This window comes from Leucopleurus acutus (assembly GCF_964270905.1).
Source record: "Leucopleurus acutus genome assembly, chromosome: 15".
Taxonomy (NCBI): Eukaryota; Metazoa; Chordata; class Mammalia; order Artiodactyla; family Delphinidae; genus Leucopleurus; species Leucopleurus acutus.
The window spans coordinates 72583001-72727179 of NC_139157.1; the positions used below are offsets into that span (position 1 = coordinate 72583001).

Consider the following 144179-nt stretch of genomic DNA (forward strand, 5'->3'; position numbering starts at 1 on the left):
AAAGGCCATGCCAGAGTTCAGAAAAATGCTTTGGAAGAGCTGTGAGCAAATTCGTCATGGCTGGTGCGTGGAATTGGAGTCGGAGAGGTGGTGACTAATACGACAGGAGCTGTGATTGTAAGGAGGGTGTCACAGGCTAAGCTAAAATATTTAGACTTCATCCTTCATGGAGGTGACATGGTTAGATCTGAGTTTCCGAATAGAGTAGAGAAAATACGACTGAGAACAGGGAAAAGCATTTTTTGAGGATGTTGGAGTAATTCAGAAGAGAACTGAAGGGTACTTAATGGATTGCAGTGACTACATCAATGGATACAGTAAGGGCTGCCAACACCCTCCAGCCAAAGACCACCAGGTACATACCTTTATTTAAACAAGTTGGTTTTATTACTCACTGCAAGAGGAATGAACACTCACCATGAGGAACCAAGGGGTGTTTCTCTAAGGGGGCCTTAGAAAGAATTGATTTGTTGGATTTGAGCTTTACTGGATTAGTTGGGTAACTTGGGAGAGAGTATAAGGAAATAGGGGTTTACTGACTACCAAAAAGTGAGAGCAATTCTGTGATTGGATACCTCAATAAATCTTATCTGCAGGGAGGGCAGGCTAGACGGAAGATTGGTACAGAAGTAGTAATCACTCGTGGTGGCTGGGAAAGTGTGATGATTGATATCTTATGGGTAGCAGGGATCTTGCTTTTGTCTCCCCTTATTATGGTTTCCACTGTGTGAAGACTTCCAGTGCTTGGCTGCAGAGGAGATAAACAAGGTCATAGTTAAGCGGCACTGGTTGCAGTTAAGCTTTGTTTGTTTTTGTGAAGAGAGATACTTGATCACTAAGCCCAGGAAGAGCACTTAGTAGAGAGCCAACTATGAAGGAGGGGGAACGATTCATGTCACGAGAATCCTGCAGCCATTAGAGATCACAAATTTTCATTTGTGAATTACACCGTTGTTGGATTTCTTCTAGTAACACCCATCAGTTAAGATAAAGGAAAGTGGAGAGCGTGTTAGTTATTTCTTTAGTATCTATTTCTCCCTTTCCAGTAGCTACTGATTTCTTTTTGGGATCCGTGGGATTCTAGGGAAATTGATTCCGTTTCTAGCTCCAATATGGAAACACAGAAGAGAGCTTAAAATGATCAGTTTATCTGAATTACCTGCCCAGAGTGACTGGTTCAGTGGTGGGCACTCGACCTAGGACTTTTGCTGTGAATACTGGGACACATATTTGTTTTTCCCTGCTGGATATGAGGAAGAAAGATTATTTCGAAATTTTAGAAGCCTAAGGCTTCCAACGGGGAAAAATAGGTCACATACCAAGGACCAGGAACAAGAATGGCCTCAGAATTCTCAGTAGCACTGCTGTACACTAGAAGGCAATAGAGCAATGCCTGGCCTGAGAATAGAGCCAACCCTGAGGAGAGCAGAGTGAAAAGACAAAGAGAAGCTTGGTGTTGCTCCCATCATTTGAGCTGTAAGATCAAGCCGCATTTGAAGGCAGTTTTACCTTCGAGCTTTTCAGTCCAAATACCTTTCATTCTTTAAGCAAGTGTGTGTTCCTCTTTCTGTTGCTTGTTATCTTGTTTCTAAGCTAGCCAAGGTAAGGGGTGAAGAAGACTGACGGGTACGTGTAGGTTGATCCAGTGTTATGATTGAATTGAGGTGGGCGCGTGCACTAAGAAGGTCAGGGAATTAAGTATCTTAGCAAAAGGATGATTTAAATGGTGGTAATAGACTCCATAGGCACAAAAGTACCTGGTATACCTTTATTAAAATTTTCCTTTTCTCTGTTTTATCTTCTCAGGGCCAAAGTCTGTGTTTTCCATGCTATTATCTAATTTAGTTAAATTCAAATAAAAATTATTTATAAGCATTGCACTGTGCTAAATTTTGTGAGAATACAGAAGTCTAGGTTCCTGTTTCTAATACTTGTACTATATAACCAGGGGGTTAAAGCATACGCGTACACCACTCACCCATTCACTGATTCAACGCGTAAAAGAAAGACAAGGCAAAGTATGAGGAAGAGCTCAGGTGAATTTTACAGATGGTAAATGCAGTGGGATTTGAGAAGAAGTAGAAGGTAATCTGTGCTATTCAGCTAATGTGGGGTGATTAGAGGAAATTCCCCAGGGCTCTTTTCTCTCATTTAATCTGTTAGCATGAGAGAGGGCAGCAGGCTTACTCTGCTTCTGATCTGAGTGATGAGGGATCGTTTTACTAGCTCTGTGACCTTGAAAAATCTACTTAGCCCCTTTGGGCATCACCTTTTTAAAATTTTAAACCTTTTGATTATCATGTAAGCCCCTACTTCTTTCTCAAGATTGTTGCTAAGAAGCAAAATCATAATCGGAAACAAAGGGTGTTAAAGTAACTTCCAAACTGGAAAGCACCGACGAAAAGTAGGCAATGATACTGATAATTAATGGTGGACCTTGGCTGACCCAAAGCTACCCCAACTTCCCTGTTTTTTGTTTTGTTTTGGTTTTGGTTTTTGTCAAAAATCTAAATATCTAATGGTGGAAGTTTTAGAAGACATAGAAGGAACAAAGCTGTGAAGAAGAAACTGCTATACACATCACAACGCGTACCTCTGTTGATCCTCTCTTGTCACCTCCATTTGGGGGCAGGTCTATTGGGCAATTAAGTAAATTTTTAGAAAGTGCTTATTCAGCTACATTTTACCCCCAAACCTAAAACTGGGATCAAGAAACAAATGTATAATAAAAATGGCCTTTTCTGTTTTGGGACCAAAGAAAACTTCCATTCAAATGCAGTTGTCCATTGGTTCTGCTCTTGTAAACTTTGTAAATGAATTTCTTCACATTAAAAGCTGTGCCTGGGCTTCCCTGGTGGCGCAGTGGTTGAGAGTCCGCCTGCCGATGCAGGGGACGTGGGTTCGTGCCCCGGTCCGGGAAGATCCCACATGCCGCGGAGCGGCTGGGCCTGTGAGCCATGGCCGCTGAGCCTGCACGTCCGGAGCCTGTGCTCCGCAACGGGAGAGGCCACAACAGTGAGAGGCCCGCATACAGCAAAAAAAAAAAAAAAAAAAAAAAGCTGTATCTAATTTGTAAATTAGGTGAAATGACCAGCACCAGCAAGGATCCAAAACCACATACACATCGAATGCAAAGCAGTCATAAAGGTAACAGGGGAAATACTGAGGTCCTTAAAGATGCTGGCTCTCTTCTTCCTTCTTTGACGTAGGCCAAGCTAATTTCTCTAAGTCTTATTCCTTTTTTCTGAACTACATGTTTCTGTCTTTTCTCTGCTTCTGTGGGCCTTTGCCCGTCCTCTTTTCCACTCCCGATCTGCTTACTGTATAGGGCAATGGTACAGCTCTGTTCAGCGTCCCCCTTTCAGAGCCCTCACTTAAGCTCTACTTAAAAGCAGGAAGGTTTCCCAGGCATAGTCTTCCTTTCATCTGGAAACCAGGATGAGCCACTGGGGGTTTAGGGAGGGCGGTGCTGCGTATCATGAGTAAGCTACAGAAGAAAAATCTATTTTCTGGACACAGAAGTACAGGCAAGAATTCTGGCTTCTTAGGGATTTCAGAATAACAAAAAACCTCAGAAAGGGAGGGCCACCAATCGTGGCAGGGCAGCCTAAGCTCCAGTTCTCTCTGCTTCTAGAGGTAACCAAGCAGCTCTAATCAGGGTCAAAACAAAGAAATTCTTGAGGAATATTGCATATCCTTATTACTTTCTAGCATGATACCAATTTCTCAGTGGCTTCAGTGTGTAGAGATACACTTTAGCTTTGTTTATCACCCCTTCAAATCCCTCAGAAAATTAAGATATGCAGTTGAAACCATCAGAATAAAAACCAGCCAGCATGCAAAGCTGCAAAAAACAGAGCCTGCATTGTCTAGTTAAGCAGAAAAAGGAATGTATTAAGATGCTGGGCACCTTACAGTTTCTGAGAGGGCCTTATAATCAGGTTTACATGCTATGGGGCCTGTACTAACTAGGCTACTGGGTTTTCCAGTGAAGACTGTATCCCTTCTGCTTCTGGATAGAGGAATGGAAGCTTGTTCTTTTGCACTGTCAACACTGGATATGGAACTTAAGTCCTAGGGCCTTCACCCTAACTACCTTTGAAATCTGGATGCCCTTTTTTTAAAACTTTATTTCCATTTCTTTACTTTTTAGAAAACCTTTTTTATCTTGCAATAATTATAGATTCCCAGGAAGCTGCAAAAGTAGTTAAGAGAGGTCCCTTATACACTTCACCCAGTTTCCCCCAATAGTTACATTTTATATAACTACAACACAAGCAAAACAAGGAGATTGACATTGGTACCATCCACAGACCTTATTCGGATTTTGTCCCTTTTACATGAATTCATTTATGTGTATGTGTGTGAGTGAGTTTGAGTGTACAAATCTATGCAGATATGTAGATTCCCACTACCAAAAACAAGATACAAAACTGGCCCATCACTGTAAAAATCTCGTTTGTGCTACCCTACCTACTGTGTATTGTCCTTAACCCCTGCAACCATTCATCTGTCTCTGTCTCTATGCTTTTATCATTTCAAGAATGTCATGTAAATGCGGTCATAAATGATCTTTTAAGATTGGCTTTTTTTCACTCAGCATATTACCCTTCAGATCCTAACTCTTCAGATCTAACTATTCAGATCTTCAGATGTAACTATTGTGTTAGTTGACAATGAAAAGTTAGTTACTTTTCATTGTCAACTAGTGTTCCAAGGTACAGATATCCCATAGCTTGTTTAAGTGTTCACCCACTGAAAGGCATTCTGGTTGTTTCTAGTTTGGAAGTATTACAAATAAATTTGCTCTGAATATTCATGTGCAGGTTCTCTGATCAACTTTTAAACCAATGTCTTTCTCAGGTGGGTCTGCTTGATAGAGCCCAGGCCAGAGTTTGTGCCCAAGGTTCTTAACAGACCTCCCTTTATCATCATTAGCCCCTACTGGTCATTTAGTACAATTTCTAACATATACAAGGTAGACAGAAATGTATAATGAACACCCATGTCCATCACTGAGCTTCAACCGTATCATGAGTCTGCCATTTCTTTCATCCATAACTCCACCTGCTGTCCCTACAAACACTTGATTTTGAAACAGATCCCCAAAATATAATTTTATCTGTGAATATTTCAATATATATCTCCAAAAATGAAGAATTAAAAAAAATATAACTAAAATGCCATTATCCCAATGTCATACTTTGGGTGCCTCCAGAAACTAATAACAAAACAAAGACTTGAATGCAAATAGTCTATTTGAGAGGGGGACCCAAGAGGGAAGAGGGGGAAGTGAGACAAAGGGAAGGTTGTAAGTTAGACATTGGCAGAAAGCTGCTCTGGCAAGCATTAACTCCTCAGCATTTGCAGACACCCAAGGGCAGGCAAAGGTTCCAGCAGGCAGAGAAAGCCCTCAGCAGAGAGATGCAGATGCTGACAGCTGAATTCTGGGTAGCATGCCCTTAAGTAGTAAGGGTGTGTGACCATGGGACCTGGGAACTGACAGCATCTCCTACACAGGCATAAAAACAATTAACAAGTAACCAGCCAGCATTCACATTTCCCCTAGTGTCTCATCATTCTTTTTAACAGCTTATGTGTCCAAATTATGATCCAAATAAAGTCCATACATTGTAATTGATTTATATAATTTTTAAGTCTGTTTTCCTCCAACTTTTTATTTTGAAAATTTTAAACATACCACAAATTTGGAAGAATTTCATTGTGAACAACTATACATCCACCAAGATTATACAGTAATCATTTTTAATATACTTGTTTTATCACATATCTACCATCTATTCATCTTTTTATACAAATTGTATTTCTTGATGCATTACATAGGAAATTGCAGGTGTCAATTTACACCTAAATGTTTCAGCATAAAAATCATTGCTAAAGTTCACATTGTTTACTGTGTTTTTTTCTTCTGAAGTAAAATTTAAACAATGAAATTCACAAATTTTAAGTGTATATTTGTTGAGTTTTGACAATGCGTCCACCTTTGTAACCCACACCCCTGTCAGGATACAAAGCGTTTCTACCACCTCAGAAAGTTTTCTCATACCCTGTCCCCAACTCCTCAAAGGCAAACCACTCTTCTGATTTTTTAACGTAATGTTGTTTCTGATGTCTCTTATTTTTTCCTTCTAACATCTGTAGGATCTGTAGTGATGACTGCTCTTTCATTCCTGAACTGGTAATTGGGATTCTTATTGAGAGACTATTACCCATGGGTTTCTGTTACCTGAAAACTAGGTTTGCCTCTTGGTGGCTATTGAGTCAAAAGACACAACCAAGCCAGAGAACGGGAGAAAGAAGGATTTATTGCTTGCAGCAAGTAAGGAGAATACCGGGGATCTTTCCCAAAGCACTGTCTCCCTAAACAGCAAAATTGCTAAGGGCACATGCATATTCAATGAAGGGGGTGGGGCAGTGTATTCATATTCATGAAGGGGCTTGAGCAGAGGAGAATTCAACATAGAATTGGGGCAAATATTAACAGAGTCCAAGCTTTAGTTGATTGAAGTCACAAGGATGAGAAAATGTCAACATCAACCTCTTCCTTCCTTTAGTTCCAGTTGACCTGGTGGTTGAGCGTGGGGGTGGGGGGAGTTTGAATTCTGCAAAAGAGCTCAAGAATGTGCCTCAGGCTAACCTTTATCACTGTAACAGAACTGGGAGTCTTTACAGCTGATTTATTATCTTTGTTATTTTCACTTGTCTTGCCTGATAACAGTTGTTTGTTCCTGCATTCTTTTGTTCCCTTAAAATCTCAATTACTGAGATCTGTTAGGGATAAGCATCGTGCAGGCTTAGATCACAAAATGGCTTAGGTCCAGAATGGCTTCTCTGTGTCAAGAAAGCCATGCGCGGTTCTCTTTCTCCAGGGAACCCCCCCACCCCCAACCCTATCTGCTTACATGTCTTCATGTTTCTGCACATCTTGTGAGGAGAGCACTTACCTTCTCAAGGATATTGTTGGTATAGCAAATAGCCTTGGTAAATAGTGATAGTGGCTTCCTCCAGACTAGAGGACACGTTTATTTACTGTCCAGTATAATAAAGGTAATTTCTACTTCAGGGGCAAAAAACAGGCAGGTTTGCTTGCAGTATATTTTAAAATATTAAGTTTCCCTAAGCTTGGAATTCCTTAGCTGGGATGCCAACTCACTACGTTTGCAACGTCTACTTGGGCAACATCTATATTATTCTTGAGGGATTTGGGGGCCTAAAGGAAGTGATGCAAACATAAAGCTCATTCTGCTTGCTGTGCCATGAGCAATAAAGTCCTATCTCTGGCCCAGGAATCTCATTTAGTCCGCCAGCAGCCATGAAACTGTGGCAGGCTAACCTGGTTAGCTTTCCAAGTAGGGTACGATCTCAAACCCTTGAAATTCTTGACAGTTCTCAATTTTTATTTCTTCTTAACAGCTGACAAGGAGCTTATCAATTTTGTTGATCTTTTCAAAGAACAACTTCCAGTTTTGCTAATTTTCTCCTCTTCGATTTAATTGAATTCTGCTCTTATCATTGTTATTTTCTTCCTTCTGCACACTTTGAATTCACTTTTCTTTTTCTAGCTTCTTAATGTAGAACCTTAGGTGACTGATTTTTGATCGCTCTTCTTTACTAACATAATATTGAAAGCTATAAATTTATGTGCACACTACTTTAGCTGCATCATACAAATGTTATGTTGTATTTTTTTTTTATTCAGTATGAAATACTATTCAACTTTCTTTAGATTCCAAGTGTTTTAACTCTATTAAGGCTTATTTTAAGATCTAGTATATGGTCTATTTTGCTGAATGGACCATGTTCACTTGAAAAGAATATGTATTCTGCAGTCATTGAATGTGAGAACTAAACATCAAGGAGGTATTAGTCAGTGTTCTCTAGAGAAACAGGACCAACAGAACAGATTATGTATTTGGAATTGGGTCAAGTGATCATTGAGGCTGACAAGTCACAACATCTGCAACTGGCAGGCAAGCTGGAGACCAAGGAGAGCCAATGGTGTAGTTCCAGTCCCAGTCTGAAGGCCAGAGATACAGGAAGAGCTGATGTTTCAGTTCAAATCCGAAGGAAGGGAAAAACGGATATCCCAGCTCTAAGGCAGCCAGGAAGGAGGAGCTCCATCTTTCTTCACCCTTTTTCTGCTATTCAGGCCTTGAAAGGTTTGGACGAGGCCCACCCACATTAGGGAGGGCAACCGGCTTTACTCAGTTTACCACTTCAAATGTTATTCTCATCCAGAAACACCTTCACAGACACAGCTACAATAATACTTGACCAAATATCTTGGCACCTCATGGCCCAGTCAAGCTGACACATAAAGTTAACCATCGTACAGGTCACAACCATTACAGAGGTTGACAATCTTGTTCAAATTATCTATGGATTTCCTGATTTTTTTGTTCAATTGTTGTCTTTATCGCTGAGATTATAATTATGGAACTATTTCTTCTTTTAGTTCTGTCAATTTTTGCTTCATATATTTTGAAGTTCTGTTATCAGGCACATCCATATTCATGGTTAGGTACACACACATTATTTCTTCCAGAGAAATTGATCCTCTGATCATTATTAAATATCCCTCTTTAGCTCTGGTAATACTTTTTGTCTCAAAGTCTATTTTTCTGCTATTATAATAGCCATCCATAAGATATGCTTATGGTATCTTTTTTTTTTTTAACATCTTTATTGGGGTATAATTGCTTTACAATGGTGTGTTAGTTTCTGCTTTATAACAAAGTGAATCAGTTATACATATACATGTGTTCCCATATCTCTTCCCTCTTGCGTCTCCCTCCCTCCCACCCTCCCTATCCCACCCCTCCAGGCAGTCACAAAGCACCAAGCCGATATCCCTGTGCCATGCGGCTGCTTACCACTACCTATCTACCTTATGTTTGTTAGTGTATATATGTCCATGACTCTCTCTCACCCTGTCACAGCTCACCCTTCCCCCTCCCCATATCCTCAAGTCCGTTCTCCAGTAGGTCTGTGTGTTTATTCCTGTCTTACCCCTAGGTTCTTCATGACATTTTTTTTTCCTTAAATTCCATATATATGTGTTAGCATACGGTATTTGTCTTTTTCTTTCTGACTTACTTCACTCTGTATGACAGACTCTAGGTCTATCCACCTCATTACAAATAGCTCAATTTCGTTTCTTTTTATGGCTGAGTAATATTCCATTGTATATATGTGCCACATCTTCTTTATCCATTCATCCGATGATGGGCACTTAGGTTGTCTCCATCTCCGGGCTATTGTAAATAGAGCTGCAATGAACATTTTGGTACATGACTCTTTTTGAATTTTGGTTTTCTCAGGGTATATGCCCAGTAGTGGGATTGCTGGGTCATATGGTAGTTCTATTTGTAGTTTTTTAAGGAACCTCCATACTGTTCTCCATAGTGGCTGAACCAATTCACATTCCCACCACAGTGCAAGAGTGTTCCCTTTTCTCCACAACCTCTCCAGCATTTATTGCTTCTAGATATTTTGATGACGGCCATTCGGACTGGTGTGAGAGGATATCTCATTGTAGTTTTGATTTGCATTTCTCTAATGATTAATGATGTTGAGCATTCTTTCATGTGTTTGTTGGCAGTCTGTATATCTTCTTTGGAGAAATGTCTAGTTAGGTCTTCTGCCCATTTTTGGATTGGGTTGTTTTTCTGTTATTGAGCTGCATGAGCTGCTTGTAAATTTTGGAGATTAATCCTTTGTCAGTTGCTTCATTTGCAAATATTTTCTCCCATTCTGAGGGTTTTCTTTTGGTCTTGTTTGTGGTTTCCTTTGCTGTGCAAAAGCTTTGAAGTTTCATTAAGTTCCATTTGTGTATTTTTGTTTTTACTTCCATTTCTCTAGGAGGTGGGTCAGAAAGGATCTTGCTGTGATTTATGTCATAGAGTGTTCTGCCTATGTTTTCCTCTAAAAGTTTGATAGTTTCTGTCCTTACACTTAGGTCTTTAACCCATTTTGAGCTTATTTTTGTGTATGGTGTTAGGGAGTGATCTAATCTCATACTTTTACATGTATCTGTCCAGTTTTCCCAGCACCACTTAGTGAAGAGGCTGTGCTTTCTCCACTGTACATTCCTGCCACCTTTATCAAAGATAAGGTGTCCATATGTGTGTGAGTTTATCTCTGGGCTTTCTATCCTGTTCCACTGATCTATCTTTCTGTTTTTGTGCCAGTACCATACTGTCTTGATTACTGTAGCTTTGTAGTATAGTCTGAAGTCAGGGAGCCTGATTCCTCCAGCTCTGTTTTTTTGTTCTCAAGATTGCTTTGGCTATTCGGGGTCTTTTGTGTTTCCATACAGATTGCGAAATTTTTTGTTCTAGTTCTGTGAAAAATGCCAGTGGTAGTTTGATAGGGATTGCATTGAATCTCTAGATTGCTTTGGGTAGTAGAGTCATTTTCACAATGTTGATTCTTCCAATCCAGAAACATGGTATATGTCTCCATCTATTTGTATCATCTTTAATTTCTTTCATCAGTGTCTTATAATTTTCTGCATTCAGGTCTTTTGTCTCCTTAGGTAGGTTTATTCCTAGATATTTTATTCTTTTTGTTGCAATGGTAAATGGGAGTGTTTTCTTCAGATTTTTCATCATTAGTATATAGGAATGCAAGAGATTTCTGTGCTTTAATTTTGTATCCTGCTACTTTACCAAATTCATTGATTAGCTCTAGTAGTTTTCTGGTAGCATCTTTAGGATTCTCTATGTACAGTATCATGTTATCTGCAAACAGTGACAGCTTTACTTCTTCTTTTCCGATTTGGATTCCTCTTATTTCCTTTTCTTCTCTGATTGCTGTGGCTAAAACTTCCAAAACTATGTTGAATAAGAGTGGTGAGAGTGGGCAACCTTTTCTTGTTCCTGATCTTAGTGGAAATGCTTTCAGTTTTTCACCATTGAGGATGATGTTGGCTGTGGGCTTGTCATATATGGCCTTTATTATGTTGAGGAAAGTTCCCTCTATGCCTACTTTCTGCAGGGTTTTTATCATAAATGGGTGTTGAATTTTGTCAAAAGCTTTCTCTGCATCTATTGAGATGATCATATGGTTTATCTCCTTCAATTTGTCAATATGGTTTATCACATTGATAGATTTGCGTATATTGAAGAATCCTTGCATTCCTGGAATAAACCCCACTTGATCATGGTGTATGATCCTTTTAATGTGCTGCTGGATTCTGTTTGCTAGTATTTTGTTGAGGATTTTTGCATCTTGTTCGTCAGTGATATTGGCCTGTAGTTTTCTTTCTTTGTGACATCCTTGTCTGCTTTTGGTATCAAGGTGATGGTGGCCTCGTAGAAGGAATTTGGGAGTGTTCCTCCCTCTGCTATATTTTGGAAGAGTTTGAGAAGGATGGGTGTTAGCTCTTCTCTAAATGTTTGATAGAATTCGCCTGTGAAGCCATCTGGTCCTGGGATTTTGTTTGTTGGAAGATTTTTAATCAGTTTCAATTTCAGTGCTTGTGATTGGTCTGTTCATATTTTCTATCTCTTCCTGATTCAGTCTTGGCAGGTTGTGCGCTTATGGTATCTTATGGGTTACCACTTTCTAGCCTCCTATCCATCTTTCAGGGAAATCTTCCTAAGTTCTGGACCATCAATAGCTAAACTTTTGTTTTCCAGTGCTCTTATTTATGAATTTTAAAATTCAGTTGTAGGGCTTCCCTGGTGGCGCAGTGGTTGAGAGTCCGCCTGCCGATGCAGGGGACGCGGGTTCATGCCCCGGTCCTGGGGGATTCCATGTGCTGCAGAGCGGCTGGGCCCATGAGCCATGGCCGCTGGGCCTGTGCGTCTGGAACCTGTGCTCCGCGACGGGAGAGGCCACAGCAGTGAGATGCCCGCGTAACACACACACACACACACACACACACACACACACAAATTCAGTTGTAAAGATGTCTTTTCCGCCAGGTCTAGGGATTTGTGGTATGTAGTATGTGGCATGTAGTATGTGGTTGTAGTATGTGTCCAGTCTGCCATTTTAAATCAAACTTGCTTTTCTCCTTAAATCTTTAAATCAAACTCCCTCTTCTTCTTCTTAAGGAAGCAGTGGTGACAACGACCTGATTTAATCATGTAGTTAGATAAAGAAGGAACACGATCAATTCTAAGTAAGCTGGGCTGGGAAAAGAGCCCTACGAATTCTCATAGTAAAGGGGAGATAGAGTTTGTTCTGATTATAAAAAGAGTGCTAAGCTTGCCAGATTTATTGGTTTGATTTCTCACAATTTTTGCTTGTCTCATGTAGACTTTGAACTTGTCTTGAATTTCTCCGGTATTTGCCTAGAATTTTTAGATTTATTGGTGGATTCTGCTTTCAAGCTTATATAGTTCTAAAGTTATATTCAAACACTGCCATCTTGTGGGTCATTCCTTGGGTCTCCCAATCCCACCCCTCAAAACTCTCTCATGCAAATATATTCATCCAGAAGAGTTCAGGGATGTAAACTTTTATTAGGTGCTAACAGCTGCACTAAGAGCTCTACATATATCAAATCATTAAACTTCATAAGGCCTTTGTGAAGGAAGTACCGTTAATCCCGTGTTAGAGGTGAGGCCTAGATGGGTTATATAACGTGCCTTAGGTCTCACAGCTAGTAAGAATAGGAGTAAACTTTTATATTCAGGCAGTTTGCCTTCAGAACCTTTGCTTTTACTGCACCCACATGTGAAATGAATAAATCTAAAAACAACACAGTGAGACACAGTAATATGAATAAGCTATAGAACTAGTAGAGAAGACGGGATAACTGTTGGGAAAGGGCATCCGGGAAGGTGTCACAGATTTGTGAGGAGGTGGCCTCCTCTAAGTGAGAATTGGAAGGATAATCATTACATAGGAAGAACGCAGCTGGGACCGTAGGCCCTGGAGCTAATAGCATGGAAACACCCTTTAGCTGTCTACTTTTCGTCTGCTGTGTACCCTGTCTTCTTTTGGGAAACTACTTGTCACTGTGCTTCAACCACAGGACTCTAATGAGGGTTGTCAATCATGATACCCTTGAGTCCTCACCTAATCTGAGCCAATATCAGGGTACATCGGGGCACCTGGGAATTTTGTGCTTGAGGCAGAGGGCTCGGTGCTATCTTCCCTAATGGTCACACTGAGGTGTGTGTCAGAAAGCTGCTTCCAGCCAAGTGTTCTCACGTGGAAGACAGTTTGAAGTAAAAGATAATTAGGCCAAACAATAAGGTTCTAGTCATCTGTAGGCCAGCTGCACTGCTGATCTTCCTGTATTGGTAACCATTCTTGCAGAACCTGAATAGGTCTGGGCTTTGGCCCATTGCAAACATACAAGTTCTGATATTCTTTCTTCTGTCACCGGCTGAAGCAGGCACAGCACTGGCATTCCTTATCTCTAAACAACTTCAGTGGTAGCACAATACATTTTCATTATGAAGGACAGCACGATTAATTTATTTGGGAAAAAATGGCATTTGGGGAGTGTATTGGAAATGGTGTGGCTTAAACACTTCTGCAGTGCTCTATCTTGGCCTCATCTCAAACTCCATTCCTGATGCCTGGCCTATTCCCCTACTTCTTCTCCTCTAAATCACTGCAGTCTTCTAAAACCGTCCTTAGATTTATTTCTTGCTTTAAGCCTACTTTAGAAACTCCAGTCAGTTATTTTTTCTTAACTTTGATTTTTTTAATTAATCAAGTAAGAAAAGTGCAAATAAAAATGACAAATTCAAAATGATAGAAATTAAGAATCACCCGTAACCCACCACACAGAGATAATCATTGTTATTGGTATATTTCTATCTCTTCTTTCTACTATGTGTAAACACAAACAGAATTATTTTTTACATGGCTAATTTTGGGGCTTCCCTGGTGGTGCAGTGGTTGAGAGTCTGCCTGCCGATGCAGGGGGACACGGGTTCGTGCCCCGGTCCGGGAGGATCCCACATGCTGCGGAGCGGCTGGGCCCGTGAGCCATGGCCGCTGATCCTGCGCGTCCTGAGCCTGTGCTCCGCAACGGGAGAGGCTACAACAGTGAGAGGCCCGCATACCACAAAAAAAATAAAATAAAATAAATAAAAAATTTTAAAAAATGGCTAATTTTGATCTCTTCCTTCACCAAACATCTACAGTGCGTCAAATGAAATTGAATTGTACTTCATTTGTACTATTTCCTAATCATTTCAATATTCTGTCCTGCAAATTACCAGTGTATTTGAAGGCACCTAATTTTCCAGGAAAATGGGGAGCAATTCCACATCCCTTGGCTTGCAATGTTCTTTCTTTCCCACTTCATCTGGTTATCTCCTACTCATTCTTCCAGTCTTAGTTCAACTTCTTTGGGAAGTTAGATTAAATTTATCATAGTATTATTTGCAGTTCTTGTAAAAGTTGCAAATTCTTTTCTTTTTTATAGATTTATTTTTATTTATCTTTGGCTGCGTTGGGTCTTCGTTGCTGCATGCAGGCTTTCTCTAGTTGCGGCAAGCAGGGGCTACTCTTCGTTGTGGTGCAGGGGCTTTTCATTGCGGTGGCTTCACTTGTTGCGGAGCACGGGCTCTAGGTGCGTGGGCTTCAGTAGTTGTGGTATGCGGGCTCAGTAGTTATGGCTCGCGGTCTCTAGGCGCGTGGGCTTTAGTAGTTGTGGCGCCTGGACTTAGTTGCTCCGCGGCACGTGGGATCCTCCCAGACTAGGGCTCGAACCCTTGTTCCCTGCATTGGCAGGCGGATTCTTAACCACTGCGCCACCAGGGAAGTCCCGAAAATTATTATGTGGGGGATTATCTGGGTGTATAAGTGTTTTGTTCACTATTGGATCCCTATGGCTTACCACAAGTGCCTGACACTGGCTGTTGTTAAAATGAATGGAATAATTGGAATGGAATTGGAATAATTCTGCTGCTAAGGAAATACTTACTTATAAAAAGTAACATCTACCATTTAGGAAGTGTTACTATGTGCTAGGCACTCTAAGTGCGATATATCGCTATATAATTACATTTTCACAACCATAAAATGCATTATTGCTCCTGTTTTACAAATGAGGAAACTGAGGCTTCAAAAAAGCAAATTAACTTGTCCAGAGACTGATAAAAAGATTTGACCTTAGGTCAATGCATTCATTTACATTATTGACTTTGCCATTGCTAGCTTCTTTGTGCACGAATATAAAAGTCATCGTACACAGCTTATTTTCAAAATCACTCAATTTTAACATTACAAAATAGTTTTTGTTACACGTCAAAGAAGGAAGTAGGGCACTTAGAATAAGGGCCAAAGAGACAGAACACTGTACTGGGAGGGGCAGCAGCAGAGCTATTCTCCTTTCCCCTTCACTAACGAGCTGTGTGGCTTTGGGCTTCCGCAAGGCAGGCTCCAGAAAGAGTGAAGCTGAATGGGCAGTCCTTAAGACATATTATTGCCAACTCCGTCGTTCTATAGGTGGAGACTAAGTGACTTGCATAATTGACCACGTGGCAGAGCTGCACAGACACGTCCTGACTCCTAGTGTTGTTTGTTCTGAGTTACAGTAACCCTCTCTGAACAAACATTTACTGGGAGCCTACTGTTTCAGGCATTACCAGGCAGGATGTTTCCTTTTCGCTATCCTAGTATCGATTTATTGGCTACTTGCTGTCCTCCCTAATTTTTTTCACTCGACCATTTTTAAAACGGTCCTTGGAGGCAGAGTTAAGGGGTAAAAAGCGTAGTACGAGCCTGGCATCAGGCACTGAGTAGCGTGACCTGGTGAGTGGCTTGGCCCGGGTCGGCGGCTGGCCCCGCACAGTGATCTAAGAAGGCAGTGACGCCTTCTGACCCAGGGAATGACCCCGGAAAAACCGGGGGTGGGAGCGGCCGGGGAGAGGCGAGGCTGAGTCTCTTTGAGACGACGCCCTGGGCTTTCCTTTGACCCCACTGGTCGGGCGACGGGAGGAAACTCTCTTAGGTGCAAGATGCCTACGCCTGTGGTTTCTGCTGCGTGGTGACCAAGGCATCCGTCCAGGTCCCCAGAACTCAGTCTCTCCACCCGGGTTTATCCAGGATTCCAAGTCTCTAGTTGCGGGGAGAGGGAGGTTTCTCCTTGGGCGACTGCTGACCCCGTGGTGGAGGGACATTTCCACCACCCCGCGTTGGCCTAGAGTCCTCGGCCGCGGCCTTTCCCTGCCCCCGGCTACTGCTGGCTGCCCCAAGGCCGGAGGAGTCAAGTTCCTTTAGGGTGCCAAGGAAAGACCATAATTTAGGCGCTGCCACGCGAGGCCTTTTGGGCAGACACCAGCCAATCCTCCACAGGCATACACGAGCCGCAGCCAATCAGCGCCCGCCTTATTCCTGGGTCCCGCCTGTGCCGGCCCTTCTTCCCTGCCCCTTCTCTAGACGTCTGCAGACGCGGCGGCTGTTGCTGCAGCCGCTTCCGTAGCTGACCCGGGCCTGGGGACCGGCCTCCACTGGCGCCCTTCGTTTTCTTCTGCTGCCTTCACTGAGGATGAGTCCCTGCGCGACCGTGTGCCCACCCCGCGGAGACCACCGGAGCATTTTCATCTAGCGACTGGTGAGGGAGGGCTCGGCGCGGCCCGACCGTGCGGAACGGGCAGAGGCAACGGCGTCCCTTGAGTCGTGGGGCGACGGGACAGTGTTACCTTACCGGAGGGTGCGGGTGACCGCGGGCCCCGGTGTCCCGGGTGGGCCGCGGGGAGGGGACTCAGCGGCGCCGAGGCTGCCAGGCTCAGCGAGAGGCGGCGCGGGGCCGGCCGCGTGGCCCGGGTTCCGGCGGCCGCCTCCCCGCTGCCGCCCGGAGCTAATGAATGGTCTGTGCGGGCGCCGCGCTACCTTGCGGTCCAGCCTGCCAAGCCCTCCAGCGACGTTGCGCTGCCAGTTTCTGATAGTTGTCTCGTGTCACTTCCCCTGGAGCCTTGAATTTGAAGCCATTCCTCGAGGCGCCCACGCCTCTTACCCCATTCGTGGCGTCACAGAAGTTTTAGTTCAGTCTGGGGAGGCTAACGATGAAGTTCAGTGTGAATCTACCTGTTATGTGAAAAGGGACCCGTTCTTTCTTGGGGGGATGGGGGGACACAGGATAGAGGCCTTTTGTTCTTGTATCATGTTGCCGATTTCTAAAAAGTTTTGGTTCATCAGCGAAACAAGTAACCCAGGGTATCCGTGACTCTGGATTTCCAACGTAGGTGGTAAAACTTAAAGGGTGTTAGCCGGACAGGATATTTTTCAGGAAGCAGAGATTGATGTAGCATCTTTTTTTTTTTTTTTTTTTTTCTCATGCCTGGAAGTAGGGCGTTTGAAAGTCGAGATTTATCAGAAGTACTAAAAGAATGTGACTTTTATGAGTGGTAGTGTTTCTATGCCCATGTTGTGCGAATTCACGTCCTTCCATAGCTCCTTGATCTTTTCACTGCCCTTTTTATTTTAAATTCCTTGAATTTTTTTATAGGTTTTAGAAACTGATATAGGGCAGATAAGGGCAGAAAGAGATGTTTTCTAAAAAGAATTAGAGTATAGATATTTGCTGAAAGTACAGATATTTAGTCAAAGCGGTTTACTTCAAGGAATTTAAAAAATGGTTTTCCATTTAAAAATTTTTAAAAAACTTGTGTCCAGGCAGACGTAGAGAATGGACTTGAGGACACGGGGAGGGGGAAAGGTAAGCTGGGACGAAGTGAGAGAGTGACATGGACATATATACACTACCAAATGTAAAATAGATAGCTAGTGGGAAGCAGTCACATAGCACAGTACTTTGCGACCACCTAGAGGGATGGGATAAGGAGGGTGGGAGGGAGATGCAAGAGGGAGGGCATATGGGGATATACGTATGCACATACGTGTGCATATAGCTGATTCACTTTGTTATACAGCAGAAACTAACACAACATTGTAACGCAATGATAGTCCAATAAAGATGTTAAAAAAACACAACTTTTGTCCAGGGCTTTCAGTATGCTAAATTCTACATTATGCTTCGGAACCATAAAGTTCAGTAGACCATATTGCATAAGGAGCTCAGTGTTACTTGGTTAATTATTATAAATGATGTCAAAGTTAGTTTATTATCTTCTTTCTTTCTTTTTTTTTTATCGTCTTTTGGCCGTGCCATGTGGCATGCGGTATCTTAGTTCCCCTACCAGGGATCGAACCCGCACCCCCTGCCGTGGAAGTGCAGAGTCTTAACCACTGGACTGCCAGGGAAGTCCCTTTATTATCATTAATAGGGCAGTAATTCTTTGCCACCTCCAGAGATGTGCTTGCCCCCTAGAATTTGGGGAATTGTTCAATTGTGAAGCTGGGTTTTGCACTAATAAAATATTGAAGTTTCTATCCTTTGTACCCAGAGAATAATTGAGAAAACAGAATAAAATAAAATACAGTATTGATAAAGCTAAATTATTAATTTCCTAAAGTAGTAAGTCTTGATGTTTTAAAATTATGTGAACTCTTTTCAGGGCTTACAGAAGGAATTAAAAATTTTTTTAATTCATCAATTATGAGTCGCTATAATTTGTAGCTTTGTGACAGTTAATATGGATACAAGTTTTTAAGGAAGGTATTTTGATTTTAGAGAGCTCTTTAAAAATTTAAGCCTACTTGTTGAATACATATTATATTTAGTGACAAATGTGAGTAAGTATGGCATTCTCTTCCCTGCCTTAAGGAGCTTTATGTGTAGTCAAGGTCCACACTTTTACAAGGCATGTTGTCATCACTTTGCAGATGAAGAAATTGAGGATTAGGAAGATTAAGCTACTTGACCAAGGTTTTAGATAATAGGAACCCAATTCCTAGTTAATACATACAGGGCAATACAGGGTGGAAAGAGGATTAAATTAGTTCATTTATGTAAAGCACTACGCTTGTCCATGTGAAAGTTCAAAAGATGGTAGATGTAATGTTTGTAAGCCATGGGTAAGTTGGCAGCCCTGTAAAGGTTTGGGTAAAAACATTCCAAGCAGAAAGGGCTTTGATATAGTTATTCTGTTTTTTTGATCAATATATTATATCACTATGTTCCTTTCCTTCGTAACATTTCTTGGGTGCTTACATGTGCATGAATTGTCTCATTTATTTTTCAGAACAACTCAGAAGATAAATAGTTTTTATTCCCTTTTTACAAGTGAGAGAATTGAAGCTTAGGCAGCTGTTATGTGCCCAGGGTCATTTAGTTAGTGGTTACTAGCTCAGTGTTCTGAATTCACAGTCTGAACTTTGTGTGCTACGTGGTTGCCAAGTCTAACTGGCATCCTCTTCCTGAGATCACAAGGCTATTAACACATGAAATATAGATATTGGTCCATTTTGGTCTTGGATATGTGAGAGAATAGCATGATCAGATTTGTGTTTTCGGAAGATAACTGAACTCTTCACCAAGGTTAAATAGGATTGTGAGCCATTGTTGAGGGCTCAACCTCTACTGGCTGGCACCTTTGTGGTGGACCAGTCTGCAAGGTTAACAGTCACCTGTGTAGCTAGCTACACTCTTCCACCTCAATTTCTCATCAACACTTTGTATTCATCACATATAAAGCAAAAATTTTCTCCTTTAATTTCTATTTGTTCCTTTTGTTTTCAGTTTGTTTTATTTTTCTGATTTACGAAGTATTTACCCTTTACTCTTCTTCTTGGCTGCTCTATCTGTAGTCAAGCCAGAAACCTAGGAGTTGACCACATCTTGTCAACTCAAGGCCCTAAATGTGTTTCTGAATTGCTCACTTTCATTATCCCTGAAGAAAGGCACATAAGGCTGTCTATAATCTAGTTCATCCCTGTGTATATATTAGGCCATATGCATTTCTGTCTTCTGAATTAATTAGAATTTTCAGAATGGACCAAGGTAATTTTAGTGCTTTTATATTTACTGTTACTTCTGCCTCAAATGCCCACTGGCCCTGAATTTATCAGGCAAACACATACTCATCTCATCTCCTTTGAGGAATCTTCCCTTTATCCCTCTTGTTGACTCCCCATTCCTATGAGTCACTTGTTATATCTTTATCATAGGTTTTAATCATGATATATTTTTAGTACTTGCTTAAATAAAAATCATTCTCCTCTACCAAACTGTGCCCCACTGATGGTGGAGACTGCGTAATAGATAATAAATCTCGTTCAGTCAGTACAGTTGTTAAATGAGCTATATTTTCACTTAAATATTGTCCATGAGTCTGTACTAGAATATCTAGAATATTTAAGTCCTACGTATTTTTGTTTTCGCAGTACCTTGTGACCTGCAGATGCACTGAAGAGGCAGCATAGTGTTGTAGAAATAGCTTGGACTTTACTGTGAGATAGATCTGTGTTTGAATTCTAACTCCTCTTTTACTGATAATGTGATTTGGGTGGCTTACTTAACCTCTTTGATGTAAAATATCACATCATGTAAAATATCCCATGCTTAATAAGTATTTGCTTTCTTTGCCTTCAGTAAGCATTTGTTGAAAGCATGAATAAGATTAACGCTAGGCATTGGGCCAGGAATTTAGGAAAGATGTGAGGGCAGGAGACAGATTTGAGGATTATGAGCACAGGTTAAAGTTAACATGAAGAGATTGAAATTACGCAGGGTGCGTATGAATTAGAGAGGAAAAGAAGACTGAAGGTGGAACATTGAGAGAAGCCTAATATTTGAAGGTCAGGGGAAGGGAAAATGCCCTTGGAAGAAGTGGTAGGAGAGAGATCCCATGCATAAATGCTTCAGTGGTTCCCTGTGCTTTCAGTACTCCTTTCTAGATTCCTTACGAGAATGTTGTGGTCATGACTCGAAAGCAGAGAAGTCAAGTAACATTACCAAAAGTATTTGGCAGTTTGGAGGTCATTGGTAACCTTAGTATGTGTGGTTTCATAGGAGAAGAATGCTTGGAAACTAGTAGCAGAGACATTGAAGCCCAAACATGAACTTCGGAATAAAAATTTCTTATCTTTTTGTTACTGAAGAAATGATAGTAATAAAAGCTGCTATTTGTTTTTCGTTTTTTTTTTTTTTTTGCGGTACGCGGGCCTCTCACTGTTGTGGCCTTTCCCGTTGCGGAGCATAGGCTCCGGACACACAGTCTCAGCGGCCGTGGCTCACGGGCCCAGCTGCTCCGCGGCATGTGGGATCTTCCTGGACCGGGGCACGAACCCGTGTCCCCTGCATCAGCAGGCGGATTCTCAACCACTGCGCCACCAGGGAAGCCCCAGAACTGCTATTTGTTGAATGTACATTTGGTAGCAGGTACCATGATAAGCAGCTTTATTTATCATTACGGTAACCCTTTGAGGTTGGTGGCATTGTCTCCATTTTCAGAAGAAGAAATGAAGCCTTGGAGACATTATGTAATTTGTAGAGTTATGTAATTGGTAACAGCTGGCATTGCTATATTTGAATCCAAGTATGTAGGATTCTAAGAAATGTTAGCTCTTAGTCACTTAGTCCCTTCATAATTTATGTTCATAGTACTCTGTGCCTCTCTCATTATATATTATAGTATAGTATCACTTTTGTTTATATTTAATATTCTTTTTTCCCTTTTAAGTGTTTAAATTATGTATAGTAACAAATTGGGGAATTCTTTTCTCTTGTATCTTAATTATATCCTGTAGGGTTTGAGTTATTCACATAAGTAGTTCCTTTCAGGTATTAGGAAGACACTGAAAACACAAAGATGGCAAAAGTTTAGAGCCTCAAAGGGATGAAATTAACTACACGTGACTATTTTGCCATCTGTCATGTTTTCCAGTTTAAACATTTTAAACTACTTGAGGCTTTGGTACTTTTTTCTTCATGTCAACTAACTACCAAACACTTTGCTTATTTATATATAGTCTAGTAGAAACAGAACTGGAGCTAGAAAGGACTAGGAGTTTTTTTTTATGTATGTTTTAAATACTTGTAGTGTTTGAATACATGTAGTCAAGCATACATCTTGGTAAAAGATTACTGCTAATCACAAAGAACAGATATCTCATGTTAATGATTTTAGTGTTTTCCTGTGTATGGGAAGGTGCAAGAATCTGGTCTTCTTACCTACCTAGGAGCCGGTAGATCCAAAGCATAGAATGCTTCATCCTGTTTTTCCCATCCTGAATTTCCCTCAGGATGTACTGTCAGTGGGCGTCTGCAGTGGGTTGCAACTTAGCCTTTTGTGTTACTGGATGATGAGCTACACTCTTCTTTAATGGTTAAAGCAGATGTACAATGTGTGTTTGACAGGCCATAAGACAGGCTGTTTTAGTTAGCATAAAGTTCAAGCCAAATCATGTATAAGCCAGAATGACTTCCCCATATCTCAGTATGTGAAATTTTTTTCTATCGGTGGAAAGTTTGTTTGTTTTTAACATGGTTAGTTAAATTTATTGATATTAGCAACAATAACAGAGCAGATAATGCAAAACTGCGGCCATCTGAAAAACAATATCAAGGTGGCTTTGAAGTGCATTTCTTTTAAAAGTTACCTTTGAAATGGACAGGCGACTACAATTCCAGGGCTTGAAAAGCACTTCAAACACAGGAACAAAGTAATCTCTCCTTTCCTCCCTTCCCCCATCCTCCCTCTCTCTCTCCTGTCAAATGACAAAATTAAAACAATTTAGTAACGACTTGGATGTCCTTTGTTCAAGGGAAAACAACGCCTGGATTGCGGGGGGTGGGGGTGGGTGGGGGGGGAGTCAGTGCTCACTGGCGGTGAAGGGATTTCCAAGGGATTTTGGGCAAGAGAGACTTACAGAATGTTAGAAGAGGCAACTCTGAAGCAGGGTGCGCTTGGCTAGGAGGTTGGGGATTTCCTAATAAGGCGTGCAGGTCCTGTTCTCTAGAGTGAGGTGAACTCGCTAAAGCGGAGTTGGAGGATTAATTGTTGTTAGGTTTCCTTGACAGGTGTGTCCTGTAGGTGCAGACTGACAGGTTTAGATTTGTGCTGTGGGTGAGGCCACTGGGGTGGCCTCCATTTTGGGGGTCCTGATTAAATGCATTAACTTAATCACTCCACGTGAACATGTCTACTCGTAATGTCTGGATTCTGAAATAAAGTGTGAGTGAAGTCAAATAACTTAGACATACCACGGATGTGAGAGTCCTTTGACCCTTCCAGTTACCTGTATGGTAACATTTGTAGAATCCGGGCAGACAGGCCGAGGGTTTCTGCCAAGTGGATCCACTTCCCTTTCTTCCTCAACTTACTCGGGTGGAGGTGGATGGAGCCACCTTTCAGTCAGGCTGTGGCCGAGCAGAACTAACCTCCCTTATCAGAACTGGGAGAGGAGGTCGAGCTTTTGTCAGTGAAGCTCTAACCTTGCCACACATTCCATAGGGAGAAAATATCACAGGAAGGAGGAGTGACTGTCCTATCTGTGAGAAGTTGGTAGGCTCATTTGTTTGCTTGTTTGTTTTTGAAATAGGAATTAGGGGCACTTAAATATGGAGGTAATTGTACTGTAAAATACTTGAGCAAGAGATAGATTGTGTAGTTTTTACTCTGTCTTTCTCCTTCTCTTCTAGGTCCCACTTGCAATCATGGATATTTGAAAGGAGTGGACAGTGTGGAGGGGGAGCTCCCCTCCTCCTCCCCGTGGTGCTTGACTCCAGGAATAATTTATAAACTGTGGAAAGCTTTTTTTTAAATAAAGAACTTGTGTTTGATATAAACTTGATAGGGCTATTTATAATTTTTGGATTTAAGTGCCAAAATACATTGTACAGATCTATATAGTTTTATACTGTTGCCATGAGGATTTAAATTATAATCCTAAACAGGCCATTTATTCTCTATAAATCTTTCTGAATAGCACCTTTGTGTCCTGGCTTTTTCATTTTTTAAAAATCATCTGACTGTTCAGAAGAAGTAAGCTGCATTAAAACAATTAGGATGAATTCTTCCATCCCTGACTGCACATCAAAATGTCGATCCCTGAAGCATGCTTTGGATGTCCTTTCTGTGGTAACAAAGGGGAGTGAAAACCAGATTAAGGCCTTTCTCTCCAGTCATTGTTACAATGCTGCAACTATCAAGGATGCCTTTGGCAGAAATGCCCTCCATCTTGTTTCCTCCTGTGGAAAGAAAGGAGTGTTAGATTGGCTTATTGAGAAAGGAGTGGATCCATTGGTGAAAGACAAGGAGTCAGGATGGACAGCTTTGCATAGAAGCGTTTTTTATGGACATATTGATTGTGTTTGGTCTCTGTTGAAGGTAAGTGTCATTTGTTTATTTAAAACCATTTGGTCTGGCATGTATTTTTCTTAATGTTTTTCATATATTCCACTTACTTTCCAAAAGAGATTTGAGTTCTTATCAGTTGTTTGATATCTTTTACTATTATAACTCATCTTTAGAATTCAAATCTCATATATCCTTTTAATTTAAACCTTTTATGATGTAAAATTTTAAACATATACCAAAGTTTACAATGTATCATGAACTGTTGGCCAATTTTGTGTTATGTATGTCTCCACTGACTTTCTCCACCCCATGTTATTTTGAAGTGAATCCCACTTTGTCATTTACTCAGTACTATATATCTTTTAGTATTTTTAAGAAATACAGTTTCCTTTTGTATAACTATGTTATTATCTACTTTAAAAGGGCACTGGTTATTTAAATCACTTAGGGACTATGTTTTGAGTCGTGTGTTTATTTCTTGTTTGGCTAGGATAAAGTTTTTATAGTTCTTTAAAAAAATAATTAGAATCAGGGCTTCCCTGGTGGCACAGTGGTTAAGAATCTGCCTGCCAATGCAGGGGACACAAGTTCAATCCCTGGTCTGGGAAGATCCCACATGCCGCGGAGCATCTAGGCCCATGCGCCACAACTACTGAAGCCCGCGCGCCTAGAGCCCACATGCCACAACTACTGAAGCCCACACACCTAGAGCCAGCGCACCGCAACGAAGAGTAGCCCCCGCTCGCCGCAACTAGAGAATGCCCGGGTGCAGCAACGAAGACCCAGCGCAGCCAAAAATAAAATAAATAAAATAAATTTATTAAAAAAAAATCTACCTCTAAAAAAAATAATTCGAATCAGTTTATTTTAAATTTCTCATCAAGTAGATTAAGATTAAATCTAGGGGGCTTCCCTGGTGGCGCAGTGGTTGAGAGTCCGCCTGCCAATGCAGGGGACGCGGGTTCGTGCCCCGGTCTGGGAAGATCCCACATGCCGCGGAGCGGCTGGGCCCGTGAGCCATGGCCGCTGAGCCTGCGCGTCCGGAGCCTGTGCTCCGCAACGGGAGAGGCCACAACAGTGAGAGGCCCGCGTACAGAAAAAAAAAAAAAAAAAAAAGATTAAATCTAGGTTTGTTGTACTGTTTAGCCAAATAATATGAAGTGTTTTGGTATATACCCTGATGGATGTCATTTCACTAATGAATGCAAATTAAAAACTGTTAGAAGTCATGAGTTTTAAATTGAACAATTAGCTTGTGTATAGGCATTTAGTCATGTTTGTGGAGGACCAGAGAAGAACAAAGCAGTTCCTGTCCTCAAGGCACTTGTGGTCACATTAGGGCATTAGGGTGCTTATCTTCAGTGTCTTTATCTTTGGTGTCTGTTTTTTGTTTTAAATTTTATTTATTGGTTGATTGATTGATTGATTGGCTGCGTTGGGTGCACGGGCTTTCTCTAGTTGCGGTGAGCAGGGGCTACTCTTCATTGCGGTGCACGGGCTTCTCATTGCGGTGGCTTCTCGTTGTGGATCACAGGCTCTAGGTGTGTGGGCTTCAGTAGTTGTGGCACGTGGGCTCAGTAGTTGTGGCTCACGGGCTCAGTAGTTGTGGCTCACAGGCTCTAGAGTGCAGGCTCAGTAGCTGTGGCGCACGGGCCTAGTTCCTCCGTGGCGTGTGGGATCTTCCCAGACCAGGAGCGCAGGCTCAGTAACTGTGGCGCACGGGCCTAGTTACTCCGTGGCATGTGGGATCTTCCCGGGCCAGGGCTCGAGCCCGTGCCCCGTGCATTGGCAGGCAGATTCTTAACCACTGTGCCACCAGGGAAGTCCTGGTGTCTGTTTTTGACTTCAGAAAAATTGTTTACATAGTGGTCTTTAGGTGGTAACATTTACTGATCAAAATAATTTTCAGTATGTGTTAATAGCAAAATACCCTTTTTGGAGCTAAACTATCTAGGTTTACTACTTACTGAGTCCTCTTGGATGAGTTACTAAATCTTGAACCTCAGTTTCATCTATAAAAAGAGGATAGTAGTGGTACCTTCCTTATTTTTTCCCCCCCCAGGGAGTTTCAGTGAAGAAAATCTTTTCTTAAGTTTATTAATAGTACTGTTAATTCCTCTTATATGTAAAACCTTTGGGTATCAGTTTAATTTGCCTATTGTAATCTCTTTTACAGGAAGAGCTAGGTTAGTAAGAGTTAAAGCATCTATCAGCTCTACTTCTACCCTTTCCCACCAGTTTCTGCTGGAAAATTGGATGACTGCCAATCCTTTCAAGCCTGAGAGTGTCCTTGGATTTTCTGCCATCCTAGGGGTTGCCATTCTGGTGTTAGGATTGGGGGCTTCCGTTTGAAATAGGTTCTGGTCTGAATTTTGGACCTTCCCTCTCTTTGGGTTTCGTTTCCCTTTAGAAATCCTCAATCATCCTCGCCACCTTGGCTAGGAGAAGCCAGGAAATGGTGCCTTGGGCGACCTTGCTCTTGGCTTGACTGTCATCATCATCAGAGTCCTTCTGATCCGTGATAGACACTTAACGGGGATGCTTCCCGCTGAAAAAAATATTCCCACAGAAACCTCTTTCATCCATTTAGTATTCGCATGTTGCTGTGAGCCATCTGCATTTTTTTTAGCACAGACTTCTTTCCCCTTTTAACACTCCTTTAATTGGAAGGGCTGCAATGATGGGGTGTTCATGTCAGTTCCACTTCTGGTGATAGCTCTATAGCATTTAAGGTGTTACAGACTAGCAAGAAGAGACTATACAGAAAAACACATTTTAAATGAATTACATTTGATAAAAACTTTATAGGTATGAAATTTTAAAATTAAGTGCTAAAATTGTACAATAAATAAACACCCATGCTATCAGTTCCTGATTGCCAAAGATGAAAAACCTCAGCAGAAACTTCTTGTCTGCCAAAAGCCAGAGTAGAAACAGCATATCTTATGCAGCTTTTCATTACCTTCTTGATTCCGTGACAGGAGGCATGTTTATGTTTGTAGGGTCCTGCTGTGTCTGTTACCTCTATACCGGTTTTCTTTAATTTTGGTGGTTTATTTATATTACTAACCTGGAAGAACTTGCTTTAATTTTCCCATTTGTAAATGGAAAAACTCACTGAATCATGAGATTGTGTGGATTAAGTGATAATACTGTTTGTAAAGTATTTGGAATACATTTTTTTTTTTTTTAGTGCCTAATGTGTATTAGGCAACGATCTAAGTGCTAGGAATATTGTAATGGGGAAAAAAAAGACAGAATCCTTTGCTTGTTTGTTGGTTTGTTTTTTGGTTATACTTAGGTGCTATTTAATAAGGTAATGAATTTACCTACTATTTTGGGGATATGTAAAGAGTTGATCTTTTAATAAATGGGATAGACTAGACTACACACGGATGCTCCTACCTTTAGAGTTTAAGGTGAGCATATTAGAAAGTGTCAGAGACCACCATATGTAGGGAGCTGTAAAGGCAAAAAAGTGTGGCTAGTCCTTTATGCAGTTGGGGCTGCTTAGGATGATGCAACTGTATGTAGTCTTATTAGGGTCCAATTGGTATATATATAATAAAGTTTAGGACAGATTTATAAAACTGATCAAGTAAACTCTCCAGGGATCCTGTTTGTCAGATTCGTAGCTTGGAACACTCTGCCCTGGAATCTACCCTTCTTACCCTTACGAAGGCCAAGCTCAGGTCTTCCCACATGGATTTATTATATCTAACTTTGAAAGCAGCAGGCAACGTACACTTTTAAATTTGTTAAGATCTTAGATCACTTCTGGATTTTGTTTTATTTGTTAGCTCACTAACGAGTATTTTTGTTCATTGACAACCCTTGTGAAATCAAGTGTTATAACCATCTGGAACCATCTTGATTTTAATTTATTAAAATCCATTGTTACAAGGTAAGAGGAGATGCTCTTTCTTAAGTAACCCAAAAAGAGTATTCCAACATGTTGTGGTTAGAGTTTAAAAACTTCATGGTTCATCTCAACCTGTAACTGCCCAGGTAAACTGTGGGTGTACATGGATAGGCAGTGATCACTCACATGAGTTAAAATTATTGTTGAATGCCATATTAAACTATCAGCAAATATTAAAAGTTATTTATGAAAAGGAGTACATTTTGTGTTTAAAAAACTGTATGTAGTAATAATATGAATTGAACATTGCTCTATTTCTCCCCTCCTCCAGTTATATTTTAAAAACAGTAAATAATGGTGCTAGGGATAGGGTGTGCTAACTGCCTTAAATAGATGGGACAGAAAATGTTCTGTTTCATGTTTGAATTCTGGAGATATAAAACTACAGATTACTTTAAATTCATTCTTAAAACACACACACACGTGCATTCTCAGGGGTTTTTTTCCGAAACAATCTAACTATAAGTGGTAAGAGACAATGCTCTGAAAATTTAAGTAGAAAATTTTAAGTGGAAAAATATAAAAATATATATCACACAAGTAGAAATAAAAGAATATAATTGTCTTCATGTCAATAATAGACGTAAATGGAATTCAAGGCAAAAAGGTGGAGCATAGGTGATCACATTATATACAGTAAATCCTAAAAAACATATATATAAAAAGTAAGAAGTATTCTTTGCCATTGTGTAGAAATCTTTACAGCCCTTAGCTGGATGTGGAGTTTGGCTCTTTAAATATGAAAAAAAAAGCACGTGTGTGTACACATAGACCCAGACCAAAAGTTAGGGCCTTCTCAGTAACTGACCTGACTTACCACGGAAAACTTTCATATCTATTTCATTTTGATTTGTTTTTCATTTTGATTTTAAATGTTATTTTATTTGTTCACATTTTCTGGTTCTTCTTTATTTACCCAAGAATTGGATATTCGATTTCTCTTAGTTTTCTTTTATGTGAGAAATAAATGTGTATGAGCATAGGAGATAATTGTTATTAAATGTTTATTTTTAATGTATTTATGGGTTTGATCATCTGACTTTTTTATAAATAAATTACTGATTATAGGTAAATGATTAAAAATACATACATATATATCTGTATATACACACACATATTTTTTCCTTTTTTTTTTAGCATGGTGTTAGTCTGTATATTCAAGATAAAGAAGGCTTGTCAGCTTTGGATCTTGTAATGAAGGATAGACCAGCTCATGTAGTATTCAGAAATACCGGTAAGAAAATTCCACAAATATATTCCATTAAGGTACAGCTTAGAAAATTTTATTGAAATTTTATTGTTATAGAAATACCTGAGGAAATTTGTGTGGATATCTGCAAAGAACTTTTACTCTGGTATATGTTGGTTGATAACCTTGGTTTTCTTTCAGAGCACTTTGGTTTATTTTACATTTTTCAGATTCAATGTTCATTTCTGTGTATAAGAGTAAAAATACAGCCTAAAAAGGGAAGGCAGCTAGAATTGTAACTACTATAAAGCCGTTGATGTGCATTCAGAAAGTAACAGCATTTGAGCTAGAGGGGGAAAGGAAGTGATTCTTCTACCCACATGTTCCTTCTTCTCATTGCACTTATCTCCAATTTTTTTGCCCTGTGAGCTTTGGTAATGGAAATTGACTGAAAAGGAGGAGAGATTTAAATGGGGGCACTAGTTAATTTGCATTTTAACTAGTGAGCAAGCTAAGTAAGGACATGTTCTTCATTTTTATTTCTATCTTGGACACTATATTGCAAGTTACAGTTATAATTCCATTCAAGAACTTTATAAGCCTTCCAAAATAAAAATGAAGATTTATATCATAATTAGCTGTGATTAGGTTTTATCCCAGTTTAATGGATATTGGCCCAACCTCTAGTGTGATTTTGCATCTATCAAGAGCAAACTATTGGAAGATGATGTTTCTCTAGAAATAGGAGCTAATATCATGTTTGCTTCATTTAGAACCTTTATATATTAAATGTTTTAATAACATTTTACATTTAAATAATTACATGTATTATTTTCATGGAAACTAGGTGGATATGGCGGGTGGTATTTTAATCATTTGGCAGTTAAACTTCTAAAGAAACAAGGGTAAAGTGTTAGATTGCTTACATTGGGACAGACCTGTGCTGAATTGGATTTTCTGATTTCTATTCTTAGAGTTATATAGTAAATTATTAGATTCATAATTTAAAAGAGAGGGTTGGTAGTATCTTTCTAAATATGGTAATTAAATTAGTTTTTGTGAAGAATCATGTTTGAGGTAAACTGATTAGTGGAGTATATCTATAATTAAACTACACTGATACTTGTTTAAAATGTAAAAGAGTATAAAAACTAATTTTCATTTTAGATCCTACAGATGTCTACACTTGGGGAGATAATACAAATTTCACCCTGGGTCATGGAAGCCAGAATAGCAAACATCATCCCGAGTTGGTGGATCTGTTCTCTAGGAGTGGGGTTTATATCAAGCAGGTATGTTGAAATACAATCTGAGCACTTTTAGAGATTAAAAAGAACTTTTGTATTTGATAGCTTATCTTTTCATTTGGATTATGTTAACTTTGGTGAAGGTGCAGTAACATATTTGAATGAAGAAATTGATCAACAGAACTTTACTAATTCTTTTTAGATTTTGTTAGTCTTAATCATATTTAGACTATGTAAAATATCATAAAACTATGAGATGTTTGTGTAAGGCATGTTTAAAGTTAGAAGGCATTATACAGATATTAATTTTTAAAAGGTAGAGCTTGTGTTGATTTTCTAGTTTTTCTTTCTACTTAATTAATTAGAGTTCTTCAGATTGTTTCTCAAGTGAATTTGTTGTTGATACTCAAATGAAGTTTGTTATTAGTTTTAGGTAAGTGAACCTGAGTTCTTAAATATAAGTAATTGTAAAATTTTAATTGATAATTCTAAAGGTTTGGTCTTTGGCCTTATATCATTATTCTGGATGATTCCACTTCAGTAGATTTTGCTACTGTTGGCATACTCATCTTTCTCTGTAACTCTCGTGTGTGTGTGTGTGTGTGTGTGTGTGTGTGTGTGTGTGTATGTGTATGTGTGTAATTTATCTGTAGCCTCAGCTTTTCTTCCTCTTGAGTTTCATTTCAGTTGTACTCCAGACATTCTTTCAAAGTTTTTAAATTTAACTGTCTGAAGTGCTAATTTTGCCATTCCTAAACTTTCTCTACTTAATTTTTAAAGCTATAAATCTCAGTTTCTGAATCCTGAAAATTACACCTCAGAATATGTCTTTTGAGTTCATCTCTGCGTGATTTTTTTTCCTGATGTAATAGTTAATGTCATTCCCCTTTTATTCCCCGAAATATTTGGATTATATATTATATGGCCACCATATTTAGGGTTCTGTAGAACACTGGTTTTCACACCAAAAGTCATTAATTAATGTATCACAATTAGCAGTTTAAAAAAAATGAAATAGAAGAGTTAAACTCAAGAGAATATTAAAATTTGAGAGGCCAAGAACAGGAGCCCACATGGGAATGAAGAGTGACTAGAGAAGTAGAGAGTAGAGTGGTGTCCTGAAAGCTAGGATTCTGACTGGCCATCTACATAGACCTCGAGGGAACTTAGGATATTGAAAGGACTTGGGATGGACCAGAGTCATAAGCCTGGGGTCAGAGTTTCTAGTGAGGGTGAGGAAAGCTGTTAGAGCAGGGCTGGCTGCTCTTCCTCACCTAGTTCAGAGCCTTAGGTAGACGTCGCTAATCAGTCACAGCATACTCTTGTTCTCCCTTCGTCCCTCCCTCCCTCCCTCCGTCTTCTCTCCCCTCTCTGTTTTAAACTGAACTTGAACAGGTCCTCAGAATTCACCCATCAACAGCCACTAATGATTGATCAGAGTTGAGGCACTTAGAAAGATACCTGTTTTCCTTTTCTGACTTAGTACATGATATAGTCAGATTTCATGAGGTGAGATTTTTCAGGAGCAGAGATTTTTACACAAAAGTGAAGGAATAATAAAGATGTTAAAAAAAAAAAGTGAAGGAATAATGGTGACATTAGGAAACGGGCTGATTGTACCTTCTGATCCTAAGATATATGTGCTGTAGAAGAACTGAGCATATTCCACTTGGTAGGGTTAAGGATGAAACAGTATACCCAAAGAGAAAACTACATTTCAGTTAAGGCAAGGATATGAGAGTATTTTGTGAAGAAATTAAGGATGTAAGGGATTTTTTTTTTTTTTTTTAACTACGAAAAGGAGGATTGAAACACAAGCACAGTGGATAGGTTTGAGAGGAAGGAAAGCAGTGTAAATTTCAGTAAGAAAAATGGAAGCAAGTTAATGGGAATATTTACTGAGCACCATTGAGAGCCCTGTTACTCACTGAAAAAGGGCTGATTCTGTAGTATAGTACCAGATGAATTAACTGCCATGGAACAGAGATGATTATTATTAGCATAATATATTCCTCAGAATTAAGATGAAAATGCATGTCAGTTACCTCCTTAAAAAATTCAGAGGTTTTAAAGTTGGAGGTCTTACACTCTGGTATTGGTTGTTTTGTAGAAGTCACAGATTATAGAATGGCATCCTAATATTGAATATAGAATTGAACAAAATGTATTACTTGTGGTTTCATGAAATAATTTTTCCCTTACAGATTGTAACTTTGTATTACACATTTGAATACAATTTTGGGTTTTATTTTTAGACTTTTTAGGCATTTGTGGTACAGCTAATAAATAAGATAGTGATTTTTGCATTATCATAGGCACATGTATTTACAGAACTCGCCAAGTGGTTTAGGGATATGTGTAAACAGAGCTTGCAATTCAGCTTGTAACTTTTTTTTTTGGCTGCTTTGGGTCTTCGTTGCTGCGCACGGGCTTTCTCTAGTTACTGTGAACAGGGGCTACTCTTCACTGCGGTGCTCGGGCTTCTCATTGCGGTGGCTTCTCTTGTTGCGGAGCACAGGCTCTAGGCGTGCGGGCTTCAGTAGTTGTGGTGTGCAGGCTCAGTAGTTGTCGTGCACGGGCTTAGTTGCTCTGTGGCATGTGGGATCTTCCTGGGCCAGAGCTTGAACCCGTGTCCCTTGCATTGGCAGGCAGATTCTTAACCTGCGCCACCAGGGAAGTCCATGATTTTCTTATTTTTCCAAAGGACCCTGACTTTCTGGAAAATAATTCTAGGATTTTTTTATTTCTTAATCCTTTTTTTAATATCCTAAGTTAGAAATATTTATGGGTGGCATAAGAGATGTAAATGCAGATTATTTCTAAAAGTAAAAAAGGATTTTTAGATAGTATTAAGGTAAAATAAGTATACTGATGCATTGAAAAGTGGCAAAGTGTGGCCTGCAGGTTACGTATGTAAGTGCATGCATATTTAAAACTGCTCTTGGTTTCCTATTATTGCCTTCTGCTGATGCAGTTCAACCCTTTTATAGTAACCTTGTTTTCTGGTAAGAATGTATGAAAATGGAACTGTTTGTCAGAGGGCAAGGAGGGTTCTGGGAAGGAAGTGGGGAAAAGAGAAGAGCTTGAAAATTAGTGTAAAATTATTTAAAGCCATGTAATTATATTAAAGGTATATTAGACAAAATCAGAGGTATAAAAAGCATGTACTGTTTACCCCCCCACTCCCTGTTTATAAGGTGATGTTGGAAAAAATACTCTTAAGGCACTTTTATTATTTTCTTTAGTAATAGTCACTATTTGGTAATCTTTATGCTTCATATTTTACTCTGTTCAATTCTTGCTGTTTGAGATTTTATGAAATTGGAAAACAACTGACTACTACTTTTTGTAGTTGAATACTTAAGATTTGCATTTTCCTTTGTTTAGTGTCTTGTGGGTAACACTTGCTTAATTCCTTCTAAATTTTTCTTCCCCCAATGTCAGTGTTTTTAGACGTAGTTTTAAAATAGACCACCATATATTATAAATTTTTATTACAGAAAACTTTAAACATGTACAAAGTAGAGAGAACAGTATAATGAATCCTAATGTACCCATTATCTAGCTTAAACAATTAGTAATATTCTGTTATTTCTTTTTTATAAAATAAAGGATGTTTTATTCACAGAAGTTTAATAATATTCTCTTGTTTTCCTGTAGGTGGTGCTTTGTAAATTTCACTCAGTGTTTCTGTCTCAGAAAGGGCAAGTTTATACCTGTGGTCATGGTCCTGGAGGACGATTAGGCCATGGAGATGAACAGACATGCTTGGTAATTGAAATGTCATTATACAGTTTAGGTAACTTTGGTAAAATTGTATAAACTGGAAACCTCAGTTAACTAAAAAATTTTTTTAACCAACTATAAGGAGAAAATAATATACCGACTGATAATAGAGTTTACAAGATCAGTTACTTTCCTGGTGTATTGTGTTCAAAATAAGGATTTAGATATGATGCAAAATTCTAAAGCATTAAAGAAAAATTATATTGTATAGCAAACATCGAGTCAGGAGAGTACATAAATAAGCTTTAAAATATTTCCATAGTTGAAATTTAAAAAATCAGACTAATTGTAAAACTCTTCCTGTAGTCCAGGATCTAAGTTTTTATTCATTTTTAACTTCTCATTAAGGTATTTGTGGTCTGAAAATTGGGCCAATATTTTCATTGTATAATCACAAAATTGACTCTTATGCTACTGAAACTTAGTGCTAATTGGAAGAAACCTAATAATCATTACATTCAGGAAAGTTATTTCCTCACTAGGTTACTTTTAAGGTAAGTTTTTTTTGAGGGGACTGCTGGCATGTTCATCAGTTAAGAGGTCTTTAAAAATGAGAGAGAGCTATGGTAGTCTCTTCCATTTTTTTCAAGGGTATATTATGTTCTAGGCATTGTTCATGCTTTCCATGCAATATCATTGCCTTGATTTAAGCCTGACAACAGCACTGTGAGGTTATAGGCCTTGTTATCCTCATTTTATACACAATGACAATAATAATAGCACTCATTTATCAATTGTTTACTCTGAGCCAGAGAGTGTTGTGTTTTGTACTTACTAACTCATTTACTCCTTATGCTGATTTTTTTATCATCCAAAATACTATTATTATTTTGTGTTCAGATGAAGAAAATGAGAAAAGATGAGGTTTGTTTGAGATCAAATAGCTGGTAAATGACAGAATTAAGATTTGAACCCAGAACAAATGACTTTAAAGGAATATGGTATCGTATGTTTGGTTATGCATTGAAGGGCTGCATTGATTCCTGTATTCTTATTTATTTCTTCACTACACCAATGAATACTTTGGCTGAAGAGCTCCCTTTATTCAAACCAGACACATTTGCACTTGGTGTATGATAAATGATAAGGGCTCAAAAATCATTTATTGAATCAAATTGTTTTATTGAAATGTCTCACTGGGATTTTGTATTTTACTTATAAAGCAATGTCCATTAAACTTATCTCCCCCTTGCTGAATTGTACAGTTTGCCCATGATAGGTACAGCCGTATAGCAGTCGTATCATTTGGGATGTGGTATCATAAGATTCTATTTGTATTTTGTACTTTATATAAACGGTTAATGTGATATACTGAAGTTAATTTTATTTTGTAGGTCCCTAGGCTTGTGGAAGGACTGAGTGGTCATAATTGTTCTCAAGTGGCAGCTGCTAAGGATCATACTGTTGTATTAACTGAAGATGGATGTGTTTATACGTTTGGTCTAAATATTTTTCATCAATTAGGAATCATTCCTCCACCTTCCAGTTGTAATGTACCTAGACAGGTAAACTTCTCTTTTTTATTTTTATTTTATTTATTTTATTTTTTATTTTTTTGCGGTACGCGGGCCTCTCACTGTTGTGGCCTCTCCCATTGCGGAGCACAGGCTCCGGATGTGCAGGCTCAGCAGCCATGGCTCACGGGCCCAGCCGCTCCGCGGCATGTGGGGTCTTCCTGGACCGGGGCACAAACCCGTGTCCCCTGCATCGGCAGGCGGACTCTCAACCACTGCGCCACCAGGGAAGCCCAAACTTCTCTTTTTTAAATAATAAGGTGACCATTGGTGTAAAACCTATATGGACAAAAAAATGGAAGGCATTGACAGAGCAACTTATTTTACTTGTATTCAACAGTGTGTTTCTTCAGTGGTATATATTTTATTTTTCACAGGAGAAATTAAGCGTAGTAATGTACAGATTAACATTTATTTGGAGTGAGAAAGAGCACTTGGGACATTAGGCAGCAAACTGCCTTAGATTCAACTTGTAAGTGTTCATAAGCATCAGGGAATCCAGATATTTTGGGTTTGAAATTTAAATAATTTTGAGGCCCTTCTTAAGAAAAAAACAGAAATTTTATAAGTAAAAAGTGGGCCATGTAAATGAGGCATCCAGAAACTTAAGCTTATTGGCTTCATGTTAGATCTGTCTCTGCGCAGAAATCATACCTGGCAAGTTTACGTGAGGGAACATAGGTCTAAAAGCAACTGTTTTTGTTCTGTTTTCCCTTTCGCATTTGTACAACCACCACCAGAGGGTGGCCTTTCCTCAACTTCAGGGACCTAGTACGCAGGACAGGACTGGTGCTTTAAATTAATATGTTACTAGAATCATCACATATAGCAAATGTGTTTTCAACTCATAAGATTTTGCATTTTGGGTGTTAGACTTCTCACTGGTTTAATCCTCTGGATTTAAAATGATTATTAGATATACATTTTTAGTAATAAGCTTTAAAATCCAGTGCTTTTCCATCCTGGATGGCTAATGAATCAACAGGAATTACTCCAAAATAATTAGAGGTAGTTTGCAATCTGTGGTACTTCTTAGGCCCATTTTCCCCAACCAACTGTGGAATTTGTAGATATTTAATCATTTTGCAGACTTTAGAAATGGTAGATTTTACTCCCATTTTTATTCTCATTGTGTGGCTACCGTGGAACTCTGGGTTGATATGGACATAGCCAGTATTAAGTGCGGACAGTTTCGTACCCCAGGAGCCATTTGGCAATGTCTAGAAACATTTTTAGTTGTCACAGCTGGGTGTGGGGGTGGGAGTAGTGCTACCGACATCTAGTGGGCAGAGTCCAGGGATGCTGCTAAACCTCCTACGATGCACAACACAATCCCCACAACGAAGAATGATCTGGTTCAAACTGTCAGTAGTGTCACTGTTGAGATACTCTGGATATGTCAAATTTAAAAGTATCATAGTTTTCAGTAAGAATGAGAATGCCTGTTTTGCATATTGCTTGTTAACAAAAGTTTAATGATTTGGTTTTTATACTGTGTCAGTTTTGTTTTTTTTTTACATGTTTAAACTCCTGACTTAAGGTGGCTGCATCAAGATGTCTTGTATTCTGAGAAGAGTTGGGGTGTCAGTATTAGTGCTGAGATCTATTAGTGATGAATGCCATTAGCACTTGAGGGGGGTACTGGCAGCAAATATGCCATATATTTGCTACCCTGGTCTACTGGATCTTGTGCAAAATTCTGTTAGTTCATAGGTACATAATAAACTGAAGTCTTGTTTGTCTTTTGAATAGATGCAAGCAAAATATCTTAAAGGGAGGACAGTCACCGGAGTAGCAGCAGGCAGGTTTCATACAGTGCTATGGACTAGAGAAGCTGTTTACACCATGGGACTAAATGGTGGACAGCTGGGTAAGAAATCCATGATGACAATATCTGAAAAACAAATTGTATTCTTAAAACGGATATTTTGTGATTTGTTTATTTGTGTAATTTTTTAGGTTATTTACTAGATCCCAATGGAGAAAAGTGTGTAACTGCCCCTCGTCAAGTCTCTGCCCTTCACCATAAGGACATCACTGTGTCTTTGGTTGCTGCTAGTGATGGGGCAACTGTCTGTGTTACCACAAAGGGAGATATTTACTTACTTGCAGACTATCAGTGCAAGAAGATGGCTTCTAAGTATGTGTATTTTTGTGAAAGAAACATACTTTAATAATAATTCAGCTCTTCCAGCAAATATCTGAGTATCAGCTTTATGCATTCTCTGAAATGTCAAATGGAGAAAATTGAACGGTGGGAAAGTCAGGAGTTTTTGCCTTTGATAATCTTAGTCTTTTGGCAAACATCCAGTAAATATATATAAAAGTTCTTTGTAGGTTGTAAAATAGTATTTCTGAATTATGATAACATATGGTTAAATATGACCTATAAGTTTCCCTTTTTTTATGCTTCAGGTGCACAGAACTAGATGAATCATAATTCTTGGTTTGTGACACTATCATTGGTTCACGTGTAGCCTTTTATATATTATACACTTATTTATTTAAAAAAAATCATATTCTGTGGACCCTCTACTCAGTCCTTGTATTTATACCTAAGTGGTATATTTTCTTATCTTTGTATCTGTATAGGCAGTTGTTACCTGTTTTAGTAACATGCAGTAAACAAGCAGTTGGCTGTCTAATCAAAAAGTCAGTTTAAGCAGGGAATTATAAAACTTAGATGGGTCTACCAACTGGAGTTCTCTGTCTTTTGTGCATAAACCATACTTATAATACTTATAATGTGTTACCTGTTACTTCATTTTGAATGATTTAAGGAGCAAGTGCTTAAAAACAAGTGTGAAGTAAGTTAAAGGCAAAATCCTATATTTTTTATACATTTTCAGTATTTTATATACTTGGTTAATCCATATCTGATTTGACAGCCGTTATTTTTTGTTGTTTTTTTTTCTTGCGGTACGTGGGCCTCTCACTGTTGTGGCTTCTCCCGTTGCGGAGCACAGACTCCGGACACGCAGGCTCAGCGGCCATGGCTCACGGGCCCAGTCGCTCCACGGCATGTGGGATCTTCCCGGACTGGGGCACGAACCCGTGTCCCCTGCATCGGCAGGCGGACTCTCAACCACTGCGCCACCAGGGAAGCCCGACAGCCGTTTTTTGCTTGTCATATTTATTGTGTCTTTTTAAAGTATTCAGCTTTTATAGAAAGTGTTCTTTTCAGACTAATATTTCATTGGTTTACATGATGTTTCATTATATTATAACTGTAGTAATAAATACAAGTAGAGAAATAGATCTTTGAGCAGGTACAATAGCTCAGTTAGTAGAAGCAGGAGTGTGTAGGAATTCTAGAGAGTAGCTATCCAACTTTTAAAGTAATCAGGGATTTGAATTGAAATTCAACAGAATGTGCTTTTGCTAATGTCAATGAGATGGTAACTTCATGAACAGATACCAACTATGAGGTTAGCTCATGAGCAGATGTCAACCATCAATACATACAACTTATCTTTTGTGTGTAACAACTGGAAGGTTATCAATTGTAGGTCATATTTCAGTTATAAAAACATGAAAATGTGAACATACATGTTTCTTAGAACTGACTGTGTAGGTTTCTTTCTGAGCATGAGATGATTTGTGAAATGTTAGGTTTTGTTTTTACTTTACATTTATAAAATCTGCCCTGATAACATTAAATTACATAAATATAAGTTACATCCAAGTTTTCACTAAGAAAATTCTTCTGTTACAGCTGGTTACAATGTAGTAATTTTGAGAAGAAAAACATTAAACAAACAAAAAAAGAAAAACATTTTAAAACGTGGGTAAAATATCTGAAAGGGAGGATAATCATTGGAGTAATAGCAGGCAGGTTTCACACAATGCTATAGGCACATCACGTGTGTAGATGTAATGAAATGTATAATGCATTGGCTAGTGGATGAGTTATTAAATTAGCAATACTAATGATTTTTTTGGTAGGTATATCTAAAGTTGTCCATATTTGAAATTAAGGATTTTTGTTTTGATTTGAGGTTTAAATTTTTTCTGTTAAAATGCAGATATATTTAGGAGCTTTTAGCCTTATCAGTTATTTAATCTAGAGAGAATGTGTGTACATGAGCAAGTGAGGTTTTAGGTATTTAATGTGTGTATCTGGGTAGGTAGAGACCTTTGGGGAGGGAAGGACTTGCCATAGAAAGAAATGGTCATTGTGTAGGGGAAACTCATAAAAGGAGGAACTAAGGATAACAAAGGTCAAATCATCTTACTCCACCTTTCACAATAATCACCCTAAATTAGTGTTTGAACAGTAATTTCTTTAAAATTGATTGTATGTTTTAGAGAACATGTTAATCTAGAATTTTTTTTTTCACCCAGACAACTAAATGTGAAAAAGGTTCTTGTATCTGGGGGGCATATGGAATACAAAGTTGATCCTGAACATTTGAAAGAAAATGGGGGTGAAAAAATTTGCATTCTTGCAATGGATGGAGCTGGAAGGGTGAGTATATATTTATAAAAAAGCATAGTAATCTTGTTCTTAGTTGATAGCTGTAGGAGACCTGATAATGTAAAATTGTATTGCTATGATAGTGATGATTCCTGTTGACTTTTGTTTCCCTACTTGTTTTTTTTTTTGCGGTACACGGGCCTCTCACCTTTGTGGCCTCTCCCTTTGCAGAGCACAGGCTCCAGACGCACAGGCTTAGCGGCCATGGCTCACGGGCCTAGCCGCTCTGCGGCATGTGGGATCTTCCCAGACCGGGGCACGAACCCGTGTTCCCTGCATCGGCAGGCGGACTCTCAACCACTGCACCACCAGGGAAGCCTTCCCTACTTGTTTTTGATGTCCAGTACTAATTATTGAGAGTTAGGAGCTGGTATTTCAAAGAAAGTATGATGACATTTAACTGATGTTGCATAGTACTGCCTTGTTAAACTGTAGTTTAAATTTTCATTTATTGTGCTTAAAATGGAAGTAAGAGGTTTTGATAGCTTATTTGATATATACACTGAGTACTGAAAAATGGTTTTGAATTGCATAGATATGAGATATGTAACTATTCTTAAAAAATAAAAAGCTAAGCTGGCAATATTAAAAATACATAATTGGAAATTTTCTCTCAAATTTGGTTTTAAACAAATGTACACATAATATATATGCAGAGATCATAACTATCATATAGAAAATGTAATGTATTTCTAGATCACTATATAAAGAATCTCTGGGACTTCCCTGGCGGTCCAGGGGTTAAGACTCCACACTCCCAGTGCAGGGGGCACGGGTTCAATCCCTGGTCAGGAAACTAAGATTCTGCATGCTGCATGGTGCAGCCAAAAAAAAAAAAAAAAGACTCTCTTACCTCTTTTCCTTTAAGTAAATAGAGTTCTAATTTTTATTCCTCTGATAAAATTGTCAATTAAAAATATGTATTATACATTAGAAACACTGAAAAAATTTTACACTGTGACTGGAAAAACACAGATTGCTTTCTGCTTTTTGTTTATAAAATAATAACATGCAAGTGTTTTCTGAGGTTTTATAAAGTGCTATACAAATTGGCATTTTAGAAATTGAAGAATTAATCATAAAGCTCCACCTGCTGGTACATTACAGGCATAAATCTACTGTGGTTGATGATTTTATTTGAGGGAACTATATTTAGGAATTAGAGATCTAATTTGTACTCAAAGCAGGAAGCAGAGGCATGGAATTGCATTTAAAAGGTTGAATATGTAAACACTTGACTTTGGGGGCTTCCCTGGTGGCGCAGTGGTTGAGAGTCCGCCTGCCAATGCAGGGGACACAGGTTCGTGCCCCGGTCCGGGAAGATCCCACATGCCGCGGAGCGGCTGGGCCCCTGAGCCATGGCCGCTGAGCCTGCGCGTCGGAGCCTGTGCTCCGCAACGGGAGGGGCCACAACAGTGAGAGGCCCGTGTACTGCAAAAACAAACAAACAAACAAAATTTGACTTTGGGATTTATTTCATTTACATTAATAAGGATCTAGCTTGTTTATACACGTGGATATTTACTTCCTGTAAAATTAATTACTTTGCTGTAAAAATGACAACCAAGCTCTGACGGAATCAGTTAATCAATACAGTCTACTTTTTGTGTACGTAACTTTTGAGTGACCTTGGCAGATACCATTCTGTGCTTCAGGTTTCTTAATTATGAGGGGATTGAGCTTTTAAAGATCAGCAGTATTAATTGCTCAAATGAAATCATACTTGGAATTCCAATCTGTGAAGCAGATAAAAGGGTTGCTGCTCTGGATAGAGCTGGATTGGGAAGCCCTCATCGCTCTCCATCCCTGAGCTATTTCTCAGGAACACTAAGGTTTGCAGAACCACGTGGAAGCCATTGAATTCTATGATTTATTTTGTCTCTAAGACTTTGTTTTACCTGAGTTATGCAGACATCTCTTTTTCCTCCCCCTTGAGAGTAAAGTTTGGATTTTCATAGGGTGGTTTGCATTCTTGTAAATACTACACCAAGTCTAATATTCCGAGTTTTAGCATTAAGATTTTCGTTTTTCTTTCCATTGTATCTGTTTGCCCCAAACAAGTAACAGTGAAAATTACTTCATAAGAGGAGTGTCTTTAAAGCATTTTTAATGCTTCATGTTAGCTTGATGTATTTTCTGAAAGACACACCATCTTGACTTTTGTAGTGTTTATCTTTTACTTTGAAAGAATGAACATTGAAAATACTCATCAGAGCTTTTATTTTTAGATATAATATCTCTTGATTTCATTTTTTGGTTGTTCAGATGCTATATTGCTTTCTATTCCACTGAAATTTGGTTTTATCTTAGGTATTTTGCTGGAGATCAGTCAACAGTTCTCTGAAGCAGTGTCGATGGGCCTACCCACGCCAAGTCTTCATTTCTGATATTGCTTTAAGTAGAAATGAAATTCTTTTTGTCACAAGAGATGGAGAGGGATTTAGAGGGAAATGGTTTGAAGAAAAAAGAAAGAGTTCTGAAAAGAAAGGTTTGTTCATATATGTGAATGGCATACCTTTAGCTAACGTTTAATTTTATAAGTATTTATCATTAGGTTTAACTGACAAGTGTTATTAGGTTTTATCCCTATATCGCTTCTTTTGATTTTGGTTGTGTGTTTGCAGGTAAACAAAGGGAATTCAATTAACTTAAATCCAGAGTTTTCAACCTTTTAGTATGCCCTGAGGTCATGGTACATTCCCATCAGTAACAGGGGCACATTAGTCTCTAGCCTTGGCTCTCGGGGCGGGGATATATAAAGTTTAAAAAAAAAAAAACTTCCCAGATGGATTTGAACCATCTTCCAAGCTCCTTTTTTTTTCTCTCCCCAAACTGAGAATTGAGTGGCTTATGCTATGGGTTTTTTTGTTTTTGTTTTTTTACATGTTTGAATATATAAAATTAAACTTTTATAAAGTATCTTAGGACTTAGAGGAAAATTACAGGAAGAATAAGGTTTTTATGTTCATTGAGAATTTTAAAAAGTACAGGTGGTTTTATTAAACAGTTGCTGAATAATTGGAGATAAGTTTCATTCATTCCTTGATGAATATAAAGGAGAGCTTTAATTAAATGCTACCATTGAAAATAGAAGTCATTCATTACATTATAGAGTTCATTCTTAATTATCTGATTATAAATTTACAAACTTGTGGGTTATTTAACATTGGTTTTTAACTTAGGTTAGCAGCTTTTTTCTTTCATCCGTAACTAGTAATCTGTTGATTTTTTTTTTCCTTCCAGAAAAATTTGAATTCATTTATCTCTTTACATCTCATTGCTCCCACCCTAGCCCAAGTCATCACATGACTGACTGCAAAAAATAAGTTTTCTTATTTCCACTCTTGCTTCTTTTTATTCTCTTACCAGAGTGAGCTTTTAAGCTCTGATCCTAATATTCCTGTGTTTAAAAACTCTGATGGTTTCCTCACTTCCTGTACATGGCCTACAAGGCTCCTGCTCTGACTCTTGTCTGCATCTCTGAACTCCTCTTGAATTCTCTCCCTCTCACTTACCACTCTTCAGACACACTGACCTTCAGGTATTCAGTCTTGTCCAGCTATGATTATTCCCAGGGCCTTTCCTAATTTTTCACATCTCAGCTTAATTTTTACTTCATCAGAGATGTTTTCACTGATTCCTTAATCTAAACTTAGTAACCCTGTTTTACTTTTAATACTCTCTTTGTATTTTCATCATGCAACTTATTTTACTTGTTTTTATCTATTTATCTTTGTGATTAATTTTTTTAATGCTGGTCTCCTATCAGATTATAAGATGGCAAGGACCATGATATAAGGTCTGTATATCCTTATAGAGGAATCAAAGGTTCCTCTATATTACTTAGCATTCAGCATATTTCCTGACACATAATAGTCCCTCATTAAGTCATCTGTTGAATAAATAAATCAAATTATTATATGCTAAAAGATATATAAAGAACATTTATAATTACTCAGGAAGTTATAAACATATTCTTCAAAACTATAAAGCTACAAAGGAATGAGTTTTGGATAGTTTATTGAGTTGTCATATTTTATTTCTTTATAGATTACACAAGTCTGTAAACATTTAAGATATATTTACTATGTGCTGGATATAGGGCTAGGTTTTAATAATACAAAAATATATGACAGGCCCCTGTTCTCAGACACTTACGAGTTTGTAGGGGCAATAGACATGTATATAAATATTTGCAGTTCATGGAGACAAATACTAATGTGCACATAATAAGTTTTTTGAGAGCATAGAAATTAGAGTAACTGAGTGTCAGGGGAAGATTAGGAAAGCCCTGTGAGGCTGAAAAAGAGTGAATTTTTGAGAGAGTAACTAGAATGCACATTTGACTTGTAAGTGTTGGAAGTCCTCAGAATTGTGTCTTAGTCATATTTAGTGGTCTAAAACTGAATTCTGATCTCATGCTCATGCATCTGCTTTTCAGTGTTTCTAAGTAAATGGGTATCTTTCACACCCCATGTTCACTCACCCTCTACATCCCATTGGTCACCAAGTTTTGTCACTTCCATTTTAAATATTTTTGAAATCTTCACTTTCTCTAGTTTCATTGCTACAACCTCAGTCTATAGTGTTCATTCTTTTTCTGGACTCTTAGTTTCCTAAATGATCTCTCTTTCTTTATTTTTGTTTACTTTAAACATTTTTCATACTACAGTCAGAATCATTTCTTTGCATGCACATTTCATATTTTTTTTAAATAGGCTTGATCTGACTTTTAATGAAAAAATCATTTGTTTAATGTCTGCCTTCTCTGCTACATTGTGTACTTCAAGATGGTAGGGACATGCCTATCTTATAGGTTCACTACTGTATTACTAGGGATACACTGAAAAGCACTTTATCACAGTAGCACAGTGTGGTCACTCAGATATTTGCTGAATAAATGGAAGGAAGGGGGAGAAGAAGGGAGGGAGCAAATAAAATTTTTAATGGAAGCTAAGGAATTTTAAAAGGTAGTATAACATTGTATTTGCCTTTTAGATAGCTTTGGTTGCAATGTGGAGGATAATATCATGAATAATTGAGAATTGACCCACCAAAATTTCCTTTATATAAGCCAACCAATATATAGGGTGTAAATTATGTTGAAGAGAGAGAAGATGTAGTTCTTCAGAAGGACTTAACACAGACAAAAGATATTTCCATATTCTCCTAATTGTTTTTCTATTATTTACTCCTAAATCATTTTAAGTTTCAACAGAGCCTTGATTAATGGAAGTTTATTTTTTTCTTTTTAGCAGAGATTTTATCAAACCTTCATAATTCCTCACCAGATGTGTCTTGTGTCTCTGATATAAATAGTGCATATGAAAGAATTCGACTTGAGAAACTTACTTTTGCCCATAGAGCTGTTAGTGTCAGCACAGATCCAAGTGGATGCAACTTTGCAATCTTGCAGTCAGATCCTAAAACAAGGTAGGTACTCTTGTATGTACTAACTTTCTTTTTTAGAAGGAACAATCACTGGGCTTTCTGTTTTCAATAGCTCTTGGAACAAATTTAATTGAAGAGCTGTTGTCAAGTCTTGTAGAGACTTCAGACATATTGATACAGTCATGTTACCAGGTTAACTCAGGGGTGGAATTTGTTACGTTGGAAATGTTGAATGTTCCTTTTAGTTTGTAAACTGATATTTATTGAAAATATTGAAGATAATATGTACATATACACACAAAATTTATTCATATCTTTAGTACTTTGTGATGTACTGTAGGTTCTCAGATTCTGAGAAACAGATTATAAATATTTGTTATGTAGTTCATAAAAATTTCTGACCCTTGAATACAATGAGAAATGACAAAGGAAGAGGTAGTATAGAGTCATCTGGAGGGCATTGTGAATCTCAGTGCAAATCTTCTGTCACATTAGTACAGAGATGACAGGTTAAGATAAATATCAAGGGTCTTATTGAAGAGGGAAAAAGTCCTAGAGACAGGGTTATCATTCCTCTTGCTTTGCCCAGGTCAGTCCCATATTTAGCACTGAAAGTCTGTTCTCCTGGGAAACACCCTCAGTCCCAGGCTGACCAGGGGGGTTGGTCACCCTACCTAGAAGGGCAAAATGTAGATTGGGAAGGTATGATTGCATGTTTACAGTACTAAAGAACCAGGGTTGTGGACTGATGTATGTCTGTGTGTGTATTTATCTTTACTTCCTTAAGTTTCTAACCTATTCTGGGATCTGGGACCTGAAGTATTTACTCGTTTCTGTATATGTTTTCTCCACTTGTGAAATAAAAGGATATAAAAGAGGAAAAAGTTGAAAACTGTACTCTTTTTGAATGTTTTTAGTGATACTTTTAATCATTTAAAAAATTTCTGTGAAACAGTCGTTCAAATTTATATTCTAGTGTTTCCTTGTAGAAAGAAAACAATGCTTTCAAAGGAACACTTAATTCTTGTCATTTTAGTTTAGGGGAAAAAATACGTAAAGGAATAGAAAATACTTAAAGGGTGATACAGTATCAAAGACTGTGAGCAATATTCTTATGTTATTGGAAGTGCTAAATTTAAAATTTTCTAAGTTTAATAAATAAAAAATTACACTTTAAAAGGAGAGTTGGCTAGGGATGCTTTCTTTTTTTCATTTTCTGGAAAGTAAAAATAATTTTTGTTTCATTTCTAGCCTTTATGAAATTCCAGCTGTGTCCTCATCATCCTTTTTCGAAGAGTTTGGCAAACTGTTGAGGGAAACGGATGAAATGGACAACATCCATGATGTGACATTTCAAGTTGGCAGTAGAATCTTCCCTGCACATAAATATATTTTGGCAGTGCGTTCTGACTTTTTCCAGAAATTGTTTCTTTCAGATGGTACTACTTTAGACTTTATAGATGTTTACCGGAAAGATGAAGATTCTGCAGGGTGCCATCTCTTTGTGGTAGAGAAGGTTCATCCTGACTTGTTTGAATACCTTTTACAATTTATATACACAGATACTTGTGACTTTTTAACTCATGGCTTCAAACCAAGAATAAATTCAAACAAAAAACCAGAAGAATATCAGAGCACTCCGAATTGTCATTTGAATAAAATGAATTCCCATGAAGATAATCAGAAGTCAGCATTTGAAGTTTACAAAAGTAATCAAGCTCATACAATTAGTGAAAAGCAGAAAAGCAAAAACAAATCTTTCAAAAAAGTAAAAAGTGTTGGGGAAGATGATCCTGTAAAAATGTTGCAAAATGTTGCAAAGAAACTTGGTTTCAATAATTTGAGTAGTAGGTATGACTCCTCCTTAATATCTGTTCATGTACCTCATATGTCCTCCTTTTAGAAATTCTTTGTTGTTTTTTTTTGTTTTTTTTTGCTTTGATTTACTGCTGCTACTGCTCTTGCTTCTGTTCTTGGACCTGCTTCTCCTCCTCCCCTCCCTTCCCCCCATTCCCTCCTCATCTTCTCTTATTTCTCTTTCCCTCAGTCTCCGTCTCCATCTCCTTTTCTCTCCACCTCCCCTTTATTTTTTGGATTTGTATCTTTCTTTTCATGGACCGCTTTCTCCATTTTCTGTGAAAGCTATCTCTGGGATTCCCTGGATTAAAACATTAAAGGATAGGAAGGCTGTTAGTCGGTTTGAACTCTCAATGGTGTTTGTATAACAGGGATCTGGAGTGGCAGACAGTGTGGTATTCTGGAAAGAGTACTGTCTTTGGAGTTATAAAGAACTATACATGCCTCTTAGCTCTACTGTGACTAGGTAGGGCAAATTTCTTATTTCCTTGAACCTCAGTTTCTCAGTATATAAAAGGGGACGGATAATATTGACCTAATATTGTTGGTGTAGTTTGGTCATATAGCATGTATAAAGTGCCTAATACAGTATTTGTCGTCTTATATTATATACCAGATTTTTTGGAATTCTCTGTTTTTAAGGTATTTATATTGCCGGTGGCAGTATAACCTTAGTTGTGGGGCAGGAGCAAGGGAGGGTAGTATATCATGTTTTCTAATTGCAAACAGTGAAGGGCTTTATGCATAATGATGTTTAATATATTTTTAATATTAAGTATGATATTTCTTTATCACAGAATGGGGGTTAGTTGAGATACTCTTCCAGGTGATACAGATTATATAATTATGTTCAGATGTGGGCCAATTTGTTGGATTTTTGTTGTTCGTTTTGGTAGGGGAATATATTCACCAGTTGTTAATTTTTATCCTTGATAGGTTAGATGGAGTCCGATTTGAGAATGAAGAAATTAATGTCATTGCCAAGAAAACTGGTAATAAACCAAAGCTAAGTCAGAGAAAATGGTAAGTTAGGAAATGAAGATAAACTTTTCATCCCTAGATTTTGAGACCTAAGTGTGGAAATAGAGCTCTTTTTACTCATATGTGAAGCAAAATGTGTATGTGAATACCCTCTTACCTTTATTAGTCTTCTTTATTTCTGGAAATGTTAGAGAGCTGTTGAGGCAAATGGATGAAAGTATTAACTGCTCAATAAGACATTGATACAGTTCATTTTTTTCTGATTACTTTCTAATAAAGAAAGGAATTAAAAAAATTTTTTGGCCTGAATTTTGTATTTTTTTATAAGTAGGTAATGATGTTAACCCAAAAACCAGTATAATTATGACTCGTCAGCATTATGAAGATTATTTCCTTTAGTATAATCTTTTTCCGTAATAGATATGCTATTCTAAATATGTTTATTATCAAAAGTTTTTGTTTTTAGGTATGTGTACTTGGTAGGTGAAAAGTCTTGGAGAAAAAAAAACTGTGGCGGTATCTAGACTGTGCTTAGCACAGAATAGGTTGTACAAATAAGTGAATTAAAGACCTTTGACTATGATGTTACTTATTACACTGGGCCTGTATTGAAAAAGGAAAATAAAAAGCAAGACTTCTTTGAATATTTATCTGTATTCAGTTCCCTTTACAAATATTATCTTTATTGTAAGGCCTTATTATCTTCCCTAAAGTGGAAGGAGATGAAGTACTTTATATGTATACCCTCAAGTTGTATATTCTCTGCCACCTTTAATTAGGAGAAAATCAAATGTTAAATCCTATAATGGATTTTCTTATTTGCTGAATATGTAAAGAAATTGCTCTTCAATTAAACTTTTTTTTTTTTCCAGTTCTTATTTATGTGATGTGACCATGAAATCAGTGGATGGAAAGGAATTTCCTTGTCATAAATGCGTTCTTTGTGCTAGACTTGGTAGGTACACTTTTGTTAGTTGCTAATTTATTTGTTTTGGTATTGTTTCACTATTCTTACTCAATTGTTTTTCTTTCAGAATATTTTCATAGTATGCTGAGTAGCTCATGGATTGAGGTAAGATTTAAATAGAACACATAGACTGGTAGTTATACTTTTGGGAAATTATATGCTAAAGAAAGTAAAAAATATTTTAACTCAGTTTTTGCTTTGTATTCGACTTTATTTATGCATAAGTCTGCTGGAAAATAGCAACATTCCAAAATGAAAATTGTTGCAAAAAAGTTACTTAAATTAAGTTAAATTCTCCACTATTATTTGGACTTGTATTTGGAATACCAGTTTGTTTCTTTTTTTCTCAATTTTTCTTGATTCTTTTTCATGTTACAAGGCATTTAAAAATTAAATGTATCTCATTTTAGCTTTGCGTTTTATAAATGTTATGTTGTTTTGCATTTGATGTGATTCCTGTTAAAAGTTTTTCATACCAGTAACCTCAGTCAGATTGTAGTAGTATTTTGTAGTTTAATTATTTTATTTTATTTTATTTAGGCTTCCAGTTGTGCAGCTCTGGAAATGCCAATACATTCTGACATACTGAAAGTTATTTTGGACTACCTCTATACTGATGAAGCTGTGGTGATAAAAGGTATTAATAAGAGTTAAGACATTTCAGATATTTAAGATATAGTTTAAAATGATAAAGTCACGTGAATCTTAATTTCTACTCTAATTGAAATAAGCCATCAAAAGAGGCTTAAATTTAAAATAAGCAAATAGGGATGATTACTAATAGTAAAGGAATGGAAAAGAAAATTTTCATTACCTATGTGAATATATAAGACTTATTAATATTGGTTGAGATTAGATTTAACATTTCCATACCCAGCTACTTATATGATTAAGATGAGGACTTGACAGCAGGGAGTAGAGTTTTGACAGTCTACAAAAGTTCTTTCTTGCCTGTTTTTCCCCTGTGTGAACATACCTGAAGTAAAATAAATAGACTAATAATTGAACCGAAATTTATAAAGACAGTTCATTTGTATACTTTGTCAGGCAACACACCCATGTTTTATTTACCAGGTGTCTTTAGTCATAGAGTGGTATGCTTTTGTGTTCTGTGTATGTCGATACCACATTTTCTTTATCCATTTGTCGATGGACATTTAGGCTGTTTCTATATTTTAACTATTGTGAATAATGCTGCAGTGAACTTGGAAATGCATGTATATCTTCAAAATCCTGATTTCAGTTCCTTTGGCTAAATACTCAGAAGTGGGATTGCTGTATCATATGGTAGTCCTATTTTTAATTTTTTGAGGAGCCTCCATACTGTTCTCCATAGTGGCTACACCAATTTACACTCCCACCAACACTGCACAAGGGTTCTCTTTTCTCCCCATCTTCATCAACACCTGTTATCTTGGTTTTTTTGATAATAGCCTTCCTAACAGGTATAAGGTGACATCTCACTGTGGTTTTTTTTTTTTTCACTGTGGTTTTGATTTTCATTTCCTTGATAAATAATGACATTGAGCACCTTCTCATTTACTGTTGGCCACTTGTATGTTTTATTTGGACAAATGTCTATTAAGGTCTTTTGCCCATTAAAAAAATTTTTTTTATGTTTTTAAAAAATTTTTGTATTGTATTGGACTATAGTTTTAGGTGTACAGCAAAGTGAATCAGTTATACATATACATGTATCTATTCTTTTTCAAATTCTTTTCCCATTTAGGTTATTACAGAATATTGAGCAGAGTTCCCTGTGCTATATGTAGGTCCTTGTTTGTTATCTATGTTAAACACAGTAGTGTGTATATGTTAATCCTAAACTCCCAATTTATCCCTCCACACACCTTTCCCCTTTGGTAACCATAAGTTTGTTTTCTAAGTCTGTAATTTTTTTTTTTTTTTTTGCTATTGTATTTTTAGGAGTTCCTTATATATTCTGGATGTTAATCTCTTATCAGTTATGGTTTGCAAATATTTTCTCCCATTCCAAAGTTGCCTTTTTATTTTGTTGACCGCTTTGCTGTGCTTTTGGTTTCATGTAATACCACTTGTTTATTTTTGCTTTTTGTTTCATGTGGTTTGGTGTCACATCTAAAAAATCATTGCCAAGACCAATGTTTGGGAGCTTTTCCCCTTTTTTCTTCTAGGAGTTTTATAGTTTCAGGTCTTAGATTCAAGTCTTTAATCCACTTTGAGTTGATTTTTATGTTATGGTGTAAGATGTGGGTCCAGTTTCATTGTTTTGCACGTGGATATTAAGTTTTTCTAATACCCTTTAGTGAAGTGACTGTCCTTTCCCCATTTTGTATTCTTGACACCCTTGTCAAAGATTAATTGGCTGTATATATGAGGGTTTATTTCTGGGCTCTGTATTATGTCTCATTGGTCTACATGTCTGTTTTAATGGCAGTACGTTACAGTGTTGATTACTGTAGCTTTGTAATAGAATTTGGAAATCAGGAAATGTGATGCCTCCAGCTTTGTTGTACTTTTTCAGTAGTGCTTTGGCTATTTACGGTCTTTATGGTTCCGTATGAATTTTAGGATTACTTTTTCTACTTCTGTGAAAGATGCCATTGGAATTTTTATGGGATTTCATTGAATATGTAGATTGCTTTGGGTAGAATGGGCATTTTAACAATATCAATTATTCCAGTCCATGAACATGGGATATCTTTCCATTTATTTGTACCTTCTTTAATTTCTTGTCTCAGTGTTTCATAGCTTTTGGTGTGCAGATCTTTCACCTCCTTGGTTCAGTTTATTCCTGAGTCTTTTATTCTTTGTGATGCGATTGTGCATGGCATTGTTTCCTTAATTTCTCTTTCTGTTAGCTCATTGTTAGCATATAGAAATGCAACAGGTTTTGTGTATTGATTGTGTACCCTGCAACTTTATTCTTTCTTTATTTTTAAGAGTATTTTGGTGGCGTCTTCAGGGTTTTCTATGTATACTGTCATGTCATCTGCAAACAATGGCAGTTTACTTCTTCTTATTCAATTTGGATTCCTTCTGTTTCTTGTCTCATTGCTGTGGCTAGGACTTCCAGTACTGTGTTGAATAAACATGGCGAGGGTGTGCATCCTTGTCTTGTTCCTGATCTTAGGTGAAAGCTTTCAGGTTTTTACTGTTGAATATGATGTTAGCTTTAGGCTTGTCATATATGGCCTTTATTGTGTTGAGGTACATTCCTTATATACCTAATTTCTTAAGAGTTTTTATTATGAATGCATGTTGAATTTTGTCATATTCATTTTTTGCAGCTATTGAGATGATCGTATGATTTTTAGCCTATGTTCTGTTAATGTCGTGTATCGTGTTTATTGATTTGCACATGTTGAACTATCCTTGCATCACAGGTGTAAATCCCACTCGATCATGGTGTATGATCCTTTTAATATGTTGTTTAATTTGGTTTACTGGTATTTTATTGAGGATATTTATATGTATGTTAATCAGGGATATTCTGTAATTTTCTTTTATTGTAGTGAACTTGTCTGCCTTTGGTATCAGGATAATGCTGGCCTCATAAAATGAGTTTGGAAGTTTTCCCTCCTATTCAATTTTTGGTATGAGTTTAAGAAGGATTGACGTGAATGTTTCTTTAAATATTTGGTAGAATTCACCTGTGAAGCTTTCTAGTTTTGGGCTTTACTTATTTTGGAGACTTATAATTATTGATTCAATCTCCTTACTGTGTTATTGGTCTGTTCACATTTTCTATCTCTTCATGATTCAGTTTTGGTATGTTTCTAGGAACTGACCCATTTCTTCTAGATTATCCAGTTCATTAGCATATAGTTCATAGTAGTATCTTATGATCGTTCGTATTTCTGCGATATCACTGGTAATGTTTCCTCTTTCATTTACAATTATTTATTTGAGTCTTCTTTTTTCTTAGTCTACTTAAGGGTGTGTTAATTTTGTTTATCTTTTCAAATAACCAACTCTTAGTTTAATTGGTCCTTTCTGTTGTTTTAGTAGTGTCTGGTTCATTGATTCCTGCTCTATCTATATTATTTCTTTTCTTCTCCTAACTTTGGGCTCTGTTTTTCTTTTTATAGTTCTTTGTTGTGTAAAAACCTTAAGGTTGTTCTTTTGCAATCTTTCTTTTTAAGGCATTTATCAGTATAAACGTGTTTCTTAGAACTTCTTTTGTTTAATCCTATAAGTTTTGATACGTTGTGTTTCCCATTTTCCTTTGTCTCAAGATACTTTTTGCTTTCTCTTTGATTTCTTCTTTGACATATTGGTTGTTCAGGACTGTATTGTTTAATTTCTACATATTTGTGAATTTTCCAGTTTTCCTCCTGTTTTTCTGATTTTATACCATTGTGGTTGGTAGAGAAGATACTTGGTGTGATTTCAGTCTTCTTAAATTGTTAAGACTTGTTCTGTGGCCTCACATACCGTCTGTTTTGTAGAATGTTTTGCGTACACTTGAGAAGAATGTGTATTTTGCTGTTGTTGGATGGAATGTTCTCTATATGTCTGTTAGGGCCATTTGGCGTATATTGTTGGGCAGGTCTACTATTTCCTTATTGATTTTCTGTGTGGATTATCTATTCCTATTGAATATGGAGTATTGAAGTCCTCTATTGTTTTACTGATGTCTATTTCTGCCTTCAGCTCTTTTACTGTTTCCTTTATATATTTAGGTGCTTCAACTGTATGCCTGTAACAATTGTTATATCTTATTGATGTATTGACCCCTTTGTCATTATATACTGACCTCTTTGTCTCATGTGACTGTTTTTGACTTAAAGCCTATTTTGTGTGATACAAGTATGCTTATCCCCCCCATTACCATTTGCATTGAGTATATGTTTTCATCCTGTCACTTTCAGCCTATGTGTGTCCTTAAAGGTAAAGTAATTTTTTTGTAGGCAGCATATAGTTGTACCTTGTTTTTTAATCTATTGAACTACTTTGCTTTTGACTGGAGAATTTAATCCATTTACATTTAAAGTAATTATTGGTAGGTAAGGATGTACTTCTGGAATTTTGTCAGTTGTCTTCTGACTGTTTTGCAGTTTCTTTGTTCCCTTCTTCCTCTTGTATGTGCTGTCTTCCTTTGTAATTTAATGATTTTTTGGTAGCGGTATGCTTTGTGTTTCTACTGTAGGTTTTCTACTGTAGGTTTGTGTTTCTACTGTAGGTTTTTGCATTCTGGTTACCATGAGGCTTACATGTAATAATATTTTATAATTACAACAGTCTGTTTTAAACTAACCACAACTTTTTTTCTTTTTCTTTTCTTTTAAATTGATGTTTGGTTGATTTACAATATTAGTTTCAGGGGTATAGCATAGTGGCTGAATATTTTTATTGATTATACTCCACTTAAAGTTGTTACAAAATAATGTCGGTATTTCTGTGTGCTGTACACTACATATATCCTTGTTGCTTATTTATTTTATGCATAGTAGTTTCTAACTCTTAATCCCATAAACCTATCTTGCCCCCTCCCCCTCCCCTCTCCCCACTGGTAACAACTGCTTTTGTTGTCTATATCTGTGCATCTGTTTTTGTTTTGTTATATACATCTGTGTTATTTTTTTTTAGATTCCAGGATTCCATATATAATAACATGAAGTATTTATCTCTCTCTGACTTATTTCATTAAGCACAATACTCTCTAGGTCCATTGATGCAAATGGCAGAATTTCATTCATTTTTTGTGGCTGAGTAATATTCCACTGTATGTGAGATATACACACACACACACACCCCACATCTTTATCCATTTGTCTATTGATGGGTACTGGGGTTGCTCCCTATCTTGGTTGTTATTCACAGCTGAACTTTGATTCCATACAAATCCTCTTCACTTTTACTTTTCTCCCCCTCTGCATTATTTCTTCAGATATTCTTTATGTCTGTTCTTTTTTCCTTCTGGGACTCCCATAAATATCTATCTAGGCTGGATAGTGTTCCATAGGTCTCTTATACTCAGTGTATTTTTTATTCATTCTTGTTTTTCTTTCTGTTCCTCTGATTGGATAATCTCAATTGATGTACAGTTTCTGTCCTCATTGATAGTCTTAATTTCATGAGATATTATTCTTATACTTTCTTTTAGATTTTTAAGCATGATTTTTTTAGTTCTTTGAACATATTCAAAATAATTGATTTAAAGTCTGTAATATGTAATGGCTCAGCACCTTAGCATTCTCAGGGACAGATTCTCTTGGCCACTTTTTTTCTGTATATAGACCATATATTTACATCCCTCTTTTCATTTTTTCTAATTTTTTGTTGAGAACTGGACACATCTAAATAATATCATGTAGCAACTCTTGAAATCAGATTTTCCTCCTTCCCCAGGGATTGTTGTGTTTGCTGTTTGTTTAGTGACTTATTGGAACTAATTCTGTAAAATTGGTATTCTTCGTCATATATGACCACTGAGGTCTCTGCTTGGTCAGCTTAGTGGTCAGCTACTAATTAGACAGAATTTTCCTTAATTGCCTAAGCCAGTAAATCTCCCAGCCTGTGCCTAGGGGCTCTTTGTGTGTATGGTGGCCTGGCTTCAGTTCTTAGCTGGGCAGTTTACAACTGTGCCTTAGATTCATTTCCTGCCTTTGCGGTCTCAAGGTCATCCAGAAGTAAGAGTTTTGGGCCTTCTTATATTTTTTCTGGGCATGTGCACAGCCCTCCACAGATGTATGACCTTCTAGGTTCATAGGAATATGTTAAAACTTTTCAAAACCCCTTATGGACACAGCTCATACTGCCATAACAGAATAACAGAGACTGAAATTTATTATTCACAGTTCTGGAGGCTAACGTCTCAGGTCAGGGTCCAGCAGGGTTGGTTTCTGGTGAGGATTCCCTTCCTGGCTTGTACATGGCTACCTTCTTGTTATGTCCTTACTTGACCTTTCCTCAGTGCTTGTGTGTGAGTGTGAGTGTGAGTGGAGAAAGAGAGAGTGAGAGAGTACACACACGCGCACGTGGGCGCACGAAGGGGATTAGTGGGGGGAGATGATGGATCTGTGATGTCTCTTCTTAGAAAGACACTAATCCTGTCAGATCAGGGCCCTACCTTATGACTGCATTTAACCTTAACTAGTTCCTTAGAGGCCCTGTCTCCAGATACAACCACACTGGAAATTATACCTTCAACATATGAATTTTCAGGGGACATAAACATTCAGTCACAACAATATCTCTTTCCCTAGCTCTTCCTTTTAAGTTTTTTTAACCTGCTTCTTGTTTGCGCTATCCCTTATTTATTGTCTTGGGCAGCTTCAGTGTTAAGTAGTTGCTAATTGTTTTGAATAAATGCCCTCTTCTGAGGCTGTTCACACTGGGCAAGCTTTAAGGTCAAATAAACCCCTGCTAGCTGGGTTTCCAGGAAACTGCCAGACAGGTCAAATAATGACAGTTTCTTGATAATGTTGCTCCACAACTGTTCTGTCTCCTCCAGTGGATGTAGCTTCTCGTACCTGCCTGTGATTGCAGGATTGATGGTTTTCAAGACTACTGAGGAGGAGAGGCGAGGAGGAGAGGCGAGGAGAGGAGAGGAGGATCTAAGCAGGAGCAGCTAGTGTCCCAAAGCTTACTGTTCTTAAGATTCCGCAAAGTTTTTTGAGTCAGTGCTCCCTAGATTATTGCAAGCCTTTGGCTAATTTCTAGAACTCTAAAAAAGTTGATTTTTGATAATTTTTTGTAATATTCTCATTGCTTTTGTGGAGAAGAATTTTTGAAGTAGTTCTTCGTCTGCCATTTGCAATGACTTTACCTCTCCCTCATCTTTCAGAATGTTTTTTCTACTTTCATTTTTTCTTTTTTTTTTTAAATGCATATATTTCATCTCTATTTTGAGGGCTTTTTGCTTTTTATTTATTTATTTATTTATTTTTGGCTGTGCCAGGTCTTAGCTGCAGCACGCAGGATCTTTTAGTTGTTGGCATGTGGACTTCTTAGTTGCGGCATGCAGACTTCTCAGTTGCGGTGTGTGGACTTTTAGTTGTGGCGTGTGAACTCTTAGTTGTGGCACGCATGTGGGATCTAGTTCCCTCACTGGGGATTGAACCTGGGCCCCCTGCATTGGGAGCACAGCGTCTTATCCACTGGACCACCAGGAAAGTCCCTCATTTTTTTCTTTTTAAACATTTGTTTTCTTCCTATGGTGGTGGTATTGTTTTTTTTTTTTTTTTTTTCCTATTTATACTACTATTCTGGCAGTGATTCTAGCGTTGCTTAAGGTCATTAATAGTACACTGGATCAAGTTTATGTTAAATTAAGGAACTTCTATAATTTTTTTTTAAAAGTACTCTTAGGTGACCAATTTTGTTTTAAATAAGGAAGCCTAAGAGCATTATTCACCTCTCCCTTTGTCCTTCCCTGCCCCCTCTACCCCCTGTATGTATATATATGTTTTAACATATGTGTATCTATTTAACATATACCTGTATATTACCTTTAAGGATGAGATTTGACTTTCCCCTCTATTAGTTTGAGAAATGTTTGTCCAACAGCAATGGGAGATTTTAAACAAGTCAGGCATTCTAGTGGTTCTTTAGACTAAAAAAGATCTACTCAAGTTGCCCATTTTATGGTCCTAGTGTGAACCAGGGCATTTTGGGTGTGTTTTATTTTACAGCTTTCTACTAAAAAGACAGAAATATTTTGATGTTACTACTGTTTATCATACTTACCATTTCAACATTTAGAAAATAATCATCATAATTCTCTCGTTTGTAGTGTCTTAATTACTTGAACTTTTTCCCCTTAGGTATAATGTTTACAAAATAATAATAAAGAGTGACGCTTCTTTTTCTTTTCTTTTTTTTTAGAATCTCAAAATTTGGATTTTGTTTGTAGTGTTCTTGTGGTGGCTGATCAGCTTCTCATATCTCGATTGAAAGAGATTTGTGAAGTGGCATTAAGTGAAAAACGTGAGTTTTTGAATTGGAATCTTAGTGTGTTTTCAGGTTGATCCAGGATTTACTGTATTTTATTGACTTTCTGATGTAGTTTATGATAAAATACATGTTTTTGTATCATTAAAAATTCAAGACATTTAAACTATTTAAATATTTAAACTATTTAAACTATTAAAAATTCAAGACATTTAAACATTTAAACTATTAAACACATCCTTATTTTAGAGATGTTAATATGTGAAAACATGAACATCTTAGAATTGAAAATACATTAATTTTTTGGAAATGCCATAAAAGCTTGAATAATAAGGATGGCATGAAACTTATTTTGGAATCTGAAAGATGAGAGTTTGAAAGCAGAAATTTTTTACCCTTGCCCTGGTCTGTAAGTCTACACTTAGCTACCCTGCTATTTGCTGGAATTTTTATGTAACCATCCCATTAATATATTTATCAAAAACTTCTTTTCTCTCAAACTCTTATTTTTCTCTTTCTGTTCATTATTTCTGTTAATTGCATGGCTGTCATCCTAACACTCAACTTTGGAACCCAAAGTTAGTTTTTGTTATTTTGTTTTTATACCCAAATTGCAGCTGTCAAAATTGATTAATCTTAACTGTGTTGATCACATTTCCCCTACTTTTTTTTTTTTTTTTTTTTTGCGGTACGCGGGCCTCTCACTGTTGTGGCCTCTCCCGTTGCGGAGCACAGGCTCTGGACATGCATGCTCAGCGGCCATGGCTCACGGGCCCCGCTGCTCCGCAGCATGTGGGATCTTCCCAGACTGGGGCATGAACCCGTGTCCCCTGCATCGGCAGGCGGACTCTCAACCACTGCGCCACCAGGGAAGCCCTCCACTACCTTTTTATTCTCACTGTCACTATACTAGTTGAGATCACTGTTATCCATCCCTTCTGTGTAGTGTCATAGTAGTCTTTTAAGTCCTGTTTCTCTTTTCTAACTTCTTCTTTAATCTTTCTGTAGGAAGGAGTTAATGTCTTCCCTCGTTCATATATTTTTAATCGCTTACTCTGGGATAAAGGTTAAATTTCCTCACCCTGATATAAAAGTTTCTTGGCTTTCTAGTCTTATCTTTGTTCTTTTTCTTTGCCTCTTCAGGAAGTGTGAAGGGATTTCCTGTCAAATTTTTCTAATTTGTACTTCTAATAGTTTGTCTTAGCTCTAGAGTCTTATTTACTCACTTTTCTTGAGCTCTGTGGATTATCTTTTCCTTGAACAACTCTAAAGTTTTTGTATGATCCAGTTTTATTTCTGTGAAATGGGAGAATTTGGGTTCATCATTAGTTGAAACATTAGGTTAGTCAAGAGTGAGGCAGCGATCATTATTGTCTGCATATTGTCTGCATATAACTTTTGACTGAGTTACAAGGGAGAAAGAACAAAGAAGTGGAGGAAGCCAGGTGTAGAAAATAGTTGTGTTCCTCTGTTGGCTGGGACTCAGAGTAAGTAAGAAAAAGAATGGAGGGGTTTGGGAAGCCAAAGTTACATGTTAGGTAAATAGAATATTCTGGGACTGTCTCTAGCAAAACACACTTCATATATAAAGTTAACAAGGATTGTAACAAAATCTAGCATGTTTTGTACAGTATGCCAGATTCTGCACTGGCATGAACTATAATATGGTAAGATTTAAATGTACTTATTTTCTAAATATATAGTATTTATATGTGTTTATATATGTAAATATACCCACGTAAAGTCTGATAGACGACTCAACATAAATATATTTTGTAGAATGATTTCATCACTTTCTCCTACTCCTAAGTATACTTTGTTAGTTTTATAGGAGAATGACTATTCTGTGCTATATAAATGAAAAGGAATGTTGTTTATCAGTGAAAGTTAAAAATATTCTGAAAAGGTTAGGTAGAAGATTGTCAATTCTTATATGTTTGCTTTTTAGATGACACTGTAATGCACCTTCTGTATTTTCTTTTGCTTAAAATTTTACGTGTGCTTATACTTCCTCTGAACAAGTCATTTAAAATTACTTTGGCATATTGGGATGGAAAATGAGTTGTATATTTGCCCTAGTATAACTTATTTTTGGCAAGACACTACTTTAAATTTTCCTTCTAAATGTTCAAACCTGACAACTTGAGAAATAAGTATATTTCATTTGCTGTAGTAACATGCCTTTCATCTCATTTCGCCTATCTTTTCCTTTGTAGTTACCCTTAAGAATGCTGCTATGCTACTGGAATTTGCAGCAATGTATAATGCTGAACAGTTGAAACTATCTTGTTTACAATTTATAGGACTGAATATGGCAGCTTTACTTGAAGCAAGGTAGGTTAGATATATACAGACTGTTGCAAAAGCACTTATTTATATATAATAACAAATATATTAGTAATTTAAAAGTGAATAACGATAAATCCCAGCTTTGTAGAAAAAGTGAAAATGTAAGGGGATTTAATCATTCCATCAGTATTTGGATGCTTAATATATGCCAGCCATTGCTAAGATACTACCGGGAACAAATAAAGACAATATCCTTGCCCTCAGTGGTGCTTACGTGCTGGTTGGAAGGTTGTGGGACAATATTATCACAAGTATATTTGTATATGTTTTCATATCTCTTTGCTTGTTTAGGCTAATTTGTAACTATGTAGTTTTTACCTTGGCTTTTAGAAAGTATCTGTAATACTAATTAAGCCAGCACTTAATTACTTCACATATCATGCAAACAGTTTGTTATTGGTTGATTTCTGTTTTTGTATTTATTCCCTTTTAAGATATTTCCTATACTACATATTGATTCTTTGGTCAAACTTAGGCTGCAGCAGATGGCCTGAAAAAATTTAGTTGGTCTAGTTTATGGCAAGCTGATTTGTGTGTTGAAGCTTTCATGGTAATGAAATTTTTCTTACGAAAAATGACACACTTCACGTGAAAAAAATCAGCTAAGTATATGTATCCTGTTTTATAAGCTAATATTTCATGCTATATTGATGTTTACCTGGATGGAAAGAATTTGATAAATGCTAATGATTTAGGAGTCATAGACATTTTAGAATTAGAGGAATCTTGGGAAATTTAATCCTATTGTTTTCAACTATTTTAGCAGTGGAATTTTTTTTTTTTTTTTTTTTTTTTTGCGGTACGCGGACCTCTCACTGTTGTGGCCTCTCCTGTTGCGGAGCACCGGCTCCAGACGCGCAGGCTCAGCAGCCGTGGCTCACGGGCCTAGCCGCTTCGCGGCATGTGGGATCTTCCCGGACCGGGGCACGAACCCGTGTCCCCTGCATCGGCAGGCAGACTCTCAACCGCAGTGGAATTTTTTTAACGAAATAAATGTTACAGATTTATTTTTTAGCATAAAGTCACAATTTTACTATATTTACTCACTATAAAGTCAGTGATGAGAAAAGTAAGTCTTTTTGATCAGCACGGGAATTTCAGATTAGATTTCTTGGTGTCAGTTGCATTTTTAAAGTCGATATCTAGTGTAATGCTGTATTTTGTTTTAACTGTAATAATAGCTAACACTGCCATAATAATAGTAATTAATAGTAATAACTAAAAATAGTACTACAATAATAGTTACATAGTAATAATGATAATTAATGGTATGTGCCCGGTGGCATTCTAAAAGTGTTGTATAGATTCACTTAATTTTCATGAAAACCTTACGAAGTAGATTCTGTTTATATCCTCAAATGAGGATGAGAAAACCCGTGAAACTTTTTTTGGCAAATAATCAAGAAAACCTTGATCCATATAATTAATTATAAATGGTAACAGTTTTTTGATAACTCACCTTTCAAAGTCAGGATGATGCTTAATGAAACTAATTCCAAAACATGTTTGAAATAAAAGTTTTCTACCATTTTTAAAAGGTGAATCACTAACAGATTCCTTAGTTGCCATTTAGGGTTCAATTTAGAGAAAATTCTTTTGGCTATTTAATGCTTTGTTATTTTGTGGAAAATGCTTTCCAAATGCAAATTAATATTATGGGATATTAGACAGTGTCATTTTAAAATGCCTCTGGTATTTCATTGTCAGAACCTGGCAGAGGTTTCAGAATACATTTATTTTTTTTGCTGACATTACATTAGTCATTCAAATCATAGTAATTTTTTCCCCTTGCATTGCCAAATTAACTCGTTTAATTTGTCAGAAAAGAATCAACCACAGTGTGAAACAAGCCAAATCTATCTAAAATACGATATTGGAGGATGATGTGTCACATTACTATTGTTCCATTATTATGTTGTGACAAGTTTGTTAGCTGAACTGTTAAGGGAGGCACATGTGCTGTGGTGAATCATTTTGCATGAGTAGACATTATAACTTGCATTAAAGCAAAGATTTGTTTAAATGTAACCATTCCTAGTCAAATATGTGTTTGCCAGAAGTGTAAATAAATACGCACAGAGATGTTAAGAAAACAGCTGCATCAAAATTGACGTAGCATCACAAGTTAATTGTCTTCAAAATGTTAGAAAACCAGTATGGTACAGATTTGAATATGGTTGCTTTGTATTAGTTTTAAAAATAGTTTGAAGTACATTTTAGAATGTAAACTTTGATTTAAATTTTACTGATGCCTCAAAGTACCTCTTTGGAACCTGAGAGTTCCTTAAAATCTCCTTTGACTGCAATTGAACTAGTCCAAATGTCGTTCTATTTTTTTAATTTTTAAATTTATTTTTATTTTGGGCTGCGTTGGGTCTTTGTTGCTGTGTGCAGGCTTTCTCTAGTTGCGGCGAGCAGGGGCTACTCCTCGTTGCAGTGTGCGGGCTTCTCATTGCAGAGCATGGGCTCTAGGCTTGTGGGCTTCAGTAGTTGTGGCGTGTGGGCTCAGAAGTTGCAGCACATGGGCCCTAGACTGTGCAGGCTTCAGTAGTTTTGGCTCGCGGGCTCTAGAGCGCAGGCTCAGTAGTTGTGGCGCACAGGCTTAGTTGCTCCGTGGCATGTGGGGTCTTCCCAGATCGGGGATCGAACCTGTGTCCCCTGCATTGGCAGGCGGATTCTTTACCACTGCGCCACCAGGGAAGTCCCCAAATGTCATTTTACACATGAAGATATTAAGGACTAGAGAGGGAAAGTGAGTTGCTCAAGGTCATGTAGGTAATTGGGAGCAGTGATAATCCTAGATAGAATTCAGGTACCTGATAGGCCATTGTTCTGTCAATATAGTACTCCTTCTGTAGTAAAGATTATATTTGTGGAAAATGAAAGTTGAATACTTGCTATTATGATAGAAAATATTTTTCTATCACCTATTTGTAAGAGTTACTTGAGTTTTATTCAGTATGTTTGTCTAATATGTTTGCTGTTTATGTGAAATATATAACTATACGTACTTCCAAAAAGAATTTGTTGCAGCTGGCATATTAATTCTTTAAAAAAATATTCCTTACTCAACAATATAAAATGTCTCTGCATATTTGAAAGTCTTAATAGGTATTAAACTTGAGTGTTAAGATAGAATTTTATATCTTATTATTTAGGTCTCTTGATGTTTTAAGTGACGGTGTTTTGAAGGATCTTTCTGTGTTTTACCGAAAAATGGTAAGGTTTATGTTTTTGTCAATTACAATATCAACTAAAGCAGTATATTTGGTCAGACTTCTCAATGGAACAATTTCCTAATGAGTTCTGATTCATTAGGATCTTTTAAAAATGAGGACATAAGATTTCTTTACAAGCTCTACAGGGAAACACGATAATAAAAATTGAAGATATTTAGTGATAAAATTAATATCTATTTAAATTTCTTTATAAATGAAAGTTATTGAATGCTTTGTGGTCTTTCGTTATTTATTTACTAAAGATCAGGACAGTGTAAAAATACGGATTTTAATGATTTTATTATTTTTATTGAGGTAACATTGATTTATAACACTACGTAAGTTTCATGTGTACATTGTTATGTTTCTACTTCTGTATACCCTACAGCTTCCTCCCCACCAAAAATTTAACTTCCATCTGTCAGCATATAGTTGATCCCCTTTATCTATTTCACTCCCCCACTCCTCTTCTCCCTCTGGTAACTACTACTCTATTCTCTGTATCCACGTGTTTGGGTTTTTTTTTGTTTGTTTAGTAAATTTATTTTGTTTTTATTTGTTTATTAGTATTTTATGTTCCATCTATGAGTGAAATCATACAGTATTTGTCTTTCTCCATCTGACTTACTTCACTTAGCATAATATCCTCATGGTCCATCTGTGTTGTTGAAAATGGCAAAAAAGATTTCATCTTTTTTCATGGCTGAGTAGTATTCCATTGTGTGTGTGTGTGTGTGTGTGTGTGTGTGTGTGTGTGTGTGTGTGTGCGCGCGCGCGCGCATTTATATACATACACATATACTACATTTTCTTTATCCATTCATCCCTTGATGGGCACTTAGGTTGTTTCCATATATTGGCTATTGCAAATAATGCTGCAGTGAACATAGGGGAGCATATATCTTTTCAAATAAGTGTTTTTGTATTCTTTGGATGAGTACCCAGAAATGGGATAGCTGGGTATCTTATGGTAGTCTATTCTTAATTTTTTTAGGAATCTCCATACTGTCATTGGTGTAGTGACTGCACCAATTCACAGTCTCACCAACAGTGTATGAGGGTTCTCTTTTCTCCACATCCTTGCCAACACATGGTATTTCTTGTCATTTTGACCCTAGCCATTCTGACAGGTGTACAGTGATATCTCAGTGTGGTTTTGATTTGCATTTCCCTGATAATTAGTGATGCTGAACATCTTTTCATCTGTCTGTTTGCCATCTATATGTCTTCTTTGAAAAAATATGTATTCAACTCCTCTGTCCGTTTTTTAATCAGGTAATTTTGTTGTTGTTGTTGAGTTATATGAGTTATTTTAGGGCATATGATTTACAAATATCTCCTCCCATTTGGTAGGTTGTCTTTTTGTTTTATTGATGGTTTCCTGTGCTGCGCAGAAGCTTTTTAGTTTGGTGTAATCCCATTTATTTTTGCTTTTGTTTTCATTGACTGAGGAGGCATAGTTTAAAAGATACTGCTATGACTGATATCAAAGAGTATACCAACTGTGTTTTCTTTCAGGAGTTTTATGGTTTCAGGTCTTACACTCAAGCCTTTAATCTACTTTGACTTAATTTTTGTGTATATTGTGAAATAATGGTCTAATTTAATTATTTGGCATGTGGCTGTCCAGTTTTCCCAGCACTATTTATTGAAGAGACTGTCCCTTCTCCATTGTGTATTCTTTGCTCCTTTGTTGTAAATTAATTGTCCGTGTGTGCAAGTGTTTATTCCTGGGCTTTCAATTCTGTTTAGAAATCTTTGCATCTGTTTTTCTGCCAATATCATGCCGTTTTGACTACAGTGGCTTTGTAATATAGTTTGAAATCAGGAAATATGATACCTCCAGCTTTGTTCTTTTTTCTCAGCATCGCTTTGACTATTCAGGGTCATTTGTGGTTCCATATAAATTTTAGAATTTTTTGTTCTATTTCTGTGAAAAATGTTTTTGGGATTTTGATAGGGATTGTATTGAATTAGATTGCTTTAGGTAATATGGACATTTTGATAATGTTAATTCTTCTAATCCTTGACCCTGGCATATCTTTCCATTTATTTGTGTCAGATTTCTGGTAGAATCTTTAGGGTTTTCTGTGTATATAAAAATCATGCCATCTGCAGATAGTGACAGTTTTATGTCTTCTTTTCCAATTTGGATGTCTTTTATTTATTTTTTCTTGACTAATTGCTCTGGCTAACACTTCCAGTACTATGTTGAATAAGAGTGGTGAGATTGAGCATCCTTGTCTTATTCCTGATCTTAGAGGGATAGCTTTTACTACTTAACCATTGAGTATGTTAGCTGTGGGTTTGTCACATATCATCCCTTCTACACCATTCTGTTGAGAGTTTTTATCATAAATGGGTGTTGAATGTTGTCAAATGTTTTTTCTTCATCTTTTGAGATGATCGCATGATTTTTGTTCATTTTGTGGATGTGTTGTATCATGTTGATCAATTTGAGGATGTTGAACCATCCTTACATCCCTGGTATAAATCCCACTTGATCATGTTGTATGATCCTTTTGATGTATTTTTTAATTTGTTTTGCTAATATGTTGTTGAGGATTTTTGCAACTGGCAGCCATCAGAGATATTGGCCTGTGATTTTCTTTCTTTGTGTTGTCTTTGTCTGGTTTTGGTATCAGGGTGATATTGGCCTTGTAAAATGAGGTAGGAAGCATTCCCTCCTTTTCAGTTTTTTGGAATAGTTTTAGTATAGTTATTAAATCTTCTTTGAATATTGGTAGAATTCACCTGTGAAGCAGTCTGGTCCTGGACCTATGTTTTTTGGGAGCTTTTTGATTACTGTTTCAATCTCTGTACTAGTGATTGGTCTATTCAGATTTTCTATTCATGATTCAGCCCTGGAAGGTTGTATGATTCTAAGAATTTGTCCATTTCTTCTAGATTGTCCAGTTTTTGTATTCTCTTATACTCCTTTATATTTCTGTAAGTATCTATTTTTTTTCTCTTTCATTTTTTATTTTATTTATCAGGGCTTCTCTTTTTTTTCTTAGTGAATCTTGCTAATGGTTTGTCAGTTTTGTTTATCTTTTCAAAGAACTGACTCTTAGTTTAGTTTGTCTTTTCAAAAAACCAATTCTTAGTTTCATTCATCTTTTCTTCTGTCTTCTCTGATCTTTATATTTCCTTCTTTCTACTGACTTCGGGCTTTGTTCTTCTTTTTCTAGTACCTTTAGGTGTAAGTTTTTCTTGTTTCTTGAGGTAAGCCTTTATTGCTACAAACTCTTAATACTGCTTTTGCTGTTTCCCATAGATTTTGGTATATTGTATTTTCATTTCCATTTGTCTTCAGGTAATTTTTTGTTTCTCCTTTGATTTCTTCAGTGACCCAATTGTTGTTCTGTAGCATATTGTTCATCTTTACATATCTGTCATTTTTCTAGTGTTCTTGTTCTTGATTTCTAGTTTCTCATACCATTGTGATCGGAAAAGATGTTTGATAGAATTTCAGTCTTCTTAAATCTATATTGAGACTTCTTTTGTGTCCCGATTTATGGCCTATCCTTGAGAATGTTCCATGAGCATTTGAGAAGAATGTGTGTTTTGCTGCATTGTTCTGTTTAAATCTGTTAAATATATCTGATCTAACGTTTCAGTTAAGGCCACTGTTTCCTTGTTGACTTTCTGTGTGGGTAATCTATCTGTTGATGTAAGTGGGGTGTTAAATGTCCCCTACAATTATTTTGTTGCTGTCAGTTCTCTCGCTTTGGGAATGTTAGTAATTGTTGTATAGATTTTGGTGCTCTTATGTTAGGTACATATACATTAGTCACTTTTATGTGTTCTTGCTGAGTTGTCCTCTTTATAATTATATGCTGACCATTTTTTGTCTCTTGTTATCTTTTTGGCTTGAAGTCTAATTTGTCTGGTATAAGGATGGCTACACTTGCTTTCTTTTGGCAGCCATTTGCTTAGAGTATCATCTTCCATCTCTTCACATTTTTAGCCTGTGTTTGTCTTCAGAGCTGAGGTGTGTCTCCTGGAGCAGCATTTGGTTGAGTCTTATGTTTTAATGCATCCAGCCACTCTGTCTTTTGATTGATGAATTCAGTCCATTTACATTCAGGGGGATTAGTGACAGATGAGGATGTAGTCCTGAAATTTTGTGTTTTGTTTTTTGGTTGCTTGATACCTCTGTGGTTTCTTTTTCCTGTGTTTCTGTCTGTTATTTTGGTTTGGAGGTTTTCTGTGGTATTTTTCTTAGTTTCTTCTTTTATTATGTTTCATGTCTCTGCTCTGTAACAAAGTTTTGTGGTTGCCCTGAGCTTTGTATAAAACGTCTCACAGATAAAATAGTCTTTTTTCTGCTGATAGTATGTTATCTTCATTTACCTGTATGAATTTTTTCATCCCCTTTTATGTTTTTGTTTTTTCACATTATTCCTTTTTTTTTCCACTTTTTTTTTTAAACATCTTTATTGGGGTATAATTGCTTTACAATGGTGTGTTAGTTTCTGCTTTATAACAAAGTGAATCAGTTATACATGTACATACGTTCCCATATCTCTTCCTTCTTGCATCTCCCTCCCTCCCACCCTCCCTATCCCACCCCTCCAGGCGGTCACAAAGCACCGAGCTGATCTCCCTGTGCTATGCGGCTGCTTCCCACTAGCTATCTACCTTACGTTTGGTAGTGTATATATGTCCATGCCTCTCTCTCGCTTTGTCACAGCTCACCCTTCCCCCTCCCCATATCCTCAAGTCCGTTCTCTAGTAGGTCTGTGTGTTTATTCCTGTCTTACCCCTAGGTTCTTCATGACATTTTTTTTTCTTAAATTCCATATATAAAATGAATCTTTTTTGGGTTTTTTTTTGTGGTACGCGGGCCTCTCACTGCTGTGGCCTCTCCCGCTGCGGAGCACAGGCTCTGGACGCGCAGGCTCAGCAGCCATGGCTCACGGGCCCAGCCGCTCCGCAGCATGTGGGATCTTCCTGGACCGGGGTACGAACCCGTGTCCCCTGCATCGGCAGGCAGACTCTCAACCACTGCACCACCAGGGAAGCCCTCACATTATCCCTTTTGATGTGAGTTTGCTACCAAACAGAAATAGCTTATAGTTATTTTCCTGCTTTCTTTTTTTCTCCTTTTAACCTTTATGCTCTCATAGAGTTGCAATTTTCTGGTTCTGTTTTATCATCTTGCTCAAAGTTTTGTGTCCGTTTGTCTTTTTTGTTTCTGTTAGAAGTGCTGCTTTCAGCATGTCTTGTTAGGCAGGTCTTGTGTTGATGAACTCTCTCAGCTTCTGTTTGAGAAAGTCTTTATCTCTCCTTCATATTTGAACGATGTCTTTGCTGGATAGAGTATTCTAGTCTGACGGTTTTTATCTTTTAGTATTCTGAGATTGTCATTTCACTCTCTCCTGGCCTGTTGGGTTTCTGCTGAGACATCTGCTGCTAGCCTAGTGGAGGTTCCTTTGTAGGCCACCAGCCTTTTTTTTTTTTTTTAACTTTTTGGCCATGCCACGTGGCTTGCAGGATCTTAGTTCCCCGACCAGGAATCAAACCTGGGCCCTGGCAGTGAAAGCACTGAGTCCTAACCACTGAACTACCAGGGAATTCCCAGCTACCATCCTTTTTCTTGGCTGCCTTTAAAAATCTTTGTCATTGACTTTTGACAATTTTAATATTTATTACACATCTTGGAGAAGGTTGTTCTGCATTGAGGTAATTAGGTATTCTTTTAATTTCATGGACTTGTGTATCCAGTTCCTTTTCCAGCTTTGGGATGTTCTCAGATATTATTTCTTTAAATAAACTCTCTTTTGCCTTCTTCCTCTCTTCTCCTTCTGGGTTACTCATTACCCTAATATTTTTCTTCCTAAATGAGTTGGATAGGTCTTGTGAAATTTCCTCACTTTTTTTATATTCTGTTTCTCTTCTTCTACTTGTATCATTTCAAGATTTCTACCTTTGAGCTTGCTAATTCTCTCTTTCATATGATCTCCTCTATTTCCATTTCTTTCTAATTCATTCTTCATCTCATTTATTGAGTTCTTCAACTCCAGTGTTTGTTTGGTTCTTTTTTAGAGTTTCAGTCTCTTTGGTAAAGTATTTCTTCTGTTCATTAATTTTATTCCTGAGCTCATTAAACTGCCTTTCTGACTTCTTACAGCTTATTGAGTTCCTTCATGACAGCTATTTTGAATTCTGTATCAGTTAGATTGAAATATTCTGTGACTTAGTTTGGTTTCTGGAGAACTGTTATTTTCTTTTTGTGGTCGAGTGTTATTGTGGTTGTATATGGTACTTGAATTAAATTGTTCCTCTGCGGGTGCATTTGAAGTTAATGACAGGTTAGAAGTTAGAGTCCTTTCTTTTGCTTTCCAGTAGGTGGCACTATAACACAGGTTTGTTTTCTCTTAACTGAGCTGGCTCTGATTATATTTGCTAGTTGACACTTTCCAGCCTCCACCGGCTTTGTAAGAGGTGTGCTTCTGTGCCTTCATTATTGCTTCTTGTGCCTCCCAGGTCCTTACTGCCTTTCTTCTGCCAGAGCTACTGTCATCATCGGAATGTTGGGCTCTTCCCCAGTTTGTGAGGTTCCTTGAGTAACAGTCTTTGCATGGGGGGAGGAGGATCATGGGGGTATTGGGAGCCAGGGTTGCACAGGTGCCTGTACTGTATCTGATACTGTATAAGGTTCGTGGGCTTCCGCCACTGTTGATGGTGGGCAATGGCGGCTGGGTTCCAGGGCCCACTTCCGTTGCTACCAAGCTACCTGTGGTTGTGAGCACCCCTCCATTCAGGATGCCATAGTTGTAAGTGCACCACCTCACATGCTGGTACTGGGTTCCCTGAAGCTGTGGGCTCAGCTTCCATGGTTAGAGGCCCAGGATTGCAGGCACAGACTCCACTCTTTCATCTGTTCTTCCTCTCTCCTGTATGTGTTCCAGCCTCCCCACCTTTAGATGTACAAATGTGTGGAATTCTCTGGTGACCTAGTGTGTTGGGCAGAGGCAACTTTGTTGAGCTCTGGATGTTTTACTGGTTGTAGACTGAAGGGGAGACAGAAAGGTAGCTGATGTCTTTCCTCTACAAATTTTGTATTTAAAAAGTGACATCTTTTTTTCTATAGATTCCAGCAATGGATAGAAGAGTCATAACACCATATCAAGATGGACCAGATATTAGCTATTTGGATGTAGAAGATGGAGATATCTTTTTGAAAGAAGAAATAAATATGGAACAAAATTATTCGTAAGCTCTGTTTTTTTTTTCCCCCTTCCTTTTCTCCTTCCCTCATCCCCAATCTTGGACACTGTTGACACCTTTATATTAATATGGAAAGAAAAACTGAGAAACCTAACATAAAAAATAGGCATTTATGTTCATTTTTAGCCTGATACAATACAAAGTAAATGCATAATTAATATTTGCAGATATAACAAAGTTAAGTATAAACACAAAAGGAATGTAGCCTTCTGGTTAAATATGTTGGGTTGAATAAGTGCAATTATCTTAACTACCTTTCCAAACCCTGCTGAGATTATAGTAAAGAAATAAAAAAGGCATATTGCACTAGATCAGAGAGAACAGGAAAGGAGTAAATGGCAATCAGGAGATGTTAACAGTTTTGGAAGTTGGAAAGTGGTTGCCAAGCAGTAATGACTTAGAAAAAACTAAAACAGAATTCTGGAAAGGCTTAAGAATTACAGGTACTAGGTTTATGAAGACCAGTGTAAGTGGTTGGATTTGGAAAAGAGCTTTTTTTTTTTTTGAAAATTTTTCAAAGAGCATTGATGTATTCCTGAACCAAGTGATTGATTGCCCCTCCTCCATCTTAGCAGAAGACGAGAGATTTGCCTTCTGGAGAGGGTGAACCAAGGGGAGTTCATCAGCCATTCTTCTAGATCCCTCTCTGTAGAGAACCCTACTCATTCAAGAGATATGACCCACAGTGACTGGCTATTGGGAGTCCTTCAATAAAATATCCTACGTTCTACACAATCTCCCTGTTGACCATTTAATAAGTCCTGCTTAGAATTTCCAGTCGGCATTTTAGGCTAATTTGTCAGCTGGTTATAGAATTACTTTCCTTCTGCTTGGTAAATGACCTGTTAAAATAAAATCTTCGGACGTTCAAGTCATTTACTACATACATGTGTGAGTGTATATATATATATGAGTATAATTGTAGCTCACTGAAAAGCTGCTCTTGGTTCCAGAAATCTTTTTTAACCTCTTTTCTAGAGTTTGGTGGTAGCCACTGGAATACTTGAGGTTTATAAATATCTGACTTGGATGTATGACATGTTATTACATTAAAAATTATAATAAAATGATTAACATTGACATAAATACATTATCCTTCACAAAATAATAGTATTCACAGCTGACCTGTGTTACTGTGGATGAATTATGTAATGAGATCTATAATTTTTAGGTGAAATAAGACTGTTGTAGTCCTTATAGATAATGTTATTTTCTCTTTCCTGATTAATAATAATTCACGGAATTAAGCAGCCCCTGAAATACTTTAAAAATTATCACCAAGTATTTCTAGTTCCAGATCATAGATTATAATAGCTTGTGTGTGAACATGTACAGTATTTTACTTTTCAAAGTATTTTCTTATATACCATCTTGTTTCTAATTTTCACAGAAGTGCTCGGGTTAGAACAAGTGATAGTATCACACTGAAGTTTGGTGGAATTAACTAATGTGCTCTGGGCCACTTAGATAAATGGGACTAGAACATATATATTCTTTTGTGTTTTCTGTTTGACCAAAATGCTGTATTCCGTTGCTCAAAATGCATAGTTCTTCTCCTGTTTCATCTGTAATTTAAAAAAAATATATTTTAATTTATTTATTTTTGGCTGCGTTGGGTCTTTGTTGCTGCATGTGGGCTTTCTCTAGTTGCAGTGAGTGGGGGCTACTCTTCGTTGCAGTGCTCGGGCTTCTCATTGCAGTGGCTTCTCTTGTTGCGGAGCATGGGCTCTAGGCGCACAGGCTCAGTAGTTGTGGCTCGCAGGCTCTAGAGCGCAGGCTCAGTAGTTGTGGCGCACGCGCTTAGTTGCTCTGCGGCATGTGGGATCTTCCTGGACCAGGGATCGAACCCGTGTCCCATGCATTGGCAGGCGGATTCTTAACCACTGTGCCACAAGGGAAGCCCTGTAACTTTAATTTTTTTAAATGACTTTTATGTTCGCTTTTTTCCTAGGGAAAGTGTGTTCAAGAAGACAAAAACAAAAGCAAAAAAGAAGCCACGTAAGCGGTCAGATAGTTCTGGAGGTTATAACCTTTCAGATATTATTCAGAGTCCACCATCTACAGGTTAGTGGAAAATATTTTAGGGTATATTTTCTGATCTAATCTTTCTTGTCTCTGTTCCTTATCTAATTCATTTAACATGTATTAAATACTATTATATGCCATCTGCTGGGGCTACAGAAATAGAAAATAGTCCTTGTCTTAGGGAGGCCACAGAAAGTGATAATGTATTGTGATAAGTACTCTGATTGACATTTGCTCTGTGATCACAGAAGGGGGGGCACCCAAACTAGTCTGAGAAGATCGGGGCACATCTGTTAGAGGAAAGTGATACCTGAGCTGGATCTCGAAGAGTGAAGAGAATTTAGCCAAGAAAAGGAGGCAGATTGATGTGCTAAGAGAATGGGGCAGTGTGTTTCAAGCCTAGAGGCAGTAGAAAGACTGCACGTTTGTTGTGCATAGCTCGGCCATATCCGGTAGGTGCAGATAGGAGATAGGTTGGAGAGCGTCAGATTTTGGAGGGTGTTATATGCCAAACTAAGGAATTTGGACTTTAATCTGAAGGCTGCAGGTAGCTGTTGATGGATTTTTTAAGGCAGGGTGTGACTGGATAAGGTTTATGTTTTTAGAAAGACCACTCTGTCTAGTGGCATAGAGGGTTAGAGGTGGGCAAAACATGACAGAGATACTATTAACACGTGCATTCAGTTCATATATATCAGTGCTTCAAGTGAGATGCCACGTGGGATTCCATTCATGCGTGTTAGTTAAGGAGGTTATAATCCAGTAGTAAAATACAACACATTTTATACCTAGGCATTATGTGAGCCTGTTTGAAAGTAAGGTTATATAGTTTTTCTAAAATTTTTTTTCCCAGTTTTTAATTTTGAAAATCTTTAAGTTACTAAAAAGGCGAAAGAAAAATACCATGAACATCTGTATACCCATTATCCAGATCTATTGTTCACCTCTTACCACATTTGCTTTTTCTTGCAGGCTTTGTCTTGCATGCTCTGTTCCCTCATCCTCCAAACATTCTACACACACACTTTTTTTTTTAACCTGATCCACTTGGAACTAAGCTGTAGACATGACATTTTCCCCCCAAGGTTAATATGAATCTCCTAAGCATAAGGGAGATACAACCCTTATCCTATACAACCACAATACCATTATCACATTGAAAGACAGTTAACATTAATTCATATTATGTAGTGCTGTAGTCTATGCCCATATTTCCCTAATTGTCCAAACATGTTTTTATAGCCTTTTCTGTTTTAACATTAAGAAAAAAAAAAAATCTAATGTCGTATCAGGGTTGACATTGCCTTTGCTTATTAATGTCTTTTTAGTCTCTTAAGTAGAACGGCACCGCCACACCTTTCTGTTTTGTTTTGTTTTGTTTTCAGAAGTTGAGGCCAGTGGTATTGTAGACTACCCCACATTCTGGATTCATCTGATTAGATCCAGATTAAATGACCTAAATTTTAACAGTTTCTTTAGATAAAAATTTGAAGTGTAACCAAAAAAGAGTGGCAGCACAGCATGGCTTTCAGAAATAGTTGGTGTGTCTATAGCCATAAGACAAACTGGTGCAGTTTCTATCAGTGTTTTCACAGTCAATCAGCCTTATACAGGCAACTTTGAAAAGTACAAATGAGGTATTTGACATGTTTGATAAATAACGTGAAGAATAGTCGTTTTAGATAACACACGAGATATTAAAAAAGAAAGCTAATATACCTAAATTGATTGATGAAGTATAGGTCTATAGGTCTTTCTCATTTGCTGCATCTCCTGATTCCTATTTTAGGACCTTTCTAAAGTTTAAATTCTGTGATTTTGCATCCTCTGTGTTATATGAATTACCCGTAGTACTTAGAAGGAGGCATAGGTGGATTGATGGCAGGATGAATAAATGGATAGACAGTCGTGGAGCTAGTGATTTTCCAAATACCTAAAAGATTTATGGAAAAAGCAGATATTTGGTTTGTTTTAAAGGATGTTATTGATAGCACATGTGTTAAGAGTCTTAGCATTTCAGAGCTGGAAAAGACCTTAATAATGAATTAATTTACACCCCTTCCTTTAAACTTGAGGAAACAAGCTTAGAAAAACTTTGAAGTGATTTCAGGTCGTAGCAGCCAGAGGTAGAATTTATTTTCTTGATTCCTGTTCGGTATTCTTTCTGCTATACTACTCCCTTCTGTGGCCAAAGCCAAAAATGATTGAAAGGTTAAATTTAACTGGGGGCCAAAGTAACCTATTCTGGGAGAAATTCTGAGTATGAAGCTAATTTCATCAAGGACAGTTGTATGAAGGCTTAACGTTTGTTTGTGTTGGTCCTTAAAGTTAGAAGTCATTCTGTGAAAATATTTTTTTATCAAAGATAATTGTTGGCCACTTTAATCGTCTTCTTTATTAGATTTGTTTCCAATTGACTTTTGGGAGCATCCCAGTATTAAATATACTCTCTTATATAAAAATTTGCTACTCTTAAAAATATTTAAAACATTGTGGGGGAGAAAAGTTTGAATGTTCTTCCAAATTGTATTTTAGCAATAACAACAAAAAAGGCACGTATCTTGTCAGAGTGATTTACTTTTTTTTTTTTTAATTAATTAATATAATTTATTTATTTTTGGCTGCGTTGGGCCTTCATTGCTGCATGCAGGCTTTCTCTAGTTGCGGTGAGCGGGGGGCTACTCTTCCTTGAAGTGCGCTGGCTTCTCACTGCGATGGCTTCTCGTTGCAGAGCACGGGTTCTAGGCGCCTGGGCTTCAGTAGTTGTGGCTCGCGGGCTCTAGAGCGCAGGCTCAGTAGTTGTGGCGCACGGGCTTAGTTGCTCCGCGGCATGTGGGATCTTCCCAGACCAGGGATTGAACTCGTGTCCCCTGCATTGGCAGGCGGATTCTTAACCAGCGCGCCACCAGGGAAGCCCAGGGTGATTTACTTTTAAAGAAAACAACACTTACTGAATTTATGAGATATGTTTTATAATGTATTTATTTTGCCACTTCGTTTAGATTGTACTGCATTTTAAATATGTGGAAATAAACACATGAACCTAAGCAAAAGTTTTTTTTTTTTTTTACTCCGTACTTGAAATGACTGATTTGCTAATGAGCCAGGATACCAGATGTAGCAGGGAGACAGGTATTGAGGTATTGAGCTTGCCTAAGAGAACAAATGGTATATGCATTTCATAACAACTTATGCTTTAGGTGATAAGCTAATTGAAAATAGCTCTCAATTCACAGATATTTTGCAGAAGGGAAAAACCCTCAAACAGGCCACAGTAGGCTTCAGCAAAGCCTCTGCTACCTGGTCAGTCTGCTGGCTTAGATGAGTGGCAGAAAGGTTATAATGCTTCTCCCACACAGACTAGGACTAATCCCCCTTTGCATAGGTGCAGAGACAGATGAGAAAGGGAAAGGGGAGGGGTCTAGAGTTTATTAATTTTGTCTTGCTGTCTTATCTTTATGGGGAAAAAAATGTTCTGAGTCACTTTTTAAATCAGATACCAAATAACTGTCTTCCTCAGGTTTATTGCTTAATTGGTGTGAAATTAAAATGAATAAAACTGTTGTTTTAAAATTTTCCATTTCAGTTTTTCACTTCAACTGATTTCTTTCTTCAGTTAGCTTGAATTATTAAGACTTTAGTACAGTGACTATAATTTAAATGTTACTAAATCTGGATAAATGGACGCTTTTAGCTCTATTTGGTTCATCAAATGTAATACATATATGTTTATGTATATGTGTTTAAATATGAAAAAATTTTTACCTTTTAGGATTACTAAAGTCTGGTAAGACCAATTCTGTGGAATCTCTTCCAGAACTGTTGACATCAGACTCTGAAGGAAGCTATGCAGGAGTGGGTAGTCCTAGAGATTTACAGTCTCCTGATTTCACAACAGGATTTCATTCAGATAAGATTGAGGTTTGTCTTCGTTTATTAATGCACTATTTTCTTCACATTTTAATCTATAGACAGTTTAGTTTTTCATTATTTTTACTCTAACTTTAAAACATTCTTCTGGCTGGTTTATAAGAAAATACAATTAATGACATAATATATGTAGTGTTAGTTTTCTCAAATTTGCCTAATATTTCTAGTTTTAAAGATTTTAATTGCAGTTTTGAGCCCTTTATGATGTTGTATTTCTGCCATAAAAGTAATGTTGATGTAAAGTATAGCAATACTGTATAGGCATATTGAAATATATATTCATAGCTAAATTACTTAAAATATATTTTGTGAAATGTCAGTTAACACCAGCTAAAAATTGTCAAAGGAAAGTGATTTTGAAAGTAAGCCTAATACCAAAATCTGTTTAGTGTCTTTCTGCCACGGTGTGAACTGGAGCAATGCAATCTGGAATGGAGTTCTTCTCCTAGTCTAGCATAATTGACACTAAGCTGCTGAATTCCTAGGCTGGTCAGCTCTGGGGGAGGCCATGTTTCAGACATCTGTTAACATTTAATTCCATAGTTGTTAATCTACAGGGAAGGAGAATGTCAAACTTACCAGATAGAGTAATTTTTTTCTAACCTCTATACATCCACAAAATATATTAGAACATCTAGAAATTTGTGAGACAATAGAAAATTTACCCTTTATTAAGAGTCTTCTAGGCCTCAAGGATTGATATAAAACAAATTTTTATCATAAAAATTTTTTTATGTAAGGTAGAAGTTTGGGGGAAATTCATATTACACTTAGGTTGGCCTGGAAGACAGTTGAGGTTTAAAAGAAGGTTGAAGGCATACTGAATTTTTGGCAATAGTAGAGAATCTATCCTGGCAGTGGAAATACCATTTCAATAACTTCCTTGACCTATTGTAATAGCAATAGTTTTAGGGTCCCTTTTGAAGTGTCAGTATTATTTGGCTTTAATTTTATTCAGAGTCCTTTAATTATATTCAGAGTAAATTGTATGAAATTTATACCAGACTTTCATTTTGTTTCATTTTAAAGTCATGGATGTTAATTTTAAAGTTACTGCTTCATATCTTATTCGAACAACTTATATTTATTAACATTTTTGTTTAATACTCAGGTAAATAAGAACTTGATAATGCAAACTTACGTCCCTAAAAATTATTCCCAAAGCTTTTAATAATTGGGTTATAGCCACTGATATGGTTTGAGAATTGATCAAGATACTAAACTGTAGAAGCACTGAATTGAAAATACTAGATAATTATTCTTGTAAGGTTTTACTCTTTAATATAGTTTAACCAGTATTTACCGAATACCAACTATGTGTCAGCTACTGTGCTAGGGGTACCTGCTATTACTCACTCTTTAATTTTTTTTTTTTTTTTTTTTAACCTCCAGGGGAAAATTAAATCCTATGTTAATGGTACACCTCCTACACATTTTAGGGAAGATTTAAAACCATGGGAAAAATCACCAGTACTTAAAATATCTGCTCCACAGCCCATTCCCAGTAACAGAATTGATATTACAAGCTCTTCCAGTTGGGTTTCTGGCTCTTTCAGGTAGGATTTTTATTTTGTTCTGTACTTGTTAGTCTGAGAAATATCATTTATTTTTGGTCAAGTGAAACTTTTTAATGAAGCACATTTAAAAAAATTTCTAATATACAGAAAATTACCTAAATGCATACAAATTAGCAGCTAAAGTGCATACAAATTACTGACCGGCTAAAATAGGCTTTTTTTTCCAGACAGAATTTAGTTGCCTTTGCAGTGTCATCAGGGAATACTTAGTAAAATACTCTATAACACACACACACACACACACACACAGTGACTTGATATCAGCTTCTTTTTCTTTTTTAATGGATAGTGTATATTAGTAAAAACTCCCACTCAGGACGACCATTTTGCCATCTGTAGGCTTACTTTATCTTTTTTTTTTGCACATTAAAGTGTATTTAAGATCTCACAAAATGTGTTGTTACAGTTAATTTTCAGAGGCTATTCATTTAATGTTATGCTGTAGTTTTAACTTAACCTATATTCTATCCATATTTTTTTTTACTTATAAAAGTCAGTTTTTAAAACTGAAGGAATAAGTATAATTAATATACAGTATTCTTTCAAAGAGCTAATTGAGCTTATGCTTCATCTTTATTACCTAGTATGGTTTATAATAGGCTAAGACTGTTAATTGACTTACCAATTATATTGCCATCTGGGCCATTTGTGTAATTATTTTGAAATGTGCTGTATTTTGCACAGTTGGAATAAAGATGATGTCCCGGTTTATGCTGCTTCATGGTCTAAAGATAGTTCAGAAAGTAGACACCTTTTTTCCTAAGTAAACATATTTGTGGGAACACCTGGAAGCATCTTCTAATCACTAATGTTAGACTATTTTATTAAACATGTATCTCTTAACATTATGACTTCTGATGCATTTTATTATTATGTATGTATATATAAAAGTAGCTTTCATTCAAAATATCCTTTTTGAAGTTGGCCGCAGCTGACAAAATAGACCTAAATTATCCTCTCATTAATGATGTTATATATAATTTACAGTTTCAGTAATGTTTGGGTGTTGGACTTCATGGATAAATGAATGGGTTGTAAAGTAACTTTTATATGTCTTTTAGTCCTGTAAGCCCTCCTGTCGTGGATCTCAGAACCATCATGCAAATAGAAGAAAGCAGACAAAGATGTGGAGCTACACCAAAGACAAATTTGGGGTTGGTTACAAAATCATAAGAAAAGGAAAGACCATGTTGTGTTATAGTTCTGCCCTAAACAACTGGAAAGACCTACTGGACCTTTCCTATTATTTTTCTGCATTTGATGTTAAAGTTAGTTGTAAGCTCTTTTCTAGGTAATTTAGCCTCCATAACATTATTTCTTAAATATATGCTGAAGACTGAGTTGGGTTGATAGGTCTAGCTCTTGTGGAATACAGTATTACATGCCGGAAATTTGCCTCTAAAATGATCTATTTCTGTTACAAGTGTGATGCAAGTGTATTAGGAGGGCTCCCATGTAGCTATTACTTGATCTTTGATAGTATAAACTAATTATATATATTGCCACTGTTGAAACTTGTGGTCATTTTGATCTAGTAATAGTAAAATCCCATCAAATAAACACAGAGCAATATAATTACCAGTAACCTTTGTTGAGCAGAAATTAATGTTAATTGGTTTAATTTATAGCAAAATTATTTCTTATGGAATTAAACTTTCTCAGAAGCGGTGAAACTGATTGGTTTAATTTAACAATTTCTAGAAAAATGATTTCTCATGGAGTTAAACTGTCTCAGAAGCAACGAAAAATGATTGCAATGACTACCAAAGATAATAATTCAGGAATGAATAGCATGGAAACAGCATTAAGTGCTCCTTCAAACACCCCCAAACCAGCGAATGCATGGTATGCTCTAATTTTTATTAAAATAAGCTTTGTACATTAGCTTTTAAGGTACTTCTTGGCTTTGGGTGGGGTTTTTTTTTTTCCTTCCTGTCTTTTCAAATATTTCATTCCCCTCTTTGCTTTCAAGTTAAAAATTGGACCTTGGGAAATACTTTATTTTCTTGTTTGTTTTGAGAAGTACATCATGATTTTTGAATTTTTTTCATATGTGTAGATAAAATTTCTTCTTGGTATTTTAATTAATGTTTATTGCTAAGGCAGTTTAAGGGAATATTCTTATTTTTTCATTTTTTATAAAAAATAATGTATATCATAGAGAAGTTTGATAAAAGCAAACAGTTTTAGCACCCTAATTTCTTTGTATATTCCCTGTATGCATCATGAATATCTTAAAATTTTTATAATCATAGCTTGTCATTGTCACTTTTAAGCAGGGCTGTTTACTTAACATTGTGTTATATAACTTTTCTCAATTAGAATTTACCCATAATGCAACATTAATAGGAATAATCTCCAAAGAGGTCACATAGCAATTTTGACATATGAAAAATAGGTTGTACTTCTGCTCCCCTCCCATCCTCCCTTTTTTTGGTAACTAATATCATAATAATTGGAAACCAATTTTAGAAGAAAAACACATGGATAGTATGATGGGCAGGAAAGATCAGTAGAACCCTGTTGTTCTCACAAGCATTGAAGAGGGTATTAGAGACTACTCTTGGTTTGGGGGAATCCCTTCATTACTCTAATGCCACTTTTTTCTATTTGTAAGAGGGAATATTTTTCCCATTAAAATGTAAATTGTTTTGAAGAGAGTGGCAACTCATTTTATTTTGATTGCCACCAATAGGACTAAATATCAGACCTACTAGTAAATCTAAAACATGATCACAGAAAAAGAAAACAAGAGGTGAGAACACCCAAGTGAAAAAGAAAAGAGAGTAAAACTTGAGGGATTGGGTTTAGTAGAATTTTTTTTTAATTAATTAATTTATCTTTGGCTGTTTTGGGTCTTCGTTTCTGTGCGAGGGCTTCCTCCAGTTGCAGCGAGCAGGGGCCACTCTTCATCGCGGTGCGCGGGCCTCTCACTGTCGCGGCCTCTCCCGTTGCGGAGCACAGGCTCCAGACGCGCAGGCTCAGTAGTTGTGGCTCACGGGCTTAGTTGCTCAGCAGCATGTGGGATCTTCCTGGACCAGGGCTCTAACCCGTGTCCCCTGCATTGGCAGGCAGATTCTTAACCACCGCGCCACCAGGGAAGCCCAAGTAGAATGTTTTAATTCATTGGTATTTGTTGTGTGCCTTCTACATGCAAGGCACTGTTCTAGTTTCTGATGATAAGGCAATATATACAAAACTGATTTAATCACTGCCTCTGTAGGGTTTATGGAGTAGCTGTTATAATATATATTTTTTTAATATAAATCTATTTTATTTATTTACTTTAAAAAAATTTTTGGCTGTGTTGGGTCCTCATCGCTGCGCCCGGGCTTTCTCTAGTTGTGGTGAGCAGGGGCTACTCTTTGTTGCGGTGTGTGGGCTTCTCATTGCAGTGGCTTCTCTTGTTGCGGAGCTCAGGCTCTAGGTGCATGGGCTTCAGTAGTTGTGGCGTGCGGGCTCAGTAGTTGTGCCTCTTGGGCTCTAGAGCGCAGGCTCAGTAGTTGTGGTGCACGGGCTTAGTTGTTCCGTGGCATGTGGGATCCTCCCGGACCAGGGCTCGAACCCGTGTCCCCTGCCTTGGCAGGCAGATTCTTAACCACTGCGCCACCAGGGAAGTCCCCTGTTACAATACTGAGTTATGTTTTCCCTAAACAAAAGTATGGAAAAGACAAAAAAAAAAGTTCTTTGACTAGCTCTCAAAATACTAAATATATCTCAATTTGAGAGAATTAGCTAAGCACATGAGGAAGCTTTGGGCTTATTAGTATATACAGTTTTAGCCCTGCCATCAACCAGTTTCCTTATTTAAAAACAAAAAGTAAAACAAAAGAAGGAACAAAACAATGATCACTCAAGTTAGGAAATCCAACTACTGGACAAATACTCTTGGTTTAGCATCTATTTCAAACATAGGAGTTCTTTCCAGCCCCAATAAAATAATTTTTTAAATCAAAACACATAGTTTAAAAAATTTAATAGTATGGTAATACTTCAAGGCTTCTTATCATGAAAGATAGCAGTTGCCTGCCCTGCCCCAAACTTTCTTTTTTATGACTGGTTAATTAAGATTCACAACAGAGTCATATTGTGAAGATGATTTTATTTCCTTTTTTTACACTATTCTATTTTTTCCCTAGAATAACTAATTCAGTCAGTTTTCCTGTACTGCCTATGTACTCATCACTAATTTTCCCCCCAAAACTCTCTAAAACATACCTCTCTCTCCCCATTATGATGAAACATACCAGGTAATTTATTACTTTTGTTTTTTATTGAAGGCATCTCTCTCTCTCTTTTTTTTTTTTTTTTTTTTTTTGCGGTATGCGGGCCTCTCATTGTTGTGGCCTCTCCTGTTGCGGAGCACAGGCTCCGGACGCGCAGGCTCAGCGGCCATGGCTCATGGGCCCAGCCTCTCCGCGGCATGTGGGATCCTCCCGGACCGGGGCACGAACCCGTGTCCCTTGCATCGGCAGGCGGACTCTCAACCACTGCGCCACCAGGGAAGCCCTGGAGGCATCTTCATTAGAACTCTTGACTTCTCTGGTCTGAACTAGGCCTTTTCCAGGCCTGCTTAGTATCTGTGATCTTGAGACTTCTCTTAACTGTCATCCTGGGAATTTCTTTTTCTTCCCTCCGGTGTTTGATCCCCAGTTTCCTAAATCCTGTTTTTCTATTTCTTGGTTTACTCTTTGTTTTGATGAAGCACAATCTACATCAAAACCAGTGGTTTTCTGAGAAAAGATGTATAGGACATACATTTTTGGAGCTCTTATATCTTTGAAAATGTTTCTATTCTCACCATTCTTGACTGATAGATTGGAACAGAATTCTGAGTTGGAAATCATTTGTAGAGTTCCTTTTTCTTATCGCTGTTGTGAAGTCTAATGCCATTCCAATTCTTCTTATCGCTGTTGTGAAGTCTAATGCCATTCCAATTCCTTACTCTTGCTATGTTTACCAGTTTCCTCCCTCTCCCCCTCCTCCCTTTTTCTTTTCTTTTTTTTTTTTTAAATTAATTTGGCTGCATTGTGTCTTAGTTGCAGCATGCAGGCTCCTCCTTGAGGCGCGTGGGCTCTCTAGCTGTGGCACAGGCTCCAGAGCACATGGGCTCAGTTGCCCCGGGGCATGTGGAAATCTTAGTTACCCAACCAGGGATCCAACCTGCGTCCCCTGCATTGGAAGGAGGACTCTTAAACCATTGGACCACCAAGGAAGTCCCCCCGCTTCCCTTTTTCTTTATCTCTAGCATTCTAAAATTTCAGAGTGATGTGCCTTGACGTGGGTTCTCTTTTTATAGATTATGCTGGGTACTTGATGGGCTCTTTTAATTGGGAAAAGCATGTCTTTAAGTTCTAGGAACATCTTGTACTCTATTTGATACTTTCTTCTGTACTGTTTTCTCTAGAAATCACATTAGTTGGATATGGCTCTTCCTGGATTTCCCTAATTTTCTTACTTTTGCTCTTCTAATGTTCATATAATTATTTTCCTATTCTAAATACTTTCTGGAACATTTCCCAGACTTTATCTTACAACCCTTCTACTGAATGTTTTAATTTAACTATTAAAATCTTTAATTGCCAAGAGCTTTCTTATTTGCCGATAGTGCCCTTTTATTAGTATCCTGTTCAATATTCAACTGTTAAAGATACCTGTACTCTATAAACTTTTTCACTCTTTTATATCCAACAGAAATATATGTACGTGTGCACCAGGCAACACGTATCAGAATGTTTGTATCATCCTTATTTGTAAAAGCCAAAAACTGTAAACAACCTAAACGTCTATAGCAGTAAATGGATAAATTATAGTTTATTAGTATAGTAGAGTACTACACAATGATGAAAATGAATTATGACTAAATATAACTGTGTGAATGAATCTCATCAATGTAATATTGAGCAAAAGAAGCCAATCAAAAAAAGACCCTATATGATTCCATTTATAAAAGTTAAAAAGTAGTCATTGATTTACATTGATGTGTATTCACTCTTTTTTCATGTATGTTTTAGTTACGTTTTGTTTTATTTGGTGGATTGTTTTAAGTTCTGGTTGGAATCTGTGTGCCTGTGTGGGACAGGTTGACTGATGGGTGCGACTGTAGGGTGACCCAGCGGTACCCTTAGAGGACCCCTGCACCATTGTCTCCTTGTTTTTTCTCCTTGGTCTGTCATTTTCTCTAAGGAGAAGCCTTTTAATTTTTGTATTTGGTTGCCAGCCTTCTGGAAGCTGATCAGGGTGAGGCAGTTAGGCCTGGGACTGAGGTTCTCACAATTTGGTCTAGATTCTCACGTATCTCATCATTTAGTATATAGATTTTAAACACAGCAGTTTAGTCCTACCTGCCTCTGTATACTGGTGATTTTCAATCAAATCCTCCTGCTACCAAGGTGAAGGAAGTACAGTCATCTGATCACGTGGAGATAGGGAGGGCATCTGGCATTCTCTGCCACTCCGCAAGTAAACCTTGAGCCAGTATTCCTGTTTTCATCTGCATGACTACTTCAGGATTTGATACTTAAGATGTCTCCAACGTAGGAGACTTTTCAGGGTTCCGAGCTTCACACTCTACCCCCACTCCACTTGATGACAGGTTTTCTTTATTTCTACTATATCAAGGTTCATTCTGGCCCTGTTCTGTCCTCCAATAGAGTATTATTACTTTTAGTCTGCCATTGTCTTAATGCCTTATTCTTTTGCCTATGTGGGTTTATGCCTTTCTGATTATTCTCTAGTTCACTTAACATGGGATTTTAGAGGAAAGGATTAGAGTAATCATTTATCTGAAACTTCAGACTTTGATTTTCAGGTTTAGGAAAAAATTTTCCCTAGTCATTATTAGCAATATGAACTCAGACTCCTACGTTGAAGAGACTGTCTAAATTTCAAAAGAAATATATTATGGCATATTAAGGAGAATTCTAGGAATGTGGGAGGAAGAATGCCATAAAATTTGGCCAAAAATATAATCAGGGTATTTTTCTTTGAAAAGTAATTTGGTGACTGAATTATAAGTGATGTTTATTATAGATTTAGTTGATGAAAATGCGACTGGAAAATCTAAATACAAACAAATGAATAATGGATCTTATGTATTTTACGGAACCAAAGAAATTTATCTAACTGACCAATTATAGGTAATTTATTCTGAATTTTTATGAAAATGAGAGATATCTGAATTGTCATAAAATCAATCATTTATACCCTTTTTATGACTTTATGAGACCAAATTTTTGGTATCTGAAGGATCTTTTAAAGTTCATTTCTGCTAAATTCTTCTGAATTTATGTACTGCTTAAGTTATTAAATAAATAGTGGGCTGAGTTAGTAGAATATATGTATGTAAGATATATATGTCAATAAATGTACATAATTATACATATATAAGTATATATGTATATAATATATGCATATAAATTAATGACAGGGATCAGAAAACATGTGTTAGAAGTTTTTTAAAAAAAAATTTCTATTTATTTATTTATTTGGCTGTGCCAGGTCTTAGTTGTGGCTCGCGGGCTGCTTAGTTGTGGCATGCGAACTCTTAGTTGTGGGCATGCATACATGTGGGATCTAGTTCCCTGACCAGGGATTGAACCCGGGCTCCCTGCATTGGGAGCATGGAGTCTTAACCACTGCACCACCAGGGAAGTCCCTTGTTATAACTTTTAAGAACATATTTATGTAAAATGGTTGATGTTTGGTATTCTTGAATTATGATGTATATTTAGTATAAATGGAAATAGTCATTTTTAGGTTGTTGAATTTTCTTTCTTGAATTCTTAGAAGGCTGCAGGTTTAGTATATCACTTCATTTTTAATCCGTTACACATAGGTTGTAAATACATGTGGTATATGCTTAAAGAAATAAAATAGTAATAGATTTGTTTTCCTGAGAATATCTCTTGTAAATATTGGTTTATAGAAAATTGGTAGAATTTAAACTTTGCCCAGCTTTGAAAAAAGTAGAAAATTAATCTGAAATTAGCATTTTAATCTGATTTACAGATTGTATTTATGGAATATATTCATTACTGTAGTGATTTATCTTTTTTTAAATACTTCTCAAAGGGACATCTTCATCATCCTGATGAATCATCTAATGCGATTTTATTTATTTACTAGAAGGAATGAGGTTAATGTGCCGCAGTTCATTAGCAAATCACACATTAGCCCTCTAAGTCTGCTCCTGGTCGTGGTAAGGAATTTTACTTAGTTTGTTCACACAATAACTGGTTTTTGCATTACAATGAAGTTCTAACCAGTTGACTTTTAAATCTAATGTGAAAACGCCAAGTGTACATGGGAGTTGGTCACTTTTCATTATCCTTTATTTTACTTGGAGAAATAATACATTTCTCACCAGTCATCTTGAGTGGAAGAATGCACAATCTTTGTGGCCTGGCTTGATGTATGAATGTAAATTCTCCAAATTCCATTTAGAGCTAACCTATAAATTATAAACTAATTTCAATTATTTAACTTTTTAGAGCTAGAAATTTTATTCATTAAAGCAAAAATTTCATGGCTGCTTTAGTTGAGGAACAAAATCTTGATTAATTTTTTATGTGGCTACAGATGCTTCTTCATTAAGTTTCTCTGGCTGCTAAAATGGAAAAGAGCCAGAACCTTTGAGTTAGGAAAGTAAAATCGTTGGAAATCAGACACTGTTTCAAAGTATGGCATGATCAGTGGAAAGAATAACAGAACTCATTTAAAGAAGTCTGCATAAGACATTTTATAGGTAACCACTATGCATGGTTAATGAACATGTGAGTTTAAGATATCTTGTAAGCACTGTTACCTATATTTATTCTTAAGGAGATGTTATCCTAAGTAGCCATTAAAGAAATAAAAATTTTTAGTGTGTATATTATTTACCACATCTAGAAGTTCCCAAATTACCACGAAGATGAATCTGACACCGTGTGGTTCTTACACAGATCATTGTGAAGCTTCTGTATTTAGAGACATGAATTACTTACAAAAGACATTCAGCAGATTTTTTTGGCAGAGTATTCGCCAGCAGTGTTCCCTAATGACTGATGAGACACTGTACTTTCCACCATAGATACGTTGTTTGCCAGTAGAAACCTTCAGGTATGTGTGTTTTCGGCAGGAGCAGAAAGGAGTTGGTAAGGAAACGGAGAGTGGTTCTTTGTATTTAATTTTTCAGTGTTCTGCATATGTATGTGCTTTGGAGAAAATTTTGTGGTAAAGTCAGGTAAGCTCCTTTTGAAGAAATATCTTTTATGTGAATACTTTAGTAGGTCATGTTTCTGATAAATCTGTAAAGAAAATTTCCTTTCTATGATTTAAGATTTTACATAGGGGAAATGATTTTTAAATGTGGACACAGTAGTCGAGTATAGTGATCTTAATATAGTGATCTCCTGGGTTCTGGAGTGAGCCTTGCCTGAGCTTGACATTGTGAATCTGTTAACCTGGTAGCAGTGTGAATTCAGATAAGTTATTAGAAGGCCTTGCTAATTTTTTATGGGGAACCCCAAATAGTTTATGAATTTAACCTGGGTTTGGATTTTATGGTTTCTTCAAAGTATGAATTTAACTTTTTGGGGAATTAACTGGCTAGCATTGTGTTCACTTTGTTTTCTGAGTAAATAAAATAGAAGAAATATTAGAATAGGAAATTGCTTATGTTGTTACTCATAATTTTGACTTATTAAGGATTTCTGAAAATGATGCTAAGGTTACAGTGTAGTTCTAGTATACAAAATCATAGCTAAAGGTTACATTTCTGAATCAGTTTTTCTAAGTTAGACTTTAGGAAGGAAAGACATTATGCCTATGAACTGACTATATTTCTTCATGTCAGAATTTCTGTGTTCTCATTGTCTTCTTTTTCTCTTAAAATAAGTTAGTTTTGTTAAATGCTGTGAAAATTGTGGACAGTAACAGACTTGACCTAGCATTTCTATGTATCAGGTACTGTTTTAAGTATTTTACCATAGGTTAACATTTGATCCTCACAACAACCATTATAAGGAAGGAGATGGTATCAGTATCTCCATGTTACTGATGAGGAAACTGAAGCTCAGAGGTTAGTATCTCCCCAAGGTCAAAGCTGGTATGTGACAGAGCCAAGATTTGAACCTACAACAGTAGCAGCCGCAGAGCCTGTGTGCCTGACCCTGACTACTACCCTGCAAATCCTTTTTACATTTTGGATTGCAGTAAAACATTGTTGAATAAAAAGATTCTAATACCATAGCAATCTGAGCATGAAATCTTTGGAAGCTAAATTAATCTGTAAAGGTGATTTTTAATTTGTATACTGTTTTCTGGTAGATATTCTAAAGTGCATTCCACTCAACTAATTCTCAAAGTACTACACCTATACTGGGTGTGATTAGTTTTGTGTATTTCTGATTATTTAGATCAACTTAATTTTTATTTCCTCTATGTTCTCCATGTAAAATTAGATTTAAATTTTAAATTACTTTTTATTGAAACATAATGTATACACTTTGGAGTGCAGTTATCATAAGTGTGTAGGTTGTTGTATTTTCACAAACTGAACACGTCTTGTGCAACCAGCACTCAAATCAAGAAGTAACACTAACAGCAAGTCCCCTCCCCCAGTCCACACTATCCTGACTTCTACTTCCATAGAGTAATCTCCCCTTTTTAATACACACACACACACACAGAATCATTATTGTTTCTAGCTTCTTTTGCTCAGCATTATATTTATGAAATTCATATTTTGATGAGTACTAATATTCCATTGTGTAAATATACTTATTTTACTCATTCAGTTCTTGCTGGCATTTTAGTAGCTTTGTTGTTCTACTGTTGTTAGGGTTAGTGCTGCTGTAGATATTCTAGTTCACGTCTTTGTTGAACATATTTGCATTTTTGTTGCATATATAACTAGGAATAAAATTACCGGGTTGTAGGATATGCATATATTCATTTCTAGTAGATACCACTAAACACTCTCACTAGTGGTATGTGAGTTGACCTTTTTCCACTTCCTTTCCATAAAAAATTGTTTTATTCGGAAGGAGTGCAGATTTCATTGTGTATTCTGTTTTTTTGAAATAACTTTACCGAGGTATAATTTACATAAAGTAAAATGCAGTAATTTCAAGTGTATAGTGGGAGTTTTGACAAATGTACCACCTGTGTAATCACCACTCCAATTAAGAAAAATATTTCCACCATCCCACTATCTTTTCTCAACCAAACCTCACCCTCTACCCATGCCCCCGGCTACCATTGATGAAATTTCTATCACTGTAGCTTAGTTTTTGCCTGTTCTGGAACTTCTTATAAATGGCATCTAAGTACAGTATGCTCTCTTTTGTGTCTGGCTTCCTTCATTCAACATAAAGGAGCTTCATCCATGTTGTTCCATGTATCAGTAAATTTCTTCCTTTCTTATTGTTGAGAAATACTGAGTTTATTTTTATGAAAAAAGTTATTTATGTACAAATCTTATATTATTTCTCTTGAGTAAATGCTTAGGATTGGAATTGCTGGTTTGTATGTTAAGTGAATGTTTGACTTCCTAGGAAAAGTACCAAACAGTTTTCCAAAATGGTCATGCCATTGGACATTCCTACTTGTAGCATGTAAGAGTTCCCATTATTCCACATCCTTTCCAACACTTTGTATATTTAATCTTTTTAATTTTAGGTCTTCTAGTAGGTGTGGTTTATTTTGTATTTCTCAGGGGCTTATTGGCTATTTTCATATCTCTGAAATGTCTTTTCAGATCTTTTGCCTTTTATTGGGGCTATTTTGTTAATCTAGAATTCTGAGAGTCTGTATTCTGAAAATAAGGATGTTTTTGGATAAGTTTTGTGGATATTATCTCCCAGTCTGTATTTTGGTTTTTCATTTCTTAATAACATTGTCTTTGTAGGAGCAGAAGTTTTTAATTTTGGTAAAACCCATTGCATCCATTTTTTTGTTTGTTTTCATTGAAAGTTAGGGCTTTTTATGTCTTTGACTAAGGTTACAAAATTTTTTTGTTTTGATTTAGATGTTTCCTAAGTTTAGCTTTTGTGATTTTTCTTTTTATATGTGGGTAAGGTAGAGATCAAGGTTTTTGTCTCATACAGATATCTAGTTGTTCCAGCACAATTTGTTGAAAAGATTGTTCTTGCTCCATTTTATTACTTGGCACTTTTGCTGAAAGTCAGTTGACCATGATGTGTGTGGGGGTCTAATTCTGGACTCTACTCAGTTCCGTTTGACCTATATGTATGTGCTTTTGATGATAGCTTTTATAAGTGTTGAAATCAGATAGTATAATTTCTCTGATTTTGTTTTTTTCAAAATTATTTTTTCTATTTTTAGTTTTGACCATGTTTAAATAAATCTTAGATTTGGCTTGTCAAAAAAAAAATGCCTACTGGGATTTTGTTGGGTGTTGCTTTGACTCTGTAGATAAATTGAAGAGTATTGACAGGTTACCAATATTGGGTCATTGAGTCCCCTAAGAATGAACATGGTATCCTTTAGATTCTCTTTAAAATCTCTCAGCAGTCTTTTATAGTTTTAAATATATGTATCATGTCCATCCATGTTTTGTTAATTGTATCCCTAAGTATTTAATTTTTTTGATGTGTCCATTGACTGGATCATAGAACTTTTCTGTAGAATTTTTCTCCTTTATCCTGTTAATGTGATGAATTATGTTAATTTTTTTTTTGAGTGTTAGAACACTGTTAGAACACCTTGCATTAAATAAAGCCCACTTGGTCATTGTTTATATTACATTTTTAGTAAATTGATGAGCATTACCATTATCCCAGAAAATTTCCTTCAAAAAATTCTTTTTTTATCTTTGCCCCCCTCTCACCCCAGTGTCAACCATTGTTGTGGTTTTTCTTTTTTGACTATAGTTGAGTTTTGCCTGTTCTAGAAGTTTATGTAATTAGAGTGAAACATAATATACTTTTGTGTCTGGCTTCTTTCACTCAGCATGTTTTTCAGATTTATTTGGATTGTGTATACCAATAGTTTATTCCTTTTTATTACTCAGTAGTATTCCAAGGTATGAATATACTTGTGTTTACTCCTGTTGATTGATGGACACCTGGACTCTTTCCAGTTTTTGGCTCTTAAGAATAAAGGTGCTCTGACCATTCTTGTTTAGTCCTTTTTGTAGACATGTATTTTAACTTCTCTTGGGTAAACACTAGGGAGTAGAATTGCTGGATTTTACAGAAAATGCATGTTTACTTTTTTATAAAAACTGCCAGATCTTTTCCACAGCATTTGTATCATTTTATCCTCCCAGCAAAATTTATGAGACTGTTGGCTGTTTCACATCCTTGCCAACATTTGGTATTGTCAATTAATTTTACCTGTTTGGGTGGGCGTGTAGTGGTTTCTCCTTGCGTTTTGTGTTTCCCTCATGAGTAATGAGCACACTTTTTCACGTGCTTATTGACCAATTAACATCTCTTCCTCTGTGAAGTGTCTATTCAGATCCTTTCTGCATGCCTTTTGAAATTGCCTTGTCTTCTGTATTTGTCTTTTTTTTAGTTCTAGGATTTCCTGTTTTTTTTTTTTTTTTTTGGCTGCGTTCGGTCTTCATCTAGTTGTGGCGAGCAGGGCCTACTCTTCGTTGTGGTGCGTGGGCTTCGCATTGCGGTGGCTTCTGTTGTTGTGGAGCACGGCCTCTAGGTGCGTGGGCTTCAGTAGTTGCAGCACACCTTCCCTGGAGCATGCGGGCTTCAGTAGTTGTTGTGGTGTGTGGGCTCAGTAGTTGCAGCATGCGGGCTCTAGTGTGCACGGGCTTCAGTGTTGTGGTGAGCAGGCTCAGAGTTGTGGCTCACGGGCTCCAGAGCACAGGCTCAGTAGTTGTGGTGCACGGGCTTAGTTGCTCCGAGGCACGTGGGATCTGCCCAGACCAGGGCTTGAACCCATGTCCCCTGTGTTGGTAGGTGGATTCCTAACCACTGCACCACCAGGGAAGTCCTTAGGATTTCTTTTTAGAGTCTGGGTAGAAGTCCTTTGCCAGATGTATGTTTTACAAATATTTTCTGTTTTCTTAACGATATCTTCTGATGAACAGAAGTTTTTAATTAAGTCTAATTTATCATTTCTTGATTTGACGGTTATTGCTGTTTATGTCCTAAGAAACCTTTGCTTACCACTGAGTTATGAAGATAGTCTTCTGTTTTCTTCCAGGATTTAGCTTTTATGTTTGTTAGTTCTATAATTCATCTTGAAATAATTTTGGGGTATCGTATGAAGTAAAGGTCAAGGTTTTTTTTCCTTCTATAAACCATTTGTATATTATAGAAAACATTCTTCCCACCGGGTTGCTTTGGCAGTTCTGTTATTGAAAGTAAAATGACTGTCTACATGAGGGTCTAGTACTGGGTTCTCTAATCTGTTCCATTGATCAGTTAATCCTTAATACCCCACTGTCTTGATTACTGTACCTTGTTTTATCTTCTTCCAGTTTTGTATCTCTTTTTTACAACAATGTTGGCTAATCTAGGTTTTTGTTTTGTTAATTTCTACAATAAAAAGCTGGTGGGATTAATAAAATTTTTTAAAGAGGTATAGGTCTATACAGATTTTCTTATTATTCTGACCATATTTTTTGTTGTTACCTGAGGCATAGTTATAATAGCTGTTTTTACTTCACCATCTGGGTTATCACCAGTGTTGGTCTCCATTGTTTTTTCTTATCACACAGTTTTGATTAGTCTACAATTGACAGCAAGAATCCAGCATCACATTGAAAACTGTAATTATATCATTGTAAAATTTTTGGTATATATTCTCTCCATATCCCCTTCTCACTTCCAGCAAAAATGAGTGTTTTTTACATGATCTCTATTGTTTTTTCACAGGGCATCTTCTCTACATTCAGTTTCATCCAAGTCATTCCGGGATTTCTTACTAGAAGGAAAAAAATCTATTACTGGCCAAAGCTCAGGAGACAATGTCAAAAAAGTTTGTTTTAAAGGAATTGAAAGTTCCCAGGCTGCAAAAGTTGTAAGGTAATAATCATTTTCCTACCTTAAAATGTGCTGTGGTGGTTCTATATCCTTAAATAATCTTTAAAGGTAGATTTTTTATACATTCTTTTACATTCAAAATTAACGTATTTTTTTTAAGATAGATAATTTTGGTATAATTGGCTTGCAGTAAATTGTATATATTTAAAGTATACAGTTTGACGAAGTCTGTCATACGCATACCCTCGTGCAACCATCATCACCAGCTATTGAAGTCAGTGCATAGATCCATCATTCTCAGAAGTTTCTTCATGCCCCTCTGTAGTCCTTCCTTCTCTGTCCTGTCTCCTTGCAGCTACTAACCTGTTTCTGTTATTATAGACTAGCACTGATATTCTGTAGTTTTATATCAATAGAATCATTTAGCATGTGCTTTTATAAAAATCTTTTACTTAGCATACATTTTGAGATTCATCCAAGTTGTTATGTGTATCAGTAGTTCATTCCATTTTATTGCTGAATAGTATATTTCTTTGTTTGGCTATGAACCCACCTGTTTATTTGCATCTGTTGAGTGACTTGGGCATTTCCAGCTTTTTCTCTCGCTATTTTTGATACTAATTTTAAATAAAATACATTGGACTTCAACAAAGATGTTTCATATTATAAATGCCTACATGAACCATGAAAATCTAAACACAGTTTCACCGTGATCCGTAAATTCTCTTAATTATTATTCAAAAAGGAACCAAACATTCTTGGGGCATCAGATAGTTTTTTCTTCCAACATTGGCGTATGTTTCAAGTTGGTTAACTAAATGGAGGGTTTTTTTTCCTACTTCTGCTAATATGACATCTCCCAAATAATATACTCCCTAGAGTGTTTCAGGGAGTGTTTGTTTAATTACAAAATGATTAAAAATGTTAGTTGTGACCAGATTAATAATTTTGTTTTTCATAATAATTTTTCACTGTCAAACCTCTTTTTTTCCTCCCTAAACGCTTTTTAAAAATCAAATCTCATGTCCAATTATTTTATCAAACAGGTAATATAAACTTCTCTGATTGAAGTGAGGAGAGGGGTCTGGGAATGAAACTAATTTAACCTCACCTTACCTACCTGTCCTGTAAGCAGCTCCTGAGGAACTGTCAGAATCTTCCAAGAACCTTGGACTGCTGGTTTAGATAAACTGTTTAAACATAGTTCTATTTTTGACTTTGTGACTGGCTTTCCTATGTACATTTACAGACAAAGTTCTTGAGCCACATACTTACAGTACAGAAAATCAGAGAGAGATTACAAAGGACCTGAAGAAGTCATCTGGTCTATCTTCCTAACTTTTCAAATACTTTTGAGCAGTGTAATGCTTTTTAGCAGTGTAATGCTATTTTAAAATAAAAATCTTAAATGGAACCCTAACACACAAAACAGATAGATAAACCTTTTTACATAATGTTTACTTAGGATATTAAGGCTCTTTTGATAGGCTCATAAATACAAATTGGATGCAACGTAAGACGCTGTCTTAATGTTGACAAATATTTATTAGCTGCTCTGTATCAGACATTACACTAGGTACTAGAGTTACAGTGGTGAACTGTAACATAGCCCCTGCTCATGTAGAACTTAGTCCAAAAGAGAAGAGCAACCTTATTACAGAAATGATTAATTAAAAGAGTACAAGGCATTATGAAGAGCAAGTTTATCAGCCTCAATGTTCAATCTGTTTCTAATTTTGTCTAGTATTTATTTCAATTAGGATTTTCTTAATAAGTCATTATAAATGAGAACAAATCAGCTCCTTGGCATTCCATGTCCAAACTACATTCGAGTGCTCCTTGTATACATACACACACTTATCCATATGTATTTTATATATATTTACTTCATTAAATGTAGCATTACATATGTATACACATCTCATGAGGTTTTTCTATTCAAAATTTTAATTAGAAAAACATTTTAATTGGTTATTTATCATCCTCTGTAATGACCCTACATCTATTATATTAAAAAAAAATGAATAGTCTTCTGATAGAAGAAAAAATGTTAAGTTATATGATGAGTGTTGTCCTGTAGACCATGCTTTTAAATAGAAAGACATAACTTCTTTATTTTTCCTACTTCAAGACACACAAATCTGCCTCTATTTGTATTCATCTTATCTTCCTTTCTTGTTTTACAGTAGAAGAGTTATCCTTCCCATCTAAGGCTAGGATTTATACCTGTACCTTGTATCTTAACCCCTTTCCACTTCTGAAGGCTTCAACTATTTAAGTAGATTTTTTCCCGTCTGGTTTTGAACATGCACAGGTCTCTCACACGTGGAATGGGTGGGGTAATCGATCCCCCACTTATCCCCCACACGTTTTCTAGCAATTGTCCTATTGTTACCAATTTCCTGTTTCCTTCACAGCCAGATTTCTCAAAAGAGCTGTCAGCACCCGCTCACTTCTCAATCACCCGCTCACTTCTCAATCCATTCTGGCTTCCAATCCCATTACTAAACTGAAACAGTTCAGGCTAATAAGTTCAGCAGTGACCTCCATATTGCCAACACCATGGACTTCTTTTTACATGACTCGTAGTACTTGAAGTTCACTTATATAGGTCGTCTTGTCATTTCACTTATATTCTTTCTATGCTAATATTCCTGAGCTTCTGTGTTATCAGCTATACCCTAAAGACTCAAAGTTAAACTGCCTGTCCACCTCTGTTATCTGAGCTTCACACTTAATTCTCCATCTGCCTTCTTGATGTCGCCATCCTATTTGCATGTTCAGAAATACCTTCAACTTTATGTCCGAAACCAAACTTAATGTTTTCCTCATAGCCTTATCATAAAACCAAAATCAAACAAAAACAGACAAAACATAAAACCAGCCTATTCTTGATTTCTCTTCCTCAGTAAATGTCATTTGCAAGTCTTTGACATGTCCATCTTCTTCAGCAATTTCCATTCTTTCAGCAGGACATGACAGTTTTATCTCTTAAGTATTTCTCAGATCGATGTATTAACCTCATCTCCACTGCCATCACCCTCATTCAGACTACTGTGATCTTTCACCTGGGCCATCTGAGTAAGCCTCCTAACTGGTGTTGCCATAGCCTTTCTTCCTTCTCTACAATATATTGAGCTAGTGTGTGTGGTGGTGGTTTTTTTTTTTAATGCAAATCTTAACCTCGTAGGATAAAAGCTAGCGTCTTATATGGCCTTCAAGGCCCACATAGTCTAGCCCCTGCCAGCCTCTTTAGCTTTATCTTTTAAATAAGATCTCTGTATTTTAGCCACCTTGGCCTTCTCTTAGTTTCTCAAATACCAGTTACTTCTTCCCACTTACTTACCCTTTGAATAGTCGACTCTCCTCCAATCTCTGTTCAGTCATATTTGAAGAAGTCTGACTTCTCTTATTCTCTTACTGGGTCAGTTTCCTGTTATATGTCTTTGTAGCGCTTCTCACTCATCACACTTAGCACAGTTAGAGTAGTCCCTCCTTATCTGCGGTTTTCCTTTCCGTGGTTCTGGTTACCCGTTGTCAACTGTAGTCTGAAAATATTACATGGAAAATTCCAGAAATAAACAATTTTTAAGTTTTAAATTGTACGCTGTCTTGAGTAGTGTGATGAAATCTCTCGCCGTCCTGCTCCATCTTACCTGGGACGTGAATCATGCCTTTGTGCAGCATATCCTGCCCGTTAGTCACTTAGTAGCCATCTGCGTTATCAGATCGATTGTCAGGGTATCACAGTGCTTGTTCAGGTAACCTGTACTTTACTTAATAATGGCCCCAAAGCACAAGAGTAGTGATGTTGACAATTCGGATACGCCAAAGAGAAGCCATAAAGTGCTTCCTTTAAGTGAAAAAATTGAAAGTTCTCCACCTAATAAGGAGAGGAAAAAAACTGTATCCTTAGGTTGCTAAGATCTATGATACAAGTGAATCTTCTATCCATGACATTATGAAGAAGGAAAAAGAAATTCATGCCAGTTTTACTATCATACCTCAGAATGCAGAAGTTACGGCCACAGTGCGTAAGTTCCTAGTTAAGATGGAAAAGGCATATTTGTACAAGATATTTTGAAAGAGCAAGAGACCACATTCATATAACTTTTATTACAATATGTTATAATTGTTCTATTATTGTTGTAACTTTCTTACTGTGCCTAATTTATAAATGAAACTTTATCATAGGTATGTATGTATAGGAAAAACATGGTACGTATAGGGTTCAGTACTATCCGCAGTTTCAGGCATCCACTAGACTTGGAATGTATTCCTGTGAATAAGGGCGGAATTACTGTAAACTTACTATTGGTGTGATTCTTTGTTTAATGTTTTCAAATACAAGTATTTTAATGTCTCTATTTTTAGCTGTATGTTCAGTGAGAGCGAGGAAGATTGATCTTTGCTGATCACTGATTAGAATGTTTCCTAGCATGTGCTCAGTGAGCATGTGGTGAATGAGAAGAATAAATGAAACAAAATTTTAGCTGTTTCAAGTACCCTTTACTTCTAATGTAATGAGTTATGTTGTATGCCTTAGATGTATAAATGTTAAGGTATGAATGTTACGATTGTTTTTGTAATATTTTTACATTTTAAATATTGAATGTATTTTTTAAAATTTATTTTCTTTGGATATTTTTATTTGTCGTGGAACTTTAAAAATTTTAAGGATATGTGGTTTCATAGTTGATCGCTAGGGTGTGCTATAACATCAGGCTCTTAATTGTGAAAACTGGTATGTGCTGTTAGACTGCTTTGCAAATTTTAGTTAAAGGAGTGTGTGATAGTATCATGCTCTCTGATATATCATGCTCTCCATAGCTTGGGTGTTTGGCAAGTGGAAGTTAATGTTTTAAATAGCTGTTTGTTATCATCTGATCACTGAGAAAGAAAACAGCTTGGGTTTCATTTTTAATTTTATCATAGAAAATATGTTATCATAGGAGAGCTTTTTTTAAGGAAATAATCAAACGTAACAGATAAAGTAAAATATTAACTCAGCAAATTATGGGACACTAGATATACGTACAGTATTCTACTGGCATCTTGGGTATATATAAAAGTATAATACACAGGCGCATCCTTAAATGTGTTTGAAATCAAGGTGGTAAGTCTATGCACACACGGAATTTAACTGACAGAGCAGGAATAAAATTGCAGTATAATATAACAGTGTTAGAGAAGTCCCAAAGCAATATATGACTAAGTGCTGCTGTATGAGTGGTTCGGAGAAGGAAAAATGACAGTGGGCTAGAGTTGTCTGGAAACACTTCATTGAGGAGGAAAGGCTTGAGTATTACGTTCATAAACACTTTTCCTATTCAGTCGCAAATATTTGATTGTTATATTTATGGCCATATGAATAGTGTTAGAAAAATATCGAACTATTTCATTGCTACTAGCTTTTGAACATAGGATGGGATTTTTAAAAGAAGAGAGGAGAAAGGGCAGTATAAACAGGAAATGGTGGGAATTAAAGCAAGAAGACAAGAATGTTTATGATTCTTTAGGGAATCAGGGTGGCAGGGATGGAGGGCTCATCCTAGGAAATTCCACAAATAATTAATTCTTGTTTTAATTGTAGGAAATGTGATATTTTTTCCCCCCAAGGCTAGGGAACTAGAAGAATGGCAGTGTTGTTACTTATTGATGTGAAAAGAAGGATAATGCAGTTTCTGTTTATCGTTACTTCTGTATTCTTTTTCATTTTAATGTGTTTTCTTTCATTTTCCTTTCACTTAAATACCTCCTTATGTAATTCTAGGCAGAAAATGTGATCTTGTGTTTCTAATTAGTAAGAAAAACTATATGTGAGACAAAATCATTATATCACTCTAATTTTAATATAAAATCTTTGTAAGTGGGATAATACAAAATTCTTTTTAAAAATAGTCAACTATGGGAGCAAAAAGTAATTTAGTTTTTCTCTTGAAGTCTAAATTTGGCAAGATTAATATTCTTCAGTTTGAACAAAAATCTTTGAAAGATTTTAGCCAGCCCTTTTATGATGGTTTTATTTTCAGAAGGCTAAATTTTATATGGATTATCTATTGGGATGTCTGTTTGTGTTGCAAATACCTAAGGCTTAATAATGCTGTTATTTATTGTTGGAAAGCTTATACTGTTTTTATATTTGTTTAGTCATAGCTCTGTTTTATTTAGCAATTTTGCTTCATTGTAAGATGAAATTTTGACAGACTTATAGCTGTTTAAGTAAATTTATAATTAATGAGATTATCCATAGGAAAATCATTAATGGAAAGAATTCTAACATCTTATGAAAACAGATTTAAGTCTAATGCTTACAGCAACCCTCTGTGAACCTTTCTGAAACGAGAACAGTAATGCCTATCGTATGTGAAAGTACTTTATGAATTATAGAATGTTACATAGATAAAGGTGTTATGCTTAAGCTCTGATTGTGTGGCTTTGATTTAACAAGGCCTATACAAGATACTTTAGTCCTTATATTCAGTTCTGTTTGCCAGTGACATCATTTTCAAAGATAGGGCTTATAGTTGCTGCTTCTTACTTAACAATTAAAAAATAACTGGTTCTACATGATTTTTGCATTTCTTTGAACGTGTCAAAACACTTTAGCTGATCCCTAGACACCAGGATGATTTTTGAGCACCAGTTTATCATTATCTGTTATGCTGTAATTTATTGTCCTAGAAGGCCTCTAATCTCCAGCCCTGACTGACTGAAGGACCTTTCAAGGAATTTAACCAAGGGGATTTGCATAGAACATAGACTTTTCCCATTTATTTTATAGTCATTTTAGTTTAGATTCTCATCATCTCCTAACAGGTTTATCCCAACAGCTTTCTAGTTATCTCCTTGGCTTCATTTTTCTTCTGGCTGGAGTCCTTTACTTCATCCTGGAGATTCTCTTATTTTTTTTGGATGTCATAGGTCAGGTATCCGGCAGGATTCAAGTCATAGAACTTCATTAAAACTAAGAACCTAATAAGTACCCATTTTCATTTCATTTTGTATTTCAGTACCCACATCTGGAAGGAAGAAGTTATTAGTAATTCGAAAGAATAAAGAATTTTTTTAAGAGAAACTCTGCTTTTATTCTGTCCCATATTTAAAATCCTTTGGCTTTCTGCTTCAGTTATTTATTCTCTAATTACTTTTTTTTTTTTACAAACAACTATGTTCCAGGTGTTTTGCTGGACACTGAGATACAAAGATGAAAGAAACAGAGTCCTGTACCTTGAGAGACTAGTCTAGCAGTTAAGACAGATGTGTGTGTGTGAAGTTTTAGAACAGTAATTGAAGTGCTTTGAAAAGAGGAAAGGTGATATTTGAACCAGTCCTTAAAGAATGAGAAGACATTTTTAATGGACTGTATTCTACACTACAGTGTATAGAAAATACACTGTATTCTGAGTGAAAAAGGCCTGGATTTGAGTTCTGTCCTTACCATTTCCCCAATTTGCGAGTCAGGCAAATTGTCGAATATTCTTTGAGTATTAGTTTCCTAATCAGTATAACGGAAATAATGCATGCTTTCTTCATGGAGTATTAGAAAGATTAAATGAGATAATGTATATGAAAATACTCTCAGTGAATTTGCCCACTCACATCATTTCATTTTAACTTATTTCCCTCCTAATCTCTTAATCCAATCATTCAGTTTATTGAAGAGAACAACCTACCTTTACTTAAGCCAACAAAATCTTTTACTGTTCCATGTATTTGTATGACCAAAAGCGTATCTCAATGCCACTCCTCTCAGCTTTAATGTCATTTCCTCAGTGAAGCCAACAGTTTATACCCTCCTCCATATTGTTAATTTCTCCTGTGAATCCATAGTACTTGGTACATATTGGTATAAATACTAATTATATACTCTCACATTGCTTTGTCATTCTTAAATACCTTTTAAAATCGCTTTTACTGTTAAATACCTTTTAAAATCGCTTTTACCGGAGTTTTTTTAGTGGAGGGGACTGAGTTTCAATCAGCCTGATTTTCAGTACCATAGTGCTGAAACAAACCCAATAAATGTGCATAAATGAATCAGGAAGTCAGTATTTTAGGCCCTGCTTGTTCACTTGCCCTTTGACTTTCTGTTGTTAAAACCCAGCTAGACCTAAATTTGCTTATTGCTGAAAAGAGGGCATTGGATTAATCTAGGTAATTTCTAGGTATCTTTCTAAGCACAGAATTCCACATTTAGGTCATGCTCTGTAGCTCCTTTGTTAATTTTTCTCCTTACAGGAATGCTTCTTACTCCCCCCCCCCCATTCTATAGCCCTTTTATTGTCTTCTCCATGGTTTTTATAGTCCTTATAGTCAGTCAGAAGACCTTTAAGTTTGTTTTCTTAAATTCTTCTCTGTTGTGTTATGTCATTTTATTGTTTCCTGATCTAGTTTGTGAGTTCTTAGAAGGCAGATTGTGTCTTAAGTTTCTGTCCTATCAGCCACATGTAACTCATGAAGTTAGAACACACCCTCTCACCATATACAAAAATAAACTCAAAATGGTTTAAAGACTTAAATATAAGACATGACAATAAAACCTCCTAGAAGAGAACATAGGCAAAACATTCTCTGACATAAATTGTACCAGTGTTTCCTTAGGTCAGTCTCCCAAGGCAATAGAAATAAAAACAAAAATAAACAAATGGGACCTAATCAAACTTACAAGCTTTTGCATAGCACAGGAAACCATTAAAAAAAAAAAAAGACAGCCCACAGAGTGGGAAAAAATATTTGCAAACTATGAGACTGACAGGGCTTAATTTCCAAAATATACAAACAGCTCATACAACTCAACAACAAAACGACCTATCCAAAAATGGGCAGAAGACCTAAATAGACATTTCTCCAAAAAAGACATACAGATGGCCAATCGGTACATGAAAAGATGCTCAACATCACTAATTATTAGGGAAATGCAAATCAAAACTACAATGAGGTACCACCCTACACCAGTCAGAATGGCCATCATTAAAAGGTCTACAGATAAATGCTGGAGAGGATGTGGGGAAAAAAAGGGACCCTACTACACTATGGGTAGGAATGTAAACTGGTGCAGCCACTGTGGAAAACAGTATGGACATTCCTCAGAAAACTAAAAATAGAATTACATATGATCCAGCAATCCCACTCCTGGGCATATATCCAGACAAAACTATGATTCAGAAAGATACATGCACCCCCTAGTTTCATAGCAGTACTACTGTTCACAATGGCCAGCAACCTAAATGTCCATTGACAGATGAATGGATAAAGATGTGGAATATATAAACAATGGACAATTAGCCATAAAAAAGAATGAAATAATGCCATTTACAACAACATGGATGGACCTAGAGATTATCATACCAAGTGAAGTAAGCCCGAAAGACAAATACCATATGATATCACTTATATGTGGACTCTAAATTATGACACAAATCTATGACACTGACATAGAGAACAGACTGGTGGTTGCCAAGGGGGAGGGGGTTGGGGAAAGGATGGAGTGGGAGGTTGGGTTTAGCAGATGTAAGCTATTGTAATATGGAATGGATAAACAACAAGCTCCTACAGTATAGCCCAGGGAACTATATTCAATGTCCTATGATAAACCATAATGGAAAAGAATATTTTAAAAAAAGGAATGTGTGTATGTTATGTGTGTATATATATATATATACACAAACGTGTATAACTGAATGACTTCGCTGTACAGCAGTAATTAACACAACATTGTAAATCAACTATACTTCAATAAAATAATTTTCTGTCCTATCTATAATCCTTAGAGTGTCAGAGTATTTACTGTATTTTTCTTTTTTCTTTTTTTTTTTTTTGCGGTACGCGGGTCTCTCACTGCCGTGGCCTCTCCCGTTGCGGAGCACAGGCTCCGGACGCGCAGGCTCAGCGGCCATGGCTCACGGGCCCAGCCGCTCCGCAGCATGTGGGATCTTCCCGGACCGGGGCACGAACCCGTGTCCCCTGCATCGGCAGGCGGACTCTCAACCACTGCGCCACCAGGGAAGCCCTGTATTTTTCTTGCTTACAAAATTTAGACTATATATTATAGTCACAAAATTTGGCTGCTAATTATCTTGTTTCTGTATATTTTGAAGCTCAGTGCTAATTTGTCACTCTTATTCATAAATGTTACCAATATAAAACATTCTTCACAAAGTTGTCTGTATTTCCTAACATATGTTTGATTACAGTAAATTGGCTATATGAATATTATTAGAAAAAATAGACCATATTTTTTTGGGGGGGAATATAGTTGATTTACAGTGTTGTGTTAGTTTCAGGTGTACAGCAAAGTGAATCAGTTATACATATATCCACTCTTTCTTAGATTCTTTTCCCATATAGGCCATTACAGGGTACTGAGTAGAGTTCCCTGTGCTATACAGTAGGTCCTTATTAATTATCTATTGTCTATATAGTAGTGTGTACATGTCAATCCCAGTCTCCCAATTTATTCCTCTGCCACCCCGTTTCCCCCTTGGTAACCGTAAGTTTGTTTTCTACATCTGTGTCTCTATTTCTGAAAAACAGACCATTTCTTGCAAGATCGTTCCCCATGGTATTTTATACACAAGATTTTATAACTACCTACAGATTTTTTTGTTGTTCTTTACTTACAATTTCACAGGTTAAGTCTGATTGCATATATTAATTTGTCTTTTTGGTGTTTTTGGTGTTTCCAAAGTCTTTTTGGTGTTTTTGGTGTTTCCAAAGTTTTCTCTACAGCACCAATCCAAAGAAAATATTAGTTCTCCTTGTTTCTGTTTGTCACTTTGTCATTCTGTAAGTTGAATGCAAAAGCTTCCAGGTCCCCTTATATTATAGGTCACAAGGAAAAAACGTAACACTGTTAAAGAGTATTTCAGAGGAGATTTTGTGCGCAAAATTTGGCAAGATGAATGAAAACTCATAATTCCTGTTCTTTCAGTCCCTGGCTGTGTTCTTCATTGCCTGCTCCTTCCGTGCTAGCGCCAGTCACTTTTGCATCTATTGTAGAAGAAGAGCTACAGCAGGAAGCAGCTCTTATCAGAAGTCGAGAAAAACCCTTAGCTTTGATTCAGGTAAATAACGTGCTTATTTGGGTTTAATTTAGGGTAAGAACTATATACTACATTTCATTCTTAGGTCTTAAGAAAATTCTCTTTGTTTGCTTTGCAGAGGTGCATGTATTTATCACATTAAAATGTGAGTGCAATGTAAAACAAAACTGAAGCATTCAGCAAGTATTAATTGAAGGTATTCAGGATAATTAATTTACAACTAATAAATTGTGCTAAAGCTAATATTTTTAGCACTGGTGATGCTTTGGACTGTTTTTGAAAGTGACCAGTAGAGAACTTGGCATTATCTAGCTCTACACCTGGATTCTGTATCAGTAAGAGTTCTTAGGTTGTGAGCCACAGACACCAAGTCAGGCTAACTTAAGGAGAAGAGAACTTTCTTGAGAGACACTGAGATTCCACAGACTTAGCTGAAAACCAGATAGCCAGGCTTAGGAAACAGACAAGACTCACAGTTGTCCTAAAGAGCTTAAAGAACTAGACTTATACAACAACAGAAAGTATCTCACAGGATGAGCAATTGGAATGAATGGATTCCAACAGCCATCTTCAGTTTCTTTTTCCTTGCTCTAGATTAAAATCAAGGGAAGGTGGGTATCTGATTATTCTAACTCAGGCCTCAACCCTTCTCCTTTCGAAGGGGATAACAGGATACCTATTCCACTGTTTTGTATGCACAGAAAGTGGTAGTTCCACAAAAGGAAATTGGAAAGCTAATAGGATCCTGCTCGGTTTATAATTGAAGGAGTAAAGCAACTTCTCTTTTTTCCTTCCTCCTTTCAGATTGAGGAGCGTGCGATACAAGATTTATTGGTTTTCTATGAAGCATTTGGCAACCCTGATGAGTTTGTCATTGTTGAAAGGACACCGCAGGGACCACTGGCAGTACCTATGTGGAATAAGCATGGATGCTAGTTCACCATGGAGTTGAGATACGATTTTCATAAGTTGTGACTGTTATAAATAAATGCTATGGGAAAAGAGTTCTTACAAGTTTGGTAACAGATCATTCTAGATAGAATAAGAAAGGATTTAATTTCTTTACTGAACTTTAAGCATATACTGTTTGTATGATTAAAATGAAATCCCTCAGAATTGTGATTTTAGTAACCTTTTGTGTAAAAATGTGTGAGAGGAAAAACTTATTTAAATAGAACTATTTTTCTGAATAGTCTTAAAAGGAAAACATGAGTGATTGAAGTGTAAAATTTAAGAGTGATGCATTAAAAATAACTTTCCATTTGAGAATTTGGGATAAATAATTTAGAAGATTTTTGCCAAATATCATGTGTTTTTTTAGTGTGACATTGATGAGCTTTAAGTAGGAGTGTCAGCCATTACTTTTGATCCATTAATGGCCAAAATTTTGCGTTTGCTATAGTAGTTATGCCTCCATTCTTGTGTCTTTTTCATCAGGCTTTGAACGTTCTGGCCTGATTTTTAAAGCCTGAGCTGCTTGAATGCCATTTTATTTCGGTTTCAACAGCACATTCTCCATTTTGCATTGAACTGTGGAGTATGGTGGAAAGGAAATAAGAATACTATTCTGAGCAGCTTAGTCTAAAATAATAGTTTCTTACAAGATTTGGAGTCATTGTGGGGATTGTTTTTGGATGGGGAGAGGAGGCCTTATTGTGACAGAATCCATTTCTGAAAGTGTTACAGTTTTCTAAAATAAATGCTTAATTATACATATAAGAATTGAATAGTTTGAAAGAAGGTTGGTTTACAGTTACCTTTACAATGTTACATAATCAGAAATTCTCTGAGCCTGGGTTATATGAATAGACATAAACATTGTTTTCTTTACAGTATGCTGTTCGGGTTGTTTTTGAGTGGTTAAATTAAAAAAAAAAAAGTTAAATCTGTGCTTCAGCACCTAGACAAATTGGGAAAGTTAATGTTTCTGAGAAATAATAAGCCAAGGGGAACATACAGGCAAATCACTGCTATAATTAGGTTGACGAAAATATGGCTGAAATTAACTCAGCACTTGAGCTTTAGCTCCACCCAGAGCAGCAAACTTGTAAGCAAATGTGCAATAAAAAATAATCTTGATCCATGTCACTGTTACTGTGTGTTTGATATCTTATACTATATTGACATCTATTATAGGAGGAATTAATAATGATTCCTAATATCATATATTGTAGCCAGTATTTGTTGAAGTTGATGCTGTATCCATTCCTTAACTACTTAAAAAAGGGCAGTTTTCCTAAAGTGCACCTGTATGTTTGAGTAAATTGAGAAGCAATGTATTTTATAATGTTTTATGGATGTTGCTGTAAAGAGATTTTCTGAAGTAACTGATTTATTTCATTTGAACCTTTGATTCTTCCATACTTCTTGGCATCTTTAAAGATGCCATGAAGTGATGATTTTCGTGTACTCCATGCTGCCTGGGAAGCACCCTAAGGGCCTTTGGTGAGTGGGATGTGAAGGAGGGGCCAGGGTTGACCAGTCTCTGGGGTTTTAGGTCTTCATTCAAACCTCATTCAGAGCAATTGCACTTTACGATCTGTTTTATATAGTGGGGTATTCGTTTGGGAGAAAAAAGTTCTTTTGCTAGTAAAATGAAAGGTGGTAAGCACTGCTATAAACTACATGAAGATAGCAACCTGATACACTGTGACCAAAAAGCCCAGGAAAGTGATGGGTTTTTTCCTTAACATTATTCTGCCTACAAGAATTAACTCATCTTTAATCCCATGACTTTAAGAAAGTCTTAAGACTCTAGAAATGGGCAATTTAAGGGATCAGTGGGATGAAGAGGTTTTTAAGATTGCATAGAACTCCTTAGCCTAGAAAGGTGTTGATTGGATGGGGAATTGGGATTGGGGGTAGAGGTGTCAGAGCAGAATATGCGTAACATTTGCAAAATCAAGACCAGTCAGGTAAAGTCGTATTTGTTGACAAAATACTAGGATTCAGGACTTCTCGTAAAGTCTAAACAGGTGGCTTTTAAAATAAATTGTAGACAGTCTTTATAGAGGAACAACAACAGATAGTCAGTTGAAAAAGGTATTGCTAGTTAATATCTTGGTTGGTTCTATACTCTTTTGGAGGCTGGGTTGTATTTTTTAGTTCATGATAAGGGGGTTGATAGCTGATTCATAAAACTTTATTTTTTTGGCTGCGTTGGGTCTTCGTTGCTGTGCGCCAGCTTTCTCTAGTTGTGGCAAGCAGGGGCTACTGTTCATTGTGGTGCACGGGCTTCTTATTGAGGTGGCTTCTCTTGTTATGGAGCACAGGCTTCAGTAGTTGTGGCACGTGGGTTCAGTAGTCGTGGCTTGTGAGCTCTAGAGCGCAGGCTCAGTAGTTGTGGCGCACAGGCTTAGTTGCTCTGCTGAGTGTGGAATTTTCCCGGACCAGGGATTGAACCCATGTCCCCTGCATTGGCTGGCAGATTCTTATGAATCAGGACTGCACCACCAGGGAAGTCCTGATTCATAAAAGTTTAGATCTGAAGAAACCTTGTAGATTAACCCTGTATATTCACTTTATTATATAAATTGAAGAGCATGAACTCCAGAGAAAGTGACTAATGAGATTGAAATCTTCTGTCTTTTCAGTCTGGTCCACCTACAACTACACCAGACTGCCTCTTAGAAATTACTAATTGTCTGTAGCATTTAGCCAAGACTAAGAAAATATTAAAAAGCACTTAGTAAAAATACATATAACCCAGAAGCTTCCAGAATTATCAATTTAAGAACTATTTTCAGAAGAAACTGCAGCAACCTCCCACCAGGGAACTGGGGACAAGTGATCCAAGATATTCATGGTAATGTTGATGTATATCTTTTTTGCTTGAGGTGATGTTCAATCGTGTAAGATGCCAAAACAACCTGGTCTTTCCTATACACATGACCATCAAACTATATTTTAGACCCTATATATATTTCATTTTCTTGTATGTCTCTACTTGGCTGCTTGGCTGTTTGTGTCAAAACTGAATTCTTGCCTTTTCCAAACTCTCTGATCTTTTTATTTCCTTATCTCTTAGTCTGTCATTCTCCTAAGTCATTAAGGTTAAACTTTTGGTTTCTTTGTCTCTTTCCCCATTTTGTCCCCACATTTATTGTCCAACTCCTGTCAGTTCTGTCTCTGCAATATCTTTTATCTAATTTTTTTCATTTCATTCACATTACTACTACTGTTTTAGGTCCTGAAGTTTTTCTGAAAGTTCTCAAACTTTTTGGTGTCAGGATCCCTTTATACTGATTAAAATTATTGAGGACCCCAAAGAGCTTTTGTTTATATTCATTACATATCTATCATATATAATGTACTGCAGATTAGAATAAACTTTAAAATTTAGTTCATTTAAAAATAAGCCAACACATACTAACAAAATTTTTAATGAAAATGTAACTGTTTTACAAAACAAAATTAGAAGAGTGAGCTTGTTTTATATTTTTATATATATGAAAATATGTAACTCAGTATTTCAGGTTTAGGCCTTTACTGTCTGGTTTAATAGAGGACTCCTACATTCTCATATCTGTTTCCACATTTAGTCTGTTGTGAAAACAAATGTCATAGTGTCTGGAAACTTGAAAGACTGAGATTGCAAAAGGCAGGTAACATGTTATGAAAATAGTTTTGACCTCACCAACTCCTGAAAGGTCGAGAAAGTGGTCCACTTAACTGCTTAAGTCCCTTAATTGCTGAGTCCCTTAACTGCCACCCCATTCTCTGTTTCCTGGTCCAAGACATTAAATGCTTCAACTCTCAAACTAATACCCCCAAAGCATATCTTCCTGCTCTGAAAACTTAAGTTACTCCCTCTACACTTTAAGTTCATATTTCCTCAGCTTGGGTTTCCAGTGATTTCTTTTTTCTTTTTCTTTTTTTTTAATCTATACACATAGTGGTGGAGCCAAACCTGACCTGATGTGTCTCCCAAATAGGCTTCAAGCTTTGCTCATGTAGATCTCTACCTAAATCTTTCTTTCTCTTCACCTATTGAAATTCTACCCATCCATGATAAAGGCAGCCCCAATTTTATTTTCCTTATAAACTTTGTTTTTTCCTTCTCATACCTCCTCAGAAGTAAACCAAAATAAAGTATTAGTATACATGGATCAATTATGTTCCCATTTCCTCTTAACACTTTGTATCTTTTAGGGAACTTGTCAAATTCTGCCATTATTTTTGTTTTTCTGTTTGTCTTTTACTTTTACTTATAGTTTGAAGGCATAGGCTAGGCACTTTTTTCTTTCTTGTGTTTAAATCTTCAAAATCTTGAACCGTAACACAAGACAAAAAGGTTTACTTCAGTGATTTACCAGTAAGTCAAGCTATGGACCATTAACAGCCTCTTGGAAAGAGGTGCTGGATTTGATTCGCTGGTATTTCATGGAGGATTTCTGTTTCTATAATTCATGATATTGGTCTGTGGCTTTTCTCTTGCTCTCTTTTTCTAGCTTTAGAATTAGTTTAATAATGGCCTTATGGAGTGATTTAAGAAGTAGTCCCTTTTCCTCTGTGTTTTGGATGTTGATAAATGATTGGTATTATTTAAATATTTGATAGAATGAACCAGTGAAGCCATCTGGTTATGGACTTTTCTTTGTGGAACGGTTTTAAATTATTAATTCAGTTTCTTTCTCTTTACATGTTATATGTAAGTCTATTGAGATTTTCTGTCTTCTTGAGTCAGTTTCAGTAATTTGTGTGTCTAGGAATTTTTCCAGTTCTTCTAAATTGTCTAGTTTGTTGGCATAAAGTTGTTCATAGCATTTACTTCTAATCCTTTTAATTCATGTAGAGTTGGTGGTGAGGTCCCCCCTTTCATTCTTGATTTTGGTAGTCCATTTCTCTTTTTTTCTTTGATCATATCAGTTTTATTCTGTTCAAAGAACCAACGTTGTGGATCCTTCTGATCTTTCCCTAGTTTGCCTGCATCCCCCTTGTTTCAACCCTGATCTTTATTATTTCCTTTTTTTTTTTGCGGTATGCGGGCCTCTCACTGCTGTGGCCTCTCCCGTTGCGGAGCACAGGCTCCGGACGCGCAGGCTCAGCGGCCATGGCTCACGGGCCCAGCCACTCCGCAGCATGTGGGATCTTCCCGGACCGGGGCACGAACCCGTGTCCCTGCATGAGCAGGCGGACTCTCAACCACTGCGCCACCAGGGAAGCCCTATTATTTCCTTTTTTCCTGCTTGCTTTAGCTTTAATTTGCTGTTCTTTTTCTAGCTGTTTAAGCTTAGATTATTGATTTAAGGTCTTTCTTCTTTCCAAAACATAGGCATTTAAAGCTGTACATTTGCTGGTAAGCACTGCTTTAGCTGCATTACATAAATTTGTATATGTTGTGTTTTCATTTTCATTCAGTTCAAAATACTTTCTAATTTCCTCTTGATTTCTTCTTTGAACCATGGATTATCTAAAAAGTGTATTGTTTAATTTCAAAATATTTGTGAATTTCCCCCAATATCCTTTTGTTGTTGATTTCTAATTTAATTTTGTTAAATTTGGAATACTTATTTTTTACTGTTTCAGTCCTTTAAATTTGAGACATGTCTTATCATCTAACATGAAAGTTCCATTGTATTCACGAGAAGAGTATGACTGAATTGACATCAACCTCTTATGAAATGGTAGCTTACAGGACTCTGTTTCCTATGTTGCAGACATAAATTTGTTGCCTAAATAAAGGACAAGAATAGATGCTGAAGAACCAAAGGAGTGGACTGTGCTGGATATATTCTGTTTGCACCTCAGATCCATTCTCTGTTCTTCTCCCCTCTACTATGTCTTATGGAGTTGAACTCTAGGACTTTACCAGTCAGCTTATTTACCAGCCAGGGTCAGGCAACCTCTGGCTTCTGGTTACATTAGCCAGTTTGGAACACTAGCAGAATACTGGCATATTGACAGGAGGAAAGATAAAGCTTTTTTTTTTTTTCTGCCCTTTACCTCCATGGTGTTGCTATGGGCCACACATCTCACAGGCTCCTATCAGGTAGCTCACTCTCCACACAGCACTTTTCTCTCCAGATTCTGTTTCCCTTCACCCATTCAGTTCTAGGAATGGCAAAAGATCTCCCATTATTTCTAGCTCAGGTTACTGCAGTATTCATTGTAGTTTCCCTATATCCTGCCCACATTATAAAGAGTCCTTCAGTAATTTACCCAAGTTGAGAGTGCTGTTTCCTGCTAGGACTCTAATTGATTAGAGATCATCCGAGTAATGGAGAAAAGTAAGAGAATGTAGAGGTTTTGATTCAAAGATATTTCATTTAGAAACTTGGCCGTGAACAGGTAGATGCATGAGACACAGAAATGATAGATGGGTCACTTGTTTTGTGTTTTAAAAATGGAAGTCTATGCATCAAGAAAGCAGAAGGTGAGAAGTCGATGCATAGAGAAAGAGATTGGAGGTGCTGGGAATAGAGTAAATAATGGCAGAATGGGGATGAAGATGGAATCAAGAGTGCAAAGTGAAACTTGTGGGAAAGGAGAGAAGTACTACATGTTTCTCCTAAACTGCAGGGAAGAAACTGAGGATAATCATTGATCAGTGGTTCTCAGTTTGGTCTCCACATTAGCAACCAACATCACTGGGAACTTAAGAGAAATACAAATTATAGGGCTCCACTCCAGTTCTGTGGAATCCAAAATGTGTAGACTGGATCCCCACAATCAATGTTTTAGCAAGGCCTCCAGGTGATTCTGACGCATGCCACGTTACTCTGATACTAAAACCAGGCGAAGATGCCAGAGAAAAAGAGAAACTACAGGCCAATATCCCTGATGAACAAAAAATCCTCAACAAAATATTATCAAAGTGAATTCAACAATACATTAAAAGGCTAATACACCATGATGAAGTGGAATTTACTTCAGGAATGCAAGGGTGATTCAATATCTGCAAATGAAAATGAAGGATAGAAATCATATCATCTCAGTAGATGGAGAAAAAGCATTTGACAAAATCCAACATTCATTTGTGATGACTCTTAACAAAGTGAGGCCACATATGACAAGCTCAGAGCCAACATCATACTCAGTGGTTGAAAGCTAAAAGCTTTTCCTCCAAGATCAGGAACAAAACAAGGATGCCAACTCTCACCACTTTTATTCAGCATAGTATTGGAAGCCCTAGAGCAATTAGGCTAAATAAATAAATAAAAGGCATCCAAATTGCAAAGGAAAAAAGTAAAACTTCACTATTTGCAGGTAACACATTATTTACAGAAAACCCTAAAGACTCCACCAAAAAACTTAGAATAAATGAATTCAGTAAAGTTGCAGTATACAAATCAACATGTAAAAATCTGTTGTGCATCTATACCTTAATAAAGAACTATGAGAAAGAGGAATTAAGGAAATCCCTTTTATAACTGCATCAAAAGGAATAAAATACTTTGGGATAAATATAACCAAGGAGGTGAAAGACCTATTAAAACTATAAAATACTGATGAAAGAAACTGAAGAAGACACAAATAAATGGGAAGATATTCTGTGCACATGGATAGGAAGAATTAATATTGTTAAAATGTTCACATTACTTGAAGCAATCTATGGATTCAATGCAATTCCTATCAAAATTCCATGGCATTTTTCACAAAAATAGAACAGACCTAAAATTTGTATGGAACCACAAAGAACTCAAATAGCCAAAGAAATACTGAGAAAGAACAAAGCTGGAGGCATCACACTTCCTGATTTTAAGCCTATAGTAATTAAAACAGAATGGTATTGGCATAAAAATAGACACGTAGATCAATGGAACAGAACAGAAACCCACAAATATATGGCCAATTTATGACAAAGGAGCCAAGATTATACAATGGGGAAGGGATAGTGTCTTCAATAAACAGTGTTGGGAAAACTGGACAGCTGCAGGGAAAAGAATGAAACGACTACTATCTTACATCATATAAAAAATTAAAATGGATTAGATTTGAGTGAGATACCGGAAACCATAAAACTAGGGGGGAAAAAGGGGGTAAGCTCCTTGACATCGGTTTTGGCGATGGCTTTTTGGATTTGTCACCAAGAGCAAAGGCAACAAAAGCAAAAACAAAGTGGGACTACATCAAACTAGAAAGCTGCACAGCAAAGTAAACCATCAACAAAATGGAAAGGCAACCTACTAGATTGGAGAAAATATTTCCAACTTATATTTCTGATAAGGGAATAATCCAAAACGTAAAAAGAACTCATACAACTCAGTAGCAAAAAACAAACAAAAAAACAACAAAAATTGATTAAAAAATGGGCAGAGGACCTGAAGAGACATTTTTCCAAAGACTACATAGAGATGGCCATGAAAAGATGCTCAACATCACTAATCAGAAGGGAAATGCAAATCAAGACCATAATGAGATATCACACACCTGTTAGAATGGCTATTATCAAATAAACAAGAAATAACACGTTTTGGTGAGAATGTGGAGACAGGAACCCTTGTGCACTGTTGGTATAAGTGAAATTGGTGCAGCCACTATGGAAAACAGTATGGAGGTTCCTCAAAAAATTAAAAATAGAACTACTGTATGATCCAGCAACTCCACTTCTGGATATTTATCTGAAGAAAATGAAAATACTAACTCTTTTAAAAAGATATATGCAGCCCCATGCTCACTGCAGCATTATTACAATAGTGAAGATACGGAAACAACCTAAGTGTCCACTGATGGATTAATGGATAAAGAAGATATACACACACAGTGGAATATTATTCCATAAAAAGAAGGAAATCTTGCTATTTGCAACAACATGGATGGACCTTGAGGGCATTATACTAAGTGAAGTAAGTCAGACAGGAAAGACAAGTACTGTATGATCTTACTATGTGTAATCTAGGAAAAACAGAAAACAACAAGAAAAAAACCAAGCTCATAGAGACAGAGAGCAGATTGGTGGTTGCCAGAGGTGGGAGGTGAGGGGTGAGCAAAATGGGTGAAGGGATTCAAAAGGTACTAGCTTCCTGTTATAAAATAAGTATAACTTCCTGTTATAAGTGTTATAAGTCATGGGGTGTTATGTACAGCACTGTTAAACAAAATTTTTGTGACTGTGTATAGAGACAGATGTTAACTAGGTTCATGGTGATCATTTCACAGTGTATGTGAATACTGAACCATTCTGTGGTACACCTGCAACTAATGTTTATGTCAGTTATACCTCAATAAAAAAATTTCTAGCACCATTCTTTGTTTGAAAATAAAAATTAAATGGCCCAAGTTAAGACTGTGTGGGAAAAATTATAGGGCCAAACTCAATTTCAAATATTGAAGACAGACTGTGACTTCTCAAGTAATCAGGTATTCTGTTTTATAGTCTCCCTTCACCTATCTTTTATACACTTAATTATGTGCATATAGTCTTTTTAGATTCCATACCTGGTATAATTAAGTTTGGAATTAATTTGCATAGAAAATGAACTGGATACATTGTTAGGTGGTTGTGAATATGAATTTATAATGCACATAATTTTCCAAATGCTTAAAATTTTTGTTTAGCTATGGAGCTTAATTTAGTGTGTATTTGGAGCTCCTAAAAAATAAAATCCTACAAATATGCTCCTTTTAAAATAGATGGTATTTGAAATAGATGGCAAATATTTTGTACCTTTTAAGATTCGGCTAAAAATATTAAGGGAATCTTCAATCCCTTCATCTGCACATGAGATGATGAAAAGAAGGTGATGTAACTTTTTTTTTTTTTACTTACATAGACTTTGGGAGCACAATTTAGCATGCACTAGGATTTCTACTTTTAAGATAGAGAAAAGACATCTTCAACTTTCTCTTGAAAAATCACCTCTAAATAACAAGAAAAGCAAGAAGCAAACACAAAGTTCACTTTTGATCAAATCAGGAGATCTCTAAGACTGCACCACAGTGTAGGAAGACAGAATGAGTGTGGGTCCTATGAAACTTCTAGTAGAATGGCCTCCACTTTTATTATTTATTATAACTACATAAAGCCCTTGTTCTTTAACTATTTTCCTTTTTCAGCTGGTTCTGATTTGAACTCTTCTGGGTCCAATACATCTATCCTGAGCTTCTCAAAATTTCCCCAGAACTCAGAGTAGATTTGGTCATCCACTTTGGGGAGTTTCAGGTATTGTAGGTCAACTGATGAAACTGGCTTGTGATAAACTTAAGCATGCTGCGTGTGTGTGTGTGTGTGTGTGTGTGTGTGTGTGTGTGCGCGCGCGCGCGTGCGCGCTCCTTCCCCAGTTGACTGGGGCCAGAACTAACTTACCTAGCAAAAATAAGGACTGGAGATCTATTCAGCACAGTGCCTGTAGCTAACAGTATGACTGTATACTTAAAACATGCAGATCATGTGTTGTTACCACACACATGCAAAATACTACTGTTAAAGGGGGTGGGAGGAAGCTGGGGGGTGATGGATTTGTCAACAGCCTTGATGGTGGTGATGATTTCATGGCGTGTTCTTATTCCCAAACTCATCGAGTTGTATACATTAAAAATGTACAGCTTTTGGGCTTCCCTGGTGGCGCAGTGGTTGAGAGTCCGCCTGCCGATGCAGGGGACACGGGTTCGTGCCCCGGTCCGGGAAGATCCCACATGCCGCGGAGCGGCTGGGCCCGTGAGCCATGGCTGCTGAGCCTGCGCGTCTGGAGCCTATGCTCCGCAACGGGAGAGGCCACAACAGTGAGAGGCCCGCGTACCGCAAAAAATGTACAGCTTTTTACATATCAATCATACCTCAGTAAAGTGGTTTTAAAAGTAAACAGAATTAAAAAAAGAACAGAAGAGCTGAAAGTGATGCCTCTGAGCTGGGGTTAAGGGCCACTTTTGGCACAAGTCTTTTTAGCAGGGTTTGACTTCTAAGCTCTGCAAGTGTATGTTACTTATATAATAATGTAAAGACTGTAAAGTTAACTATAAGCTCAGAAATGTAGTAAGTAGACTGATGGTTTTATAGAAAAGAGAACCAGACATAATTTTTGCTCAGTATAAATACTGATTGAAATTGTGTTTAATCTTAAAATTTGAGACTGTATAAAATAAGTGCCCCAAACTTGGTTAACATGAAAGTTCTTTTTTTTTTTTTTTTTTTTTTGCGGTATGCGGGCCTCTCTGTTGTGGCCTCTCCCGTTGCGGAGCACAGGCTCCGGACGCGCAGGCTCAGCGGCCATAGCTCGTCGGCCTAGCCGCTCCGCGGCACGTGGGATCTTCCCGGACCGGGGCACGAACCCATGTCCCCTGCATCGGCAGGCGGACTCTCAACCACTGCGCCACCAGGGAAGCCCCGAAAGTTCTAATTATTAAGCCAAGTTTCCTTCATAAGGTAAGCCCCAGTTTCAGAAAACGTACAAGTATAAGGCATCTGTCTTCACTCTGATGTACTGTAACTGCATTAGGTATTTTAAGGTAAAATCTATGGTGGAATGTAACAAACATGTAGATTATTTACATATATAAAATCTTGTTCCCATTCCTGAGTACACTTCACATTTGTTAAAGTAATACTAAACTTCTGAATCCGATTATGATGTATTAATGATATGAAAAGAGGTAAACTGTGGATTCTGATAAGTTACCAATATGTGCCATATAGTTATAGCAGCAGACAGCAGATCTGAATAAACCCTCTTCTAATAATCTTATTAATTGCTGGGTCTTCCTATATGGACTATCAGTAAAGAAAATAAATACAAAGCAGGAAGTTAAAGTCAGTTAAAATTTCTGAAGCTTCACATTGATTTCTACTAAAGTTAAGCACGTTTAAAGCTGGTTTTAATTTTTTTTTTTTGCAGTACATGGGCCTCTCACTGCTGTGGCCTCTCCCGCTGTGGGGCACAGGCTCCGGACGTGCAGGCCCAGCGGCCATGGCTCACGGGCCCAGCCGCTCCACGGCACGCGGGATCCTCCCAGACCGGAGCACGAACCCGTGTCCCCTGCATTGGCAGGTGGACTCCCAACCACTGTGCCACCAGGGAAGCCCAAAGCTGGTTTTAATTTTGTGTTTGATTTGAGCCTAAGAGTCTTCTTTGGAATTGCTCTTTTAAGAAAGCATGTGGGGAGGAGTCAAGATGGCGGTGTGGGAAGACGCGGAGTTAGCGTCTCCCTACAACTAGGGCGCCTCCCTGGTCGCTAGTGGGGGACTCTGACCCTCAAGGAGACGGGAGGAACCCCAAAGTGAACTGGTAGGATGTAGGGGGACCGAGGGGAGAGGAAAAGTGGAGGCCAGACAAGATCAGTGCCCCTGAGGCCTGGGAGATCAGGAGAAGCAGGCAGGAGGGGCCCTCCAGGAGGAGCGGGAGAGGAGAGGAGGGCGTTTGCCCCATCCACTCGAGCACAGGAAGCCTGCTGGGCTCCCAGGTGAGGTCCCCTGCCCTCTGAGACTGGGGTGGGGGGCATGCCTGGGCCCCTTCTGTTCCTTGAGCCTAAGCCCTACCCCCCCACAGCCTCCAGGGCCTTTTCCAGCCCTGTGGGTCCTGAGCATTGTCCCCGCCCACCACCCAGACCTCGCCCTGGCTTAGGCCCCGCCCCCCACAGCCAAGGCCTTCCCCCCCTTTTTTCCTTTCCCTCCTCTTTTTTACTATTGTGGTACTGACGTACCTTCCAGTTTTTGATTCATCTCTTTTTATTTTTACATTCTTTCTAACATGTCTGTTAGGTTCCTAGTCTAATTTTATTTTTTACTTTGTTTTTTGTTGTTTTTTTTTTTTTGCCTTCCTACATGGCTTGTGGGATCTTGATTTGCAAGCCTGGGGTTGGGAGGAAGCTCCTACAGTGGGAGCTCCGAGTCCAAACCACTGGACTAACAGAGAACCTCAGACCCCAAGGAATATTCATCGGAGTGCGGTGTCACGGAGGTCCCCATAGCAGCACCAGCACCCAGCTCTACCCAATAGCCTACAAACTCCAGGGCTGGACGCCTCACGCCAAACAACCAGTAAAACAGGAACACAATCCCACTCATAAAAAAAAAAAAAAAAAAAAAAAAAATGAGACGGCAAAAAAATATGTCACAGGTGAAGGAGTGAGGTTAAAACCTACAAGACCAAATAAATGAAGAGGAAATAAGCAATCTACCTGAAAAAAAATTCAGAGTCATGATAGTAAAGATGATCCAGAATCATGGAAATAGAATGGAAGCATGGATTGAGAAAATACAAGAAATGCTTAACAAAGATCTAGAAGAACTAAAGAACAAACAGATGAACAACACCAATAACTGAAATGAAAAATATGCTAGAAGGAATCAATAACAGAGGCAGAAGAACGAATAAGTTAGCTGGAAGACAAAATGGTGGAAATAACTGCCCAGGAGAAGAATAAAGAAAACAGAATGAAAAGAATTGGAAGACAATCTCAGAGACCTCTCTAACAACACTAAACACACCAACATTCGAATTATAGGGGTCCCAGAACAAGAAGAGAAAAAGAAAGGGTCTGAGAAAATACTTGAAGAGATTATAGTGGAAAACTTCCCTAATATAGGAAAGGAAATAGTCACCCAAGTCCAGGAAGCACAGAGAGTCCCATACAGGATAAACCCTAGGAAAAACACACCAAGACACATATTAATCAAACTAATAAAACTTAAATTCAAAGAAAAAATATTAAAAGCAGCAAGGGAAAAACAAAAAATAACATACAAAGGAATCCCCATAATTTTATCAGCTGATTTTTCAGTGGAAATTCTGCAGGCCAGAAGGAGTGGCAGGATATACTTAAAGTGATGAAAGAGAAAAACCTACAACCAAGATTCTCTACCCAGCAAGGATCTCATTCAGATTCAATGAAGAAGTCAAAAGCTTTTCAGACAAACAAAGCTAAGAGAATTCAGCACCACCAAACCAGCATTACAACAAACGCTAAAGAAACTTCTCTAAGTGGGAAACACAAGAGAAGAAAAAGACCCACAAAAACAAGCCCCAAACAATTAAGAAAATGGTAATAGGAACATACATATCAATAATAACCTTGAATGTAAATGGATTAAATGCCCCAACCAAAAGACAGACTGGCTGAATGGATACAAAAACAAGACCCATATATATGCTGTCTACAAGAGACCCACTTCAGACGTAGGGATACATACAGACTGAAAGGGAAGGGATGGAAAAACATATTCCATGCAAATGGAAATCAAAAGAAAGCTGGAGTAGCAATACTCGTATCAGATAAAATAGACTTTAAAATAAAGACTGTTACAAGAGATAAGGAGGGACACTACATGATGATCAAAGGATCAATCCAAGAAGAATATAATAACAAGTGTTTATGCACCCAACATAGCACCCCAATACATAAGGCAAATACTAACAACCATGAAAGGAGAAATCGACAGTAACACAATAATAGTAGGGGATTTTAACACCCCACTTACACCAATGAACAGATAAAACAGAAAATAAATAAGGAAACGCAAGCTTTAAATGACACAATAGACCAGATAGATCTAATTGATATTTATAGAACATTCCACCCAAAAGTGGCAGAATACACTTTCTTCTCAAGTGCACATGAAACGTTCTCCAGGATAGATCACATCTTGGGTCACAAATCAAGCCTTGGAAAATTTAAGAAAATTGAAGTCATATCAAGCATCTTTTCTGACCACATTGCTATGAGATTGGAAATCAATTACAGAAAGAAAACTGTAAGAAACACAAACACATGGAGGCTAAACAGTGCATTACTAAATAACCAGGAGATCACTGAAGAAATCAAAGAAAAAATGAAAAAATACATAGAAACAAATGACAATGAAAAACAACGACCCAATACCTACAGGATGCAGCAAAAGCAGTTCTCAGAGGGACGTTTACAACAATTCAATCTCATCTCAAGAAACAAGAAAAATCTCAAATAAACAATCTAACCCTACACTTAAAGCAACTAGAGAAAGAAGAACAAAGAAAACCCAAAGTTAGTAGAAGGAAAGAAATAATAAAGATCACTGTAGAAGTAAATGAAATAGAAATGAATAAAATAATAGCAAAGATCAATAAAACTAAAAGCTGGTTCTTTGAGAAGATAAAATTGATAAACCCTTAGCCAGACTCATAAGAAAAAAAGGGAGGATGCAAATCAATAAAATCAGAAATGAAAAAGGAGAAATCACAACTGACACTGCAGAAATGCAAAGGATTATAAGAGACTACTACGAACAGCTGTATGCCAATAAAATGGACAACCACGAAGAAATGGACAAACTCTTGGAAAGGTACAATTTTCCAAGACTGAACCAGGAAGAATTAGACAATAACAGACCTATCACAAGTATTTAAATTGAAACTGTAATTAAAAATCTTCCAACAAAAGTCCAGGACCAGATGGCTTCACAGGCAAATTCTATCAGACATTTAGAGAAGAGCTAACACTGATCCTTCTCAAACTCTTCCAAAAAATTGCAGAGGGAGAAACACTCCCAAATTCATTCTACAAAGGCACCATCACCCTGATACCAAAACCAGAAAAAGATATCACAAAAAAAGAAAATTATAGACCAATATCACTGATGAACATAGATGCAAAAATCCTCAACAAAATACTAGCAAACAGAACCAACAGCACATTAAAAGGGTCATACACCAGGATCAAGTGGGATTTATCCCAGGGATGCAAGGATTCTTCAATATATGCAAATCAATCAATGTGATACACTATATTAACAAATTAAGGAATAAAAACCATATGATCATCTCAATAGATGAAGAAAAAGCTTTTGACAAAATTCAACACCCATTTATGATAAAAACTCTCCAGAAATGGGCATAGAGGGAACTTGCCTCAACATAATAAAGGCCATATATGACAAACCCACAGTGAGCATCATACTCAATGGTGAAAAACTGAAAGAGTTTCCACTAGGATCAGGAACAAGACAAGATGTCTACTCTTGCCACTCTTATTCAACATAGTTTTGGAAGTCCTAGCCACAGCAATCAGAGAAGAAAAAGAACTAAAAGGAATACAAATTGGAAAAGAAGAAGTAAAACTGTCACTTTTTGCCAATGACAATGATACTATACATAGAAAATCCTAAAGATGCTACCAGAAAACTACTAGAACTGATGAATTTGGTAGGGTTGCAGGATACAAAATTAATGCACAGAAATTTCTGGCATTCCTATACACCAACAATGAAAAATCAAACACCCCCATTTACCACTGCAACAAAAAGAATAAAATACCTAGGAATAAACCTGCCTAAGGAGATGAAAGACTTGTACTCAGAAAACTACAAGACACTGATGAAAGAAATCAAAGATGACATAAACAGATGGAGAAATGTACCATGTTCTTGGATTGGAAGAATCAATATTTCGAAAATAACTATACTACCCAAAGCAATCTACAGATTCAATGCAACCCCTATCAAACTACCAATGGCATTCTTCACAGAATTAGAATAAAAAAATCTTAATTCGTATGGAAACACAAAATACCCCGAATAGCCAAAGCAATCTTGAGAAAGGAAAACGGAGTTGGAGGAATCAGGCTCCCCGGTTTCAATCTATACCACAAAGCTACAGTAATCAAGACAGTATGGTACTGGCACAAAAACAGAAATATAGATCAATGGTACAGGATAGAATGCCCAGAGATAAACCCACGCACATATGGGCACCTAATTTACAACAAAGGAGGCAAGAACATACAATGGAGAAAAGACAGCCTCTTCAATAAGTGATGCTGGGAAATCTGGACAGCTATGTGTAAAAGAATGAAATTAGAACACTACCTAACACTATATGCAAAAATAAACTCCAAATGGATTAAAGACTTAAATGAAAGACCAGACACTATAAAACTTTTAGAGGAAAACATAGGAAAAACACTCTTTGACATAAACCACAGGACGATCTTTTTTGACCCACCTCCTAGAGTAACAGAAATAAAACCAAAAATAAACAAATGGGACTTAATTAAAAGCTTTTGCACAGCAAAGAAAACCATAAATGAGACAAAAAGACAACCCTCAGAATGGGAGAAATATTTACAAATGAAACAACAGACAAAGGATTAATTTCCAAAATATACAAACAGCTCATGGAGCTCAGTATCAAAAAAACAAACAATCCATTTAAAAAATGGGCAGAAGACCTACATAGACATTTCACCAAGGAAGACATACAGATAGCATGGCCAACAGGCACATGAAAAGATGCTCAACATCACTAATTATTAGAGAAATGCAAATCAAAGCTACAATGAGGTATCACCTCACACCGGTCAGAATCGCCATCATGAAAAAAGCTAGAAAAAGTAAATGCTGGAAAGGGTGTGGTGAAAAGGAACCCTCCTATACTGTTGGTGGGAATGTAAATACAGCCACTATGGAAAACAGTATGGAGGTTCCTTAAAAAACTCAAAATAGAACTACCATAAGACCCAGCAATCCCACTATTGGGCATATACCCTGAGAAAACGATAATTCAAAAAGAGACATGCACCACAATGTTCACTGCAGCACTATTTACAATAGATAGGACATGGAACCAACGTAGATGTCTATCAAAAGATGAATGGATGAAGAAGATGTGGCACATATATACAATGGAATATTACTCAGCCATAAAAAGAAACGAAATTGAGTTATCTGTGGGAGGTAGATGGACCTAGAGCCTGTCACACAGAGTGAAGTAAGTCAGAAAGAGGAAAACAAATTCCGTATGCTAACGCATATATATGGAATCTAAAAAAAAAAAAAAAAATGGTACTGATAAACCTAGTTGCAGGGCAGGAATAAAGATGTAGACATAAAGAATGGACTTGAGGACACAGGGTGGGAGGGGGAAGCTGGGGCGAAGTGACAGTAGCATCGACATGTATACACTACCGAATGTAAAATAGTTGGCTGGTGGGAAGCAGCAGCATAGCACAGGGAGATTGGCTTGGTGCTTTGCGGTGACCTAGGGTGTGGGATAGGGAGGGTGGAGGGAGGCTCAAGTGGGAGGGGACATGGGGACATGTGTATGCATATGGCTGATTTGCTTTGTTGTGCAACAGAAACTAACACGGTATCGTGAAGCAATTATACTCCAATAAAGATCTATTAAAAAAAAAAAAGACGGAGCATGTGAATCCTAAAGGTGTTCCAAAATTAGAGATTTTTACAGGTTACTGGGAGTTCACGAGTCCACATTTCATGCTTTAATGTAATAAAAGTCTCCAAATGAGGCACCATCTTTCATATTCATAGCAACAGATGGCATACTAGTTTAGAATTTTTAAGTTGTGAATTGTATCACACTTATTAGTAAAAATAGAAAAATGGATGTTACAGGAAGAGTGGATGGTGTGAATGGGTGGTATGATGAGGCATGAACCACAGTGATTGTGAGGGGAGACGGGACTGCTAGGCAGTTTGCATCTCTCTTTGTGAATATCAGTGTGACCTCTGAACCCCACGAGGTGTCTGCCCTGTGGTTCTCGTGGTATGTGAAGCAGTGTGGAGGCACCACTCGGATATCCTCCATTACCAACGGGGCCAGGAACGGAAGTCTGCAGGTGGATCTGGTCAGCCAAGCAAGCGGATAATGCACCTCCTCGGGGACAGAGTGAAGCTGGGGTGTCCTGTCACCTATGTGGACCAGTCAGGTGACAACATCATGACAGAGATGTTGGATCATCAACTTTATGAGTGCCGATACGTAATTAGTGCCATCCCTCCACCTTTCACTGCCAAGATACACTTCAGAGCAGAGCGTCCTTCAGAGAGAAACCAGTTAATCCAGCGTCTTCCAGTGGGGGCTATCATTAAGTGCACGACGTATTACAAGGAGGCCTTTTGGAAGAAAAAGGATTACTGCGGCTGTATGGCCATCGAAGATGAGGAAGCTCCGATTTCAATAACGCTGGATGACACCAAGCCAGATGGATCGCTGCCCACCCTCATGGGCTTCATCCTTGCTCGAAAAGCTGACCGCCTTCCTGAGGTCCATAAAGAACTAAGGAAGAGGAGAATCTGTGAGCTGTATGCCAAAGCGCTAGGATCCCAAGAAGCTTTACAACGGTGCGCTATGAAGAGAAGAACTGGTGTGAGGAGGGGTACTCCGGGGGCTGCTACACGGCCTACCTCCCCCCTGGGATATGACGCAGTACGGAAGGGTGATTCGCCAGCCCGTAGGCAGGATTTACGTTGCTGGCACGAAGACTGCCACATAGTGGAGCGGTCACATGCAAGGAGCAGTAGAGGCTGGAGAACGGGCAGCTGGAGAGGTCTTGAATGCTTTGGGGAAGGCGGCAAAGAGAGACATATGGGTCCAAGAACCTGAATCAGAGGATGTTCCAGCTGTAGAAATCACGCACACCTTCTGGGAGAGGAACCTGCCTTCCGTGACAGGCCTGCTGAAGATCGTCGGATTTTCCACATCGATAACTGCCCTGTGGTTTGTGGTGTACAAATTCAGGCTGCCGACCTGATCCTGAAGTTTCGGCTTCATGCTTTCTGCTTACTCTTTCCCAGCATCATCAGAAGCAAAATGTTGACAAATTGGAAGGCTGTGTCATCGGATCATCTTTACGTACACTGATTTAACCCCTCAGTTTAATCTCTGTGTATCACCTCCTTAATTTCCGTAAGATCAAGCTCCATCTTGGGACTTGTCTGTAGACCAGCTTGTGTTGATTGCTAGAAAATTACCTTGTGATCAATTTCTTAACTTCAAGAAATTAAAGCTGACGTGCTCATAAAAAAAAATAGAAAAACACTCAAGTTTTGTAATCCTAGTATTCCTTTTATTTTCAATCCCAGTGAAATGGAAATAACATTAAGCTGGAGTGAAAAGATGAATTTTCCTTTACTTTCTAAGAATAACATAGCAGTGACCAGCCTGGGTTTGCTCATTACTCTGATTCTGTTACCATAAAATAGAATAGTGTATTTGACTCATTTTGTGTCATTAGAAATGGAAAACTTTTAGAGGCAAAGAGCCATTTAGTATGGTTTCATATTAGATGTAAGCCCATAACTATGTATCTAAAACCATCAACATCACATCCATTACCAAGCATTTGTTTAAATAGAGAGTAGAATTCAAGGACAGGGAATAGCATGTAGCCCTCCTGCCTAGGGACTGATGTTTGAGTGATGAGTGGCAGGAAGTAATATAATGTAGTATGTTCTAAGAACCTATAAGAAGAGATATTGGAAATAAGTACTACAATTAAAGGTAGTGGCTGAGATTTAAAGAAAGTAAATTTGGGACTTCCCTGGTGGTCAAGTGGTTAAGAATCCGCCTTCCAATGCAGGGGACAGGGACGCGGGTTCGATCCCTGGTCAGGGAACTAAGATCCCACAGGCCGTGGGGCAACTAAGCCTGCATGCTCTAGAGCCCACGTGCCACAACTAGAGAGCCCGTGTGCCGCAACTACTGAGCCCGCACGCTCTGGAGTCCGAGTGCCACAACTAGAGAGCCTGTGCGCTCTAGAGCCCATGTGCCACAACGAAGATCCTGCGTGCCACAACTAAGACCCAACGCAGCCAAATAAATAGATAATTTAAAGAAAGAAAATAAATTTGCTCTTTGGTTGTATATTATACATTTATGTTGCATTAGTTAAATAGAGCCCTCCAAATGACCTTATCTTAAACTTTTGGGAACTGTACACCATTCAAGGTGAAAAGCAGACTTCTTAGAAAAGAGGTTTATTTTCTCTTTAACATCATTTGCCCTCAGAGTTGTTGGTGTAAACTTGCTATTCTTCTAGGGTAGAAACCAAAGACATATATATATAATATATATATAATATATATATATATAATTTCACTAAGTTTGCCATAGGATTATTACTTTCATCAGTAAGATGCTATAACACTATGTAAATGAACTATTTGTAGAGTTCTTGTGAGGCTGAAGCAGTTTGGTATCACAACAGGATTAGGCAGTTTACAGAAATATCAAACATTTAAAAATAGGGCAGAAATGTGTGCTCAGTGCAGAGTTCCCTAAAATGTTTTCTATGGAATGCTAATTCTGAGGGGTGTTGATACTTCTATATATTTCTAAAAAGCCCAGTGGCTAATTTAATTTGGGAAATGCTGGGTTAAAGACCACAGGACTTCTCAGAACCTTTAATTTGCTAATATGCTTGAAAACTCTCAAGAAGGAACTTTTATAACATGCTTTATTTTAAAATGTATATTAAATTCATTTAATCAATGAACTCTTTTTCTCTTCTTTTAGCAATATCCCTAGGGACTGGAGTTCTATGGAGAATATCTGAATCACACTGGCATCAAAGTTAGATATAGAAGCTCTGGAATTAGACAAACTAGCAAATCATTTTACCTCTCTGAGCCCTGGGTTCTAACCTATACATTAAGAAGAATAATTCCTACCTAAATGGGAATATTAGAGATTGCTAGTTCATGTAAAGAACATAGCTTATTATAAGCAGTAAAAATGCTGACTTATCAAAACAGCATTAATTGGAGAAGCAGAGATCACAAATGCAGCCACTGTTCATTCTTTGGCAGAATGTACAATAACAAGCCCAGAAAACTGGGTAGTATGTCACCAAAGACAACTGTGAAGCAATAGGAAAAATCGGAACTGTTTTATATTAAAATGTAAATTTTGCATTGGTTTATGATTCATAATTTGATCCCATAATTGAGTCACTACTTATTAAACTGAGTATTTTCATATACGTTATCTCATTTAATCTTCATAAAAAACTAAGACCCAAATGCAGCCAAAAATAAACAAATAAATATTTTAAAAAATTCTCAAAGTGATAAAAGCATAGAGATGGAGAACAGATTAGTGGTTGGCAGAGGACAGAGACTTGGTGGGGGGAAGGGGGTGGTTAGGAGAGAGGGCCACAGATACGAAGAGGCAGCACAGAGGAGTTCTTTTCTGGTGATGGAACGGTTCTGTGTCTTGATTGTGGTGATCATGATGTGAATCTGTAGGTGGTATGAAATGGTATAGAACTATACATACCCACACACACACATCAATACAGGTTAAAAAATGATGGAAACTGAGTAAGGTCTATAGTCCAATTAACGGTAATATACCAGTGTCGACTTCCTGGTTTTGATATTGCACTGCATCACTATATACTGTCCTATAATTGTGATGTCATACTATAGCTATACTTCTGATATCATAATTTGGGGAAGTTGGTTGAAGGCTACATGGGACTCTATCATTTTTGCAACTTCTTGTGAATCTATATTTCAAAATACAAAAGTTAAAAGAAAAGTGCATGTGGGATGAGAGCGATTATTGCTACCATCTTGGAGACAAGTTACACAGTCCTACAGCTAAGTGAGTAAATAGTAGCACAGAGACTGAGAACCCGGGCTCTTGGAGCCAACAAACAAGAGCTGTGACCCTGGATGATCTGCCCATGTCTGGTTGAGAGGACGGGGCAGGCCCCAGACATGGTTTGGTGAGACCGTCATGGCGCCAACTCCATTAACTCAGGCTCAGGATGTAGTGTCTGTCTTTGAGGGTGAAGAGTCTACTAGAATGGGTAATTAACTGACAAAAATTAAAGGAAAATGTAGACAGAGATCCCATCCTGAAAATGAGGCCAAATTGGAGAAGGGAATGGGTAGCCTGACATTCGGCAGACCCCAGGAGTTCTGGTGGCAGAGGGAATCTGAGCCAGTGGGTCCTGTGCTGTCTGTGTGACTCATCACCAAGTCCTGCAGCGTGGGGTCCAGAGGCAGGTAAAGTGCACAGACGGTCGAAAGAGCCCTGGATCTTGGACAGACCCCTAGCGGGGAGGCGCCAGACAATAAAGACAGAAATCAAGCGAGGGTCAAAGCACAAAGAGTATTAGGGCACTTTCTCTTCCAAGGAATCCTAGGCTCCACCTCCTTTCCTTTACCACTGCCTTTCTTAAACATGTTTCCAATCTGGAAATGACTGCAAAGCACTGTACTTCTTTTTATAGAACTGAGATACTGCTTTATCAAGATTAAGGTTACATTTAGGCAGAATCAAACCATATATGGTGACCTGAAGTCATTCTGTTTCTTTGGACAGAGGGAGGGTTTTGAGTGTCAATGTGCTTCATGGACACTGTCAATGCTTCTTTGAACAAGAAAGAGCTTTTAAAATAATCGCAGCGCAATCCCCCCAAAAAGCTAAGTCAGGGCTTCCCTGGTGGCGCAGTGGTTGAGAGTCCGCCTGCCGATGCAGGGGACACGGGTTCGTGCCCCGGTCCGGGAAGATCCCACATGCCGCAGAGCAGCTGGGCCCGTGAGCCATGGCCACTGAGCCTGCGCATCCGGAGCCTGTGCTCTGCAATGGGAGGGGCCACAACAGTGAGAGGCCCGCGTACCGCTAAATAAATAAATAAATAAATAAATAAGCAAGCTATGTCAATACATTTAAGTATCTGGACTTAAAAATTTCCCTGACCAAGTAGGTCTCTTGTTCACTTTCCAAGATAGTAAACCATAGTGTTACCTGCTCTTTCCTTCCATCCCTGCCCCCCAGGAGATGGGGCTAGGCCAATAGGTTGAGTGTGTGTTCTCATTAATTGTAAATGGTCATGTGGGGCTTCCCTGGTGGCGCACTGGTTGAGAATCCGCCTGCCAATGCAGGGGACATGGGTTCGAGTCCTGGTCCAGGAAGATCCCACATGCCGTGGAACAACTAAGCCCATGCTTTGCAACTACTGAGCCCGTGCGCTGCAACTACTGAGCCCATGCACTGCAACTACTGAGCCCGCGTGCCGCAACTACTGAAGCCCACGCGCCTAGAGCCCGTGCTCCGCGGTGAGAAGCCACCGCAGTGAGAAGCCCGTGCACCGCAACGAAGAGCAGCCCCTGCTCGCCGCAACTAGAGAAAGCCTGTGCGCAGCAATGAAGACCCAATGCAGCCAAAAATAAATAAATTTAAAAAAAAAACTTATTTAAAAAAACAATTGTAAATGGTCACAGGAATGAATGCTGGATGTCTTCTTACTCAGCGTCCCTGCCTTTCCACCACATCCCCGGGAAGAACATCTCGTACAGGCCACCTCCATGGCCCTGCAGTTGTCCCAGCTCCACACTCCTGCCCACACACAGCCGTGACTCAGTCCCCTACTTGAATGTTAGAAATGTCAGCTACTGGGTACACAGTCCAAATGCTTTCTTAGGACCTAATGTGCTCTCTAGTGATAGTCTGGCTTTTACATAGAGGATGTTAAAAAAATCAGTTTGATAGTCAGTGTTTCCACACAGATGAGAGGCCTGTTTTCATTGGCTGCTGAATAAGCAGTACTTCCAAATCTTGGGTTTAGTGTAGGACACTATTGAAACACACGCTCTTAGTTAGACAGAACATTTGTGAACAATCATTCTAGCGATAAATGCACTTGTTCAGCTGCCCTTATGACTTTTAAATTTGGCATGTATTTTATATAGACTTTTCCATTAGAACATAACTCCAAGTGGTACCAAACATCACCCTGGCTGTATTTTAACAATGACAGTAGTGGCTATGAAGGCCAGGATTTCAATGAGCAGAAGTTTTTTACACGCACAGGAAGATGATTCTGAATTTAGTTTTACATATTGGATAAGTGTATTGCATAAAAGCATGAAGTGACACTTCAGCAGGAAGCCAGGCTGGTGGCACACAGACCAGAAATTAGTGCAAAGAGGTTTAAGCCCAGTTGTTTGATTGTGCTGCAATCTGTTGGCTGGCCTACCATACCCTCCCCTGCCTAGAACTGCAATATTCCAACAAGAATCTGGTTAACACTTGTCCCCTAGCTCAGTGAGTTGCCATCAAAGTTAGTTTTTTAAAATCGCAAAGCTCTTTGAGCTCTCAAAGTGGGAATTCGCTTTTATTTTCTATTCTAAAATAGGCTATTCCTGGCCCAGGCCCTAGGGCATAGCTAATCTTGCACACTGCATGGTATGTGGGATCTTAGTTCCCTGACTAGGAACCGAATCCCTGCCCCCTGCACTGGAAGCTCAGAGTCTTAACCACTGGACCACCAGGGAAGTCCCAGGGCATAGCTCAGAGTCCCCCTCACACACATCTGTTAGGTTATCCTGATTCCTCTGTAGAAAGCACAGCCTTGACCAGGGGTACTGGAAACCCTCAGGAGATAGGCCGTATTGTAAACTAGCTTTCTGAAGAACCCAAACTATTTCTTATGGCAAAAGGAGAGCTCGGCAGATATTTTTTATTAGGAAAAATATATGCCAAAGAATTGGGCCTCATTTTATATCTGACTCTTGAGTCTTGGCTTCACGACTCTTGCCTACGAATCATCTTGTGATACTTTACAAAAACATTTCCGTGACTACGTATTGCCAGGCTCTGCGAATCAACGCATGTTTTAATCGAAGAGAAAATATGGATTTTGTGTATGTTCTGAACATCAGCAGGGAATCAAACTTTGTTCTGAGCATTGAGTAAAGATTTTAGTGACCAAGCAGGGATTGGACTGCCTTCATTCACACCACCTTCGACACAGTAACTTTCGCTTTGGCCTAACTCCACCCAGAAGATATTTATAATCAGCAGTCCAATCTGTAGGCGAGAGCCAATGCTGAACATTTTGGCTGGATAATATAGCGATGTCATCTTTGTCGCTCTCGAGGCGGTGACATTCCCACAGAAAACTTTGCAATTGATCTTGTGGTGAATGTGCAGGCCAGTCATCACAAAGTACTGCAGGTATGGTAAGCGATACAGAACCGTAATCTGCATTCACCAGTGCACGCTCATACATACTGGATTGTCAATGATGGCTTGACTTTTCAGAAAACATCCTCTTGATGGCAAGTCCCTCGCTGAGACACATGTGAGGGGATTAGGTGTTTGAGCAACACTTAATATGGGTGAAAAACATGGCAGAACCCCAGGAAGGCTAAAGCTCTTAGCTGCAGCGTGAGGACTGCAGGTGGTTTCCTTGCCTTAATTAAGGCCGGAAGCATTGATGATGTGGCTTAAGAAGGAGACTGACACCTGAAGATCACTTCAGGTGATGTAGGGATCTAGAACTTCCTACAAAGAACCACTTGCTTCCCTAGTGGCTTTATGTCACATTCCTTAAAATGTCAAGTGGAAGCTTCCAGCCACATTCACTGAACAGCGAGATCTCAATGCACAGTGGTAACAGCAGTTTTGCAAAAGGCTTTGATAGAAAACCCTGGAAACTCAAGAGACCCAGCAGCCTGGAGTGTCTGGACTCTCTAAGGAAGTATTCAGAGAGGCTGTTGCCTTGAGCAGAGAACAGCCACTCTGCCCACTTCTCACTGAGCCAGTGTGATAAGGGCTGCTCGAACCCTGCTGGGCTGCCCCTTAGGAGATGGGCGTAGACGCCTGCACTTAGTCACAAGTTCTTTCTGAGCCACATGGAGCTGGGGGTGGGGTGGGGGGAGGAGGATACTCAGACAAGATAAAAGCTCGCTAAGCCTGTCCTGTGCTTACGGACGTCTACGAGCACTGCTACAAACTGCGCAGAATCGTAGGCATCTTTCCTGGCCCCCTTGCGATAGCATCCGGTTCCTCAGCTAACTCCCCCCAGGCGCAGTGAAGAGCTAGGGTGAACAGTAGCTTCATCACCATGAGAAACCAGGACATGTGGGCAGAGGGGAAGATGTGGTGTTCCCGTGACTGTGGGCTGTCATCGTCAGGGATGTGAGCAGGGCCCCTATCTACCAACAGCAAGGAGACTCCACACTGGAACTCTTCCCGAGTTCTGCTTAAACTTGGTTTCTAATTTCTTGAAATGGTCATGGGATCTACAGCTGAGATAAGGGTATTAATATTCACATATTGACTTTGCTTTTAAATTGCATCAGAAAATACTGGGAGCTTTCAAAACTTGCTGTAATATTCGAGCATAGAATAGGACACTCTATCAGACTGTAAACCTTCCCATTGGATCCTGCATCTCGTGTGTGTGTGTGTGTGTGTGTGTGTGCGTGTGTAACGGTTTCTGTGAGGTCTTTAGCTATGTAGGGCTCGTCAGCTGATTTACGCTCCAGCATGGTGAACAGCAGGGTAAGCCTGGGTTTCCTTGGACCCAGTAGGGCTATGATTTTGTGGGAACGTTTATAATATCACGTTTGCTGTCTCTCTTCTCCTAAAGGGTGACTGAGGAAACCGGTGATGTCCCTGGGGCTTTTGCATGAGTCAGGCAGCGCCGCTTGCCTGTGAGCTGTTGGCAGGCTCCAGCCACCAGCCCCTCCCCGTCCTGGGAAGCACATCCCTCTTGCTTCCATGCATTCCTTATTCTGTCCTGAAAAATGTTTTTTCCTTAAAAGAGAGAGGGGTGCGTGTGTGTGTGTGTGTGTGGAGAGAGGTAGATAGAAGAACGGGTGACTTATATGCTTCAAATTCCCTTCCATTTTATAGGGGGGTTGCATGCTATTTCCAAGACAGAGACATTCTATGAGAAACAGGTTTCAATAGAGAGTCCGAAATGACAGGAATGGTTTAAACCCAGCACTGGGGAGAGAATGCTGCCTCTAGGTAACACACATCGAAAATGATTCCAAATGTTTTCTCTGATGCCAGCGGTGCAACCTTCTGGATAAATCATTTCACACCACCCTGTTCAGCACACTGAGTGCAGATGCATGCCCCGGCCTCAAAGATCTCGGACGGAAGAGCAGCCGCCCCTGCGGTGCCACCACCCCAGGAGGCGCTGCTGGCTGTTGCGGCCCAGCACGCCCCCAGCAGCAGCCCAGGGACCGGTGACAGGCTCCGTGTGATGCAGACCAATAAACTCGGCCCGCCGGGACCGAGTTTCCCTGGGTACACAAGCATCCCCTCCTCTTTATTTTCCTTGGGACCCGGTGAATCATCTTTTGTACCGTCTTACATGGTGTGACTCATTTCAGGCTATTTTCTGCCCAGTCTCAGCCCAGTGGCTCATCTCTGGAGAGGCCCTTCCTCATCTGTTAAATGTCATGAGTCACTACACTGCACTTGGTAGCAACTCCAGGCTCGCTTCACGGGCGCTGAGCGTACTCAAACAAGAAGAACAGAGCAAAGAAATGGCCTTCATGTGGGTGAAGCTGCCCAGGCCTCTCCCAGCCTTATTTTAAGACCATAATTTGCATATTCCTTCATGGTGGTGACAGTGTTGGACCTGGTCATTTTGCTCTCTTTGCTTTTATCGGGAGGCATGTGTGAATCAAATGCAGGCTGCAAAGTCAACATCTGTTTCAAGAACTATTCAAAACAAACATGGCTCTGTGGCCGTCACTCCCATTTCCTAATGGTCCCCTTCTGCTCCCTTCTTCCAGTTTTATTTTCTTCATGTGACATTTCAGAGCAGAAAAAAATCTTTTAGTTTTTAAATTTTTAAATTAAAAAAATTTGGGGGGAGGGTAGAGTTGATCTACAATGTTGTGTTAGTTTCAGGTGTACGGCAAAGTGAATCCATTAAAAAGGTTTTTTTAAAATTTCTCCTTGCATGCCCTTTCTAATGTCTGACAAAAGTTTTTCCAGTTGGAATTTAACTCGTTTAATCAGAAAACTAAGAGTTTGTCCAGTATACCTACAGGGATATTCCTATTCTCTGGAGATTTGTGAACATTCGGGTGTCTCTCTTAATTTTAAAGAAGCTCATAATGATTCCTGCTTCCACTGAAGCACCAACGAGAAGATGCAAAAGTGGCTGGTGTCTGGTTCAGGTGCTCTGGGCAGCCTTGGCTGCCCTCAGAGGTTGGCTGTGACTCCTGCTGGCCGGGGCTGCCTACAGCCCTGCGGCATATGTGGAATCTCGGCAGAACAAAGGCAATCTTTTCCCAATCGTTTGATTTCATTGTTTTCATTTTTCAGGGCAAACTTTCAGGTTTATACAAGGGTAAGACTCAGCTTTTCCTGGGTTAGGACATGGACTGTAAAATATTTTGTTGGGTCAGGACACATGATGTGCCTCAACCTGAGATGTGCTCAGACTGTTGCTCCAGGCCCAAATGCCTCGAAAGTTTAGGTTCTGAAGGACAAGTGACAGGAAACAGTGGCAGCCACGCTGGATGGTCACCTAGAGAGCAAGAGGTCCTAGGTGACCTGAGCAGCGGTCCTGATGATTAGACAGTGTGGCTCTTAGTCGAGCAGCCCTGACTTCGAGATCACTGGCTTCGAGATGCGCGGCCACTCCGCAGCTGCGGCCCAGAGAACGTGAGGCATAGCATGCTTTTGCTGTGTGTTTTAAATTAGCTTAGTCAAGCTATAAATATTTGGGCTAATTTCTAAAAAATGAAATGTCTCTGTCAAAGCCAGAAGACTGGCTTGTGTGATGCAAATTAACTTCTTATGGAGATGAGGTCTGGAAAGCAGGATGGAAATGTGTTTCTAACCCCAGCTGGTCCAATAGGGTGATGGATCATAGGTTAAATTTGCTCTGAGGATTCCTCAGTTACCTCAGATTCAAATGCCTGTCTGTGGAGTCTTAGTAACCTCTGTGGAATGCCAACACCAGCCTCGCACAAGCATCCGCATCTCCTGATGCACAGCTCCTCCTATGAGCCGCTTCTGAACTGATTCCCACCTTCCCCTACTAGAATAATTTGTCTTTCTTTCTGCCGTGCCCTGTGTCTCCATTTCCCTTGTCAATAACAATAGAGACCCTCTATCCCAAGAACCTTTCCTATAGGTGACCTTTCTCTTCCTGAGTTTTCTTTTTTCAATTTTTTAATGAGTACACGTTAACTGCATAGTTTTGAAAAACACATAAAGCCAATATGCAGCTGCTCAAGCTCATGCTACTCTGATAAATGCAAATGAAATCAGCAACGAGATGCACTTCAGACTCAAAAGATAAGCAAAATGTCATAGTCAGAAAGTCCTGAGTGATGGCAGAGCAATGCGCATTCCGGTACCTCCACAGAGGAGCGCAAATTGCAACATCAGGACTTGGTAAAGTCGAAGAATTGCGCTTAGGCTATAATTGATCCACTTCTATAAGCTATGAGAAATTCTTCTAGCATGTGTATAAGGAGATTATCCATATGTAATACACACAGACACATATATATAAAATGGCTAATTACAACAGTTTGTAAGAAAAAAATTGGAAACAACATAAATGTCCATTCTTCTCTATAGAACAATACAGAAACTAAAATAAGTGAACTAGAGCGTCACATGTTGATGTGGATAAATCTCAAAAACATTCAGCCAAAAAAGCTTAATGAGTGTTATACTGGACATATTTAAATTGTAGATACTAATATTTAAATAAAGCTTAAATCCACAAAAAACAACCTCTAGTACCCCCTTCTTTTCCCATCCCACACCCTTGCGCAGCCACCAGTGAACAGTGTTACGTATGTGGTGTCTCCCCTGGACAGTGCAGAAAGAAGACACAGAGGATGCTGTGTAGCTCTGGGCAGGGTGCCATGTTTTCCCTCCATGTTGTGGTGGGGTTTGTGGGTTTCTGTCTTATGAGCTTCTGTAGGGGGCTCTCCTCCTCTCCTTCTCTCCATTCTCACCTCCCCTCAGCCTGAATTCTTCCCATGAATCCCTTTTCAGCCCCCAACAAGGAGACTATAGTACATGAATCCTATGGCATTTCTTTCTTTTTTCTTTTTTTTTTAATCAGAGGATAATTGCTTTACAATGTTGTGTTAGTTTCCGCTGTACAGCAAAGTGAGTCAGCTATACGTGTACACATATCCCCTCTTTTTTGGGCTTCCTTCCCATTTAGGTCACCACAGAGCACTGAGTAGAGTTCCCTGTGCTATAATAGTATGTTCTCATTAGGTATCTATCTTACACATAGTAGTGTATGTATGTCAATCCCAATCTCCCAATTCATTCCCCCACCCGTACCCCTTGGTATCCATACATTTGCTTCCTATGGCATTTTTATTTGCCATGGGAGCATATCCATCTGGGGACAGTTCTGTCAGAAAGAAGACTGAATAAACTATCTCCATCTCAGGGGAATTCAGGGTAGAGAAAAGATAAAGAAAGGGTCAGAGTCATGTTTTTTTCTTCATATTCCCTACTGGATTATAATAAAATTTTGTTAAGATTTTGTTTCTTTCCAAGTGCCTATAATTTAAAAAACTCTATTGATAAGAAGTTAACACACATTTCATCTACTGAATTTTAATTTCAACTCTGATGGCAATGGAGACTATTTCTTAGGTGGCCCCAGCTCAGGTTAAAGTAAGCCAAAATGGTAACTAGTGAGGCTATAAACTTTTCACTAAGTAGATGAGCAATTTTAGTTTTAAAATGATCTGACCATAAATTACTTTATTTCTGAGCAATCTGAGACCTTTTGAAGGATTCCTGAAGATATTTTAAAGAAATGCTCAGGCTTCAACTCTTGTTATTTATTCCATCAATACATTCATACTTCCATTCTTTCTAAGTTCCAAATAATTTGAAGACTTATTTAATTAAGGCTGAATTTAATAACTATATGATTTTTTAAAATATTTATTTATTTGGCTGTGCCAGGTGATTAGTTGTGGCATGAAGGATCTTTAGTTGTGGCATGCGAACTCTTAGTTGTGGCATGCGAACTCTTAGTTGCGGCACATGGGATCTAGTTCCCTGACCAGGGATCGAATCCGGGCCCCCTGCATTGGGAGTGCGGAGTCTTAGCCCCTGGACCACCAGGGAAGTCCCAATAACTATGTGATTTTTGATGTATGCTTTTTGAGAAAATTATATAGAAGGTCAATTCATCACTTTGTACGCAATTATCTTGAGTCACTGTTAATGTTTACACACAAAATGATTCCGATTTTAGTTAGAAATTGTAACCTAATATTTTTAGGATACAAAGAAAGAGAGAAAAGTCTACATGATAGAAACACAAACTCACCCAAACCCCATCATCATTCGTGAACTTTTTCAGTGACATCAGTTACTATGGATAGCAACAGAAACGGCTAAATTTAAGCTCCAGACCCACATCCAATGACCACCTGGGCCAAGCTTATCCTTGTATCTCAAGCAAAACATTATCAAATAGAAGTAGTCATATTTTTTTCCAAACCTGCTCTCCAAACAATAAAAAAAATCAAGGCACAATAGCCGAGAATCAGCAGTCCCTTCAGGATGGAGGTTCAAAATGTAGAATAGAAAAATTGTGTACTGGAAGGTTGCAGGGGTTTATAAAAGATTAAAAATAAGAGATATATCTTAACATAATTGGCCTAATACCAACTTAGATGAAAGGAAATGGATGAATTAGCTTCTAGAAGTGTTTTGCATACCTGATTTTATCTCAAAATATGTTTTTATGTGCTTTCCACTGTACATAATAATGTCCTATTATCAACAGACCATGCAGTTTATTTTTATTTTTTTTTAATTAATTTATTTATTTTTGGCTCCGTTGGGCCTTTGTTGCTGTGCATGGGCTTTCTCTAGTTGCAGTGAGTGGGGGCTACTCTTGGTTGCAGTGTGCGGGCTTCTCATTGCGGTGGCTTATCTTGTCGAGGAGCACAGGCTCTAGGTTGTTGTGGCATGTGGGCTTCAGTAGTTGTGGCTTGCAGGCTCTAGAGCGCAGGCTCAGTAGCTGTGGCATACAGGCTTAGCTGCTCTGCAGCATGTGGGATCTTCCCAGACCAGGGATCGAACCCGTGTCCCCTGCATTGGGAGGTGGATTCTTAATCACTGTGCCACCAGGGAAGTCCCCATGCAGTTTATTTTTTGCACAGTAGACACATTTTTACCAGTATTCCCATACTGTTGACAAAAAGTTGATGGCTAGCTGGCAAGGAGATGAGTTATTTGATCTTTACAAGACTGGCATTCTTGATCTGGGACTCATTACAGCAATGTTTTGCTAAACCAACCTCTGTTCTCTTTAGAACAGCACCAATTATTATTCTAGAGATTCAGTATTAATATATTTGTTTATTTTATTTTTCAACAAGCTTTTATTTAATCTTAGTGTGTCCTGGGCAGAGGGGTTACAGGGATGAAACTGTTCTTGTCCTTAAAAAGTTTACAAACCAAGAATTATAATATAATGAGAAATTCCTTTCACAACGATATATGCAAAGGGCAGTCAGAACATAGGAGAAGCCCATATTTTCTCTGACTTAGGGAAGACTTCACAGTGGCAAAGATACGTACTGAGAATTCTCTGGGTATATAAGTGAGGAAAGTACATTTGAAAGAGAGAACAGAGTGTGCAAAGGAATGGAAGCATGAGAGAGTATGATGTGTTCTGTACAAACAGTTCACTATGGTGAGAGAGTACGATTAGAGTGAGGAGGAAAGGAAGGGGAGAAAAAAGATAACAGACAGGCGTATATCAGAGGAGGCTCAAATTTACCCTTTGGGCAATTTAGAGCCACTGAAGAATTTTGAGCCAACATGTTCAATAGAAAGACCTCTCTAGGCACTTCCCTGGTGGCGCAGTGGTTAAGAATCCGCCTGACAATGCAGGGGACACGGGTTCGAGCCCTGGTCTGGGAAGATCCCACTTGCCACGGAGCAACTAAGCCCGTGTGCCACAGCTACTGAGCCTGCGCTCTAGAGCCCAAGAGCCACAACTACTGAGCCCACATGCCACAACTACTGAAGCCCACGTGCCTAGAGCCCGTGCTCCGCAACAGGAGAAGCCACCGCAATGAGAAGCCTGCGCACTGCAACAAAGAGTAGCCCCCGCTCGCCGCCAACTAGAGAAAGGCCACTGGCAGTAATGAAGACCCAATGCAGCCAAAAATAAGTAAATAAGTAAATAAATTTAAAAAAGGAACAAAGGAAGACCTCTCTAGAAAAGTTGGATAGGACAGATTAAATGTGTGCAAGAAAATCTAGAGACACAGAGAACATTCAGGCTATTGCAATGGTCCAGAAAGAGGCGACGAGTTCCTAAATATGGATCCAGCACCTGAGTAAGGATGTGGGAGATATTTAGGAGGGAGACTCACAAGACTGGGCTTTCCTTGGGTAGAGGAAACAGAAGGGTGTAATATGACTCTCAACAATCTCATCTGGACACCAGCAAAGCAGCGGCAGTAGCTTTGGAGATGCTTGGGAGATCTTAATATGCAAATATATAAAAGATAGTTGGATATGTAGATCTGGAATTAAAAGGAAAAAAAAAAGGTTTTGACTGAAGATAAGTTATTGGGGGTTATTTGCATTTTCAAGGAGAGCTAATGGTTAAACATGGACCAGCATACAATGCATGTGATGCATTCCTGGTGAGGGACCCTGGGTACAGTACACCTGGTTGCTCCTGGGGAGGATTTTTCCCTTTTGATGAAAGAGATATGACAGATGGAATGTTGGCTGCCATATCAGTCAACAAAGGATGTCACAGTCACCAGCGATTGCAGCCCTCTAATGTGAGCCAGTGAGCCCTGAGGAAACTCAGGAAGGAAAGCATACCTGCCATCTAGCAGCCATCAGACTGCAGCCACTCCCCACGGTGAGCCCTGAGGAAACTCAGGATGTGAAAATACAGGATACTGGCCCCAGATAGCTGAGGTGCCTATCAGAGGAATAATTCCAGTGAGCCCAGACTTTTGCATCTTCCCATATACAGCAAAGCTCTAAATTTAACTTGGGATAGCTAGTTTTCTGTAATTAACGATAGTCTTTTGATGTTCAGACAACCTGCTCTTTGTCGTAAAGCATCTCTATGACCTGGCTCCCCCCTCACCTCCTTGGAGCACTTCTCTCAGGGTTACTTGAGATGCTGCCTCCCGGGCCTGAAGTCCTAAAAATTCCCACCGAATAAAACGCCACTCTCAACTTTTAGGTTGTGAATAGTTTTTAAGTCGACAGATACATGAAGAGATCTCACTACTAACCTTTTTGCCTTTGGACTATGTTGAGTGAGGAGGTGATACCTAAAGAGGAAGGCCAACCTGCTGAGGACTGAAGTGTGGGAAGATGGAAGGGAGTTGGGTCCTTGATGACATAAACTACTGAATCAGCCCTGAAACTCCAGACTTCTTGTTACGTGAAGGTTTATATTTCCTTGCTGTTTAAACTCCATTCATTTTAATATTTTGGTACTTAGAGCAGACATCATCCAAACTAAAAAGCCTCTTTCTGTGAGATAAGGTAGAAACAATTAAAAATAGATAGAGCGACATCTTATTTTGTGGGTAAAAGGGCAGCAGACTGAGGGAGCTTTGTGTGTGTGTGTGTGTGTGTGTGTGTGTGTGTGTGTGTGTGTGTGTGTGTGTGTGTGTGTGTGTGTGTGTGTGTGTGGCTTAAGAAGCTAGATGATGAGAGAGGGGATGACATTGAGGATTGATGACAATTACGAAGGGGATGAAAGAGGATCTATCTTCGGACATGAATAAGACTGTCAAAGAGTGTGTTGGGCAGAGTCAAGGCCCAAGATCATATCAGACAATGGCACTAATTTGCGTGGCTATATAATCTTCTCTACGTTGTCTTGGCTGGATAGGAAGGAAGTGCAGGTAGAGGGATGGATACACTGTGGATCAGGGAAGAGTCAGGGCCTGGAGGACATAAGGAGTGACTGAAGCAGGAGGGAGGGGAATAGGAGGATAAGAAGCTGTGGTCAAAGAATGGGCTGTTGGGGCCTGAGAATTCAACAGTGAGAGTAGATACAGGCTGACCATGTGTAGCCTGTGAAAAAGGCCTGTGTGTGGAGCACAGAGAACAGGGGAAGTGGTACGAGATCATGATGGAGAGGTAGGCCTGAGCCAGATGTGGTAGGGCCTCCATGTAAAGAGTTGAGGTTTTCATCTAAATAGGCTGAGAAGCCATTAAAGGGATTTAAAAATGGCAAGGAGGGGCTTCCCTGGTGGCGCAGTGGTTGAGAGTCCACCTGCCGATGCAGGGGACACGGCTTCGTGCCCCGGTCCGGGAGGATCCCACATGCCGCGGAGCGGCGGGACCCGTGAGCCATGGCCGCTGAGCCTGCGCGTCCCGAGCCTGTGCTCCACAGCGGGAGAGGCCACAACAGTGAGAGGCCCGTGTACCGCAAAAAAAAAAAAAAAAAAAAGGCAATGACATTGAGGAGCCTTTAGAAAGGCAATGATCTGATACTTTGGAAAGACCACTTCTGGAGGTTGTGTCGAGAATGGATAATAGGAGGGCAAGAAAGAAATCAGGACAACAGTTGGCTGGTGACTGCAGTAGTTGAGGCAAGAGGTAGGGACGACCTGAATCTAGAAGGTGACAGTGGAGGGGGAGAGAGAAATAAGTAGCTTCAATATATAATTGGGACATAGGACCAATAGGACTCGTAGGTGGAGTAGATTATGGGGTAAGGAAGAGCAAGAAGACAAAGAAAATCCCTAAATTTTGGTCTTTTGCAAAGTGATAGTGGTTCCATTTACTGACAAGGGAATATTGGAGAAAAAAGTGGATTTCTTGAGGGGAGATGGGGGTAGCAGAGAGTCGAGAGTGCTAGTTTGATTATATCACAAGGAGATGTCACACATATAGTTGGATATTTGAGTCTGGAGCACAGAGAGGAGATCAGAGACAAAGCCTAATTTTGGAAACTGTATGTGGGTACCTGCCCACTACTCTTTCTTTCCCATCACCACTGTGTGGCACCTGTATTATTTGGAGGGAATTGACTCCTCACCTGGAATCTGATATGGATCTCGATTGTTTTATCTCAATCAAGATAATCCTTCCTCTCCCACATCATCATTATTGACTGAGGTAACTCAGATCGAAGCCTCCCTGCACATGGCATTACCCTATCCAAAGGAATTGCATCAGAAGTACGTATGTGAAAAATCTGGGCCAATGGGACACATGGAAGCTCATTTCTGGGATCTCCTAAGAAAGAATGTTTCCTCTCCTTCTGAGAGCCCAGAGAAAGCGACCAGAAATCAACCTTCTCTCTCATTTTGGACGGCACGATTTGTGGATGTAAAATCTGGAACTGCTGCAGCCGTTTTGTCAACATGACGGACATCAGCTTGAGGATGAAGCTAATAACATAGGAGGTGGGATAGAGACTTGGAAAGAAAACGGTCCCCTGATGATACTGTTGAAGCCCTGAAGACTATCTTGCTTCTGAACTTTTCAGTTATGGGAACCAATAACCGGCCCCCCTCCCCACTTTATTATTTAAGACAGAGTTTGATTTTTGGTTATTTGCAGTATGAGTCCTAACTGATGACTCCTAAGCCACTAGCACATAAATCATATTTCATCCCAGGGAGAAAATATTGAGACGTGAGATTGAATCCCGAGGCATCCCAACCTTAGAGACTGGGCCAAGGAAGAGGAACATAAAAGAGAGAAAAGGAACAGGCAGAAACATAGAAGGCGACGCAGGAAAGTGAGGAGTCACTGGGGGGGAAATGTGTTTGAAGAATGAGGGAGGAGTCCCCTCTTTGAGAGCTCCTGGGAGTTCAGGTAACATGAGGGCAGGTACACGACCTTGGAAATGGCAACATGCAGCTTGCTAGTGACCCTGTGAAGTGCAGTCAGCAGAGGGGAGGAGGGAAGCTGGTAGAGTAGAAGGGAGGGGAGAAGGGGTTCGGGAGTGAAGACAGTGGGTGGACACACATTTCAAGAACTTTTGCTGCAAAGACAGGAAGAGCAGCGAGTCAGGAACAGCCAGGGCTGTGGGGCTGGGAGAGTTTGTTTTAATAGCTTTCATCATTTTTTTTTGCGGTACGCGGGCCTCTCACTGCCGCGGCGTCTCCCGTTGCCGAGCACAGGCTCCGGACGCGCAGGCTCAGCGGCCATGGCTCACGGGCCCAGCTGCTCCGCGGCATGTGGGATCCTCCCGGACCGGGGCACGAACCCGTGTCCCCTGCATTGGCGGGCGGACTCTCAACCACTGCGCCACCAGGGACGCCCCATCATTTGTTTTTTGAGAATGGAACAGACGAGCGTTCCATATGCTAAGGGAACGATCCAGAGGAGAATAGTAAATAAAGGATGCAGAAAAGAAGAGCAAGTGCACAGCGCTCCTAGTAAAGGTGAGAGGGATGGTACCCGAGGATAAGAGGAGACGCTTAGTAAGAGCACAAACACCTCGTCCTTCGTCAAAGGAGAGAACAAAGAACGTGACTGGGTAAAAGAAGGCTTGTGGATTTGTGCTAAGCAGTTGGAGAAGCGTCTGTTCTGTTTTCTCAGTTGAGTGTGAGCGAGCATCACCTGCCAAGATGCAGGAAAAGCGCGCGATCAAATGTGGCCATGGCTTCCCGGCAGGACAGAACTTTTCTTCGTTAGGCTTCTGGAAAATGACCTTTTACATTCCTGAAGCTGTAAAGCTCTTCCAAGTGACTTTCTTGTCTATTAAATTCTAAAAGGGATGCCTTACATTTTTTGAAAGTTTTGCTACATGTAAATGGGACAGGAAGGGGTGATGGAGGGGGTGTTTCTTTTACCGTCAGTTTAAGGTTAAGGCAACTGGATTCAGATTCTCTTAAAGCTGGTTTTTGTTAAAGGGAAATTTAAAACTTTCCACCTGAAATATTTATAAGCCCGTGACATGTTATTTTCTCTCCAACAGAGAGTTCCTGTTTGCTACAGTTAAGTTAGCTCACATCTGTGGTCTTCACTGACAAGAGTCCTGGCCTTTTCCTCTTTCTTTAGATTTCCTCTAGTTCTCTGGTACTATGAAAAGTTGGAAAAATAATTTATAACACTTAAAAATCA

The 144179-nt window shown here is 38.0% G+C and overlaps 1 protein-coding gene and 1 pseudogene across 5 annotated transcripts; both read left to right on the forward strand.

Annotated features, from left to right (window-relative positions):
* Positions 1-16388: 16388 nt before the first annotated feature.
* IBTK (inhibitor of Bruton tyrosine kinase) lies at positions 16389-106761 on the forward strand. Of its 4 annotated transcripts, none has more exons than XM_082855988.1 (28): positions 16389-16552; positions 23483-24170; positions 29200-29296; positions 30419-30543; positions 34159-34269; positions 35619-35789; positions 37551-37668; positions 37758-37938; positions 40143-40266; positions 42586-42763; positions 45531-45708; positions 46918-47517; positions 48460-48546; positions 49377-49459; positions 49539-49576; positions 50012-50108; positions 58283-58384; positions 60565-60682; positions 63856-63916; positions 71015-71136; positions 73103-73215; positions 76949-77097; positions 78499-78662; positions 79745-79837; positions 80385-80528; positions 93530-93679; positions 104571-104703; positions 105487-106761. In XM_082855988.1, exons 2-28 carry the CDS (start codon positions 23850-23852, stop codon positions 105616-105618), a joined length of 3990 nt encoding a protein of 1329 aa, XP_082712114.1. In that variant the 5' UTR covers positions 16389-16552; positions 23483-23849; the 3' UTR covers positions 105619-106761. The 4 variants fall into 4 exon arrangements, with proteins under 4 accessions (XP_082712114.1, XP_082712116.1, XP_082712115.1 ...); XM_082855990.1 differs by having other exon boundaries at positions 76994-77097; XM_082855989.1 differs by having other exon boundaries at positions 45534-45708.
* A 16142-nt stretch (positions 106762-122903) lies between these two features.
* LOC309972319 (amine oxidase [flavin-containing] A-like) lies at positions 122904-125082 on the forward strand (annotated as a pseudogene). Its single transcript has 2 exons — positions 122904-122922; positions 123992-125082. The product of its transcript is annotated as an amine oxidase [flavin-containing] A-like (transcript).
* The last annotated feature ends 19097 nt before the right edge of the window (positions 125083-144179 follow it).

Bases quoted from the DNA above. Each gene is read 5' to 3' on its own strand.
- IBTK (XM_082855988.1), top strand. From the start codon at position 23,850: ATGAATTCTTCCATCCCTGACTGCACATCAAAATGTCGATCCCTGAAG. The intron at 45,709-46,917 runs GTAGGTACTCTT...TTTCATTTCTAG, and splicing joins CAGTCAGATCCTAAAACAAG to CCTTTATGAAATTCCAGCTG. The intron at 80,529-93,529 runs GTATGCTCTAAT...GTTTTTTCACAG, and splicing joins CCCAAACCAGCGAATGCATG to GGCATCTTCTCTACATTCAG.